The sequence below is a fragment of the Brienomyrus brachyistius genome, chromosome 3, assembly GCF_023856365.1.
Source record: "Brienomyrus brachyistius isolate T26 chromosome 3, BBRACH_0.4, whole genome shotgun sequence".
NCBI lineage: Eukaryota > Metazoa > Chordata > Actinopteri > Osteoglossiformes > Mormyridae > Brienomyrus > Brienomyrus brachyistius.
The window spans coordinates 18204159-18348337 of NC_064535.1; the positions used below are offsets into that span (position 1 = coordinate 18204159).

At 43.1% G+C, this 144179-nt stretch overlaps 3 protein-coding genes and 1 long non-coding RNA gene across 28 annotated transcripts; 1 reads left to right on the forward strand and 3 right to left on the reverse strand.

The window, feature by feature from the left end:
* Positions 1–2974: 2974 nt before the first annotated feature.
* On the reverse strand, positions 2975–17119 carry LOC125739062 (cGMP-dependent protein kinase 2). 5 transcript variants are annotated; one of them, XM_049008762.1, is made up of 19 exons: positions 16950–17119; positions 15683–16191; positions 12892–13058; positions 12556–12669; positions 11868–11973; positions 11626–11689; positions 11341–11418; positions 11135–11229; positions 10993–11061; positions 10608–10706; positions 9857–10004; positions 9627–9763; positions 7585–7674; positions 7302–7443; positions 7055–7218; positions 5895–6017; positions 5443–5505; positions 4424–4490; positions 2975–4247 (listed from the first exon to the last, which is right to left on the reverse strand). In XM_049008762.1, exons 2-19 carry the CDS (start codon positions 16168–16170, stop codon positions 4152–4154), a joined length of 2310 nt encoding a protein of 769 aa, XP_048864719.1. In that variant the 5' UTR covers positions 16171–16191; positions 16950–17119; the 3' UTR covers positions 2975–4151. The 5 variants fall into 5 exon arrangements, 3 of the variants coding, with proteins under 3 accessions (XP_048864719.1, XP_048864720.1, XP_048864721.1); XM_049008763.1 differs by lacking the exon at positions 15683–16191; XR_007397037.1 differs by lacking the exons at positions 2975–4247; positions 4424–4490 and having other exon boundaries at positions 5466–5505; positions 5895–6003.
* Positions 8088–9850, forward strand: LOC125739072 (uncharacterized). Its single transcript, XR_007397043.1, has 3 exons — positions 8088–8295; positions 8754–8834; positions 9758–9850. It is a non-coding gene; the product is annotated as an uncharacterized LOC125739072 (long non-coding RNA).
* A 226-nt stretch (positions 17120–17345) lies between the features above and the next one.
* On the reverse strand, positions 17346–67122 carry col13a1 (collagen, type XIII, alpha 1). 21 transcript variants are annotated; one of them, XM_049008783.1, is made up of 42 exons: positions 66323–67122; positions 66229–66275; positions 65486–66181; positions 63400–63435; positions 62214–62240; positions 60269–60319; positions 57803–57838; positions 57453–57479; positions 57140–57166; positions 55826–55852; positions 55706–55732; positions 54998–55024; positions 52617–52679; positions 50917–51009; positions 50716–50757; positions 50259–50276; positions 49684–49710; positions 49406–49450; positions 48168–48194; positions 47405–47440; positions 45189–45224; positions 45029–45073; positions 44311–44397; positions 44146–44172; positions 43860–43895; positions 42957–43031; positions 42846–42869; positions 39532–39585; positions 39002–39046; positions 38747–38872; positions 38312–38383; positions 38138–38182; positions 33863–33931; positions 33591–33617; positions 33355–33441; positions 32182–32217; positions 30971–31024; positions 30385–30438; positions 29978–30013; positions 26613–26699; positions 24291–24329; positions 17346–21684 (listed from the first exon to the last, which is right to left on the reverse strand). In XM_049008783.1, exons 3-42 carry the CDS (start codon positions 65639–65641, stop codon positions 21652–21654), a joined length of 1986 nt encoding a protein of 661 aa, XP_048864740.1. In that variant the 5' UTR covers positions 65642–66181; positions 66229–66275; positions 66323–67122; the 3' UTR covers positions 17346–21651. The 21 variants fall into 21 exon arrangements, 18 of the variants coding, with proteins under 18 accessions (XP_048864740.1, XP_048864741.1, XP_048864747.1 ...); XM_049008784.1 differs by lacking the exon at positions 66229–66275; XR_007397039.1 differs by lacking the exons at positions 63400–63435; positions 65486–66181; positions 66229–66275; positions 66323–67122 and having other exon boundaries at positions 17346–21262; positions 21583–21684; positions 62214–63389.
* On the reverse strand, positions 65884–115489 carry LOC125738633 (collagen alpha-1(XXV) chain-like). The gene is made up of 6 exons (XM_049007787.1): positions 114795–115489; positions 106529–106598; positions 73727–73771; positions 69496–69503; positions 69331–69382; positions 65884–65996 (listed from the first exon to the last, which is right to left on the reverse strand). Exons 1-6 carry the CDS (start codon positions 115089–115091, stop codon positions 65884–65886), a joined length of 585 nt encoding a protein of 194 aa, XP_048863744.1. The 5' UTR covers positions 115092–115489.
* Between the last annotated feature and the right edge of the window lie 28690 nt (positions 115490–144179).

A 144179-nucleotide genomic window follows, 5' to 3' on the forward strand; every position in this document is an offset into this window, starting at 1 on the left:
CTCGTGCCCATTGCTTCTGGGATAGGCTCCGGACCACCCGTGACGCAGTAGGATAAACGGTTTGGAAAATGCATGGATGGAAAATATATATCTCATTTGAGTGACAGTACTGCTTAGTGCATTCGGAAAGAGTAACATTATTGTTGAAAAACAGAGGTGACAGGGTGACAGGGACTGTTTACTGAGCCGTCTACTTCATGCACTTCTTCATGCAGTAGTCCATGGCATTTGATGAGTGGGCAGTGGGCCATAAGGAATGTGCACTGTACACGGAAGCTCTCACAACACAATAGAGCCATAAAGAATGTCACCACAGCACATGGCTCGTGCAGAAAGACAGTGCCCTCCTCCGTGATATGTTGGCACCCTTTCATATACTGGACTGTCACTGTGAAACAAGATTTACGGCATGACTGCTTAAGCACAGTCCTCCAGAGCTGCAGGTTCCAGGTCTCTCTGCAGATAAGAGCAATATGGTCCAGCCCACACTGGCTCTCATAGGGCCAACACAGCTTCATAAGGTTGGCTTTTGCTTGAGTGCTTATCAAGTCATAAACCAGTTTCTGGTGGGTCCTGGAGGATATTTATCATGGCAGTGGAGGGTACTGACAAAGCATCATGCACTCTTCATACCATTCAACCCCACAGGCCATCCAGGTCAGGACCCTAGAGCAGTGAAAGGAAGAGGAGCCTCCTCATCTCCTCCATTGGCTCCACACACAGGAGCTGAATATGGGAGCTGAGCATTGGATACCCATTGCTCTAAATGCTGTATGCCTGGGGATGGCGTTTTAACACACCTCTTAATATGCACAGCTGAATCTGCCTCATCATACTTTATTTCAGAAAACGTCAGTTTCAACCATGTCTTTTTTCCCTCACAGAAACTGAAAGTAACCAGGGTGTGTTCCAAAGCACAGTGGGAAGGCCCACCAGTGTTCCCTCACCAAACACTGTGAGTGAGGGATTTGGCCACAGCCTGGGGGTTTCGACAGACCTGTTTACTTTAGATAAGCCACATTTAACAAGGAGACCTCCCTGAATGGCATCTGACAGATACACAGTGCTGGATGTACTTGCGGTGAATATTCCAAATGTTTAAGACCAGAAATAAAACAGATGCCTGACTTGAGGTAAAGCGGTGGCTTCGCAGCTAAGAAATCTGTGCCATCAGACTGAGCTTTGCCCCTGACAGTAACTCACCCCGCCTGCCTGGCGTTCCTTGACAATAGGGGACCAATCGGATGTGTCCAGAGCAAATACCATTGGCTGGCCATAAGCAAACCATGGCCTCTCTCAGTCCACAAAGCCAACAATACGTAACACAACACACAAACTCAAATGACACTGTTTTCAAATTACATTCCTTTCAGAATTTTTGTGGGATAAAGAATGAATTCGTCGGAAACAAAAGTGATCTTATGACAGTGCAGCCTGAATCACTGCAGAGAGGAAACAAAGCACATCATTACATTTTCTAGATATAAGCTGCAAATAACATAATTAAGTGCAGTCACTATGGGAGCTAAACCAGCATACAGTTTATAGCTGTGCATGAATTGCACATAAATCCCAGTTCTTGCAGCTGGTGGCTCTGAATGACTTTTTCAACAGATCTCTAGTTCCCTTTACCTTCCTGGTCACAGTTACAGGACACCCCTTCCTGCCCTACCAGGAATTTGATGGATTTCAGGAAAAGCTGGTATATAAGTGGATGAGTCCCAAGATTGGGGGGGGGGGGAGCTGTAGGACACACTGCAGAGCTCCAGCTCAGCCTGCAAGGTCCAGTGATCTGCTGGCGGAGCTGTAAATGCTGAGCAGCAAGTGAAGGAAGATGAGCGCCTACAGTAGGCTGGCCTGAGCACACAAACAACCTCATCTCCAAATCTCATTCTCACACCTAAAAGTCAGTGTGATTATCCTTTTCTGATCTATGTCTATTTCAACATATAGCCTGTCTATCAGAACGGAACCCGGTCTTAAGTCAAGGACAGTCTGCATTTCAAAGTTTGAGATTTCGGTTTTATGTGTTTACCAGAATGCACCACCAGGGGGCTTCATTTCTCTACATTCCAGTAATTTTAGCTAATCAATGGGCAACACGGTGTTGCAGTTTGCAGTCCTGTTGCCTCACACCCATGGAACCAGGGTTGGAGTCTCCACCATAGCTGTCCTCGAGTTTGCATGTTATCAGCTGATGAGGTTCTCCTCAGTTACATTACATGGGTTTCCTCTGGATACTCCAGTTTCCCCCCATAGTCCTAAAACACGCTAAGGTTAATTGGAGTTACCCAATTCCAATGGTGTGTGAGTGTGAGTGTAACCGTCTTGTCTGCACAGTTTCCAGGATGGGTGGTTCTGAAATTTCATCCTACCCATGAAAACCTACCTGAGTTAACTCCACATGTTAAATGCATAATGGATCATTTCTTATTTCGTACATGCCTATAAATATATGCTGCCATTGAAGGAAAATCACTGTGGTATGCACATATTTATGGTCTGTTTTGCACACTATGGGAAACACATATTGATGATTTGATTTCATCTTATATAACTACAGGATGTATATAAGCCAATGCATAGTGCTGATCATCTATAATCTACTGTCCTTGAATATACTACAGGAAGTACATTATTGTGCAATTTTACCTATAAGAGTGCAGCATTTTATCTCAATGCATGTGCTGGTAGGATATTCTCTCAAGACTGGACTAAATAACAGATATGGCTGTAAATACCGGTGGCTACATAGTTTAGGTAGGAAAAAAAATTCAGAACACCGGACCCCCTATGACCCTACATAGGGCGAGCAGATGCATGGACGGGTAATCAGCAGCTACTTTCCTCTTCTGATCTAATATAGTTACAAGTTATAAGGAAAAACAACAAAATAGGACAAAAAACACAAAATACATAACAATGCCTATAGAATGAAGACACTTCTTGTTCATTGGTTTTCAACTGGGATTTGTGATTTAATTATGGCAAAAAGAATGAAAAATTGTAAATGTATTTTAGAATAACCTGTGTGAACAAACCACTGAAACATACGTAGCCTATTACAAACGGAAGAATGTACAAAAAAAATCACAATATGTTCTATATAAAATCACTCTGCTGCACAAGCTTTTTTTGTGCTTTTGTCCAAAATCGCAACTGTCCTTTAACTGCATGTAATTGTAACGTATACAATAGAAGCAGGATCTTAAGTCGTAGAGCTTGTCACAGCAGATGCACTCCATACAGCTACTAATAACCTCCTACTAGTAACCTCCTCCTGCTACTAATTACATCTGTCCATCATAGGCCCCTATATTTACTTCCTTTAAAGACTGTCTCACGTTTAAATGCAGACGAATGAACATCACACACATGCTGCTAATTCCCTACAGCAGCTTCAAATCCAGTTTCAAAAGTGCTACATCAAAATGAGGACTTTCTGCAAAGACCGATAAGACATGTAGGACTATGGGGGATGGGAGGAGATTTATTTATTACTAAATAAGTTATTCATTTAAGGAGGGGTCACAGTGTCAAAAAGTAAGTACTAATACTTATTAATTATTATATATTCCCATAGCAAGCACTAGATATTGGTTGACATGATAAATAAATTAATAAAGTCTGTCAAAGTGTGAAAGCCTATTGTACGCAAGGGTTGGCATCTGAAAGGAGGGCATTGCTGACTTTCTAGCATGTTCTAGGAAGGGATGGTGGCCTTGGGCCCACCAACTGAAGACCAATCATTCTTTATCGTGCCAAATGAATCCTTGTGGGAGCTCATCTCATGCTTTTACAGTGCATGGCCAGAATAACAAGTGTCTGTTTTCACAAAATACTGTATAGCTCAAAACCCGGAAGAGCCATAATGCTTAGAAAGTGCAGTTTCATGCTCTGCCCCCCACCACGCTTGTTGCTGTGCTGTTGCAAAGGCAGCCATGTGTATTACGTGTGAAGTGAGCATCTGGAATGATGGCCGAGGCTTTCAGATGGCAGCTTCTGTTGGGAAGAAGCCCTTTGGATCACAGGATTCCCAAATAGGACACAGAGGCCCACAGTGCCCAGCTGCAGAGGATGGTGGGATATGTCAGGGCAGCAGGAACGTGGACTAGCTGAGTAACATGACACCGCAGGAGAGTCACAGGTCCTCAGAACTCCTTATCCCAGCCCGACAACTCCTCTGCCGGCTCCTCCAGGTCTGGGGGGAAGATGTCAAAGCGGCTGTGGTCCAGAGGCCCACTTAGCTGCAGTGGGATGAACAGGAAGCAGATGTGATAACCAAATGCTTCCTCCATCACACATTCTACACACACATATTTACAGAAGATGCCATCAAGCGTCATGTCTAGGTAGCTGTGAAGCACCTGACTGACAGATTTAATGGCACATGTTCCTCGTGTTTGTCTGTGTCGCCCCCCACCTCTCTCTTCAGTGGTGATGGCAGTCTATGGGTCCTCAGCCCCTCCCAGTTAAAACCTTGGAACCACCTGCAGGGAGGCACATACTTGAAGCTCCTGGGCTCCTTCAGACGGCCCATGCCAGCAAGATCAACAAGACAATCACCATAAGAAACAATGAAAGTGGACAGAGAGGAGTAAAGTAAGGAGTGCCAAAGCACATCAAGATGTCTGTTAAAAGAGGAGTAACGATGAGCACTAGCAGATAACATCACTGAAGTGGCTTTGTGGATGTTGCCATGTCACATCACTGAAGTGTCTTTGTGGATGTTGCCATGTCACATCACTGAAGTGGCTTTGTGGATGTTGCCACGTCACATCACTTAAGTGGCTTTGTGGATGTTGCCGTGTCACATCACTGAAGTGGCTTTGTGGATGTTGCCACGTCACATCACTGAAGTGTCTTTGTGGATGTTGCCATGTCACATCACTGAAGTGGCTTTGTGGATGTTGCCACGTCACATCACTGAAGTGGCTTTGTGGATGCTGCCATGTCACATCACTGAAGTGGCTTTGTGGATGTTGCCATGTCACATCACTGAAGTGGCTTTGTGGATGTTGCCATGTCACATCACTGAAGTGTCTTTGTGGGTGTTGCCATGTCACATCACTTAAGTGGCTTTGTGGATGTTGCCGTGTCACATCACTGAAGTGGCTTTGTGGATGTTGCCATGTCACATCACTGAAGTGTCTTTGTGGATGTTGCCATGTCACATCACTGAAGTGGCTTTGTGGATGTTGCCATGTCACATCACTGAAGTGGCTTTGTGGATGTTGCCATGTCACATCACCGAGGAGAGCCGCAACAACCAATCGTTACCATGGCTGCTCATTTGAAAGTTTATCTAAAAACTCTCCCCTGAAAAAAATCACAAAGCTAAAAACATTTTACAGTATAATGTGAGTGACACAGAACTGCTATGGAATCCTGATGTTTAGTGAAGCACAAGCAGTACTGAGTAAGCTGAGACTGGACACCAACTTCTGCTTTTTGATGTCCAGGATGCCGTTCTTCTTGTTACCCAGCCGCTCTGCAGGGTGCAGCCTGAGAGTGTGAGGCAGACAAAAGGTGGCCATTCATAGTTATTCAGTCTCCTGTTTTCCAAATGAAGCCTTGCTGACTAAACTGTGACATGGGGGGTGGGCTCACAATTCATACTAGGGGCTGACATGATGCGATTCAGGATGAAGGCGAACAATGATACGAGGATGATGATGCAGCAGGTGCGATGAAGAGCCCATATTACAAAAACAAAGCTTCTTTAACTAATAGTGGGCTTTATTTGCAAAAAGAGACACACAGTACTATTGATGTTTTCGTATTTTAATAATGCAGATCTGGGACATTTATGGAAACACGTTTCATTCGGTGAAGTTAAGTGATACGAGGGTGGGATTGGTGCAGCAGGGGAAGAAGCAAACAGGGCTACGCACCTGCAGAGGCTCCGAATGAGGTCACTGGGTCGCTTGCTGATCCGTTTGGGAAAGTCCACTTTCTCGATGCCATGGAGCACCATGGTATAGATCTTAATGGGGTCAGAGCCTGTGAATGGAGGACTAAGGGGGTGTTAGTGTGTCTGACAGTTTATACTCCAGTGACATTTGATCCACAACATAAGCAAGAAAAATATATAACGCAGCAGCACGCAGAAAACCCAGGAAACATGAGACCGGATACCGGATTTGACCTCACTGGCATGGAACTGCAATAAACAGAAGATTTATCACAGAGAGAAAGCAGTGAAATCCTCCCTTGACACGCAGTGTGGTTAAGCCCTATGGTGCTGCCTGATATTTGACCCGGATGGGCATATGGTCCACCATGCCTAAGTAAATATCTGCCAGGTCACTGTGGCTTTTCAAAAGTGAAATGAAGTTTATAGGATTTACAGAAAGTGGGCAATAATTATGCAGGTGCATAAATTTGGGCACCCTTGTCTGTTCATTGATTTGAATACCCTTAGTACTAATTATTGGAACACAAAATTTGTTTGGTACGCTCATTGACCCTTGACCTACATACACAGGTGAATCCAATCATGAGAAAGGGTATTTAAGGTGGCCGGTTGCAAATTCTCCTCTGTGCATCTTCTCTGAAGAGTGGCAACATGGGAGCCTCAAAACAACTCACAAATGACCTGAAAACAAAGATTTTTCAGCATCATGGTTTAGGGGAAGGATACAAAAAGCTATCTCAGAGATTTCAGCTGTCAGTTTCCACTGTGAGGAACATAGTGAGGAAATGGAAGACCACAGGCACAGTTCTAGTTAAGGCCCGAAGTGGCAGGCCAAGAAAATTCTCATATAAGCAGAGCCGAAGGATGGTGAGAACAGTCATGGTCAACCCACAGACCAGCTCCAAAGACCTACAACTTGCTGCAGATGGTGTCACTGTGCATCGTTCAACTATTCAGTGCACCTTGCACAAGGTGTATGGGAGAGTAATGCAGAAGAAGCCTTTTCTGTGCACACGCCACAAACAGAGTCACTTGAGGTATGCTAAAGCACATTTGGACAAGCCAGCTTACATCACACGCACCAGTTTGATACCCTAATGTCCCCATCCTCGGCCCTCCTACACAGATCACTCTTACCTGCCGGTGAGCAGCTCAAAGATCAGGATGCCTAAGGACCAGCAGTCTGCCCCAAAGTCATGCCCCTTGTTCAGGATCACCTCTGGAGCTACATATTCTGGTGTTCCGCAAAAGGTCCAAGTTTTCTTGCCTGGTCCAATCTTCTTGGCAAAGCCAAAGTCAGTCTGGGAGTAAAACACACAGCATCACAAAGACCTCTTCACCTCCCTCCCTATTCCCTGGCATATTGCCTCTGGACCAGCAGTACCATTTTCACATAGCCCTCATGGTCCAACAGCAGGTTCTCTGGCTTAAGGTCCCGGTAGACAATCCCTTGTCCATGGAGGTAGTCAAATGCCTCCAGAACACAGCCAATGCAGAAGCGGGCTGTAGACTCCTCAAAGGAACCCCTTCAACATAGTTCAAGCACAACTTTGGTTTACTCACATTGCTGAGAATATAATTTCAGTATCTGTGATTGGCCCATCTCTGCAGAGTAACTGGCCATCCTACAGTAAAACCCCCCCGCCCTTGGGAGAGCACATACTCACACGTCTCTTAAGATACTCCACAACTCCCCCCCAAGGCAGACCTCCAGCAGCATGTACACATACTTGGCATCCCGAAATGTCCGAAACAGCCTGCAACAGAGACCGTCATTGTATGGGCTTCCCTGCTAAGCGTGCCACGGAAGACTGGGGCATTACACATGACATTGAAAGGGTCCAAAAACATCGACTATGACCAATTTTAAATCCATATGCATATGACAAATCAGATCAAAGTGCCTTAAGAATCTCAAATACAGATCCCTGTCCACTGTGGGACGAGTTTCCTTCATAAAACTTCTCCATTGCAGATCATGCAGCTGTGAGGAGACCGGATGCAGCAGGTGCCTTGTGCAGCATTTGTTTGCTTTGGTCTGTTTACAGCAGCTGCTGTCTCCTGCTGCACCCTGGGTAGGTCATGCTGATAAAAGGCCGGGGCATGTTTGTGCAGAGCATCCCCAGGCTCCTCGTCTGTGGCCGATCTGTGTTCGCCTTGTGTACACAACTCTTTGCCTTGGAAAGTCACAGAGCAGAAAATCCACCTTGCAAATACTGTAAATAGAGGGACCATAAAGGTCTTAATCGGTCCAGGGCTACCTTGCTACGTGAATGGCTACAGCAGACCTAATGAGCAAGAGCAGACTCCTTGGAGTTAGAGTCCTTCCCCAAGCCCTCTTAGGGCATTTTCCTACCGCACCAGCTACCGTACTTTTGGTACTTCAAGTACTTTGCTTATTCTTACTTTCAATTCTGTACAGACATAATAGCACAGGGGGTTAAAGTTTCTTTGAAATATTTTACTCTGTTACTCTGTCATAGGAAAAAAACTTACATGTAGCAAAGTTAAAGTTAAAGTTTTACCTCCGCTTGCTTTTGCGTGAGTGTTGCAGGCGTTCTCTGAGATAATCATAATGATTTCCATGTTTGCTGTTTGAATCACTCAAAGACGGGTTTGTGAGAAATTTATGAACTCCATTTTTGTTTTTTAAATACCCCAGTATTTATTGCAACAAAATCACATCATTATATTTATAACAAAATCACAGCACTAGGACAGCATGCTACTGTATATGTGTGCCGAATTAATACATTCAACAAAATACGTTTTAATTTCTTCTCACAGCATCCAGATCCTTTGAGCAAATCACATTTTTCTTTGTTTTTTATTCCAGCTCATTTTCAGGGGGATGGTTAGTTGCAATATCCATGAAGATTATTGTCCCCCTCAAGCAGGACAGGGTCCAGACAAGTTTGTAAGTATTATTATTTTTTTTAAATCTAGGATATTTTTTTAAATCGGTAGGAATCTGTCTGCACCATGTCTGTCCTCACTTTACGAATCCGGGAAATGAATGCAGTGCCTCATTACGAGCAGGGAAACATGTCCGTGTGTAATATTCTCATCCACACTCCCATTGTGTGGCTCCGGGTAAATGAATGTAATATTCAGGCTGCTTGATAAGTATCAGTTTGCATTGCAAACACAGACAACCACCTCAGACTGCAGACCAGACCTTAACTGAGCAGCTCTTCATTAAAACAATAAATTTCATACATTTTTGTGGGTTTAGGGAGTAATTCTGCATAATAATTAACTAGCCAATGTGATGCAGTTTTCCTTCTCCATTCTCTTTGTACAGTACCAGACTGATATGAGAATTGATATTACACAGACATTATGTGTTGACACTGCAGTTTCACCTTACCTTCCTTTACACATTAGCGATACACGCTCAAAAATATCCATCAACTGTATATAATGGAAAGTTTCGGCACTTCTAGATCGTAAGCTTTCGGTATCACACGGGTTATATTTTTCACAGAAACCTCGGGCCATTTTTCACTATGAGACCTGTGAAGTTTTTAATGCACGAGAGAGACCAATATTTTTAAAAATTGACCTTATAAAACAGATAAGGCACAGAGGGGGTCCTTTAAGACCCCTCAATCATGCTGAATAGGGGAGACAGGACTTAAAATGTGGTGATGGCTCTGTCACTAGCAGAGCCGCACAAATCACTGTGGCTCTTGGCGACGGGCCTGACCTGACTATGAACGGCGAGTCAGCCTGCTGGAGAATACTCTTCTCTGAGTAGATGTGTTCCTGCTGCCTAGTGTCCACGATGTGCTTCTTCTTGATGCACTTCAAGGCAAACGTGGTGTCCTCCTCCTTCAGCTTCACCTGCGGACACAAACGCAGCATGAAGCAGGCAGCCAGCGAGGGGAGGGGACATCTCAGTGAGGCACGGGTAACACAGAAGAACATTGAAATCACCAGCTCCACCCGTCCAAAGCCCCCCACGCCCAGGGTGGCCACCACCTCCAGCTGCTGGAACGGGTGGGTCGCAGACAGACCGGCCACCTTCTCTCTCAGCCTTTGCAGCTCCGTGTTCTCTGGGGTGTCTGCTGGAGGCAGCCCAGGACTTTAGGAGGGGGATAAAAGGCAAGCTTATTCACTGCTATCAGTATTCTGCATGGCTGCCTGTCTGTGACACACATTTGTAAACTCCTGACCAGACTAGTGCCACTTCAATGACATGGTTGCCAGTTTGTGCAGATGATTCGAAATATGTCTGATATTAAGTCAGCCAAAATGCTGTCATGTTACACCCCTTTTTCTCACTACATGTGCCCACAGTTCAAGTCCTTGATTTGGGCTTTCAGAGCTGTTAATTAAACAGCATCTACCCTCATAGAGTCACTCTTCAAGACCTTTGCTCCATCTTGCCCTCTTTGACCAGCAAGCCAACATCACTGGGTTCCACCATGGAAAAGCACCTCCGCTAACTCATCTGACCACTAACCTGCTCTGTCGTATTCAGCCATCCGTTGTTTATCTTCTCCTTTAGGATCTCCCAATGTTATGCTTAGCTCTTTGTTCTAATGCTAACGTGTTACTGGTCACTCATTGGAAGCTCAGTCTGGCAGCTCTTGTGATGTATTTGCATCATTCGGTGTCACTTTCGACAAAGGTCTCTAAAAAAATGTAAAGGGATCAGGTCAGCAGGCCTGAGAGGGTCGCTCACATGCTCCTCCTCTTCTTGTCACTGAGTGACAGCTCCTCCACGTATGCCTGCAGGGAGGCCTGGAGCTCCTCATAGGTCCCAACCACCTGGTTAAAGTTGCTATAAAAGAGTCACAAACAGGGAGGTAAGTTAGCCATCTTCTTCTTGTCTTTGGCATTTGAAGCCCTCAGCAGGAATGTTATGTGCACAGCCGACTACATTTTCCTGTCTTATTCTTTAGCGCCTACTCACTTATACTAGCCTGTGCAGAAGTGCGATCAAATTTTCCAGTGCTGAATGTTACAAATGTAACTTCAAACTATGAAATTGGCTTCTGTAACAGTGTTCTGTTATGCTGCAGGACCTGTAGCATTTCTTGAAACTCTGAATGATGGTGTGGACTCACGCTCGGTCCACCACCAGGCACTGTGTGCCGTCCTCTTTGGATATGATGTTGGCAGAGCGCACGTCCTCACTGGAACAACAGAGCAACGGTCAGCAGAGGCACTCGGAGTGGGAGGTGAGACAGAAACCAGGAGGCCCCCTACCTCACAAGAGCCTTCTCTCCAAAGTAGTCTCCCACACCCAGAGTCTTTATCTCCTGGGGTTCAGAACATCCCTCCACCGTCTGTGTCACTGACACCTGCCAGGAGATGGGAACCAGGCATACGGCCACTTCATGCATCCACTATGCTCTCTGCCATAGTGCGTACATTTCACTATGACTGCACAAGCAATTCACATTCTCACTGACCTCTCCTTTAGCTATGATGAAGAAGGTGTCGCCCTCTTCTCCTTCACGGATGATGTAATCTCCTTTATCGAAGTAGTCCTGCCAAGGACACAGCACTGCAATCATTCCTCTCACCTTTGCAGGGGACTGAGTGTCACATTACAGAACCTCGCGTGCATGCAAGCATGAGCACTGTGACAAAATATATACTGGCAAAGGGATTCCGCATCAAAATGTATAATATCTATGTACACACATGCATTCAAAGGACGGGCATCGAACCCTGCTTTATACTCACACACTTACCACTTCAAAGCAGTCAACAATTTTAGCAAGCTTTTCCTCCGGCAGTTCCTTCAATAAAGACACACTGGAGGAAGGAAAGAGCGACAATAAAGCAATAAAGTCTATGGCAGCAGATTGTTTTCTGATTACAAACCACAGATCTGAAGAACCCAAGAATTCAGTTTTGCTGTACATCTAGAAATTAACGTTGAATTACTCAGTCTAAATATGGTCCTCTTCCTTAGGTGAAGTGGACTGCTGACCTGCGTAAGAAGCTGAAGTATTTCTCATTCCGGGCCTGGGTGGTTGTCATCATGATGTTCTGGAACATCTGTCGATCCAGAGCCCATATTCGGGCCTGGGAAACGGCTGTTTGAACAGAGAGTAGCTAGAGAAAGGCTGTACTCTCAAAGGCTTATTTCACTCACACTGGTGAAACCTCAAGTCTCTGGTCTGGCAAAAATGTACAGGGGAAGGAAACAGAACTTTCTTCTGTTCAAAAGCTAATATTCATTCAGCCAAACCCAGACAAGAGAAAAGTGTTATGTAACTAAGAACCTTTGAGTAAAAGTGATAATCTTAGTAATTAATGCTGAATACTTTTCACACCTTTTCTTAGATTAAAAACAGCACCAGGGTATTTCTCCATTGCTTGGTGAACTCAGACTTGGTCACTAACTGGGTCACATAATGGGATAGGGCAGTGAGCTCTCAGTGCCCCAGCAGACATTAACATGGACTCTTAGCTACTGTAGAGTATTTGCTGGTTTCATTCTAATCTTAAATGAAATACGAGCGCTAGGCATGTTTACAGTATCTTATCAGTGCTGATGTTCCCGCAGCTGGGTTGCCCTGTCACTGTGTTGTGGATGAAAGCTGGTCAGTAGGGGAGACACTCTGGATGCATCTACCCAGCTGCCCGTCTGATGCTGCAGCGACGCACCTTCTCACCTTTCACGGTGGCCGTCCTCTTGCAGTTGTACAGGATGGCCAGCTCCCCAAATGCCGTCCCAGGCCCCATCTGGCCCAGCAGCTTCTCATTCTGATTCACCTCCAACAGTCCTTCTGAGGAAGGAATGATCAAGCTTCCAGCCCAAATCTGATGACCATGGATGAAGATATCGAGTATTCTGCAGGCATTGTGGCAACTACTGAGCCAGTCCATGGTTCCACAGAGCACCAAATTTAAAGGTCTTCCTAATTAAGGTGTAACAATATTGAGAAATGAATTCAGTGACCATGCCAAAATCACTCCTGCGTCTGATGCTGGTGGGCAGTGCAGCTGACCTGCCAGTACGTAGAGGTAGTTTCCAGGCTCGCCCTCCTTGATGACCAGCTGGCCCTGGGTGTAGGTTTGTTCATACATGCACTCCACCACCTCACGCATGTGTTGTGCCTCTAACCTCTTCAGGAAGTCATTGTTCATCATGGCGTTGTTGATCAGTCTCTTGGTGCTGCGGGAAGGAGAGGGAGGACACATCTGAGCCAAGACATCCAGACTGCTCTCCCCAGTAAAGAAACCCACAGAAGCCTGGGGAAGACACTGGGGAAGCACCAGTACTGGCCTGAAATACCATTCCCAACACTCAGTACGTGTACATGCACAGCTAAGTTGAGCTACAGTTATAGCTCGACTATGCCATTTAATCGGTCTCCTGTCCTTGTCCCAGTATACATGCATGGGAGGGGAATCGATTTATTGACCAATCCGACTCAGCTACAGTAGGTTGTGATATGGCTTCTTCCAGCTTCTCAGTACTGGGCTTTTTCCGGTTGAACTATTACATCACAGACGTTAAAAAATAAAAATAAAAAAAATAACAATGGGTGCATAGACAAATGAAGTCACACAAGCTTTACTTGAGATCTGGTCAGAAGAACAGATACAAAAAGATGAGGATAACAAGAGATAAAGTATTTGGTATAATTTACTATGACAGCACAGCATTGGAAGTTTTATGAAAATTATTTATGAAACAGAAAAATGAGTTCAGCATGAACTTCTCACAAACCCATCTAGGAGTGATTTAAACAGCAAGGATGAAAATGATTGTGATCTGCATCCATGCAAAATCAGCTTCAAACTCATTTTTAAACATTTTGTATTAAACTCATTTTGTATTTTTCAAAACAGTCCATTTCGGCAGGAAAACCAGGGATCTGGTAACTCTGCCTGGGCCACACTGAAGGACCAGCTAGTCAGCTGACGTCCTCGTGTGGACTAGAACATATGTACATGTGAACGGTATGTGACATATGATTTATATCAGATCATATTTCAGTGGGCCAACTCAACTTTCTACCTACAACACAAAAAAATAAGTTTGAATCTGCTGGGAAATTAGTTTAATATCGGTCTTTCACAACCGCAACTTTGTCATAGTGTGCGTCATTAATGTTCCGCAGAAATTCTGGAAAAAATAAATTGTGTAAGAAGTGATAAATTAAAGATGTTTTGAAATTTCCAGAGATTACTTTCAGAAATTTGATTTAGTATGATTTCAGTTGAACTAACATGTTTACTAAGTGGGACTAACACGTAAATGTACTGACTGACCAACCCACCCCCACAGTCTTTCACACTATAGCTGAGGTGTCAAATAATCCATTATAATCAGGTTTATGTGTGTATTTGCTTCCCAATCCCAGTCCTTTCAGGTAGGGCAGCATCCTGAGAGAGGATGATTATAACAATGCTGAAGACCAACCAAGCAATTGCAGAGTTAGACAGACCCATCTCTGGTATAATATATTACACTTATGGTATGTTTATTTTACATTATACTTCTTAAAATCTGCTCCGCAGTTATATTATGACACAATACAATTCATTTTCCCAGATTGTGAAAGTTCTGATTGTGAAAGATCTGAAAATGCCCAGTTCTCCCTAGTTGACCTCAACATCAACTAGCACAATACAGTCACATAAAAAAACACAATTTGGTGTGACTGGAATGCCTGACATTACAGATTATCAGCACAAAAAGAGGTCTTTGAGCAGTGTGACAGTGAAATGCCTGTGAGTCTGGCTGTGGGCGTGACCTTCACACAAAGAGGGGCAGGGCTGAATCAATGCACGCACAGCATCAGAGAGGCGCTAAGCAGCTGCCCCTGAGATGTCCTGGTATCCAGCTGGTAGTCACGGTGATGGGCTGCGTGTAAGAAGACTTTTGATCGGCTTCATGAAGACGATCCCGGGCTGATTTATGCCAGCATTTACGAGAATGTCTGCTCACCCACACTCCTCGTTCTGCTCTTACAGAGGCCAATTTGTCCTAGTATTGGAATCCATCCCATTACTCTCTCTGTGCGAATTCATATTTCCATACATTTGGTGTTATCTTTACCATATGTTGAGCAAATCTTTTGTAATGTCTCAAGTATTTTAAGAACAGAACAGTATTTTTGAATGAGTTTGATTTGTTTACTGGTTTTAGAAATTATAACAATTAAATCATTGATGTATAGGAAAGATTATCCTATTGCAAATGCTGTTTGCCATAGGTTAAAAGTGTATATAAGAGGTAAGCTAATTATACGAAGTTGTATAAATGCAGAGAATTTAAACCCTGTTTACTTCATCTCCTTGGTGAAGTATAATGACAGGTATTTGATGTATGTAAGGCAGCGTGTTTTTCATGCTCTTTTCCTGAAATGTAGCACTTCCTATTTGCACATCTAAAAGGAGGAGGGGCCATTTGTTGACCTGAAATGGAACTTATGAATGAATTAGCCAACGAGGGCCATACACAGGCAGTGAATACCTTGTTAATTAAAGCCGTAATTATCTTGCCCATCCATATAGATGGGATACCTTTTGTCTCGTTCTCTGTCTTTCCCTTTCTGTGGGTGTACAGTATTATGTTAATGTGAGCTTTTCATAAAGCATTTCTTGGCTGCTGGAGTCTGTGTTTTCCTGGGACTGAAAGAGGTTGAGCGAAAAAGAAAAAGGCCACAGACAGCGCAGGGTTTCATGACTGAGGATGCTAAGGTGAATGAAAGGCAATAAGAGTGACACCTGAAATATGGACACCTGAAAGGTCCTGAACAATGGGGGAACCCTGGGCTAGTCCCTCACCTGGAGTTCTTGCGGACACGGGCCCTCTCCAGGGAGCAGGGCTGCACCTGGGCCTCGGCACAGTACTGGCCCGATGTGGGCTCTGCTGACACGCCCTCCTTGGCCCGCAGCCGGCGGTGCACCTCCACAGCGACGTGGTGAAAGCGTGCAGGGCCCTGGTTGATGACGCTGAGCAAGCGGTGGCTGGAGTGGGGCTGTGGGGACGGCGAGCTGCCCAGTGCCTGATTGCCCAAAGCGTCCTGCAGCTTGTGCACCTGGGCCAGTCTTGCCTCCAGCTCTGCCTGCAGAGCCCACAGCTGCTCGTCCCGTGCCCGCAGCTCCTGTTCCCGGTCGCTGAGTTCCTCCTCCAGATGGACAATACGGGCCCTCAGAGGCTCCACAGCCTCCCACAGGGGGGGGGGCTTGAGGCCTGACGACAGGCAGCTCCCCTCTGCCCGTGGGGTTTTCATTGAACCGTTGCCCATGACCTGTTGTTGGCTGACCACCATAGGAAGGTCCTTTTTCTCCCACTGGTCCAGGGAAAAACACGACACATCTTCCATATAATTCAATTAATTTCCACTGTCATATGCAGACATTAAATGAAATCCTGATCCCAGACTTCTTGGTAACTAATTTTTCTTTTCATATTTGGCAAGCAGACAACCTGCATGCTGCTGTTCATGCAGTACGTGAGGTTATTCCCCCTACCTGTGAGAGGGTGAGTGTGTGACCTTTGGCCCGTTAGCCATCTCACAGTAAGTTTGTTATACTCCTTAACCCACGCCTTGCACAGAGAAACAACTGCATATGCTGTTTCCACAACCCCCCCCCCCAGACAGAAGTCCGAACCGAGAGAGAAAGGGGAATTCATGCAAATACACTGATAAAAATAGGGACATTATAAGTGACAAAATCATATACATTAACCATGCGTATCCAAGGAAGGTGTTGAGCATAACTATTAGTGGAACTGAAACTGAATTCAGTATACTACTGTCTTTGACACTCTGATATTACAAAAATATTTGTAAAATGTTCTATAATAATAATGATAATAATAATGATGACAACAATACTAAAAATAATAATAATAATAATATACTCATGCGTAGTTAATCTATCGAACAACATCATGGTAACATAAATAAACAAAACACTCAAATACTATTTATGTAATTAAAACTTTATAACGAAAACTTTAATTCAAAATTGTGGTCTGACCGGATCTATAAATCAAACTATTCCTAGACTCCGATGATGAAGTGCAGTGAATACAGTCACTTACAAGTCGACGGTGCGCGTTTTGAAGCCTAGAGGAAATTCCGGAGCTCAGCCCCGATTCGCTTAGCGGGAGGATGCTGAGTGACGTGCGATGAAGGACACAGAGCTGCTCTCCGTTTCCATCCGTAAAAATATAAACCGCTCATATGGCAGCAATACGGGCGACTGCATTACATTTGACCAAAGGACGAAAACACACGAGTATCCCTAAGGAAAATTAGCAGCCTCTAGCGGCGACCGTAGAGTATGGCACAGGTGCCCGGTTAACACGTATACGTGCCTAATTGGATTCTAAAACTCTCTTAACTTCTTGTAAACCTATTTATTTCCACCCTTTTAATTACAACATGTGAAGCGTAATCGTTTGATAACACATACAGAATTATACAACTACTTATTGTTTAATTGCCAATAGATTCTTTTAATAGATATTTTTTACAGTCAGTCGTTGGCACATAACCATTTCAGCTGCCCTCAGTAAATAAAAAAAAGACATTTCTGGAAAAAATATCTATACATATATTTACATTTGATTCTAAACTAAATCAATAAAGGACCGTGCAGACAATATTTGTCTACAAAGTAAAATTTAAAAGAAAACTCCACCAGTTTCACCAGTTCAGCCTTAACGATGCTGATTGTGTCACATCAGAAAAACATAATTTAAATCTCAAATTATTTTCCGCTAATTCCCGAATAGACAAACCAGCAAAAGGAAATTACATGGAGTGGCTTTATAATGAAATCACCGGAGTATAGATAAGCATGTCCTACAGTTTTAAAAACATTTTTGATTAAATAACAATAACAATACATGTTGGCAGTGTGCTTTTGGTAAATGCAATGGACAGCATTCGATAACAGCATCGATCAGCATGCAGGTCATCACACGTTGAACTGCCAACGCACTGCCGTTAAATGAATGCCCTCAGATCTGTTCTCAGGTAGTCATATGGAAAAAAAATATACAAAGTATCACGCGCGTTTAGAATAATATACACCTTGATCGCTACACAGTAAATATGATTTTATGTTTAAGATTAAAAAAAAGTTATGTTCAGACAGTATACAGTATGCTGTCTTTGATATGACAGGATAAACAAATACCTTTCATAAGGTGATAGAAAATTCATAGAAAGCAGAATGCAAACCCTGTGCTGTAAAATATATGTTTCAGCTACATAAATATGTCATATTACATAATTTCTGTATGTGGTACAGATAATTCCATATAAAATATAAAATCAGTGCGCTCTCTATCTAAAAGAAACGCGAAATTTATGAATGTTAACATTTTTAAAGAGGTAATGCACAATCAGTACATTTCACTCAAATAATCTATGGTAAAATTATTTGAATTTTTTTTGATAATGAAGTTTAAGTTGCAGCTAGTTTCAGATATCTAAGGCTCTGTTTACACTTGGTTTAAAAATGTGACTTGCTTGATCAGAACACAAGTGAACAAGCATAAATGATGAGCAACGCACATTGTGATCCAATCACCCAAACCAATTACTGAGGTGGTCTGGGATGCACTTCACCATACATCTTTTTAGTGTGATGATAAATGGGTCACCGAAATGCATGTCAGAATAATTGTAACTAAATTTGAACACGAGTGGTCAGCTGGACACCTTGGAGATGCCTGACAGATTCAGGCGTAAAGGGCAATGTGCCCTGGCTGCCTGCTTATGATCCGATAGCTTAAGACACATTTTAAAACCAAGTGTAAACACTGCCTATTGGACACAAAGGGCACCCATTCCTGATTAGCTACTAATTTAATGTCTAAGAAAAGTCAAATAGCATTCTTGAATTTTTGAGACCCACTATATTATAGAGAGCACACTATAAATATACAATCAAAAATATCAGAAAAAAAAGTCATACAAAATAAAAAATACATACATGGTGTATTTTGAGTGGATTCAGTTCCTGCAAGTTTTATGCAAATTCTTTCAAAAAACGTATTGACATCGTAAAAACAACAACTGCAAAACAGCCCCTTTGTCATTTGATCCGAGGTGAAAGACTTCTGGGTGAAAAGGTAAAAAAAAAGGAACCTATGTTTAAAAAGGATAAAAGACATAGATCTGACATTCTGTATGGGGTGTTTTTATGCAAATAATAGGCCAGAAGCAGAGAAAAAATGACTTAAAAGTTTTGATTGGCCATTCATTTGTGTCAGCTAGCCCTGTCTAACACACATTCGTTACAAAAGAATATTTGAATTATATTTGTATTTTGTAAAGCTGCATTATAAATGATCATCTCCAGATGCAATCAAGCTTATAAAATGGTATAAAACCAAAATCAGGCCACTACTGAATGTTTTGCGTTTCTGCTTTCAACAGCTCCAAAGGGTCCCTCTAATACAGATGTGACAGCTAATAACCTAAATCTTACTGTTCAATCACACTAAACACTATATCAGCCCCATAAACATAGCTGTACTATAATCTATGTGGTATTTACAGTTGGATGCTGAATGTGACATTTATACTGTAGATGTACTGTAGTTAATAATAAAAAAACCTAAATGCTTGCAGCAATGTAGCATTTGGTTTTGAAGATTCAGTCGTGCAATAAAGTTTTTCAGTTATATTCAAACCAAATGCATGTGGTATATTTGGAAATATGGAGATTGACAAGCAGAACTTTTCACGGGATCCAGGCGACAGAACCTCACAACATGAGACTGCAGGGTTTGAAACCTCACCTCCAGTTCTGCTTGTAAGCCTTCTCCTACCCGGTACTGTCCAGCAGGTACTGCTGTTCTAGAAAAAGGCAGTTACAGTTGTACCCACGTCTACCTCTTCCTTTTCCCGGTGGTGATTCAGAGCTGAATAATGAACATTTCTACATATTCTGCTAAGACAACAACAAACATTCATTGAGGAAAAGGCATCCTAACAATGCACAACATAGCATTTTCCATTCTTATCTCTGTATCACTATGGTATTACAATAAATAATGATATGCACTTTGGTAAGTCATTCAAGGAGGTTCAAAGAACAGTTGGTCAGGAATGCTTCTGTGGAAAACATTTTCCAGGCAAAAACTGGCAGATTGTGGGAAGTTGACAGTTAAGTCTGGTGAAGAGCTCTGCCCAGTCGTTTTAATAATGTATCAATGGCTTGTCCCTAATTCATTTAATCTATTCTGTTATACTAAGAGGTCAGAGTGTACACTTGTCCTAATAATTTCTGGTACAATACCACTGCAACCTCTTTTGAGCTTGAGATGGAGGGAACATAACATGACTTGAATTAATATTGTGAGCTTCACAATATTAAGGAGTACCACATGATAACCAGAGCAAACAGGTTGAAGAAATGGGTTAATATTGGTGGCATCAGTTCCTTGACATCTGCAGTGAACATGATCTCCCAGGTAATGCTGCTCATCGCGGTCTTCAGAAATTCAATTGGATGTAGGCTTCAGAATCACACATCTGGCATGGTATCGCGCTATGAAATGGCTTGAAATTGTATGAATGTCCCAATAGCTCATCTGGCTCAACACATCCGGCCGGACCCCCACTGCAGAAGTAGGGTAGCAATCTTACAAAGCCATAGAAGGGCTGGGAAATGGTGAATTGTGGGTCACATTATCCAAAGAGGCATGACAAAGGTGCTGATTAACGACGCATCAACCAGGAGCCCACCGTTGCTTATACGGTCATATCAGAATAACAGTCCTGTGTATATCTGAGAGAGAGGCATGAAAACGGTATCTATGTCCATATGGTTGATGGCATCAGGACATCAATATTTAAACTGATACAGAAATGCAATTATACCTATGACTATAAGACGGACATGTCAGAATGGATCATACCAAGTTTAGCTGCCTAATTTAAACCAGTGGCTCTTGCATGTTACCACACACAGGGCATAGCTAATAAATCAACAGAAAACTGGGGAGAACATTATATATCTGGAAACTGATTCTAAAAATACACAATAGAGAAAATTCACGTTTTCTCTATTCTGCTATTATGACATTGAGTAAAGTGTGTGTATGTGCATGTGAGAGTGCCACTCATACAAACTGGTGTATCTATCCATGTATGTTACGGCTGAAGCTGTACAGTATATCTGCATATGGTCACATTTTTCTGTTGGATGGGTATTGTTGTCAGTCGGTAAATAGTTAAACAGTAACTGGACAACTACATTTGCCAGGCCAGTTGGACATAGCAGATTATTAGGTTAGGAATCATCAAAGCACTTTTCAGGTGGAAACATTTGAGCATCCAAGGTGACATCTGCTTGTTCAGTAAGCTGCTCTGAACTGTTGGATCACAGTCTTTACTGTTGGATAAACACAAACAGGAAAGTACACTATAAAAAGTCAATGTTCCTTTCACATAGTGAATAAAAATAAAAATTAAAAAAAGCAATACAAAGGGTATACAAAACTCAAGGAACAAATTTGTAACCCAAAACCCAGTTGCTCTCTATATGTGATGTTTTGAAGAAAAAAAAATCAGTACAGGAAATTCCTGGCTTTTTTCTTTGGTGATGCTGAAGTCAGTGTTCTCACTGCTGCCCCCATCTGGAGATATCCTGCATTTCAAGCTGCTTGTCAAAAGCTCCTGCACAGTGGAAAATCTGCGCAAACTCAAAGATACCTTGTGATTTCTTCAGGTTTCCTTATATGGCTGTGTGCAAGATATCTTCAAGAAATTCTCCATCCGCTCTTACTTCTTGGCCAGTTGAAAAGGATTCTGACCCTTTTGATGATAAAAAACTTGTTCAACAGTAGTAGTGCATGAAGAATAACAACAGGAAGAGGAAAGCTCAGCCATTGTTTATGTTTTTACGAGAGTAAAAACGCTTGAAAAAAGAGACTTTTCCTTTATACTTCGTGGATGTTCACAGATGTTCAATAAGCCCTCAGTGGCAGAGCTGAATGTCTATATGAAGGATTATTTATTTTTATTTGCCAATTTGTTTGAGGTAAGCTTTCCTCTGAGCTATTAAATATGGTTTATGCAACTCATCCAAGCACGCCAATCAGGTGCAGTGCATGCAGTTAAATGAAACACGGTTAATTTAAAACAGTGCCGAGCCAGAATTAAATCACACACAATTCTCAAGATAAAATTTAATTAACTTCTGAAGACTCATATGACAAGAGTCCAGTACAAATTACCAGGTTTAATCAAAAAGATACTGAATGTGTTACACTGCTCTATGAACAAAACACTGACAATGTGATTACGCCCAAGCTAATCGGAGATCTCATTACACATAGAAATATTTCAAGAAGAAGTGGTGTGTGGCAGACAGCCATTTGCAAATACAAAGGAAGGTTTGTACAGCTAATTCCAAAGACGAGGGACTGACATTAAGCAGCGCTTTACCACAAAGACTTTTACTCCACGGACGAGCTGAAAGCACAGTGCCGTCAAAGGAAGGAAAAGCAGAGTATGCCAAGGTTCGGTCCAGAGACGGGTAAGTCTTTCTCACCAACGTGCTCCACGCTTCTGCAAGTAAGCTCTGCCCCAATGCGACGATGATGTCCATGTCTTTACAGCAAATGAATGGCAGTGGCTGAGCACAGGTTACCCCATGGAGCGGCATGGGGCGATTATTCCAGAATCCAGCACTGAGTGAAGTGCCGGGCGACGTTACACGGTGAAGAAACATAACTAATGGAAGTATTATATAATATCACTGCTGTGTATTCATCTGAAGAAGGACTCAGGCCTACTCTGACTTTTAAATATCAACAATTCAATGAGGTAAACTAGGACATAGTAGCACAAAAGCTGTTGCAGCAGCCTGCCTCACAGCGAGCAGCATTAAGGTTTATCATCATGAAAAACAATATAAAAGGAGCGTGTGAGTGTTACGAAGCAGTAAGAGGTGCTATATATAATCTGGCAGGAGATGCTATAAGGTATTTACACTTTACCAAGACAAAAAAGATGATATATCAAGCTGAAGCTGAAAATGAATTTAAAAGGCTGTTACAGCACCACCCTCCCAGAGTTAGTGTAGTACAGGCTGACATGCTGATGCGACTTGAGTTTTAAACCTTACTCTTACTACCTTGGTTGAAGAATTAAACCTTCAGTTCGAGTTGGGGACATCTTAGTTAAAATCTTTACCAGAATACAAAATTTTTAATTGCAAAACAGACCAATAAGTGTTTAATATGAAATTCATGAAGGGTTGGGAATAATATTCTCATTAGGTCCAAAGTCATCTGTTGTACAGCAGCCTACTGCATAACACTCTACTAAGTATGCTTATCAGCAGTGGTGGGCACAGCGCACCAAAAAGTTAGCTTTGGTATCCACTAATCCTCTAACTCCAAAGAGTAATTTAATAACACTTAACCAATAAGCCACTAAAATATTTAGTGGAAGCTAACGATAACCGCTAACTGCTAAGTTTTAATATATGACTTCAGCTTTGGTTTGGTTTTTGGCTCTGAAACCCTTAAAAATATACCTAGAGATTTAAAAGTTTAACCAAGTTACCAGTGCAAATTCTAGGCAAAATCAACAGTGTCCTGGTCTGGCAACAACTATCAAGGACTCGGTTACAGGAGACCCACACAGCACAGCTGTCTGGCAGCTCCCCTTTTTACACCAATGAGCATTCTGGGAGGGGTACTGTCATTTTGAGAGAAGTATTGTCATTCTGCGGGGTGCTGTCTAAAACGTTAATTTGTTGTTTCAGAAAATAGATGTACTACATGAAGTGCTAACCTTTTTCACTTCATCTTTTTAAGAATTTAATGAGTTTGATAAAGAATTAATTAGGACCTTTGAACTGCCCAAACTCCATGTTTCCAGCCTCACAATTCAGTGCAGCATGGTCTAATACAAAACATTATAATCCAATAAATTAATAGGCAATGTCCCTTCACATTATGCACAAATATCATGCAAATGCACTAACAGTATACTTCTTAAACATATTGAAATATTGCAGAGGCATAAAAATCCATTACACAAATGTTGCCAGTAATTAAAAATAAACCGTCTGTACAAAAATTTTGCATATTTTTTTCTTGTTTTAGTCCCTTAAAAAAAGCACATAAAAAGTACAAAAATAAATATTCTATGTACAATTACACATGCCAGTGTGGGATAAGAATCACTGCAAAAAAAATACAAAAAAAGGTTAATCCATGCCCTTCACAAGTTAGTCATGAGATCAAAAATTTATCACCCATAAAGTCAGTAAGGTGCAACCATTAAAATTGTTTTACAGTATATGATGACAAGATGGGTTTATATACAGTGGGTGGGGTCAAAGGGCAGACTGCATATGCATGCTGTTGTAAAGGCTGAAGCAATCAAAAACGCTGTATTCCACTTACTTTATTCCAACAGCCTGGAACTGGCAAGCCATCATCACCCTGGCAAAGAGATAAGACACAGGTGAACAAGTGTGCAGGTGTTGTAATCTATACTTTGAATACTCATACTCATCAGGACAGCATGAAATCAAGTTCATGGTAAAAGCCCATGGTGGACTTGAGAAAATATGTGCTGCGTTCAAGGACTCGAAATGAGCCATGGCTGCTGTATTTTATGTACAAGGTTTAAAATGTGCTGTATTGTTGGGGTTAGAGTGTAACGTCTAAGACCCTTAAAATCGGCTGATTATCACTCAGTGTTTTGTACCCCTGAGGTTCTTTTGATTATATCCACAAAAACCACTGGGATGGATCAGTACAGTGGCCCTCGACGAGGTGGAAGGCTGTTTGTCTTATCACTACCCCCCCAATTCCCACAATCCTTCACTGCTGGATCAATACCAACCGGGCTGCTTCTTTGGCCCACACGGGATTCCCTCTTCACACCCCTCCACATCAGTCTCCAGGGCATTTGCCCGCATGCCAAGCTGTGTACCCCATGACCCAGGTATGAGGGTGACCACAAAGAGAAGTTGATGCACGTTGTCTAGGTGATGCCAAGAGGCACAAGTGATAAAGGTGGGTAGTGGGCCGGAAGCCAGGCAGGACATGGGGGTGTCTGTTAATGATGGATTCACACACATGACGCTGAGGGATATTAAGCGTTTGCTTCTACAATGCATTCATATTACTGAAGAGCTTGGAGATATTTCTCCTCAAGGGTTGGCTGTCTTCTTCCCACTGTTAGTCTGTGTTGGGTACAGCACAAGTTTAAAAAGGAATTAGACAGTGAGCATGCAGTGAAGTGGCATTTTTGCAATGTAGTAGGTCAGCTGTGTACAGAGGTGGTTTCCGTTAAGTCCTGTCAGATATTTATGAGAGTGACTTGTACTCATTAAACTTTAGTTAGATTAGTATGGTTCAGTAAGAAGAGCTGAACAAACCAAGGACATCAGTAACAAAGGGGGAATACTGGGGAAATTAGCAGCAGGTAATTGTTTAGCAATAGCAAACTTTACCCATGTGTGCTGACAACAGTCAGGGCTGGGAAATACCATGTTTTAAGTACATGGCAAAATACTTGAGGTCAAATACTTCTGCATGCTTTGAAAAACCATTGCAAACAATTATGGGTGACATATTAGTGTATCAGAATCTGCCCAGCCCCAGCTGCTGGCCCCACTCCTGGGCTGAAGGGTTAGGGTTAGGGGCACACAGCCATGCGAGAGGGAAGGGAGAGGACACCCTACCACAGGGCACGGGGCATCCAGCCCATCCAGGCCCGGCAGACCCGGTTCACCTTTCTCCCCCTTAAAGCCTCGGAATCCCTGTTTGCAAAATCAATGACCGTCAACATCCAGGCATCCAGAGGTCACCGGGGGACCCCATGCCCCCCCCACCCCACGGGGGCAGGCCTGCACAGTACACGCACTGATGCATGCAGGATGCCCCTGACTGCTAGGAACAGGCTGACAAGGGCCAGAGTTGGGGCATCAGATAGGTCAAGGACATCACGTCTTGGCTTTGCTTGTGGAAATATTTTCAGAGGATGTTTTAGAGGGTGATAGTGTCGCGCAGATAGAGGACCTGCACCTCTAATGATGAGGCCATGGAATTTATTCCCAGAAAAACACCAACAATATAATGAGAATTTGGAGCTGGTAAAATATGCAGAGGTAAACAACCAATGGAAGTATTCTCCCAAACTGTTATGTGAACCCGGAACTGCATTGAGGGCCCATGCCACTTCCACGTTCCCGTCAGTCTCAGCTCTAATCCTGAAAGGAAACCCCTTCCTTAGGTCATGGTCCGTGGTCCTGCAGAGCTGTGCTGCATCCAAGTGCATGTGTGTGTCCCTGGAAATGAGGCTGATGACGGCAGCTGCTGGCTGTCCAACCAGGGCCAGAAGGTACTATAAACACAAGGCCATTTGGACCACAACCGTTCAGGGAGAGTTTGATTAGTTAGAGGCCAAAAATGAAGGAGACCATAGTAAACCAGCTCTGAAAATGTGTGGATTGTTTGAATATGGTTGGAGAAAGAGCTTTATTTACACTAAATGACTAACAGACCATTTAATGGCATTAAACTATCTCACCAAGAACACCAGGCATTTTTCATTTACCTAGGTAAAAATCTATTTAGATTGTTTATATCTATTATAATGAAATAACTGAATAAATTGAAGGTTCTGTAACCAACAACCATCTACAGAAAACCATTTACCGACTGGTCCCCTTCATCTTAGGCCCCCAACTGTCACTGAGCACATACTCAACATACCAACGGACACGGGGCATCTAATCCAGGTGCTCCTTGGTCTCCCTTATCCCCTTTGGCCCCCCTGTTGCCTTTCTTGCCCCTCTCTCCCTGCAAATAATAGTGCATTCAGAAAGACAGGGTTCAGACCTCCTCACTCTGCCAGACCAGATCAGCAGATCCGTCGAGAAGCACCATCACCTACTCGACTCCTTCCAAAAAACATCAAGAGATACCCAGAGAGGTATTTCAGAAAATAATGAAAAAAGACAACTAAAATATAGATGTGCTTTATTAAAGTGGGAATTTGGCACACGATGTTTTGAAAGTGGCAATTTAGGGGTCAGATGTCAGTGTCAAGGGTGGGAGGGACAAGGGGCTGGAAAGTTAGGAATAGGAAAAGAACCTCATGCTGTTGGTGAGAGGTTCTGCTACATTCATTGCTGTCCCATTCAGTCACTGATTCCTCTACCTGATTACCAGCTAGCTAGCTAGCTTCACTACATGAGTGATTACCTATATAATTCCTGTGAAAAACACCTGTATTCACAGATCACAGAATGATCTATTCAATGTTCCACAAAAACTAAAGACTAAAAAGTGAAACAGCTCTGAATAACAGCATCATTTATTCTAATAAATTCATTGAAACCCAAGTTCTGCATCTTCATACCGGGAATGTAAATGAATTAATGCAACGCATTTATTAAGTACTGCATTTCAGTCTAGGAATCAGAGCATTCCAAATGGCAAAAACAACTTCAGTTGTAAGCACAGCCACAGAACAACTGCAACTTCTGTGCATTATTAAGTTCATTTGTGATTAAAGAGTTTTGAAAATTAAACGGCATTGTATGAAACAGAAAATACAGTAAATAATGAATTTTCAATAATTTCCAATGACATTTTTCCCAGGATAATCAATGAAAAAATAAATTCGTGAGGACTGATGGCATGTCTGTGTAATTGATCGAAAACAGCTGCCAGGTTATATATAGCGAACCCCAAGCTCTGAGCTACTCCTGCCAAGTTCATGCGAACGTCTCCATTACAGATAGACGCGCACTAAGAAATCCCTTTGATGTTTACAACAAGGCACCAGTAGGCAGTTTAACACGAAAATACTTCTTTTGTGTGTCAACCTCAAAATGACTCTACAGATATATTTTCCATGTAACCTGGAGCTCACAGAACCTTGCCTAAACTGAATTACAGGTCCTCTCACCAAAGGCATGGGCTAGGGTGATCAAAACAACATTAATATGTCTAGCGTGGCTATTGGGGGTAAACAGAGGTATAATACAGCTAGCCACCACATGATGGTCTGACAACGCTGAGCTTTCTTACAGGAGGCGTGGGAGCTCCACTGCAGCAACACACAAATGTTTACAGAGCATCTGCAGGAGCGTTGAGAGAGCGTTACACACTAGCCTTAGAGGAGGAGGAGAAGGAGATTAATGGTGGGCTGACAGGTGTGAGAGGGCAGGAGAGGAGGATTAACCCAGGCTACGCATTAGAATGTAGAGGAGCAGGAGGCCAGGGGGTGAGAGGGAGAGAAGGCAACCCAGCGAGGAGCCAGGAGACACAGGATGGGGTGCAGGGGGAAGGGGAGGAGGGAGACCTGTGGAAACAGAGGAAGACAGCAAAGAGTCATGCATAGTTTTCAGCACTGTCAAGGAGATGCTCGCTCCTTCACAGAGCCAAAAAGCAGGCTTGAAGCCCTAGAGATGGGTCTCTATGACCACCGGCATATTTGTACTGGAGTAAAGCTGTAGAAGGCACCATGGGAGCATGGTGCTTCAAAATAAGAAAAAGAACAAAAGCAGATTGTTATACATTGACAATTCCCACTACATTTGCATGAATTGTTCTTTTGTTATAAATTTGGATATGCAAAGAGTAACATTTGACTTGGTGCTGTTCACGTTGCTCTGACAAACAATGACATATCGGGAAAGAGTGCAGATCAATGTTAAAGGGTCACGCACAAACCCAGTGGGAACACAGGAGTTAGTGCAGGCTTAGCATTGAGAAATCACATGTTTGTTGAAACGTAGGACTGTTCACGTGACACTAAATGAGTGTAAAATAGAGGAACAGCTCATGGTCGGGTATGGCCACTGGGGGGAGCCATTATCTTCAGGCTAATTTCCTGACAACTTCTCAAAACTAATTATCTAAATGCAAAAAGATATAGGTGCACTGATTTAAAATAAGCTTTTATTGTGTTAAGGCCAGTTATTCTGCTGGTTAAAATGTAATTTTAACACAGACATCATACGTCAAGAGATTTAAAATGGGATATAAAGTCAGGTAAACATAAGCCAGGAAGTATATCAGCCAAAATGGAAATGGGCCAGGGTCCACAGACACAGTGAACCACACTCAGGGGAGCAAAGTGGAGAACATCTGCGTCCCATGATCATTTATAGTATTTTAGTAATAAAGACTGACTAGCCCCCCTTATTATAAATGAGGGAATGGCGGCGATGGGGATCCAGTCTAACTGTACGGTCGTCTTTAGTCAGCAGGACACTGCACTCTACATGCAAACATTACGCATTTCAGCTTTCTGGCGCAGCATCAAACAGTGATCGGCCTTTTGAATCCTCTAAGAGTAGTTGCCCTTAATGAATGAGAGCGCTTTCATCACACAGACGCTCCCCTGCCTTTCCATCATTTACACTCATTTAGCCCCTGCAGAGTTCAGACTAACTCTGATGCTAATCTGAAATGAAAAGCTGCAGGAAAACAATGAGCTTCACCTTACAGAAGGCAAGGACAGGAAGGTCATTAATCATTCAAAATACATGAATTACAGAACAACTGAATTTCAGACAAGCAATATTTAATTCTTTTCACACATGCTATAATTTTCCCTGGAGTATTGAACAAAGAACTGAAACAAATTTAACACCGGTTAATTTATATTGACCAAACTATGATAACTGAGAATCCACGATGCTCCTTTTCACATGCCTAATGCTTCAAAGCAGCAACGGCACAACTATACAGAGGGTGTGAGTTTTTTCTCAGACAGATAAACACACCCAGATGCCATGACAGAGTCACGCTGCTCATCCAGGCGTGCCTGCTGTGTGCGAAACCACAGCACATTTACAACACTAAAGAACATGCCTCTACCTGAGAAAGCGGACTAAAGCCTTCCCAGAAAGCCAGCACATGCCAGGAGCATGGGGGATTACAGCACCTGCCCTTTAATATAATCTTTAATATAGTCTTTTCATAATTCAAGCTTACATTTTTTATTTCTAAATAAATTCATTCTTCGGCTTGAATTAATGTTTACTTTGAACTCCAGGAAAATTCCCTCAGTAAAATTTTTACACTAACAATTACAGACCAATTACAAAAATGAGTTTTCTTACCCGATTGCCTTTCAGTCCTTGTGGTCCTACTGAACCCTTGAACACAATGGAAAACAGCGAGATGTTAAACTGTTTATTGGTTCTAATGCGCAGATCATGACAGTACATTAGTCATAAGGACATTGTTTCTTAGCACAGTAATCTGTTTGCCTTCTGTAACCTTGCTTGTGTCTGTGTACTACTTGTGTATAGAAATCACTTCCCAGATATCCACTTCCTCTCATTTTCTTCTCAGTTTGCTCTCCCTGCTAACAACATGTTTACAGAGAGTCTGAAATGATAAGCAGAGCTGCCCGGCTCTGAGTGCTCCACGTCCTCTGTGCACTGGAGGGACAGCCCACCCCGACACAGCTGGACAGGAGGATGCATGTAAGCATGCATTACGTAGAGCACCTGGACATACTTACATGGATGCCCTGTGGGCCACTTGGTCCTGGCATGCCTGAATCTCCTTTGTCTCCCTACGTCAAGAAAAAAAGGACATTGCGAATAATGATATTATATTCATCCCCATGGGAAAATATGTGTTTTCACCTGATCTTCCTTGCTCTTCGTGAGACACACAGACACATATAGAGGTGAGAGCAAGCTTGGGGCTCAACGTGCTGGGGCAGCCAGCATTGGCCACCCTGGAGCAGTTGGGGTTAAGGACCTTGCTCAGGAACCAACCAATGGCATCAGTCTGTAGGCCACGGGATTTGAACCAGCGACATTCCGATCACAGAGGAACCCTAACCCATACACTGCCATACATTATCCACAAACTGCGAGCCAATAACAACAAATAAACTAGTTATTATAAATGATGGGAGTGCTCAATAAATATTGCTTTAGTATTACAGCCAGCGATACCGCTGAGTATAAAGGTATAGCATACCACCTGCTGGATCACTTACAATTTTTGTTTTGCAAATAAATAAGCAACTTACATCCCTTACAGCTAATTAGGCTAATGCATGCTTCTGCCAGGGTTAACGACTCTCACATGCTCACCTTTACACCTTTTGGTCCTGCTGGCCCTTGAATGCCCACTGGTCCAGTCAGACCCTTTGAAATGAAACAACCATCAATCAGCTTAAATGTAAAGTAAACTTTTAGTTGTTTTGGGAACAAGCTTATACCCTAGAATCAGAGGGGGAACTGAACAGAGGAGAATTTCTTAATTGGTGTGTTTTAATTTATACCATTTTCAAGAACACCAGCTTTCTAACGCTGGAGAACTTAAAACATGACACATTAGCATGTTACTTAAAGTCATGTTTTGAGGAATTTATAAACACATTCATAACAAATAGCAATCCATTCATAAAGTATTATATACATGGCTATAAATATTTATGACAAGGCATAAAACATTATAGCCATGTTTATTACACATTATAATTGCCTTAGGAAGCTCTCATCTATAATGCACTGTACTGTAGATACCTTTACAATGCATTAAAATGGTTGGTATAAGCATCAAGAATGCTTTCTACTGGAAATTACTAAAAACATGGCCTTAAGTGAAGTGTTACCCATGACACTTATACTATCATATTCTCTTCTCATTTTAACAGCTAATTACCAGCCTTTAACCTCAGGGAAATGTGTACATATAACACTGATATATAGATATATTGCATCATGCAGTCGTATCCCAGCATGCTTCACTGTTACATAACAATGGGAAGAATTTGCAACGGCACAGAATATCTGCATTAGGAAATTTCACCCTGATTCACGTGCTGTTTTGGACATACCCACCTGACAAGTCTAAGGTTTTGGCTTTGGCTGAAGGTGATGTCTGGGAGCTCAGCCACAGCACACCACCTCCAATAATACATGGACAACCTCCACATACAACTGCTGTTTCCAACTAACAAGTTATAATGTTCGAATTACTGCCCACTGTTTGAATGTGGGCAGACACGTGACTCAGTGTGGGACCAATGTTGCTCATGCTGGGGCAGACTGAACGGGTGTCTGCACCAGGTCTCCCCCAGGGAGACAGAGAGGCGGGCTGAGGCCCAGTACATGAGAGAGCAGGCTGAGAGACATGCATGCAGATGAACGGGCAGACAAACAGGCACGACGACTGACTGCATGCATGTAGACCGACTGCATGCATGTAGACAGGCAGACAGACAGGCAGAAGCAGGGCGGGGGCATGGGAAGGTGGGGGGGGCGTGTGTGGGGGGGGGGGGCGGATGTGAGCCACTCACCACTGGACCAGGCTTTCCGTCTAAACCATGAGCCCCCTGGACAGTGTGTAAACAGTTAGACAGGAGAGATGGTGGGGGGAGGGGGGGGTGGGGGTGGGGGTGGGCAGGGATGTGTGGGTAGGGGTGAGTGAAGCAGGGACTGGTGGAACTTACAAACACCTCCTGATTGGGTGACCAGGACTGCATATTGGTGAGGCGAAAAACCAACAGTAACTCCCTTTGAAATGTGTACATGTTCATTTAAAATGGGCAGAAAGTGTTGTGTTCTACATGAGCATAAACAGCAGTGGGTTGTGTGAAGTTTTACAGGAAACGAAACAACACATTACTGCATATTGCTGGTATGTATGCTTACAACCGTAAGGACCAATTAAGGAAGCTGAAGCTTTGGTTTTAACAATTCACCATCATAGATAACAGGATAAACTATAATCCAGTAGCGGTGAAAAGGCTCGACGATATCTGATAGATTGTTTTTGTTTCACATCAAAAGGAGTTACTGTACCATTGATGGTGTTACTTCTTATTGATCAATGATCTATGACAACGCACAGGTAAACCATAAATTAACAGAAAGGGCCCCACCAGGAGCATACAGCATGTCAACATGAAACATGTCTACATTTTACACAATGCTAAGGAAATGAAATTAAATGCCACATATTTCTTCACATCAGACTTTAAGTCACCATATCTATGTGTATGGATTACTCGAGAGTGTAGATTTAGTATGTTTTCTGGGAGGAGCTGAAATGCATACAAGGCCACTTTCAGTTGGTTAATTGTTCTGTCACTACAGTCATGGTGGAGTTGCAGTAGTATTCTGGAAATTTTAGAAGACTAGCAGCAAATTATCAGCTCTGAAACAGTTCTTTAAATCTAGAGAAACAGAGAAAAGTCCTGCTGGAGCCCCAAACTCTTGTTTTTCATGAATGAATTTTAATTAGCCAGTTAGGAGCAAGATGAGTTTAATTTTCATTACCAAGATCTTTGGCAAAATAACCATCCAAGCTCCTTAATTACCTGTGTTCTCAAGTTCTTGGTACAAAATAAAGTATAACAGACAGCACAGGCAGTTAGCTGTGTCTTAGCTTACGGCTAAGGGGCACTCGCATTGTTAATAGTCTGTAAAGCAGGCTAGCAGAAGCAAAGGCATACAGGGCCAATACTCACAGGCAATCCTAGGTGTCCTCTGTCCCCCTTGTCACCCTTCAACCCAGGTCCTCCCTTCTCTCCCTTCATGCCAATGCCAGGCTCCCCCTGGAGCACATAAAATAGAGCCTCTTTGAGTTCTGCATGTAGACAAAACAAAAGTAGACTTTCGATATGTCACAAAATGAATGGGCCAAAGCACAGAAGTGTCTTGACATCAATTATACAGCATAGACCGGGCTGCCATAATCTCTTACCTTTACACCCAATAGTCCTGGAGGCCCCTGGAAAGCACAGAAGTTGATTAAAGAAGGTTGCCAAGATGAAGCTGACATCCACACATATCAAAAAACCACTGACCGACTGTCCCACAAGTGCCTTTATGGTATTAATATCCACATTGTGCATGAACAACATGCACGTACACATGTGCTGGGAACCCTGGATTCATCGGCAAAATAAGGAAAAATGCATAAATGGTCATGGTCCTTACAGCAGAGAGCATAGTGAATTTGCTATTCATACTCACCATAGGACCGACGGGCCCTTGCGGTCCTGGGGACCCTTGAGGCCCTGGAGGTCCAGGTGGCCCATACACCTGCAAGGCAGTAACAGGTCATGGCTTTGAAGTCTGTGCATCGTCTTACAGGACTGTTCTAATCCTCCATTTACCACCTAAAACCCAGATGTGAGATGTCTGTCTGTTCTTGCAGAAATGCCATATTACATAAGAACATAAGAAATTTACAAACGAGAGGAGGCCATTTGGCCCATCAAGCTTGTTTGGGGAGAACTTGACTAATAGCTCAGAGTTGTTAAAATCTTATCTAGCTCTGATTTAATGGAACCCAGGGTTTTAGCTTGTGCTACACTAGCAGGAAGACTATTCCATAATCCAACTACACACTGTGTAAGGAAGTGCTTCCTCAAATTCATTTTAAAATGTTTTCCCGCTATTTTCCACTTATGGCCACAAGTTCTAGTATTTAAACTAATATTGAAATAGCCATTTGGCTGAACAGCATCCAGACCTGTTAGAATCTTATATACCTGGATCATGTACTCCTTTAGTCTCCTTTGCTCGAGGCTAAACAGATTCAGCTCAGCTAACCTCTCCTCATAAGACATTCCTCTAAGACCAGGAATCATTCTCGTAGCCCAACATTGCACTCTTTCCAAGGCAGCAATGTCCTTCTTAAGGTATGGTGACCAAACCTGCACACAGTATTCTAGGTGGGGTCTTACCAAGGAATTATATAATCGTAGCATCCAAGTGGAACAATTTAACCAGTTTACTGTATGTATTGGTGTCAATATCATTAATGTAAATTAAGTACAATAGTGGTCCTAAAATTTAACCCTACGTTACCCCACTATGAACGCAGGCCCACTGTGACATTGTGCCTCTAATAACTACTCCCTGCTTGCTGTCTGTTAACCAGTTTTCAATCCAAGCTGCTACAGTTCCTAAAATCCCTGCAGCTTTGAACTTAAGCAAGAGTCATTGAGCTTAAGCAAAGGCCTTCTGGAAATCTAAATAGATCACATCGTAGACCTGTTTGTGATCAGTTTCTCTTGTAGCTTCCTCAACAAATTCAAGTAGATTAGTTAAACAGAGTCTACCTCTCCCAAATCGATGTTGGTTATCCCTCAGAATGTTATTTGAATTCAGGTAATCTACCACTTTCGTTTGGATTATAGCTTCCATTACTTTTCCAGTAATGCTAGAATGTAATGCTGATTGGCCTATAGTTTGCTGGGTTACTTCTATCCCCTTTTTTGAATATGGGTGTTATATTAGCATGCTTCCAATCAGAAGGTACCACACCAGCAGATAATTTCTGGAATAGTAAAGTTAAAGGTTGGCTAATAATATCCCTTATCTCTTTTAAAACTATAGGTAAGATGCCACCAAGGCCCTGTGATTTATTTGTTTTGAGTTTAGCTAGGCTGTGTACCACATCAGCCTCAGTTGTACATATATTGGTCATAGACGACATTGTATTCATTCTAAATGGTGGTAAGTTACTCGTGTTCTCTACTGTGAACACCCATGTAAAATAATCATTAACCTCACTATATCAATTTCATTTTCAATTATAAGGCCCTTACTATCCTGCAGATTAGTGATTTCAGCTTTTAGAGCTCTTTAGGAGTTAAAAAGCCTCCAATGCAATCTTCCTTTCTACATTCCTCTTGGTGAGTCTAATGTTATTTTTTTAACTCAGCCTGTAGACTTAGATACTCCTGCTTTATTTTGAAATCATTAGTTATTTTCCATTTGTGGAACTGAGCCCTTTTCCTCCTGACTTTATTCTTAATTTCTGTAGTAAACCACCTTGGCTGCAGTTTCCTAGATTTAGTTTTGCTGGAAACAGGTATGAAATCCTCCTGCACTTGCAACAATGTGCTTTTAAAAAAGTCTCATGCCTCTTCAATCATATTGCTATTTATTGCTATTTGCTATTTAACTCCATCCAGTTTACAGTTTCTTTTTTCAGTCTCATACCATTAAAGTTAGCCTTCCTAACATTGTATGCTTTTGTTTTGGACTCTGCTCTTCGGACACTAAAATTAACCTCAAATTTAACCATGTTATGATCGCTACCTTGCCTGCAAGTTTTCTTTTACATACACTGCAACACCCCCTCCCTTCTTGCCTATCTGGTCTCTACGGAACAACGTGTAACCACCCATATTATATTCTTCTCCATCATTGTCACTCATCCATGTTTCTGTTATTCCTATAATGTCATGTCTGATGAAATTAAGGCCTCTGAATCATGATTTTTGTTCCTAATGCTCCTAGTGTTTAAATACAGACCGCAAAGGGTAGGTCTTTTACAGTGCCCACTTTTAATATTAACTGGGGCTTTCCATCTCTCCCCACCTATATTCTTAACTAACCTTCCTGCCCCCCCAGTCCCTACTTTAAACATTCCTCAACTACTCTACACATACACCTCCCCAATACACTGGTTCCTTTCTGGTTCAGATGCAAATCATCCGGCTTGAACAGGTCCCACCTGTCCCAGAAGGTCTTCCAGTGCTGCATAAACCAAAACCCCTCTTTCCTACACCACCATTTTAGCTACGCATTTAATCCCCTTACAGTATCTCAGCTAACTTAGCCTGGCTTGCATTTGGCTCGGGAAGTATTCCAGAGAATACTACCGTGGATGTTCTGCTTCTAACCTTATCCGCAACTTCTATAAATTTATCCTGCAGAACAGCCCTCCTGCCCTTTCCTATGTCGTTGGTGCCAACATACACCATGACCATTGGATCCACCCCGGCTGGGGCCAAAAGCCTGTCCACACGATTCAGAATGTCCTCTACCTGGGCACCAGGCAGGCAAGACACCATACAGGATCCTCTATCATGGGTGCACACATAACTATCTACACCTTTAATAATTTAATCCCTTACTACCACAACCTCCCATCTCCTGGGGGTAGGCAGCTCCTTGGTGCCCAAGGGCCCACCTGCCTCCCCAGTCTCTTCCGGCTCTAAAGTTGGAAGCACCTGAAAGCAGTTAGACACAGTCACTTCAGGTGATGCCGCCGCTGTGAACTGTGTACATCTTTTTCTACGTCTATGACGTACGTTCACCCAGCTCTCTCGACCTATCTGTTCTTCATTCTCCCTCCTCCCCGCTTATGACATATAGTACACACCGTCTCCCTAAAAGGTGTATTAACTCTCTCCTTTAACTCATTGTTGTGTTGGATGAGAGCCAGTTGCTGCTTGAGGTCACAAACTTTGACTATGAGTGAGTCCACTAACTTACATCATTCGAAGATGAAGTCCGACTCAACGGAAACATCCAGAAGGGCAAACATCTTGCAAACACAACACTGAGGTGGCCCCATAGTTACCTAACTCATTATGACCCAGTCCTTTACTTCCAGCCCAGTATATTAATATTGTGTGTTTAACTTTTAGTTGACGTATAGTTAAAACAATAAAGTGCTGAGTACAATAAAACACTAAATTAACACTTTAAAAACAGAACTTTTTAAATGATCTGACATCATCATAGATAACAACCTTTGAAATTAAACTTTTAAAATACCCAAATTAACAATCACCTACAAGAGACTAACTTCCTGATGAACAACGTTTAACTAAAATAAAGCGAAGCGAAGTTGCTCTTGGGAGGCCGAAAAACCACAAGAAAACCCTCTCAAAGCAGGCTACTGTCGGAGCGAGAAAATAAGCGGAGAATGTCCCCCCTGCCCCGACTGGCGACCGAGCAAAGCTCTGGAGCAACTTATGATACCGACGTTAGATAATATTACCCTGCGGGTGTTTGTTGCGAAGGTACTCAGACAGAAACGCTGCTCACGCGACACCCGCAGCTATCAATTACACTCGTGCTGTTTATTAACAAGGACAGACAAGCACTCACGCCGATGCGGAAAAAAATAAAAAGTGAAACAACCACCACCCACACAACCATACTGGCACACAAACACTCAAATATACTTCCAAATAATTCCAGTCAACCGCTTCAATAGGCGCAAAATACAACACGAGTGCACACAGCATCTACACCATTCCCTCACAGTGCAGCAATCCCAGCAGCCTCTTCAGAATGCAGAAGTTGTCAGCTTTCTACTTTTTCCAAATGCTTATTCACAATAGCAGCACTTATGTGGAATGAATGGGCAGCCTTGAACGCAACAGCTCACTTTGCTGCAAATATGAAAGGGTTTTAGGATGGTATCAGGCAGGGGCTGGTACTGTATACAACTAAGGATGCTATTCACACAACCGAACACAGCAAAGGGAGAAGCCTTACTGCATCAGATCTTTCCCCCTTCTCTCCAGGTTCACCCTTCTGGCCCTAAAATGAGAAGCAAAACAAGCACAGTAACATCGAGTGAAATGGAATCATATTCATCTGTGTGGTTTTGGCTCCCACAATCAATCCCGGGGCTGAAGACACCTCAGACATGAATGCTGTGCCGCGTACCGTCAAGCCAGGCATTCCGACAGGGCCAGGCGGTCCAGCTGTCCCTTTCTCTCCAGTAGGACCATCTAGCCCCTACAGAACAAAGTAGGAGAGAACTTTCATAGGAAACATGCACGTTGTATTTCATTACGAAAACACATTTTGTGCATTTACAAAACAAATGCATTTCTATCAATTCTTTTGATGACGGGGATATTGAATGGTGAATGGTGGTCAGCTGACTTCTTCAGAGGCAAAATTACCATTATGAAGTGTTATTCAGTGGTTTTATGTACATTGCTCAATCAAGTCCAGGGAAAAAAAAACATTCAAATCAATATCTATAGTTAGATTGGAAGCAGACATTGACTTTTCATGAGCATTTGTGGTTGAGGGCAATGGATTGGAATGGTCCTTTATCTAAGAGGCACATATGCTGTTGAGTGTGCCACTTACAGCTGACCCAGGGGGGCCCATGCCTCCCTTGTCCCCTTTGGATCCAGGCAATCCAATGATACCATTCTCTCCCTTGGGACCTTCAGGACCCATGGGTCCAGTCTCTCCTGGCTTCCCCCTGGGGCCCTAGAGATTAAGCAAGCATCACTCCAAAACTCCAAAGTCATTCTGCTCACTGATTATCTTTAGCGCTCAGCGGGAGGGTGTTTAACTGTAGTACAAATCATGCATGTCTACACTGGTTATCTAGGGTACCTTTTCCCCATCAAGACCTGGAACCCCTGGCAATCCAACTTCACCCTGAAGAAGGGCAAACAGTTGAGGTGTAAAAAACAAACTAAACTGTTCAAGGTAATCAAAAATGACACGAATGTTAGATAATTCTGTTATTTTCTATTTAAAGAGTGTTTTCAGTGCCAGAAATCTTTCGTGTTATTTAATCCACAAGAAATTCTTAAGTCAAAAAGCATTTGGTTACAGAAGGGAAATAAATCATGCAATGCCTTGACTTTGTCATCTACTAAATTACAGTAAATTATAGTCTGTCATCCATGTTATTACTCCACATTATTCTAATGGTTAGGACGCAATGAAGATAAACCACAGTACAAATTCCAGTTCAGGTACCTAATCTCTGAATGCGCTAACATAGGTAAAAAGAAAAAAACAATGGTGGACCCTATGGCCTGCCTAAGACGTGGCCCGAATTGGGTCCTCTAGCTCATATCTGCAGATCATCGACACAGAGTGAGTCAGCGTTGCTCTGGTGATGGAGCCGATTCTACCTTTGGGCCTGCAGCTCCAGAAACTCCAGGGGGTCCTGGTGGTCCTGGGGGGCCCTAAATTAAGTAATTTTATTGGTTTGAACAATGTCTAACAAATGAACAGTATGTCTTACCATATTACACACTTAAGAGCAAATGCAGATGACATGTACATATGCAGTATTGAGCAAAAGTCCTAAGCAGTCAAAGGAAATGTTTAAAGCTATTTATCTGAGTAATTAGGGGTATATGGCGCCATGCAGGAGTGCAGTGGTTTCTCGAGCTCCCAGTTCAGCACTCAATTTTTGTGTTTTTTTTGTCAGTCAAAATGAATGCATGTGAAAGCAAGTGTGTATTAAGACACTGCGTGTTACAGTGCATCTGACCTGTCCACTGCGTGGCGTGGCAGAACAACATACAGCAGCTCAGAGGCAGGAGGAAGTGGTAGTCACGTAAGCTAAGCTAAAGGCAAACCACAACAGACCACTGACTCCGTCATTCTTCCTAGCTAACATACGTGCAGTGGACAACAAAATAGACCATCTATAGCTATATATGAGTGTACATCAGGAGATGAGGAACTGTTACATACTTTTACTGACTGTAACATGGCTAAACTACAACACGCTAGACCCAGCCTTCCAGTGCAGTGGTTTCCAAGCCGATGGGAATGATCTGTCGGAGTCTCTAGGTCTATCAACAAAGGTTGGTACACAAATTGTTCCACCATGAGCAGCCACTGTTCTGAAGCAGTTGAACATCTGATTATCAAATGCCAGCCACACTAACAAACACCGGAATTGGCTATGTTGTATATAGGCACTGAGTGAGCTACATGATAACATTTGCTCTCTCCAAAATAAACATCCAGAGGCATTTTTCGTGTTTTCCAGTGACTTTAACTTTGTTCACTTGGTGGATTATTTTTTTTTACCAGGTGGAGCTTACAGAGCAGTACCCATCGCCCACCTCGGACTATTTGATTATGTCTCCATCTTGCTTGTCCCTTCCTACAGCCCTGTACTGAAGGCACTAAAACTAATGAAAAGGAAAATTTCGTACGGCTGAATTATGCTGTTTCTGTGCTTCAGGACTGCTTTGCCTGCACTGATCTTTTGGGATGCAGCAACAAATGCTGGCCTGGGGAATCTGGAAGAATATGCATCAGCCATCACCAGCTACGTTAATAAGTGTGTGGAAGATGTTATTACCACCAGAACAATCATTATTCACCCTACTCAGAAACCCTTGCTGAATGCAGTGGCCAGATATCTTTGAAGAGGCCAGGACTCTGGAGATGCAATAGCACTTACGGCTGCAAGGAGGAAACTGACTGAAACTGACTGAGGGTAATAAAAGGACCAAAGCTGCCAAAACTTAAAAATTCAGGGTCGCTACTCCACCAGTGACCCCCGGAACATGTGGGTGGGCATTAAGAGCTGAATGCCTTAGGGATCAGTCTCTTCCCAATGCTCTAAATACCTGTTATGCCGGTTTTGAAGGCTTCTACACTTCTTCTTGCACCAGACTCACTCTACCACCATGTGAGCAGCCTCCCAACGTAACCATGGAGGATGTCAGGTGGTCCCTCAGGAGAGTTAAGCCTCACAAGGCTACAGGCCCAGATAATATTCCAGGTCAACTTCTGAAAGTGCACATCAGCTCACCAAGGTATGGACTGACATCTTCAATACATCACTTTCCCAATCAAGAGTGCCATCATGCCTTAAATCTGTCTTTATCACCCCTGTTCCAAAGACCTCAGCAGTGTCATATCTGAATGGCTCTCCTCCAATAGCACTATCTCCCATAATTCCATAATGATGTGCTTCAAGCGGTTTGCCATGAACCCCATCAGTATGGTTACAGGAAGAACAGGTCCACTACAGACATCACACCATATATTATTCATCTTGCCCTCGTCCATTTGGAGTGTAAGGATTCCTATGTCAGACTGCTCTTCCTGGATTTTACCTTTGCTTTTAATACAATCATTCCACAAACATTGATACATAACCTGAAGACACTTGGGTTCAGTCTATCATTATGCAGCTGAGTACTGGACTTTCTAACAAACAGAAGACAGGCTGTCAGGATCCACAACATCACTTTCTCTGCTATCATCCTCAATACTGGCTCCCCCCCAGGGAGGGGTTTTGAGCCCCCTGCTATACACTCTGCTGAAATACTCACGGATGACACAGAAGTGGTTGAACTGATTTCCCGCAACAATGAGACAGAGTACAAGCTAGAAGTGGGACATCTGGAGGCTTGGTGTGGAGCTAATCCCTTAATGCATCAATGTGAAGAAAACAAAGGAGATGATCGTTATATCTTTTTACAGGTGTGTGGTGGACAGCATCTCTACATCATGTGTTACTGTATGGTGCTGCAGACAGGAAGGCACTGGAGTGAGCTAGTCCACACAGAAAATTATCAGCAGCAGTTCTATAATGATTGAAGGCATCTACATCAGAAGATGAAGGGATAGGGCTGCCAGTACCATGAGAGACTCACACCCTGCTAATGGATTGTTTACCCCCTCCCTTCAGGAAGAAGGCTGCGCAGTATCAGGGCCAGAACGACTAGGCTGAGAAACAGTTTCTTTCTTGAACTCAGCCACACATTAAAGATTTCTTATGTGCAATAAATGTGAACATTTACCCATAATACTAACATTACTGTATTTAAGATTAATCTGTACTTTTAAAATTCCTTGTAACCATTTTTTTTACTAGAAGTGAGTGCTTGTTTTTAGACTACACTGCTGTTCATGGGACCTCAGTACTTAATTTTGTTCCCTTACATGCTACCCCCATGTTCCTGGAATGACAATAAACCTTCTTGATCGTGATATCTGCTCAGAACAAGAAACACAATTTTACATTAGAACATATGAAAATTCACAGTAACACAACAAAACTGACAAGAATTTCCTCCATTCTGCAAAAATGTATTGATAGCTTTTTGGGAAAAACAGCGCTCCAGCTCCCAGACTTCTACTCAGGGACGCCTCAGTCAATAAACAAATTGGTTTGCAAAAGTCAATGAGGTGTTGACTTGCCATATGAGGTGGAGTAGTAGTAGAGTCAAAAAATACATGGGTGTATTGGATGGTTGCTGCAAACCTGGGATGACTTTACGGCAGGTTTTGAAATGGCTAAGCTGACACACCTTGACAGACATAATATTATAGTTTTACACTGACATGTACATCATCTGAACATCATTTTCTTAGACTGCTTAAAACTTTTGCACAATACTGTATATGACATGTAAGTATAGCTGTGTTTGTGAGTGTGTGTATACAAAACGTGCAAGACGAATGATATTACCATTAACGGCAGATTCCGGGTTTCCTGAAAAAAGAAGGTTAAATAAAATTTTATTTAAAAAAGCATATTATTTCATCCCAGGATTCTTTGTTTTTAATTAAGTTAACGCACTATTTTTCCATTGAAGTTTTCATTAGTGTCGATCATTTCAGATTTCCCTGGCTCTCCGGCTGGACCAGGAGGACCCTTAAAAAAAAGAGAAGATTAATACAAATTAATACAAACTCTTACCCTTTGCATTGCATTATTTATTTCTTTGTGGAAGAATATCCCAGACTCCTTACAAATTTCTCTTTCTCTTGGTGTGTGTTTAACAACATTTCGTAACATTTTGGACACAGATTGTGGGCCCGGTACCACTAATAGCATACAGGAACCACACCGTACTCAACCTGTACCACAAAAAAGACACTAGTTACAGTGTGGTTCCAGCTCGTTTCAATTTTCCATTTCTGAAGGGTCAGCTCAGTAAAGATATTGCCATGTTTGGAGAGCGCAAAACCAAAGAGATGCTTGTTTACTGTTTACGTGATGTACATCATGATTATCTGTGAGAAATGCTATATTATGTTAGCATCAAATGGTAGTGGAATTAGTCTTAGCTTGTGTAAATTCACATTAGAAATCCATTCCATTCAGTTGTTCTATAGAACTTTTTCAGGTAGGAGCCTGGAAATTTCCAAGTTCCAAGTTATCGAGAATGTATGAATACATTGGGATGTGTGATATCACCAACAAAAATCATATATAGAATATATCCTTTTTTCCTTCAGATAACCCACGCAAATCGACACAGATCACCGTTATCTCAGTGAATTTCGACCAGTCAGATGATGGTGACACAACCAGCTCAGTTTGGTCATGCTTCTGGCCCTGGTACTAAGCAGAGCTGTGTTAGTATGGGCTGGGTATGGCTCAGGCTCGGCTGTTCGTGGTAGTGGAAAAGCGCCATATGACTGTAAGAGCCCCTGCTGTCAGGCAGCCATGGAATGTCAGGCAGCAGGCTCTACATACCCTCGGCCCAGGTGGTCCCTCAGGCCCAGTTTCACCCTGTCAAACAATGGTAACCAAGGTAAGAAATTCATTCAATATGCGACTAATAACCCTGCCTGTCTTTACAAAACATCACAGCTGTTCAGCTTTGATCTGAATGCATAGACATAAATGACAGAACACTAGAGATACCTAAAAATAAATAAATAAATAAATAAATAAATAAATAAAGAGCAAGGAAAAACCAAGAAACATTTTATTAATAAAAAAAAAATACAGAAACTAAACACAGAAGTGAGGCACTAACCTTTGATCCTGGGTCTCCTTTTTGACCCTGTGAATGAGTAACAGAATTAACATATCGCTGAGTCTGTAAAACACGATACTGACATGCTAATCTGTCCATGGTTCAGAGGACATGCTAGACTGAGGCTATGCAGAGCCCGGCCTAAGGCCACACACTGCTCCCCACCTGGAACCCATTGGGTCCTGGAGGTCCTGGCATCCCTGGTTCTCCTTTGACTCCCATGCCTACCATGCTGGGCTCCCCCTTTTCCCCCTGTTGCAAAATTTAAAAAAAATGGAGGGAAAGTATGAACCTCCATGTCGCGCCCCTTCATAAAACACTAAACATGGGTATGCAGCAGCGGAGGATACGCCGGTTTACACTGAGGATTTAAAGTATGGTGTCACAGTGAACACAGTGAGCAACATGACCAACGTATTGCATTCAACACAACCAAAGGGGAACATAACATACAAAGCTTTCAGAGCACAGGCACAGTGAGAAAGCTTTAGCTCAGAAAAACATCACATAAATGACAGAACTTTATTTACATGGGAGCATGGGGGGGGGTTATTTTGCGCTTGGAATCGTTCACTTAACCACCTCAAAAAGGACTCAGTATGAGATAAAGCAGAGCTGAGTAATTTATTTGCTTTCAGGACCAGGATTTCAAGCAGTAAATTTGTGAAAAAAATTAAGCTCTGAACTGCCCAACTGAATCAATCTAAAACCAAGGAAGTTAGGCTGTCCCTATAGGGTGAGAAATATCTGATTCATTTCAGACCCCCTTGTGGTGAAATCCACGGTTTTGAGAACACATGTTAAATAGGAGCAACACGGATGAGCACATACAGAACTTGTGCAATGCATAGCAGACACTACATCCAGGTCACAGTAGGCCTACCCTGTAGCCTCTCTTGCCAGGAATACCGGGGATTCCAGGCTGACCCTTCATACAAGCGGAAGAGGAATTACCATGACGTTACACAGTGATGCGAAAGGACAGAACGGAGCAAAGAGCTTCTAGAGAGCAGAACCAGCTGCCTTGGGCCATGGCTCATTACCTTTTGTCCATGCACACCTGGAAACCCGGGCTCTCCCTATAAAGGAATGGAGGAGGAGAAAGGTAAAGACAGGCAGAAAGAATCAGAGGGATGCACGGCATGGCAGACACAAAGCAGCACCTACAAAACCTGAAACCAAACCAATTATGGCACATTCAAACACAATTTTCAGTCTTAGGATGTGCTCTCATTTCACACTGAATACTTATTACTCACTGAAAACAAAATGATTATAACACTCAAGCCAGTCCAATGCCCAGCCTCCAGGAGTCAGTGTTACTCAGGAATACTTATTCAAACAGGAAGATAAAGTACTAAAGGGGGGAGGAGGGGGGAGGAAGCACTAGGGGGTATTTTTTCCATTTAACTGCAATCTTAACCATATTAATGCATCTATCTGTAAACAGAAAAACCATCTGGATAAAATGCAGGTTAGTGTACTCAACAGGCCTCAAGCAAGCAATAGACTTCGTTTAAAAATAAAAAAAGGCATTTTGAAGGTTTATTCCTGAGAGTATTTTCATCAGCGGTCCAATGGAAAATCCATGACTGTGCCCAAAGTGAGCCCAAATTGGGCGTATATCAGAGGATGGTATCGGTTCGTTATCTAAAACAAAGCATAGCATATCTGAGCACAGATGAAGTGTGACCTTAATGCTTAATACTTCCCCATTGCTAACATGTGTTTTCCCTTCACTGCCTTCCAAATTCAAGGTAAACAGGTTTGGGCAGAAATGAGTCCGACCCAGCCAATAAGCATCCTGAGAGCTTCCAGGCCAGGTAGCCCCCAGTGGAGCGGGGAGCCCCCACTGTGAGGAACAGCGCTCCTTCCTCTGGACACAAACAAGCTCAGACAGCAAAGTGGCTAAGAGCAACCAGACTGTAGAGGTATAAGCAAGGGATAGTGGTAGGGGCCCCTTTTGGGTGCTGTTCAGACCACCTTCACTGCATGTTTCCCAAGCATTCTTAGAATAAAATGGCAAAAAACATCAACAGTGAAAACATATACGCAGAGTCCTACATCTCAATGTTGTTCTCCAAAACATTTTGCCCCCTATAATCACTTGTACCCCTATATGCCATTGAATACTTCATATGCCATCTTTCTACAGGAATCCAAACAAAACATATATTCCCTTCTCAGCAGCGGAGGGGCAGTTATCTAAAGCCATGGGAGGGGTTGGACCCTAGCACAGGTGCCACAGCCTGACTGACAGCTCCACATGGTCGGTGGACGGGACTGGCCGGCGCATGGCAAGTGGATTTCTCAGAAGCCTGAGACAGGTGCCGGGTCCACCCAGAGGCGGCTGCAGCATCGGTTCAGCGATCAGATGGTGGATGTGGCAAACAGCCAAACCGCACTCGGCCCGTCTCGCACAATGGTTCCCTCGGATCGACCCTCCAGAGCCAAAATGAGTGTCTAGGCTGCCAGAAGATGAATGGGAGGTCACTGCCTGACTCATGGCATGCCACACCATTGCCGTCCTTCTGATCAAACATTGTTTTCCCACTGTTAATGGCTCAGTGCAGCACCATGCATCTCTAGCAGGGCCTCTCCCGGCCGAAAAGCGAGTACCCATGATGATAGCGCCATCTGGCACTGCCCTAACAGGCAGCTGCTTCATACTGCCCATTTTCTGCTTCCTCTAGGCAGCAAGTCGGAGCACAGCCATTAACCAGCACACACACAAAGAGATTAGACCAATGCATGTGGCTCCGCAAATGCCCGCCGATGCTATTACCCAGGACCAGTGAGGCACTACAGGTACTTTGAGTGGATCTATTACCCTTCTGTGAATATAGCTTCAATGGCCTTGTCTGCGAAAACAGCTGTTCTTCATTAGTAATCGTAAAAACAGCTGTGTTAGCCAGGCTGCTGCCGGACACGTGGGTCCTCGCAGCCTAAGGCCTAGGGAGGCTAGTGGGGCCCCTATTGGGCGGCCCCTTTACTGTGGGCCCAGGCCAGTCAGGGCTGGTAGTGAGGGAACAGTCAGATTTGCAGCATGGGAACTCTCATGTCTTTTAGAACATTTTCATCATTTTATATGTTTTTTTAGGATTAAAAACTACTACTCAGGGGTTAATCACAAGAGGGTCATAAAGGATAATGATTTAGCCACAACATTCATGCCAGCACTCAGAAATCAAAAACAGGCACACAAAACCATGGCATGCAAATGGGCCACGTCAGGCTCCCAGTCGGGCATGTCAGCTACCTTCCCCCCTGGAAGACCTATCTTCCCATCATCTCCCTGCGGGGCGGACACAAAGACGCACTTTCTAATCACAGAACACATTAACAAAGAAAAAGGGGCTGTGCTCCCCATGTAAGGCAAAGCGGAAGGCTTTTTCTACAGGCTGCCAAAGCAAGCCGGTCTTAAGCAGCAGCATGGAAGATTAGCAAAAACAACAATGGCCATGCAGGACTTCAGAATGCTTTATGTCCTCAATGAGTGGAGATCATATATCTGCAATATGTATTATATTTTAAAAAGGGACTATGCAGCAAAAAAGGGATAATGTCCCACTGCTGATTTTCTGAATGCATGGTCTTATACTTAATTTATAATTAGTTAATCATCTGTGGAATCAATTATGCTAACAAAAGCTCTTCATAGAAAACAGTGCAAAAGCTGAAAAAATTTGTGCATACATACATTATAATGTTTGTAAAAAGAATCACAGAATACATTTATATGAGCATTAAGGAAGTAAAACTGCCTGCCCATTTCACTGGCGACACAGTGTGGAAGACCCTGGCTCCTGTTCATTCACACATCAGCGTCTTTGCTGAGAATTTCTTACAAGTACTTCCCCTAAGTTACACGAGGTACCGACCAGCAGTGTGGTCCAAATGCAACAGAACGTTGATCACCACATCCTACAGCATATATTTAATGCACTTCTTCATTTTAGACTACATCCGGCAGTGGTCAAGAAGCACATTGGTAAAGGCCACTGACAGCTCAGTGCTCTTACCTTGTGCCCCTGATCGCCCTTTGGACCCTATCAAAGGAAGAAGGGGGGGGGGGGGGGGCAATTAAAATATCATCAGGCATTAGTCAAAGGACTGAAGTCTCCAGGCTGCCCCACTGTAAATGATTTAATATTATAAAAGGTAAACCATTAAGGCAGAAAAAAGAAAAATCGCTTTTATGACTGTCATTTGACATTGTAAACTCCAGATGTTCTGTTAGATTTTACTTTAATACCTGTCAGACAAGCTATAAATCTAATGAGCCTCAGGGCAGAGTGGAGTAGAGCAGTTATCAGAGCTGTAAAAACAAGAGCGTTCCCTCAAGCGGACAGCTGCTCCTCCACAGCATCCTCTCCCAGTTCAAATTAAACTGGGAAGTTCTGCCTGTTGGCACTAGATGGTGCACTAAACACTGTCTGGCAGGTGGCCAGGATGACTGAAAAATGGATTATACAAAATCTAAAGTGCAGTGTGTGTCCTATTACGCACCTCTGGTGGGAAACAAAATTCAAGAAAAAAAAAGTTATGTGCCAGATTTGTGGAGAGCAATTAACAGTTTATAAATGTCTGCCTCAGTTCTTGTATATAGAAAGAGGCTCACATGTTTAAAACAAACTTCTTCAGGCCAAGAGGACTACAAGAGACACAGAGCTATGTCTGAGCACCGTTTGCCATCAACCTGGCCTGCTGTTGTTGGGAAAAAAGTCTGGGAATGGAAAACGGAGAGTCAAAAGTTCAAAAGGTTCCGGATGGATAACAGAAAGTGAGGAAGGCGGGAGGGAGGTGGGACTGAGGATGAGAAGCAGAAAGAAAATCTGAAAAAGGTCATTCCATGCAAACTGCATGTCCACCCTAATAAACTGATTAATCAGTAACCCAAACCAGGCACACAGATCAGCTGGTGGCCCCCGGACAAAGAAAACACTTCGCAAAATGATGGTACCTTTACTGGATAAATACGCACAACAGACAAGTTAAGAGAAAAAAAAAGTCCCAATTTGCAGACTGTGCTAAATGTATGTATTTGATCACTTAACAGAGAGTAATAGGCACTGCTGCATATTAGAGAGAGACAGGACACAGAGGCAGACCTGAACTCTACAGATGCGACACCCATACCCAGCCCCCCTCAGGGCACGGAAAACAGATGTTGGAAGGGCAGCCATGTAAGGATAATGAGAGGAAAAGGACAGTCTGGATGCGTAACCAAAAACTGACAGAGATGAGTCAGCGTCGTTACCTGGGGACCGATGACTCCTAGGGGACCGGGCTCACCAGAATCACCCTGCAGACAGCGGGAGGGAAAAGTGAGGAGATCAGGCAACCATTGACAGAGCAATATCATGTGGTCTGCATGACTAGACAACTAATAAAAAAAACAACAAAATGGATGCCTGCAAAACCAATGGGAAGGCAGTGAGATGGGTCCATTGCACACATTGTTTGGGAGTCGTTGCTGTAAATGCATAACTGAATAATAATAATCATAATTGCTAATAAGTGAAGGACTCCACCTACCTTCTGTCCTGGTGTCCCGGGTTCACCCTGAAATCACAGAGGACACTTAGAGGACAGAAACCTGGCTATAGGAAACACACATGCTCTGGCTGGAGTAGCAAGCTTATTGTGAGTCTGAAGTTACAGCCCCTGGTCGAATACTTTAAACGCCCATCCAGCTGTTCCACATCGCCGGCGTTCTTCACCTCCTACCTTCTCTGACCCTGCCTCTCCTATCTAATAATGCAGCCCCGTCAACCTGAGCTTCCTGTGTTCAAAACATGCTTCCCATTGTTCCTGGGGCTCAAAGCTGCAGACAGAGGCCAGCTGCGGGAAGGTGTTCATATTAGCTGCACAAACAAAACGCAGCTAAGAGGTCACTGAGATGTGAGCTTATTTAGCTGCCCTGCACAGCCTGGGAACCATAAATGCAGAACTGTACCATTTTAAGTTCAGCAATTAAAATTCTCTGCACTAAATAATCCATTGCAATTAGGACACTGAAAAATATGGCTGAAAAACACAGAGGGTGACTCATATTTTAATATTTATGTATTAAAAATACTTTGTAATTCTCAGAATTTAATAAAACACACCTTCATTCCTGGTAGCATCTGGAAGGAAAAAGAAACAATAAATCAGTTTAAATATTTAATATTTCATATAATTTATTCAGGTAATGGAAAATTGCGAAGATTGCATGGAAATAATCAGCCAGTCCTTTAATTGCACTGTTGCGTGAATGCTGTGCTTTTGCTCGTGGGAGTTTACTTGCACAAAAATGTTCTGAGGACAGAACAAAAAAATGATTGTTCAGAGATAATCAATCAGATTGTAGAGGAGGTGGGTCCAAGCAACTAGAGGTGGTGGGACTAAGACATCTGGTTGGTTGGTTCAACTTTCTCTAGTTGGTTGGACCTCTTCTACAATCTGATTGGAAATTTCTCTGAACCAACCATTTTTCATTCTGCCCTCCCAACATTTTTGTATAAGCTAAACTCTCACGAGCTGTGATTTTTATTAAAGTTTGGATGACGTGAGCTTCACACTCACCCGTGGGTCTTTGCCTGGCTTACCCGGCTCCCCAGGCTTTCCCTGTAAGACACGCAGAGTAACTCAAGGCACTCATTACAAAGAGGCTGATGATGGGGCACAAGCAGGGTGGTACGGCACAGCATGTTAACACCTTGACTGATTCACAGCACCACAAGATGCTGGGGGTGGGGGGAGGGGGGGTGAGCCGTGCAGGCGTACCGGGGCTCCGTTGATGCCCGCAATGCCGGGTGTCCCCGGCGCTCCCGGTGGTCCCGGCGGTCCAGGCGGGCCCTGAGCCCCAGGCTCGCCCTGCTGAGAGAGCACAGCTTACCAGCTGCTACAACTGGCTCATCAAATTCACTTAGATAAGAGCTTTGTTATGCCAGGCAAAGGACGCACCGGACATGCTTTAATTAGTAGGAGCAAAGGCGAGGTTAGAAGCTTGAAGGCTGCTGTCTTTGCGACCATGTATTGAGAGAGATCATCTCTGCTGACATCACAGCAGACCGCATGCATACACTATAGCGCCAGAGTGATGGGCAGGCAGGGACACCGGCACCAGGACGTGCAAGGAGGCAACACCATGCTAAGTCATACGTAGACCAAGCAACAGTTTACGCGAGGTGGAATATGCAGACAGGAATACTATGGGGACATCATACTGAAGGAGGCATAATTTGAAAATATATATTCCTGAATCTGCTTTACAATCTGCTGGACAAAAGCAATAGAAAATAGTCAGATAAAATTCAGCACATACACTCAGTTTCTGCTGACTGAATGGCCATGTGGAACAATACAAATTTTGATATTTGTCACAGGTTTAGCTGCACTTCCAGCTATCATTTCATCAAAGTCCGCTATTCCCGAATCATGCACATTCAATCATAATTCATTACAACAAATGAGGCCAAACATCTAATGCCTCCCAAATGGTCTGGTAACCACTGTTTCCTTTGCAAGAATTTCTAAACTGAAAAAACACTATTTTAAATTTGGAAGAATAGCTACAGGTACGATTTACTGCATGACAAGAAGTATATGGATATAATGACTCTGGTTGTGCATTACTGAAGCGAGTCTCCTTTGTGCTGCTATTTTAATCTGTCTAGGATTGGTGTGGCGAAACCCCTGACCCCATCTTTAGGTTCGCGCGACAAAAAATGTGCCTATTGACTCCAAACATGGTGTTCTATTTCGGAAAGAGTGCCCACACCTTTAGAAAAAAGACGAGGGGGAGAACATCAGCCGGCTGGATTCCCATGTGCCAAGAGGAAGGATGTTGACATGTGAGGGGCCAAGGTTCACGAGCCAGAACAGTGGCCCATTTAGCTGCTCTCTACCCGGATATATGTCAACTTTGGGTTATTCCTCAGCAAAAGTGTTCTTCTGGGGTTTTACTGCACTGAACAATGGCTGCCCACAGCAGAGCACAGCTGCACGGCATCTACAGACTGCTCTCAGAGAGACTGCTGCCTTGGTGGCGTGCTTAAGCTACCTGGCTCCATCTTATGACCCCCAACCCGGGATGCTCCCCCGCATGCATTGACATTGATCAGGGTACCATGGCACAGGATACACAGAGCTGGCAGGTTTACATCTCTGCTGTGACCTTTTTAACGAGGTGCACAGATGTGGCAGGGGGACGGACATGCCCCAGAGTTCTACCCTGCTTGCTGATGCATCCAGAAACGGAGATGGAAGATGGGCCGACCCCGCCATGTCAATCTGCACAGCACTCACTGCGGTCAGCACCCTACTGCCCCCTAGGTAATAGTGCAGGAAGGCTTAACACACTCGTGCTGCTCTGTTGCCGTCAGCCTGGTTTTGACACACGGGAGCCACGTGCAGGGTTAGAGCGGCCTCCGTCCATGGCAACTGGCAAGCGGAAGAGGCAAGCAGGCCAGAGGACAATATACCTTGAGGCGCTTTAGGTTTAGAGGGCTTATTGGGGGCATTTTTCGCACGCCGATGGGCAGTATCTGATGAGGTCACAAAGCAGAGGTGGTCAGCGGAGGGCAGCAAGGTTGATCGGAGGGCCAGCCGGGGGTTGGAGGTGGGGGGGGGGGGGGGGGCGGCAGAATGGAGAGAAGACAGGAAACAGAGGGCAAGGACAGAGGGAGAAAGAATAAGAGAAACCTGTAAGGCGGGTAGAGAGTGGTGGAGGAGAGCGAGGAGTTCGCCCAGGGAGCACGTGTGGAGGAATCCGACCATCTTCACGCCATGTGACCTGAAAGGCCATATGTCGGCCCAGCCAGGGTAAACCGCACACAGACTCACAGCGAGAGTCATGTCTGCTCAGCATGGCTCTTCCTGCTGCTACTGGTGACTGGGATACTAGCTTTTCATTTTGAGCATGTGAATTTTTCAGCTGCCAAGCCACACTCCCTGATGGTGGAGATTCTCAGCCAGACGTGCTCCCTACTCCAGATGAGGTGGTCCAGAGATCAGACTGGACGCGACCGTGCCACAGAGAGAGAACACAGCGACTTACTGTGGCCAGTCCTCCAACACAGGTCTGTACAATGCGCCGTTTCTGTTGGAATCACCCACACTGTCAGACATTGCTGAACCATGATCCGCCCAAAGCCCAACATCTTGGACCACAAACAGAACTTATATTGCTGGATATTATCAGATAATGGCCCATCCTTCAATCTCGGTTCTCTAAAGCATGTAGATTGAAGATGCAATGAATTATTCCACTTACCCCGTAACCTTAAAGCTAACAGAAATCAGGTCTCTAAATGGTTAGATTGCAGTGCCAGGAAGTTACATGTTTTTTCTTCCACCCTGTGAGAGCAAGCAGGTTGCACAGCCAAGAGGAGGGGGGGCCCTAGCTCAGAGCAGTGTCTCTCTTTGTGTGGCACTATGGCGATGGGGGAAGATGGGTATAGGGTCGGTAGGGTCATGTTGGGGCAGGGAGAGACCCACAAACCTTCTGCATCATGATATGACTGGAGCGCAATGCCGCCAGTGCTTTTCTCCTTGAGGAGTCCTGCACAGAGCAACCCGCCACACACACACACACACACACACATACACAGGTTTGTAATTATAACTTTGTGGGGACTCTCCATTCATTTATATGGGGAAAACTGTAATCCCAATATGACAACCTTGACCCCTACCCAGCCCTAACCTTAACCATAAGTAGCCAAACAAAATATGAGACTTTTGGCAGTTTTCCTTTTTTACTTGCAGTCACAGATCTTTATGGGTACATGAAAAATAGTCCCGACATCAAACATCAACATTAAGGTTTTCATGACATTGTGGGGGACATATGGGCCCCACAATGCAATATAAACATAATCTACACACACATGAATGCACACACACGCGCGCGCACACACACATACACACTCACAAAAGAATGGGTGTTCTCCTTGTCTTACTCCACACATCTTAGGTTGTCCCCCAGCCTGCCCTGACAGTTTAACCACCCACCAATAATGCCCCCCCCCACATGGTCTGCCTAGGGGATTCAAATGAGTGTAAAAACAAGCCAGGACATGCACAGAAAGACAGGACAGGACCACCGGCAGGAATGGAGAGCGGAAGGCGGCCAAAATATTCTGTCCTGTTTTTATTTTTTACCGTTTATATATTTAGTATCTGAATTTCCACACTTAAACATCACTGAACAGAGAAACTTTGTGCCCCTGAGAAGAAAGGATGTATTTAAAAGCATTTCAAGGCATATTTTACTGGGGGTGCATGACAGTTGTACTCAGTCAAACTTGGGCCTTTATCACATGTGCCGGAGCGAGCTTCCAGTAACTGCCCTGCTTCCACTTAAAGAACCGCCCCGGGGAATGCGCTCATTTGCATCAGGAACGGAGTCTGTCCAAGCGCCTTGCACACATGCAAGCCATCAGTCTTTCGTTTGTCTAGCAGCCGTTTCCTCCTTTCCAGATCTCTCATTATTGGCCAACCGCTGGACATAAGCATGCGGTCAGGACCTAGTAGTAAGGTAAACTCATTAAGGTGTGCTTGTTAAAGCAGGAGCCCACTCTCCACAGACAGAAGGCACACAGCCCAGTCTGAAGTGTAAAATCACACAGTCCGGTAACTCCACATGTGTCGGCCTGCGCTATGGCATTAAAATCCCTTTCTGGAGGATGAGTTTCTTTTCTCTCAGCCTCCATCCTATCATTCTGTATGCTGAAACCCTGCCAATTATTAATCAGTTACACAGATATAGATTACTCACATTTCTGGGTAAAACATAATTGATGACCTCAACACCCAGCACAATTCTGACCTTTAATGAGGGCTACGAGGAAAATTCACTTACCCTGGGTGAATACTCTCCACATATACCCTGGAGAGAGAAGAGGTATTTTAAGTGTCCACATTCACAAAGAAAAACTAGCAAAAGGACAAGCGAGGGTGCGACCTAATATTGTCTTAATAAATCTCCCTGGGCACCAGACCGATTGTGCTGGTGAAGTCAGCCAGGCTGCCTGCTTTAGGCTCCACCAATCTACAGCTGCCAGAATTCATTACGAAAGTGAAGACGACCAAATGTAGAAGCAGCAGTATGGTCTGGTTTCCATACTTAATTATTTAAGGTGTGAGTTTTGTTTTTACATTTTAATCAGAATGAAATTTTATTGGTCCCCATGGGGAAATTCTCTTCTTTGTCTACCTCACCTTGCTCTCCATGATACATATGTAGGTGAGCGCAAGCTTGGCAGTAAAGGGCAGCCACCCCCGTGAAGCTGGGGGCTAAGGGCCTTGCCCAAGGGCCCAAGGACATGCGACTATTCTGTGAAAGCCAGGCTTGGCAACCTTCTCATCACAGAAAAGCTTAGCCCACTGAGCCACACAGTGGTTTAATTTAAGAAAATTCTGAATGCCAGAGACAGGACACTGCCAAGCTTGCGCTCCCCTGTGTATGTGTCATGGAGAAAAAGATGGGGTAGGCAAATCAATATAAGAGTCATTTCAGTGGTTCATGGAAAGACCAGGTAATAAAATATGTTAGATACTGTGGCCTCACCTTTTCTCCCTTGGGGCCTGGTTCACCCTACAATACAGAACACATACGCCGATTAAACAGGCAGGAAAACACAGAGGGACACTGTGAATGCCATAGACAGCACAGTAAAGTATCACTTACTGGCACGCCTTTGGGACCTCGAGGACCCTTTAAAACAATGAAGAAAACACACACGTGACTGAGAAGTCCCGCCATCATCACAGCGCAAACAAACTGACCCTGAACTTTTATTGCCACTCCCTGAGCAACCACTGGATTTTAACACTAATCGCAAAGAACTTCATGAAAAACCTTTTCTTATTTGGCGGGGCCTGTAATTAATATTGAAACAAACTAAACTTTCTTCATCTTCATCTGAAATGCCTGGTTTAGATTTAGATGTTCTCTATGTGCGTAAATATAAGATTTTAACTCCAGAAAAAAATACAATCACCTCGTTCTCTTGCCTAAGTGTTCTTAAGGCATCTCAGGAGTTTGAGTTGGAAAAAAGGGAATGTGGCTCATTAAATACACATTAACCTCCAGCGAACAATACTGGAGCCACGTCAGACCTGGGACTACCGAATTATTCATGGCCTAGACGGCCTTCATGTGGGCTTCTGCACACGGCACGGGGCCAGTGATGCCCGGCCATGTGCTTTAAAGCAAAACCCTTATAAAACATGCCTGCCTGACAGCTTGGAGCAGAACAAAGAACATGGTGTTTAGAAAAAGACACACAGAGGCTCTAAAATCGGCAGCAAAACTGATAAAATCCAGACTGCTGACGAAGCGGGGGGGTGGGGTGGGGGGGTGATGGAGCTACCAGCATGGAAATGTACCAAGATCAATGATATATATTCACTTAGGGAGACAAAAATTGGACCAGCTTTCTGAACATGACCAAATGAAAAAGACACCACACACACAGGAAACTGTTCGATTTAAGGAAGAAGGTTTTCCTTCAGAACCCTGACAGTGACGGGCAGAGATCAAGGAAGGAGACTGGGTGATGGAGACAGTGACACTAAAGGTGTGACAGCCAGCAAAGTAGTTCTGCTCCAGTCAGGAGATCAAACCTGCCTGTATTATTAGGAACACTGCTTCCTTCTGAGACTTTACATTCCAGTTTTAACTCCAGAAAAATACTCTCCTTTCATTAAAATAAAAGTTCAAAAGGATCATTTTTATCAATGAAAAAAAATTGCGGCTGCTGAGTGACCCAAACAAAATGCAGAGAGACACACAGTCTATCTGCAGAGAGTGATTTGGGCAGTTACAGCTGTTTCTTTACATCTGACCATCGTGGCTGCTTGACACAAAAACAACGCAAAGCAGCAGCCATGATGGTCAGATGTAAAGAAACATCTGTAAGTGAATGAATGCATTGGTTGGAAACAGTGGGTGTCAAGTCATTACAAAAAAGATTTGCAATACAAATATTAATTTTCTTACCGCATCTCCTTTCATACCACTTTGTCCCTGCAAAGAAAGTAATACGTGACATATGCAAAATCAAGCACTGGGTAATTTCAGCAATCACCAATACCACTATGAGTAATAAACAAGCCGTCTTTTAAGTTAATGTTTATTATCACCTCACAATAACCTCCTTAGCCTTCTGTAATAGTTGTAATAATCTCATTATTACTAAAATTACAATAATTACACTAATCACCCTCATTGCTCACTAACTTATGGCGGAGTGCTGAGTTCTAAAACCCTAAATTTTTCAGTTAACCAGTATTTGTCATGGCTCAGGACTTACTGCTTTTCCGTCTAACCCAATTGGACCCTGAAAGGAAAAAACAATGGAGAAATGAGTAATGTGATATCTGCTGATTCCACTAGGTGACTCTCTGGTAACAAAGTGCATCACGAAAGCCGCTGGATGTGTCTGAGGACCACATGCATAGCTGGCACATAAAAAGTAAAACCTCAAGACCTGTATGAGAGACACATGACCAGGGTTACATGCATAAGCAGGAAATGATGACAACTGATCAAGAACAATGGAATGGGAAGGACATGAAAGAAGGCACAGTAGCAGGGTAGGAGCAATTGTTATTCTGTTAAGAGATTTTCTAGTGACATTGTTCATAATGTTGAGAAACTTACAGGGAATCCTGGAAAACCTCTGCTTCCTGGCTGTCCCTGAAGAGGAGGGAGAGAGCACAGGTGTCAGGCTTTGGGCTGCGCGTTACAAAACACAAGAGGGTCAGTTAGTGATGTGATTAAGTTTGACCTGCTTTGGGCAGAACTAGACGGTCTGACACAAATACACTATATAAACAAAAGTATCAGGATACCCCTCTTAATCATTGAACTCAGGTGTTTCATTCAGACCCATTGCCACAGGTACATAAATCAAGCACCTAGCAATGCAGTCAGGTTTACAAACATTTGTGAAAGAATGAGTCGTTCTGAAGAGCTCAGTGAATTCAAGCCTGGTACTGTTATAGGATGCCACCTTTGCAATAAGTCAGATCGTGTGATTGGAGCAGGTCTCTGCTAGATATTTCATGATCAACTGTTGGTTTTATTGAAAAGTGGAACAACAGAAACTTAGCGCATTACCAAGCATCAGATGGAGTGGTGTAAAGCATGACATCACTGGACTATGGAGTAGTGGAAATTTCTTCTTCAGTGAAAAAATCATGCTTCTCTGTCTGGCAGTCTTATAGAACAGTCTTGGTTTGATGGATTCCAAGAGAAAATTACTTGCCTGGCTGCATTGTGCCAACTTTAAAGTTTGGTGGAGGAGAGATAATGGTATGAAGCAGTTTTTCAGGGATTGGGCTGGGCCTCTTAGTTCCAGTGAAGGGAAAACTTCAGCATACCAAGAAAATTTAGACAATTCTATGCCTCGAACGTTGTGGGAACAGCTTGGGGAACCCTTTTCTGTTCCAGCATGACTGTTCGATGGTGCATAAAGCAAGGTCTATACAGACATGGTGAAGTTGGTGTGGAAGAAGATGACTGGCCCATATAGAGCCCTGAACTCAACCCCATGGAATGCCTTTTGGATGAACGAGAATTGAGACTGCAAGCCAAACCTTCACATCTAACATCAGTGCCTGACCTCACGAATGCTCTTCTGGATGAATAGGCAAACAATTCCCACAAACACACTCCAATATCTTATGGAAAGCTTTCCCACAAGAGTGGCCGCTATTATAGCTGCAAAAGGGGAACCAACACCATGCTGATGCCTATGGATTTAGAATGGGAATGTGATAAAAGTTCTTGTGGGTATAATGGCCAGGTGTCCCAATACATCCATAAAGTGCATGAAGTTATGATTCACTGAAATAGGTAGAAGGATCAAGTAAAGTAACAACAATCATATTCCCTGTCTACAGCTGTCATAATTAACAGGGCTGCTCAACACTCGATAGAAAGACAAGACATAAATATAAGAAAAAAAATTAAAAAGACCCCATGCACACTGGTTGAAAATACTCTCAACTACATTAAAATGGTTCTTTTGTTTGCTTGCAATGGATCCTAACACAGAAGAGTGCCCTCGACAATGCCCTCCACACATGACACGGAGGGCACCATTAAACCAAAGGCTCTGTGCATCTGACTCAGCACATGAAGCCAGGTGATACTTTCCATTCCTTCTGCACCTCTCTGCTATGAAAGATTCCCAAACCTCCCACCAACAGGCTCCGTGGGCTCAACATGAAGCCAGCAGTTACATTTACTGTATCTGACACAAGAAATCACCTAGAAGGAGCCCCTGCTTTTCAACATATCATTCTGTAACAGGGCGCTGCATCCTCCCGCAGGTCTGGGACCTATTAGCTAAGCCTTAGGAAGGAGGGGGGGCTACATAGTCACCGATCTGAAAAACAGATGTCAGGTAAGCTCTAGCAGGTCACAGCCGCTGTCACGAGGTAACCTCTGCCAGCAGAAAAACCACCATGCAAAAAGACCCCCGAAAGCAAACATAACCAATTCTTCATGGTGAAATCAGAAAGGAAATTGCACTGGGGGGGGGGGGTGAGGGTGGTGGAAGGGTGCTATCCCTTGTTCTTCAGGCAGAAGAAAAAAAGAACAGTGTGGTCTTTGGTCACACATTTCCACCTGAAACAAAAAGTCACACGGTCTGCGAACACACTGAATGACCTAAGTTCGACCTGCTCTTCCAGATGAGAAGAGGATGTGGCATGGTAGCAATGATGACCAGGACACACACCATGACTAATGCAGGAAGTCAGCATTCGATTTAGGATTGGAGAGCTCTGTGCTACAGGGGCCACCGCGAAGTAACTGAGCAGCCGAGGGCAAAGTGGTTTAATGAGTAACCAGAGACTCAAGGAGCTGCTGAATTTACGTCTGTTGGTGCTCAATGAGTCAGTCAAAATAACCCAAGCTGGCACTGCTAACACCATCAGCTGCTGTCAGAAAAAAACACGAATATCACATTGTGCCTTCAATGGTTTAGCCTCTTAACTTACACAATAGAACCGTGACTGGATTTTGTTCTATTGATAAAGAGATACCAATCACTTTCGATCCAGAAAATAAACAAATAACAGGGATAAAGTAAGACATTCAGTAGGCAGACACACTTACAGGGGGTCCTCGTGGGCCAATGATGGACAAGCCTGGTTCTCCTGGTGCCCCCTGAAGACAAGCAAATGATGGTGAGAACACGAGAGTACAGCACATTGACCAACACACTGCCTACAAGAGGAACCACTTATATATGTAATCACTGAGAAGGCCGGTGTAGATGCATTTCCTTCACTGTATTACAGCACAACAAAGTAATTACTTAAGAGTTTGCAACCTGCATTCCATTATTCTTATTACTGACTTGCTTTGGGTCAAATCCTAGGTCTCTGGCAATGAGTAGGTGAAGACAAATGTTCTGAGGAGACTAGTGAGTCCTGAGGCACACTGGAACAGGTCCCATTTCAAGGCCAAACTCGAACCTGACAGAACCACTCAGGGGCTCAAGAGCACTGCTGTGTAAACACAGAAAGCCCACAGGACTCCTTCCTGGTGCAAAGTGGCTGCTCTGCATGGGGTCAGCCTGCCCATGAATTTCAGAAGCCACTCGACAGGACCTCTCACAAAAATCAACACAGTAGCCAGAGAGGCCAATATCAAATTTCAAGTGCTCCACATCATTAGCCCCGGCCCAGAAACTCTATATCAGCGCACCATCATCAACACCCTGCAATCCATCAAAATTCAGGTAATTCTAATGAGCATGAAAACACACCACTGCTATCGCACCAATCACGCACTCAGGCCAAGGGAACGACAGGTCATTGACACTCGCTGCTTGCATGCCAGAACAACATAATTGGAGTTCTCCACTTTACTCTTGCAGTCAAGAGACCCCACACGCTCCAACACAACATATCAAAGGTCAGCAGATGGCCTTGTGGGGAGTTTGGGATATGAGTGCAGGAGAGAAAGGGAGAGCAACCTCATAAATTCAAACCTATACCTAAATAAGGTAACAGGAGCAGGTAAGGGGATAAAAAGAAACACCCCAAGAAAACATGGCAAAAAATTCAAGGGTTTGAAAATGCAGAAGATGGGGTTAGCAGAAGCTCATTTCCTTCAAAAGAAACCACACTCCCCAGAAGAGCTGCATGGTCACACTGGAGGTGCTTCTCCAGCAGTCCATCCATCACGGCTGGTGGCTCAAATGGCCAGGCTTTATAGTACACCTTGTCTGAATCCTGCACGTTCTGGTACATGTTCTCCGGTCTGGCTTAAAGCCTCAATTCTCATAATAAATAAAAGCTGGTCTTGAAAATTAGATATAGGCCAGTTTTATTTTGTTACAACATTAGGTGCTAAAGACCTTAAAAACGTGACTGAATCTCAAAGAGACCACAGAGAAAGCCTTGCTGCACAAATGAAAACCATTAGCGGTTGATTTCTGATACCTTTCACTCAACACAGGTTTCTCATAACCTCCGATGCAGAATCACATGGGTCATACTGGTGCAACCTCAAGATCTTTTCTCAAAGTAATTCCTTTTAATGCATAATGACAGCGATAAATGCTTCTTTTCGGTGGTCCAAATCATCCAAGCCCCAACATAAGCCATGAGAAAAAAAAAAATAAAAAAATACAAAATATTCCAAAGCCAATTCCAAAGATTTAATGGAAGGGAACAGTGGGATACAATTGCTTTCTCTAGTGGTGAAAATATAAATAAGTATCAGATAAGTTATAGCAAGAGATCCCAATAAATCCAACCAGTCCAGCCACACATCTGGCAATGGAGTCAGAATATACTAATCCAGGTACGGCCTGTAAATCAACACATGACATCACATGGACCCTTCAAAAATACCCTCAGACTCCAAAATAAACCAAAAACCAAATAAATAAATAAATAAGGAACTTGATGCTTTGAAAAAGTTTCCTTCAAAATCTATTGGTGATATTTTGGTGTTCAGGTGTGGTCCCCTTGTTTGATGGACAGAAGACTAACCACTTCACGCCCACCCCCACACAGGCCCATTTTTTGCCTCTAAATGCAAGACTTACCTTCTCCCCAGCGACTCCCTTTAACCCCTGGTCAGTCACAGCAGACACAGTCACATGCAAAGCGTGAGGGAGAGAGACACAGAGAGAGGAATGGGGTGAGAAAAGGACGACCAGAGGGACTGGGCATGCTCCATGAGCGGGGCAGGTGGGCGGGCGAAACGGGCAGGACATTGATTGGTAATCTCTGAGGGAGCGTGGGAAGAGACAATCAGCTGACGAGAGTGGGCAGGGCATGAGCCGCGGCTTGATGTGAGAGTCACGTGGGAGTCACACAGCAGCCATACTCCCATGTGACACCCAAAATACAGGATGATCTTTTTACAGAACACAGCTAATAAATCAGAGCATCATGACTGTCCAAGAAACCTAGGTCGGACTGGACATATAACACATCTATGCGGAAAACTGGATTTGTTTTTTTTTTTATTTTAATCTGTCAAATGAAATCTGTAAAAGAGAAAGCAAACAATAGATAAATGTCAGGTAAATAATATCAGACTGAATTGTAGCATCTGCAGGCAGGCTGGTCTGTCTCTCTATGTGTTCAATCTTCACAGCTTGTTGGTTAAGATCCAAATGATGAACACTATCCAAAGTATATAAATCCTCTCTATTGTTTAATTCTCTTTATTGAAAACTTGGGTCAGTATGAAACAATAATGGTTAGTATTCAATTGCCTGATAAAGTTACATGTGTCCAAGGAGGTATGAATGTAGAGAGTATGATTCCTGACATTACTGGCATAACACACCCCCACACAGACATGAGCTTGAAAGTGTTAGTGTGACTCTTCTTTCAGACTGGGAAGGAAGCGCATAATGGACTGTGGCTGAGAGATAATAAAACAACATAATTACAAGAGAAAGGAATTATGAAAGAAAGACAGGAACCAAGAGTCAAAGGAAAATTCCACTGTGACAATAAGAAAATCTAAAAAATGTAATGGATCTCATTGAGCCTAAACATAATACCACAAACCTTACAAATAATAATGTGAACATTACAGTATTATCCATGAATGATTGACTGGCAGTGATGTTTTGTTCATGTTTCAGCTTCTGAAGATCTTTCTGAGTGTGAAACCCTTCCAGACAATGAGACTCACAACATGCTGATGCTGGGGATGATACCCCGCCATCAAGGGTCCTGACAGTACACTACGGTGCACATTCTCAGATAACTCACCAGTCTTCCAGGTATTCCCATTGATCCTTTGTCCCCCTAATGGCCAATGTAAAGTCAAGAGGAGAGGGTGAATGAGTGTTCTGGGAGAGGGTAGCTATCAGACTAGGGCGATACCCACAGCTTAACTTTACAAACACAATTAGCACCGTTTTTGTGGTATTCCCAGCCAAAACAGACCCCCCCCCCCCCAGCCCATCCCTAATTCAATCTAATTTACTCATTATTATTATGGGCACAGATGATGCTCCAGACGAAGTTGGTAAAGTTAAGCTGAACACTACATGGATAGTTAAAGCTAACACTAAAAAACACTCATTATAGAGGTTCAGGCATTACTTGTGATCGGCCGAGCAATACCAATGCAGACATGCGGAGAAGCGTAAAGACCTTACTAGTGTGCAGAAAGGGGAGCAAAATTCTGGTTGCACACTAAGAGGCAACTGAACACCTTATATCACCAGAGTAACCCAATGGGAACTATTTAAATGACTGACACCTTAACTGAAAAATAAAAGGCAGCTTTTCTGATAAATATTTTTCATTGATGTGCCCTTCCAGAGGAAATAACAGCTAAAATGCTAAAGCATCAGGGATGGGAATAAAAAGACCAATGGTCTCTCTCCCAACGCAAGGCTACATCATACCTCCAGATACACCATGTTAGAGTATAATTGTTGTGTGGAGGTGCACCGTCCCAGGCTTTAAGGGTATATCTCACAAACTATCTCCACAGGGCCCTATGCCAGAGCCTGGAGATTGGTCAGTGATGACAGATTTTTGATGGCTTACTTCTGCAGGAAATGGGTGGGTCACTGCAAAATTGTAAGGGGGGTGTGATCTCCTCACACTGGAATGGGGGTTCTGGCTGAACAAACTCAGCTATGAGAATTACTGCAGTGCTGAATCTACCACGGGTTCAGTGACCACAAGGCGTGTTTACAGAAACAAACTAGTGACAAGCTGGTGAGGTATGAACATCGCTGATATTCTCAGCATGAAATTAAATATAGGAATTAAGCCTCTCAGCACTCCTCGAGCTAATCTTCATGATAGCGTACAGTTACTTATATGATACAGGTCTCCAGAGATTCACACTCAGAGGCCCTGTCCAAGGTGCTGACTCACAACTAACGTGAAAGTCTCAGAGGTTGTGTCTTTCACATGGCTATGACCAGCTTAAGTGCCATTACTTTTCCATATTGTCAGCTGCACTTGCAATACCATTCAATCACAACCACAGGATACCAAAATGTAAAGACAGATTCCAGCACGCTATCCAAATTTTCCTATGCAGGTTTTCAATTCAGCAGTGCAAACCATCACACGGGGTAGGCGGTGACCCAGCCTGCTAAAGTGACCCCCTTACATACAGATTCCCAAAACCAAGGTCATTAATAAAGAGGCCAATATAATGCCATGCAATAATTAGATGAATGCCTGAAAGAAGAAACACCTAACGTGTCTGTCAGTTTGTCGAGCCACAATGTCTCATTATCAGTTTTACAGGAACTGTCCCAGAGTTTTTCTGTGACACTCAGCAGATAAAAGTATACCTCCGGGAGGACAAGGTCATCCTCCACGGTCACACCCTTCTTCCCCAAGTTAGTAACATTAAAATTGACAAATGCAGTGACTGGGAGCAGAGGAAACATCCTGGACAACAAGAGAGGGAACTATGAAGTTACCATGAGACAAGCAGTTTGCTGTGGATACCAGGTGAATTGGAGATCATGTATGTTATGGGTAATTTGGGGATAGATGTGCGCAAATTCATATTTAAAGTTCTGATATGAGCAGAGATTTTGCCAGTTCTGTTAAGACCATACATTAACAGATGTATCTAATTGATTCGTGTTCATTTTTGTTCACTCAATCTATATTTTCATGTCCCTCTGTTGAAAGCACAGGTGTGTTTTGTCCTCTAAGAAGCTGAGCAATGTTTTTTTTACAAATTTTTAATCTCGGTGGCAATTGGCCATGCCTGTACTGATTTATCCAATGACACAGCTTCTAAGTGGAAAGGCCCAAAGGTGTCAGTAGCTACAGCACCAGCACACAGGCAGGACACATGACATGAGACAGTTACCGGAAAGCCAGCTCGTCCAGGAGGGCCCTGAAAAAGGGTGAGAAAAGTAGATAGAAGACAGAGAGAGTGAGCGTCACAGAAAAGAGTATATCCGGAAGAGACACCCACTCTGGCCATAATGAGTCCTGCAGATACAGAGTTCCCACCTTTACACATCCCATGCTAAACTCTAGTCATAGACTATAACAAATTCAGTTTGGATTTAAAAATATATCATAATAATATTATGATTTAGTTGTGTAGCAGATATAAACAACTTAAAGAGCTTCATCTTCCATTCAAGTTGACTTTTTTGACGTTGTTTCAAACTGACAATAATTTTCAAGAATAACTGTCAACACATTCCCCTTGGAATTAATAAATTTGACCTTATGCTATTAAGACACACACATTTAGGCCTAAAAGCAGCATACAGCCTGCTGGCCTGGAGTCTTAGGTTCTTTGTCCCAGCCTGACCAGACCTTCTGGGATGCACAGAAGGGGTCAAAGAGCTGCATTCTTGCCAGACCTTCTGGGATGCACAGAAAGGGTCAAAGCACTGCATTCTTGCCAGACCTTCTGGGATGCACAGAAAGGGTCAAAGCACTGCATTCTTGCCAGACCTTCTGTGATGCACAGAAAGGGTCAAAGCGCTGCATTCTTGCCAGACCTTCTGGGATGCACAGAAAGGGTCAAAGAGCTGCATTCTTGCCAGACCTTCTGTGATGCACAGAAAGGCTCAAAGAGCTGCATTCTTGCCAGACCTTCTGGGATGCACAGAAAGGGTCAAAGAGCTGCATTCTTGCCAGACCTTCTGGGAAGCACAGAAAGGGTCAAAGCGCTGCATTCTTGCCAGACCTTCTGGGATGCACAGAAAGGGTCAAAGAGCTGCATTCTTGCCAGACCTTCTGGGATGCACAGAAAGGGTCAAAGAGCTGCATTCTTGCCAGACCTTCTGGGATGCACAGAAAGGGTCAAAGAGCTGCATTCTTGCCAGACCTTCTGGGATGCACAGAAAGGGTCAAAGCGCTGCATTCTTGCCCTTTGGTGTGCCTAGCATCAGTCATTCTGTGAACCTCCTCCCAGTCATGCTGGTCTAAGTGCAATACTGTAGCAAGGGATATAAGATCTGATTCAAAAGATAGTATGTAACTTGTTTTATTTTATATTCCAATAAAACCCTTAATTATAAAGGAAGGAAACTGCTGTTACATTTAGTTTAGTAAATTAAGACAGACAAGGAAGAAAAGGCCATATTTCCCATCCAGGTTAGAGTGAGGCCCAAAAAGCATGTGATGCTAATCTCTAAATCTGGGCACGTCAGCAGAGAGTGGGTGAGGGTACACTGGGGAATCTATGGCTCCTTGTGGCCACCAAGAGTGGTGCTAATTGCCGGTGGCACACTTGACATCTCCAAAGCAATGTGCTTTTGTCTGACCGCAGAACAGCTTTATCTCACTGTCAGAGCTCCAGGACCACAGACTGAAACAATCTTCCCTGGAAAGCCCCAGGAGGGTGGATTTTTCCATATGTGAGTGTAGGCTATTCCTGGCTGATTTCTTGTTGTTTACCCTATAGGGACCCTGAAACGGGCCTGCCCCATAGGTACCCCCACTCTTTTACGCCTACTTCCACATAAGCTTAAAGGTTTACTTCAATTTTCAAAAAACAAAAATGTCTTAGTGTCACCCATTCACAATATTATTCATATTATTCTAATTAATTATAAATTGATGATAAACCGATGGTGGAAATTACTTGTTTTAGAGAGTGCAGTGTTTTATAAGAATATAAGTGCAATTGCATGCTGAATGCATATACATGAAACCGTACTGCTGCAGATGTGCTGTGCAGCTGCAGATTTTGTCCTGCTGACCTGTGACCAGCGCATGGCATTTGTCAGCAGGGACTGACGGTGTGCTGTGGCTAAGCAAGGTCCTGCTTATCTGTACATCTGTACATTAGCGGTTCTGCACTCAGGAGTGCAGCAGCCATCTGCTGCCAAAGGTTCAGCCTCGGCCACCTTTACGCCACCTTGAGGGCTCCCGGGTCTCACATGAAAATAAACTCCAGGGTTCAGGCCACACACACATGGGCTCCCGTCGGCTCCTGAATTAAATGATATTGTTTTCTCAGGATGACCACACGCACCTCTGCGTGACTGCCCCTCTTTGCCGGAGGGGCGGGTGACAATTAGCCTCCGACATCCAACTTCCTCCCTGAAACCCTGGAGCTCAACACTGATTAACCAGCAGCATGTCTGACAAGATATTCCTGGGTGGTTTGAAAGCATAAATCATCCCAAGCAGTGCCAAACCTCAAGGTAAATTCGAGCAAGTCTAAGGGAAAGGTTCTTCCTATTGATATTAATAACATAACATATAACAAGAAGAGAATGGCCAGACAGCAAAAGCCTGACCCTGTACGACTTTTGTACTGTTTTGCCTAAAAAATCACCGCAGCTTAGCAAAACAGGAAGGAACCAGTTTCACAGTAGCTATTCTGTGTGTAATCATGTTAACTTACCATGCTTATATAAACATGGGTGTGGAATAATTCATACAAATCACTGCAGCCCTTCTCCTGTTATTCCAGGAAAGGTCAGATGGGGTCATCAGATTTTTGAACCATGTCATAAATTTTTAGAAGCAAAAAATAAACACTTGCATTTTGGCAAAAGGTGGCTAATGATATGCTACTGAAAATAAATAGTCTTAGTTCTACACAAAGCCCTGATGGCTTAACCCCTGATGTGTTAATTATCAGCACTTAGGCCTCGTTTGCCTTGCAGAGAGATGCTCGTAGACACTCGCTTTGGGGAGATGCCTGCATCTCGCTTGCATACGCATATGGCACTCTGTCTCACCGCGAAGTGGGGGAGGCGAGAGACCAGAAGGAGAAAAACAGGGGGCCTGGAATCTTGGGCACAGGCCAAGGAGCAGAAGGGGAATGACCGACGAATCCCTGGGAGCCTCACGTCCGTCTAGAGGAAACCTAGCAGACTGTGGGTGTCGAAGAGTGGAAAGAAAGGAAGGCTGGGTCGGGAATAGTCGCTGGAATATCCGATCCGGGGTCTCCTGGCGCTTTCAGCACCCCCCACAGGCCTCAATGCGGACAGACTCTTTGGCAGAATGTGTACCTTCATGGAAGCACTGCTCACTGTTCTTGGATGAACAGACACTCCTCTACTTACGAACTTTCAAATTACGAACTTTCAGACATACGAATGAAGAGGACTGTAAGTCGAAATTGTGTTCCTTGGGCTCCCATTTTCCTGTCCGCAACATCAATTCTTTTTTCTGCGTGCCAATTCTGCCTAGTATGACTTCTGGCCACTATTCCCACCGAGCAGCAGTGTAGCGTGTGTACTTCCAGCATCCTAGTTCTTTGTACTTGCGTATACCCATGAAATGATGTTGAATAACGACTTACGAACATTTCAAGTTACGAACGCCCGTTCTGAACGCAACTCATTCATAAGTAGAGGAGCATCTTTTCTGTATTATGAAACATAGAGTAGCTCTGAACAGCTTGAGCCGCTCGACCAGAAACTGTCTCAATATGAAGCAGGTAACATTAGACAACGTAGAACAGAGACACAGAGGATGTCGCATCTCACCGAGGATGCTGCGTCCCAAAAAGGACATTGCAACTAGGTGTTTAACTCTAGGAATAAGATGAAAGCACTCAGATGTCCAAGCTGAAGTGGTGCTGAAAATCATTAATTCACCTGTGCTGGATTTTTCAAAAGCATCAAAAATTCTAACAGCATTTCAGAGATTGCATTCTTAAGGTATACATTCTGCATTCTTGCTTAAGGTATAAGGCTATGTCCCATCCCAAGGATGACAGGACACAGATCTTACCTGGAAGGTTATACTGAGAGCTCCCCAGCATGCTAACCAAGAGAGCCGAGGTCTACAGCGACATCGCCAGGCTTATGCAATCCCACAAGCACAAATACACACAAAAAGCAAATTTGCAGTCACATTACCACAGTCTGGGTAGCCAATGATGTAGTGTCTACTTACAGGAGGACCTGCAAAAGAGAAAAAGGGAGCGACAATAAGTATAGGACCACAGCTGACGGAACAAGGGTGAGGCTATTAGTGGCCAATATGACAATTTATTATGGTTGCAATTGTATCCACAATTTTAAGTTATCGCAAGAATGGCGATATAGCACATTAATGTTTAACTTAATTTAGCATGTGCAGTTACAAGTGTACTACTAAACACTATTATTATAAGGGCAGAGTAAACCAGCAAACACCAGTCACATGATGTCTGTGTGTCTGGTGGTGATAATAGTACTACAACAAAAATAGACCGATGTGAAACAAAGCAGTTTCAGTCTGCATAAGACCTCAGTGCTGTCTGTACATCTCACTTCTTTGTCAGTGGATCCAAACTCAGTGACTTGATCTTGAAATAAAAACATAACTACATACATTCCAATTTTGTTGGTTTTTCAAAACAAACTATACAAATTTTTTTTTGTCATATTGCCCACCTTTAGGTGAAATCAGTAAAAATAACATTGAGGTTATTATGATAACTGGTAAATCTCTTCATTCCTACTATAAAGTAAATGGAGCACGAATCACTAAGGCATTCATTACTGAAAAAAATAATCAAATGTAAAATTCCATACGAGTTATTGATGTTTGGAAAGGAAGCTATCCAGCTATACATAAAGAATGCCAAAAAGTACAAATTACATTTATTTCCAACATTTATATCCAGACAACCCCACTGAACCATGCGCTGTTTTTCCTAAAGCCGGCCTTTAAATTAAACCTAAAACAAAGGTGTGTATGTGGGTATATCCAGTTACTTATGGCAAACAAATTTCAATGCATACATTTAGGTATTAGTACAACAGAATGGTATGTGAAGGCAAAACACAGACAAAAGTAAAGGCCACCAGTAGGCAGCGTGGAGACCACTCATGGTCAAATCTAACGGCATGGTACTTCATTCTAGCACGCAAACAAGGTAGGTGGTCTGCACTGTATTTAGTGCCCATACTGAGCAATCTCAAACCCTGTGTGCCATTTTCTCAAGATCTTCACAATGTATATGACCGTGTCTGAAATGGGATTCAAAACAAACTTTTTTTCTCTAGTAGTATTTGTTTACTTAAAAAAAAAGGTTTGGCGAGAAGCTGGAGCACAGCTGAAGATGGCCTCCGGCTCTCTGTGGTTCAATTTTTATTTTGCCACCAACGCACCATTAAAAACAGCCCCGTAACCCCCAAGCCATGTACAATCAGATAATAACAAGCCACACTCCCAGAGCAGCCCTCCATTACCAGCCACCTGCAGAAACACATGTTTGTCAGAAAAGCAGGTTATGGCACCAAGCATAAAGTGAGCTTTAGTTTTCTCTATACAGATACAGTACAGCACAGCACTACAGTATACAGATACAGCACAGCACAGCACTATACAGATACAACACACCAGAGTACTATATAGATACAACACAGCATAGTACTATACAGATACAGCACAGCACTATACACATACAGCATGGTAGTACACAGATACAGCACAACATTGCTTACTCTGACTCCCCATCTGTCATCCACATAAAAAACAGGCTCGTCACACACACAGCAGGTATCTAAATAATACCCAAAAAAGAGAGCAAAAGAGGCTCTCGCAGGGTTATAAAAACAGTTGATGGTAACGATCTTTTAGACGCCAGCATGTAATTGAGTGCTGGTTGCACTGAGAATATCGTCTTCAAAGCCACAGCAGTGCAGATGCTCAGCATTGAGAAACATGTGCGGGACAGAATGACGCAGAACACTGACACATCTGCCCACAGAGACCTGCTAAGTTGTGAACGGCAGAAGACAGCCAACGGTTGGGCCAGCTGGAGCAAACTCACAAATGGATTACTGAAGAACACCTCAGGTCACCTCATGAGAGGGGAAGCCAATCACACAAGATCAGACCGCACTCGCCCTGCTACCACGGCGGATACAAGTTTAGTCCACTGTCACGTCAGCTGTGATCAAAGAAGGTAGCAGGCTGACTCACAGTGCGATGATATTGTGATGCAGCTGGCCCACCTTCTGGGTAAATGCTCTAGAGCTGGATCAGCAGGAAAACAGAGGTGGGACTGTGCAACTTAGGCAGACGTCCAACTTTCTGACCCATGAGTCATAAAGTACAAACAGCCCAGTTTCAGAAGCCAGAGGGCAGACGCGTGGGACAGGTGCTGTGCTGGGGCTCTGAACATCCCCCAGATGCTCCTGGTATAAGTGGGGTCACCTTAGCACTTAGACACTAGACACTCCCGTGATATGGAAACAAGCTGTCAGTTAGTACGTTTACATGCACAGTTAAGTTGATCTACGGCTAAAGCTCGACTAGGCCATTCAATCAGACTGTTGTCCTTGTCTCGGTATATATGCACGGGGTAAGGAATCGATCAATGGCTATGGCGATATGGCTCCTTTCAGCTTGTTAGTATCGGGTTTGACCTATTATATCACAGTTGAAAAAAAAAAGAATAAAATTATTAAAAATAGATGCGTGGACAAATGAAGTGACACAGGCTTTAATTGCAATCTGGTCGGAACAAAAGATACAACAAGATCAGGATAGCGTAACAAGAAATAAAGTATTTTGTATAATATACTATGACGGTATGGTATTGGAAATTTTTCAAATATTGCGATGTGATTTTGTTGTAATAAATATTGGGGTACTATGACACATAAGTTTCTCACGAACCGTCAAGGAGGGATTTAAGCAGCCAGGGTGAAAATGATTATGATTGTAAACTTTAAACTGATTTTTAAATATATAACAGATACAGACACTCCTCTACTTACGAATGAGTTACGTTACAAATGGCTGTTCCTAACTTGAAATGTTCGTAAGACATTATTCAACATCATTTTAAGGGTGTATGTAAGTACAAAGAACTAGGGGGCTGAGAGTACACATGCTACACTGTTGCGTGGGGGGAGTAGCAGCCAGAAGGCGGAATTGGCGCAGAAAAAAAAATTGCTGTTGTGAACAAGAAACGGGAGCCCAAGGAACACAATTTAGACAGTCCTCTTCGTTCGTATGTCTGAAAGTTGAAAGTTCATAAGTAGAGGAGCGTCTGTAATCTTGAAAATGAATAATCATTAAAATAGCAAAACTTGCTTAGTTTTTTTTCCTGTGACAGAATAAAAATGTTTTAGTGAAACTTAAACTCCCTACTCTATAATATTCGTACCAAAGGGAAGGTAAGAAAAGGCCTGATCTTAATCTAGCTGACTAGTGAGGTTAAGAATTGGATGTGCATAACATGTAAGTATGAGTATTGCACGTCCATATCCAGCCCTATAATATTTCGAATTCAGTACAAAATACCCCACTTCACATTGTGATGTGATTCGGCGCTGGTACCAGTTTTTATGGCTGTGGAAAACCAACACCTTGGAGTAATTGGGCAGCTCTACAGCGCTGTACATTTCGTGCACGCTGTACGTCCTCTGCTATGCTCCGTGCTTCTTCTGTTACTTCTGGGCCAAAGCACGGAGGGGAAACTGTGGAGCACGAGCAGAGCACCTAGGCCACTTTGAGCCCGATTAAACAAATATATGCAGGAGTAAACCGTGCCTGTGTCAGAATCTGAGTAGATTAAGGCTGCATCCACATGACAAGTGGCAAAATTTTTGCACCATTGTATGTGAATAGGGAGAGCGGTGCGTCCTCGGGCACCAAGCGCCACCCGGTCTTTGCTGCTTTACCATCAAATCGATTGAACTTTCACATAGTTCGCTAACCTCTAGCAAACCAATCACATGTAATCTTCAATTTGTGACGGGTAGGTTCGCCATTGATGGTGTGAACGCGAAAGCGAATTTTGCGCCTGCACCAAGCAGTTTGCTGATTGTCATGTTTACGTAGTCTAAGGGTTTTGCCCTCGGGGCTCCACAGAATGTCCGTGACTACAATCCTGGCAGCACCTGTACCCAAGCTGGCTCCCAAACAACTGCATGCTTGTGATGTACTGCCTGCTTCACTTTGAGCAAAAGCATCTGTAAATATTTACCTACCATCTGTAAATATGAACGTAAAAGGAACACACTTAAAGGTATCCTGTGAATAGAAGGATTCAGCTATGACCGCTGTCACAAAAAACATATGAGAATCAGTGCAGAAACACAGACGAAGTACACTTACAAAGGACAACAGAGCATAAGACCTGCCCACAGCTGTACTGTATGAGAACCAGGCTGGAGAGGCTTACCTGGATCCCCAATTCGACCTCTTTTTCCCCTTGACCCAGGAGACCCTGATCCAAAATACAACCTGCAGTTAATCAGGGGGTTAAAGGTCGCACCGGATGAGGCAGTATCCCTTTACCTGAGCACAGCCTGGAAGGGAACCCCACCTTCATAAAATAAAGGAATGAGAAGAAATAAATCAGCATGGAGTCTTTCAGAAATGGCTAGGCTTTGGAAAGGTGTGCGTTGGCCAGCATAGCTGCTCCTGATGGCAATCAATCAGACGGCAGCAGGCTTGTGAACTGGCTGTTAACGATCATGCTGGATGCCGAAGAAGCGCCATCGCTGAGATACCTTTTAGTAGCATCTCCAGCAAAAGCTGACTCATGTCACTTAATTGAAATCCCTCCAGAAGTATTAAAAAAAAAAATTTAAATTAACAGAATAACTGCATTTGACCAGTCATATTACAATTGATTAATGAATTTACCTGTTTATTGAAAAATCAATAAAATATTCCGAAGAGAGCTGTGGAAGCCGCCATGTATGGCTGCCTCTTCATTGGTCACTAACACAGCATAAGACTCAGAGGAATGTGACCTTATATGAGCTTTATAAGTGCTTCAGGAGGACCTGGCAAAGGGATTCTGCCCACCGGCTGTGTGCCCACATGCACTCTGCAGCCCCGCGAAGAAGTGGCATGCACATGCACATCCGGAGCAGAGGATTTCTGGGGGACTCCAATAACCCCCTTGGCCCGGAATGGCTAAACCCTGCCCGCAGGCTTGCAAAAGCACATACTCAAATTCCGGCCGCATGCCGATCCCACCGTCACATCCTGTTCCCCGGCTCACTCAAGGACATCTATAGACAACCTTGATCCAAACATGCACTCCAACGCCAGCTGTAAATATAGTGCTGGTGCCAACACTGAGGAGTCTGTCATCTCAGCTGAGGCCTACCTCTCAGCCCCTGGCTGCATTCACCTTCGCCAGTATGCATGTGCTTTAGTGATAACAGAGATCAGGCACATTCTGTCAGCTATCAGCTACCACACCTGTGGCGCACCAAGAGACATGAGGTATAGCAGACGCACATCTGTCCCAAAGAACTGTCTCTTTCCACAAGACATTTGTTGTTGAATCCCACATTTATGGTCAAGCTGGTCAGAAAATTTCCCTGTTCTTTACAGGGAAATGACTTCTGTTGTGGATGAGGTGCTAGGCAGAAGCTCTGAGGGCAGGTGGGTCGCCATCTTGAGATACACCCAGGAATAACCCATGGAATTCTGGTGCTGGAAATACCGCCCCCCCCCCCCCCCCCCCCCACCACCACAAACCTCGGACTCTCTCAGATTCCCTGCCGCTCTGATTGACCCCGCCGTATGTGCAGTCATATCCAACCCAAAAGTGTCAGCTTTCAGACTTCCATACTGTAAGTGTAAGAGGGGAATTTCGGCACACGAGCCAGAGCACGAGGCCAAGTTCGCTGCCGGATGTTACACTAGCTGCGGCAGCCAGCGATGCTGGTATCATGAGACAGAACCAAATGCACTTTGGAGGAAGCCAACTACAACTGTTTCCCTTGATTTTAAGGTGTTACGGGCTCATTTTAGATTGTGTGAAGTGCCCTTACAGACCATCTCATCATGAACTAATGCGGAGCACAAATAACATCACACACCATGTGGCATAGTGGTCATGTAGAGGCAGGCATGGTGTTATACATGAAAGGTTACATTTCCTGAGATTTACAGGCTGGTAAAACAGCACGGTAACGTAATTAATATATTAACTAACTAACACATCTGAAGTTATAAAGAGCAAAGGCAGAAAATGACCACCACTGAGAGCCAGAACTCATTACTCACTCCTTTGTTTGACTAACCACCTACTCCTATCTGGAAAAGTCATCCAGCAAAAATCACGCCATTTCACAACCACTGTAAATAACAGGGTCACGCATAAAATCGCTCCGTCTCCAAATAAAAGGGGAATGTGTAGGGCTTCCAGGGTACTAACTAAATTAGTTCCCTACAAAGGAACCTGATCTCCATCCCCTTGTCCACCTCAGCTGTCTGCTGGAAACCAATAAACATTAACAGAGACCACTTGGATCTTAAGCGCTCCACAAAAATATCATGTCTAGACGATTCTACAATTCATCACGCGTCCCCCCCCATGATTCCTTGGCCTTGTGGTGAGGCACATCCATGGTGAACCCTAATTTACCCTCACTGCCTTGAAAATTATGAGCCCACACAAAATTTCATATCCTAGGATAGCTCTGGATTTACAGACACCATAAGCAATCATGCAACAGTCCAGGCTGCCATGCAGATCACAACGTGAAACATGTGGCCTGCGCTTCTGCTTTCAGTCCAACAATCACTCTGTTGCTTACAGTGCCCCCAGTCTTACACGATTCTGCTTCAATCCCCATTTAGTGTGTTTTAGGGTGAAGCAAACCGGTAATTTTCCACACATGAAATTCTGGATATGAACTGCTGCTTAATGGTATCTTTGGATTGTGAACACACATAGCGGAGCTGTAGGCTTTCGACAGGATATGAAATCAGATACTGCTTAACGTCTACAGTCCAGACAACTCCATCACAACGGAGGAAATGGGCTCCAGTGGATAAGCACCCCATCAGCAAAAATATCAACCTCCTCGAGAAATGTATTTTTTTTTGCTGTCCCAAATTATGAACTATTACCATCCGCCTGTAGATGGGGGCCAAAACAAAAAGAGCTCTTCCAGGGAAGATGGCAGCTGCCACAGGAGGGGTGTTTGGCAGCCCATCAGTTTCTTCTCTCTTCCTGTTATTTATATCCGCCGGCCGATCCCAGCTGAGGAGGTGGGAGGGGCTTCCTGGAAGAGAATGAAGGCGTGGCTGCATGCCTGGGTCTAACCCGGAGTGCAGCACCTCTGCCTGCCTAACGTGAGGAGGGGCCACACTCTGCCCCTGCAGACAAACTCAGGGGTTACAAATGCTATCCTCCTTGGATCACAGCCTCGGTGTCTCCAGAACTGGCTCTGTTCCGACCTGGTGACTCATAGCAGACAACCACAGCATTCATAAATAATTGCTTGTTGCCTAAATTGTATGTTGCCCCACAATTTTTACTGAAAGACTAAAAATTACAACAACATACCATTAAAAAAACGGTAAAAATCAATGTTATTTTATACAGAACCACATAGCACTCTTACCCTTCAATTAAATAGGACAGAACGTAAACATTTATTTAAGTATAAAAATTATACAAAGCGCAATGACACTTGTGGAGCCAAAGCCAAATGGATCAGTTCAAAGCCACCCACTACTCACGAGCCACCGCATTGGACTGGAATGTCCCAACCAAACCGATCAGCATCCTGCCATCATACCCAGGATTCCAAATAATGGCTCAGTAAAAGCTAACATTTTCCCACATTTTCCCCAATCACAAAGCAAAGCCCTGGATTAAATAATAACACCGTGCTTCGCACAGGAGATCATGGGCCTCACTGCCTATGTGCAAAAGAAGCCACCGGTAACTTGACTCACTGCTATTCATCCAAATTGCCCTTGGAACAGAAGCAGGCACACGGCATGTGAGAGCCCTCTTCATTCTGTACAGATGAAAGCTTTCTAAACTTCAGTGCGGCAAGCGGAGTCACAAGGGAGGGGGGGGGGGGGGTGCGCATAACTCCTATGTTGTTTTTGGGCTGCCCTTTTTCCAATTTTAATAACACACTTGGGGAAAGAAAAGAAACAATGGATGCTAATGAAGTGTCCGGCCAGGAGGACATATCTGAAAGCTCTCCAGATCACGCTCCCGATAAGTGGCATGACGTGATTAGTGCCCAGCTTTACTTTCGCCATGCCAAGTAGAAGAAGGAAGTGAAATGGACTGGTTGTAATTCCTAGACTTGTGTGACACTCTTAACCATGTCCGGAAAACAGGTACGTTTCCCGAAAGCTCCCATGATATTGGATTTGGAAACGGATATTAAAAAAAACAAGTGTTTCAGCTTGATTTAGAAAAACGTGGATGATACATGGACTTCAGGCCAAATTATATTAACCACTTCTGGACATTTTTTGACCAAACCAAGTTCATATACCTTCTATGTAGACACCAGAGAACAATGCATACTATGGCACTTTTAAAAATCTACATCTAATTTCATACTTAAAATAATGCTCCATTCATTCACTTCCATTATATACTGTGGTGTTGGAAGGAGTTTTAACATTAGGATGGACCGAATTTGCCTCGGAGAACATTTTAAAATCATAAAGATTTCATCATTTAAAATAAGATTAACACTGTTTAATTCAGTTTCTCAACTAAATATAACTCAAAAAAATCACAGATCCATATGCTAAAATTATACTGTTTGATGTATGACTACAATCTTAAGATGCTTTCACTGCCTGAACTTTTTTTCTGGAAAAGTCTTTTATTATTTGAATAGTTTAATACTTTAATAGGTTTAATATGTTTTATCCAGATCCGCAGCGAATGCATGACACATATCCACAGCTTTGCATACATCCATCGATATCATTATCAAAACCTAATGTGATTTTTTTCCTAATACTATTCAGCCCTAAATAGGTATCTGTTCATGTTCTGAGGATGGGGGGTTGTTGTTGATATTGGGGGAGGAGGCATCCCCCCCTGTGCCCCCCTACGCCCCTGATTATATGGTACAAAACCTATATCAAAATAACTATCACTGACCATGAACTTTATAATTCTCATAAAAAAAATATTCCACAAAGTTTATAATTCATCTTACCTCAATAGATAATTTCTTAGTAAACAAATAATGGTTGGCAATTTAAAAATCTTAAAAAAATTAGTTTTAAAGGCATGCATCAGGTTTGTTAAAATGGACATTTCATATTCATATGTCATTTGAAATGACCTTTTTACAAATTTGTACAATTGAATGCCCCCGAAAATGCCAAATGATTTAACCACAAAAAATTTGAAGTATGGAGTATTTTATCCACCTGGAGTATATGCAAGTGTAATCATAATTTTTGTAAAATATTACATAGAATAAGATTTTATTACATTATCGCTAAATAAAAATTTTATACATTTTTGCAATATTGAGCGGGACATATCAAAATAACTATATTATATACATTCTAAATAATCATTGACACGTTATGCAAAAATAGATAAAAAAAAAAAACATTTTGTTTGGTTACTCATAGTTAGGGCTGGGTAATATATCTATATTACATCCTGCATAGACAATAACCACCAAGGCAAGCAGGCGAAGCATTTGGCCAGATGCTAGAGTACACACTGTTGTGTACTGTGTGCTGTGGTGTGTCAACAATGGCAACTAATCACATTCACTTCACTTTATGAGTTAACAGCAAGTGTGTCCTCATTTTATGGCATCACCCGAACACCTGTGCAGTACCAAAAGTGGTATACTGATGTCAGAAAAAGGGGAAAACATACCTTGGCATGTTATTAAACAGTATCATTACATGAAAGGACCAGTTACGCTCTACAGTAAAGTAAAATGCATATAAATCAAATAAAATAGCAAAAAGCTATTAGTCACCTTGAGCGCATACCTGTGTCCATACCGAGTGTCATGCACCCGCACATTTCTAAAACACGCAGCTTAAATACCGTTTAATAATGTGCCACTGACTTTAAATGAGGCTTTTCTTCGTCAAAAGCTCAAAAGCCTTAAAATAACAACGCACTGACAATGCGCCCACCCCATACCTCATTTAAAAAACATCCTTCCTAAAAGCGGGAGATGAGTACAGAATCATTTACTATTTTGAAAACGTGTGCGTTTGGCCATGCACTGGTATGAAACTAGTAAAACCACTTTTTTGCGTCATGCTTTCCACCAGTGCAAAATAGGACCCTGTGTGTGTAAACTACCTTTCACTTCTTTCGGTAATGTAATTGGCTCTAACAGCAGGATTGGTATTCACTTGTGCTCTGTGATAAGCCACTTTTTCCCTTGTTTGACAGTAGTATCTATTAGGGAAATGAATCTCTCTTATACTGTATTAATTGTGAAATGACAGAAATTTAATAAACTGAATATGCAGTGAATTTAAATCTTTGAGTAACATTTCTCTTATAACTGAATTATTGGAGTTTTAGGTCTTTTAAATTGCAGTTCATATTCAGCACTCACTCTTCACCCACTTCATTCTGCTACATTATGAAATTACATGCACATATTACATTATATATTGCTTAAATTTGTAAGTGAATGGAATACAAATATGCATTAAAGATAAACATTTCTAAAACATTATGTTCGCCCAACATAATTATTTTATCCTAGCCTTATAGAGCTTTGATAATAATGTTGTGAATAAATAACTTTTTCCAAAATTTTCCAAAATTTACATTTTTTAAATAGTTCCACATAGTAAGTTAGTTCATATTGCATTTTAATCAGCATCATAAACTACTGATATTTTACTAAATTGGCCTCTAATAGAATGGCTTATAATAGGAGAGAAATGGTGTAACCAGTTACCAAAACACTTGCTGAAGTGGTCTGCAATGCATTTGACAACATAAGTACTAGTATAGTATAGTATAGTAGCTAGTTATACCATTTGACATTTCAGTTTAAAATCAAATTTGACATACATTGTCATGGACACTTACATAAGTAAACGGCCTTGGTGTGAATGTTTCAAACATAGTTGGTTCAGCCGTTTGTGTCCTCAGCAATGAGGATCCTGCGAGCCGGATCACTCTCAGGGAAACAGGCCACATGGCCATAGTACCATAATTGGCGCTCCTTTACAATGCAGGTAATGTGCCTCATTAGGGACTCCTCTAGCAACTGCTCGTTTAACACAAAGTCGAACCCTTGGTACCCTCTGAAGAGACACAGTACCAAAAGACTCCAGTCTATGTCTCAGGTCACTGGATAGCGTCCATGTCTCATAGCCATACAACAAAATAAGGAGCACCAGGACTCTAAAGACTTGGACCTTCGTCCTCCTGCAAAGATATCGGGAGCCACACACCCCTTTCCAGCAACCTCATGACCCCCCATGCTCTTCCAATCCGTCTACTGACTTCATAGGAAGAGTCACCAGAGACATGAATGTCGCTATCGCGGTAGGTAAATCTCTCAACAAGGTCGACATTCTCCCCGCAGAGAGACACACTACTGATGGCTGTGCCCAAGAAGTTATTAAATGTCTGGATCCAGGACACCCGCAATCCCAGACACTCAGATTCCTCGCTTAGTCTCTCGAGAGCCCCAATCAGAGCCTCCATTGACTCCGCTAAGATCACAGCATCACCCTGCAAAGTCAAGATCAGTAAATCTTTCTTCACCAACAAATGCTTCAGAGCTGCAGGACCTCACAACCCTGCCCAACACCCAGTCCATACAAGCATTGAACAGAGTAGGAACAAGAACACACCCCTGGTGAACCCCAGAAACAACTGGGAAGAACTCAGAGGTTCTCCCTCCACTCTGCACAGCACTCACAGTACCAGTGTATAGGCCGGCCATGATGTCCAGCAACCTCAGAGAATCCCGTGAAGTCTCAGGAAGTCCTACAGGGCAACTCGATCAACTGAGTTGAATGTTTTGCAAAACTTGACAAAGGCTGCAAAGATCCTCTGCCAATATTCGCACTTGTGCTTGATGAAAACGAATCTCAGTGAGATTGGATGGTTCACAGCTGATCAGAGGGTCAGCTTCAAGAACCGTGGACCCTCTGTGTCCAACATCCTAGCCAGAGAGTCAGCTTTAAACAACTGCTCAAAGTAGCCTTGCCCAGCGTGTCACACCTGCAGTGTCATCTGTAAGAATTCACAAACTGGGCACTTCTGTACACCCTGCAGTTCTGCAGGAGCCTCCAGTATCTGCCCACGAGGATGTAATCGAACTCCATCGCCACACCACCAGTATTGGAGTACCAAGTCCAACAATGCAGGTCATGGCGTTGGAACCAGGATCCAGCGACTCGCAGTCCCTGACCTTTCGCAAAGTCAAGGAACATGGAGCCACTTTCACCATGGTCTCCAGACACAATCCTCATAGCCCTGTCAATATCAGTGGTCGCATTGAAGTCACCCATGACCAGAGGAGTGTCACCTTGTGGGCACCCTTCAATCACCGAGCGAAGTTGTCTACCTCAGCGAGACGTCACTCACCGCAGTCGGAGCATACACTGAGACAATAGACCCATGGAGGGCCTTAGCCTGAGCCTCATAATATGGTCGTTGAAAGGAGTGACATCAGACACCATTGGAAGGAGCCGATCCACTACAGCAACAGCTACTCCTTGAGTATGGCAACCATCAGACCGAGCAGACCAAAAGTAGGTATATATGTATAATATAAAAAAGCTATTCATGACTTAAGTCAATACGTACACATTTATTTGGAGGTGGGGGGGGGGGGGGGTTAACAACATTTCAGGGGGCTAAATCCTCCCTTAAATAGGCCTTAAATGTTGGTCTGGAATAAACATAATTATCTGAAATATAAGCATAGGCTACGCTACTCTGGCGATGTTAAGGATTGGGTTTCTTTTATATTATACCTAGTGGGCTAGCTTAGAATCCATGTACTGTATCATTCGTTCAGTCGTTTCTCCAAATAAAACCGAACACTCATTTTTTCAATATTTGCTTCCAAAATCAAAATGAGAATATGGATAATGACTAGTTTTCTGATTTTCGATTTTGTAGTGGAAAAAACAGATATCAAGCACTCACATTCTATTTTGTTTTTCTCAGAGGCAGTTCTGGAACCCAATGTTAGTAGTTACTTCAGATTACGTACTTTTCCTTCGAATATGGACTACTGGGAGGCACTTTAGCGATAAATTAACTTGCTGACTGGTTGACCACAAGCACCGATGTGAACCTGGAAGCTAAGCAGAAGTGCAGGAAAAGAGACAGAAGTAGTGGAGCAAACATTGAGCGAATTATTTCTGTACCTCAATTATATTTAATGTTTCAATTAATACATTTGTTGTGTGCACCTCCATATTTCTGCATCGTAAAATATACTTTTGTCTACTATGTCTGATGCTGGTGGGGAAACTTGCTAGCACTTATTAGAAGGATATCATTGCATTGTTTTTTATTATGTGGAAAATGAAAGATCGATCTGCTGACCAGATTTAATAAGAATCATAAACATGTTGCGGGTATCTAAGTAAAGTAAAATATAAATACTAGAAGGCTGTGTCCTGTTTTGATCATAATCAATCCCCCCATAATAAAGAAATTAGTAACATTTATTTAGCTGTTTATTATTTTTTATTTACCGTTTTATCCTACTGTATCTATCTATCTATCTATCTATCTATCTATCAGCCAAAACAATGGAGAGTAAATAAGTAATTTTGCTAGTTATATGTTAGTTATTGGGGTACGAAACATGATTTTAGTATTTATATTGTACTGTCCTTATATAACCCGCAACATGTTTATGATTCTTATTAAATCTGGCCAGCAGATCGATCTTTCATTTTCCATAGAAAAAAACGACATTTCTATCTCTTTTTCTGTGTGAACACGACAAAAATCCTTGGTTTGGGGGGAAAAAAAAGGTTCTGGTTCCAGAAAAAAAGTTCCTGCTTTTAGTAAAACGTGCCCACAATTTATCTAAAGTGCTTTCCGCAATTAACTTGTCACATCCGCAATTAACTTGTCTGATCTCGTGTCAGATGAAAGAACCAAAATAGAATATGAGCACTTCATATGCATTTTTTTTCGTTGGAGTCATTGGATATCAAAACAAATATATTTCACCGTGTTGTCATGCCCCACACGTTCGATCCTACTGTGTGCCATGCCCCTCGTTAACCTCCTGTGGTATCCCTGTGTCATCGGCTGTACTGAGTTGTTTTCATCAGTCCTGTGTTTTTAAGTCCGCATCAAAGTATGTTTCCCTAGTCCTGTCATTGAAGTCTCAATGTCATTTTGAGTTTGTGCCTGTTCTGTCACCCCTGTTTGTCTCTACCTTTCGATTAAACCCAGTATTTCCCAATTCTCAGTCTCCCTGCTACTGTTCCCCTTGTCCATAGTGTGACATAAGGGTGTATTAATATAAAGCAGTTCTCTTTATCTTTATATATGGGTACAAATAGCTTTTAATTATATGCTTCATAGACATAATATTTTAATGCTCTACAATGTTCTTTATGACATAGATCTGAATTCATTCAGGTTGACAAACTGCAGGGAGGGTTAGTGGAGTATGTTTTTGTTCTCATCATTTAAAATTCTCTGACTCTTGGCACACACATGATGTATTTTCTCAAGATTTGTATTTTTCAGATTTTCAGCACCAATAAAAATGTGAAAGAAGGATGCTAGATCCAGTAAGTTCTTTTACCATCTTAAATCTAAGGGGTAGTAGGACATCAAGAAGCGGCGAGCACGGCCACTCATGACATGCGGATGGTTGCTTACACAAGACTAATGGTGGTGGGTTAAAACAACAGCTATAAATCTGGTTCACTTAGAAGGCCCTGAACAAACTGCATTTTTCACAGATGTTTTCTTTATGAAGAGGCAACATTATTTATACTTCTCTCCTTTGGGGATGATAGATTTCTTTAGTGGGGGAAACAGTTACTTAAAAACACACAGACGCAAACACACACACACACACACACACACACAAAACAACATTTTTTACATAATCTGAAAAATCTATGCACTTCCCATTTATTCCCATTATGCCATATGCAACCAAAACTAATCAGAGAAGTGTAATTTATTGCTAAAACAGAACTGGCCAACAAACTACATAATGCAGCTTTTTAGCAAAAGTAAAGAATAATACTTGGAGGTCTGCTGGGACAAAAAACTCAACAAAAGAAGTACAGAAAGGAGCTTGAAGAAACAGAAAAAAACAGGTAAGGTTTGATATTTAGGAAATTTTGGTTAAGTTGCCACTTGTGAGGATGCACAAGTGTAGTGTGTATGTGAAACTCTTTGCAACATACAGACGCACAATACACATACACAAACAGACACACACCTTTAAAGATATCTCACCATATTCTCCCCCCATGGAATTTAAACCATTGCCTTTAAAGTGACACGGTTATCAATTTCAGGAAAGGAGATGTCCGCCAGTAGAACCTGACACGGCCTACACGTAACCATGTGTCGTCAGCTCTTTGTGCTCCCGCCAACCAAAATAAGTTGTCTCTCAGAACCAGAACCAGGGAACAAGTCCTTGAAGTGTCCTTGCAGCTCTGAGAAACAGAAAGATGAGCTCAAGATCCCATCTGAGTATGGGTCTGGCAGGACAACACAGGAAAACTGAACTCATATCCCCTCCCACTAGCCAAACTCCATATATACCACAGAAAGAAATCATTTGGAATCTGAAAGATGTCTTATGACCAGTAGACTTTGGGTCGCATAGATATGATAATACAACAAAACACTGTCCATGGTTATCGTTGACATGTGTCACTGACATGCATGCTTTGTTCTTGTGTAACCGGGGGGTCTTGGGATCAAGCCCCAATCTAGAGAATTATGCTAGTAACCCACAGACCAAAGCAGCGCATTAAATATACGAAACAGCAATAATATAGAACACTTGACTGCTTCCCAAAACTGAGGTATGTGTCCCACTGATGACCGAGGCAAGACAAGAGGATAAAAGACAGCTGACAGTTAATCGTCAAATCCATCATATATAAGGACACATGAGTCGAGCCAATCAATGACAAACAAGCATGAGAAACATGTCCGCCAGGCGACATGATGCTCATCGCCTCTGCTGGTACCGCTGTTGTCTTGCAAGAAGCGGCTGTTTTCCTGTCTGAAGCTATGCCAAGGGGTGAGTCTCCCGCGACAAAACAAAACGATCGATGTGGGACTGTTTGTTTCAGCCACATTACAGATGCTGCGCAGGCCAAGCATTAACAAAAAGTGATACCAAAGTCACACTGTAAAACGACGACACCCTAGCTCAATTCAGTGCATTCTAGCCTTTTCCTCAACCATTCTATAAAAGGCAACATTTGGACATCAAATGTTTTAAGTGAACACGATCCAGGGTGGAATATGTCTAACAACCACAGCCAAATTGTTTAGCTTCGAGGGAGGAAAAAAATCAAGTAAATGGTTTTCTCATTAAGAAAGTTAGCCCAGTTCTCAGCAATGAAAACACATTTCTACTAATATGCTGCTTTATAATAAAGGACTTTTTACTATTTAAGCTTTCTCTTCACTAAGGTGATGGCCACATGTACTTTTCAAATAAATATTTATACGATTCACAATATGAGAAACATTAAATGGACATTCGGAATGTGCTCCACTCCCCCTTCTGGCGAACGGCCTTTTACCAATCTGCTGGCTTTCCTTTGGTGCAGGTTGGATGGCAAGCATACACAGACAAATGACGTAAGTCGACGAAACAAAAACAAAAGTCACCCAAAAGTATCAAGTTTTTTTCAGGAGGTGAAAATTGAGATGAGAAAAGCAGCTCAACACACTCACAGGGGCTGGACCCACATGGGCTTAATTATGACTGACAAGACATTAATTTAATGCTAAAGCCCCTTTCTGAGGTACATGGAAGGAAACTCTATCTTCCATCTGTGAAAACGAACCCAAACACAAATAATCGAAGACAAGCCCTGTGTAGCCCTAGAAAGATGGCTGCCACCATGTGGCCTGACTGGAGGGGCATAGCTGAGGAATGCGGCTGGCTACATGGAGGACATTTTCTTCTTAGTCTCCCTTACAGCTCAAAATAATCTCCCGTGGTAACACAGCGGCATCCCACACCAGGAGGTCTCACTAGAGATCAGTTACTGTAAACAATATCAATAACATAAATTGTAGGAATATCAAAGCGACATCTTAATAACCGCCATCAAGAGAACAACATGCAAGATTATAATCGATTCTCGCTTAGGTTAACACTTAACATATTGGAAACTCAAAGTATAATGACCAAACACAATCAGAAATATCCTTTTCTAAATGTTTCTTGAACAAACAAATGTGAAACAACAGTTGTCTGTGGGAGAATAACACATGATTATCCTGCTTGGTCATTGCATTATAATTCAACAAATGGCATCTGCTTCACCGTTTTTAATTTTGATTAAATCTGATATATACCTTCCAGAGTTCAGAAGTGCTGTTTTTTTAAATACACTCTTAGAGATATAGCATGAAAGTAGCTAAAGAAAGGCAGACTTTCCCTGAAAAGGTCAGACTCAACCAAGCACCATCTCTAAACTTAGCCTCATGTCGTTCCACGAACGCAGTTCAGCTTTAACTAATCAAGGCTCATTCAAGGCAGACTTGCATAGTTTTACTTAGTGCGCACACCCGCGATATTTAAGAAGCCCAAATGAATGGATGAACGATAGATCGACCAAATGAATCAAAAAAACGAGTGCGGTGTTTCTTTCCGCCGCAGAACAAATGCGGCTGATGGAGCTGTATGAAGAATACAAAGATATAATCGCTTAAAAAGACAATACTGTGGCCATAAATACAGCCAGGGAGTTGGCTTCGCAATGAATTGCAGACAGACTAAAGTCAAGACTGCATAAGCTACGTAAATGTTACAAGTGCCTAGTACAGTGGCATGGTGGTACAGTGGTTTATGCTGTCGCTTTACACTGTTAAAGTTCCTGGTTAGATCCCCATAGCCAACAGGGAACCTTCTGGGTTGAGTTCACCTGTCATTCTTACTGTATAATGTTATTCTGTATTATGTGATCTCCGTAAAATACTTTCAATCGCATCTGTGTGAAATGTTCTTCACAAATAACCATATTTTGTCTTTGCTATTTTAGTATGATAAACTTGTCTCAATCGGTGAAGTAACTTTTAACTGAAGTAAGGTGGGGCGTTTTTAATGACTGAATTGTGATGTCCAGTACACAGACATTGATGCACACCGATTATTTTTGCACTTCAAACCATTTCGTGATTTGTGCCAAACCGTGTTAATATAGCTAATATAATAGGTCCTTTCAGCTGTAATGACATGGTGGTTTAGCATTTTGGGCTCATGGCGACTGTTGCAAACCCCTTTGTTTCCCAGATTGCTTTACGTACCAATTTTAATTAATGTTCGAATGTATCCATATAATGTGCAATGGGACAATACATGAATGGGTTAATAACTTTAAAACTAGACGAGACAGGCACATCTATAGGGAAGTGTGCTTTTTCGGTGGACAACAGGGAACAATGCACACCCCTTGGATTTTCAGAATAACTTTCTCTCTAACAGTTAATAATTGATACATTGTATGCATATTATATGTCACTGCTCCATTTCATACATATTAACAGAGAGAGCCCCTCACGATTCGGGCTAATGTCGTATGGATTATCCAGGTACGCCGGCATTGTCTTCGGAGAAATTGTAATTGTAGGGGCGGTGCTCATATAGGGCTGGTTTACGCAGAAACCTTGACTTAACAAAGAACAAAAACTGCTCGGAGCAGGTTTGAGACTTAGCATAAATTGCCATAGCAGCATGCCTCGACTAAAACCTACCCACCTTTCGTAGTACGGGTTAATCGCAAAGTTACACCACACTTCATCAAGTTACTCGCAAAGTTACCCCGATAAGCCAGTAAACCCACTTCATAGCACAGGACACTGCTTCGTGGAATACCCCCCAGATAGCAAATAAAAAAAAAACAAACAGAGAAATAAATAAATACAGAATGTCTTCTTATCAGCTGTAACTTTTTCACTATTATAGCTACATGGCTCAGCTAAAGCTCATCAAATCTTACTTTTGTTTAAGTTTTCCTTTCTAAATTAAAGTTCATCTTGCAAATAGATTTTTTTAACTTTTGGTTATGAAAAAAAAAATGTACGTGAAGTGTACCAAAAGTATAGCCTAAAGTGTGTAAAGCATTTTGCAAAGGAGAATTTCCCCTCTGTACTGCAAGATTAAATTCAGACAGGCCACTGGTGAAGTTTACAAACTTAGCTAGGTGTGAGAGTAGGGTGACCATAGTATCTCATGGTGTCCCTCCTGACATGGATTAGGTGGTTATCCTATGTCAAACACAAAAAATGGGTTCTGGATGGTCCCACAATGACAATTCATCAGAATCAGACAACAAAACAGAGTGGAAATGCACATCTCTCATTACTGTATATGCACACAAAGAATAATCCCACTTCAACGGAGTAGACTTATGCTTCTTGGGGATGCGAAATTGAGTAGGTGCAATACCATCCCCTACATCTCTCACCCTAATCCCCCTGGTACAACACCACCCCCTCCACCTCCCACCCCAACCTTTCTGGTGCTCATTCCAACAGCACACTCCCCCACCTCCGCCTCAGACTAGACTTCCTCTGTGATGTTCCTGAAAGTTACTTCAGCCATGACACATCTGTCATCAGTGTCTTCTGCGAAAACTCACAAATGCACCAAGGGTGCAACATTGTTGCAAGCAGCCTTTCAGATCAGTCAAGTGGAATCCTCTGCCCTGGTTCTGCAGCAGGTCTAGCTCCAACTCAAGCCTGTTAGTCCCAGGGATTGCCCAGGTCCCTCAGCCACAGTTGACCCACTGTGACCACAAAATGGTGCACACTTCCAGCCCATAATCCATAACACTGTGAACCCCACTACAGATATGCACCACTGGTCACAAGAGGGAGAGAGGGAGGGGGCAAGGGCACAGTAGTATACAGTAATGAAGGAACAGTAAAGACAGCCCTAGGGGGCTTCCGGAAAATAACGGCACTGCACAGTCTCACTGACTGACCTTCCATCAACTGTACTATTAACATTACATGCCACTGCTGAGGGAAGAACAACAAAGCACCAACAGCCAAGATTTTCTGAAATGTCATGTGAATAGTGTGATAGATACACCACTCACTGTTTCTGTCACATTTTCTAAACCTAGTTTTTAATTGACTGGTGAGAGTGTCTTGAAGGTCTGGTGGTGTAAGCCATAAATCACTCAGTGTCAGTGCTGTTGCCCAGAGGCCATCTGTGCTAACCAGGCTGGGTGCTAAATGCAGCAGGTAGCTACTTTCTCCTCTCTCCTAGGCCTATTGCAGCAGCACAGTTTCCTGCCATGTGGAGCCAAATGTTTACACGTCAGAAATTCCCCAAATGCCAAATGCATCAGGAAAGGGCTGCTATCAGTCACCTTGGAACCTCAGGTTTACAATGGCAAGGAACTGCAGGATTTAAAGACCTTCCGTTAAACACCACTGAAAAACAACATCCAATTACTCAAACACTTTTCCCTTAGTAATGAAATAATCTATTCTTTTGTGCTCTATAAATAAAGCATAAGACATCCTTCATCCTAATTACAGTGCCTTGCAAATGTACTGAACCTCCCTTAAAATGATCAAATTTACGTGAATTACAAATGATATACACACATTCTTCCTGTCAGTATTTTTAGTGCAAACACATTTTCATGTTCAATTATTAATCAGCAAATCATTTAAAGTAAAAAATGCTGCTTGCACAAGTATTGAACCCCTGTGCTCTAGAAGTTTCAAAGGGGAGAACAATGCTTAGTTCAAACTACACAATCTTAGCTCCAACTCTGCATGCCGGCAGTTTTTGGGGATTGCCGGCAGAACTCCCATATCAGAGGCAAACCAGTGCATGATCACTATGTGTAAACTGTTCAAAGACATGATCCGATGGAGTTGCTGATGCATCGCAGACGTCCGCCAGATATCTAGCATGCTAAATATCCAGACCTGTTGGCAACTCCAAATCTCACAGTGTGAAAAGTGTTGCGACTGGCAGTGAGTACGTTGACAAGCTACATTGAGAAAATGGAAGCGACATCATGCCTGCCATCCCTCAAAACTCAGCAATGACGCAGAGCAGGGACTGGTGAGTAAAGCCAAAAGGAGGCCAACAGTCACTCTGAAGGAGCTACAGAGTGAAGGTGCACCAGTCAATTATGTCAAGAGCATACTGCATACTGCATACTGCTGGCCTGTGTGGAAGGATGGCTAGAATAAAGACCTCAATGCAAAGAGATATATGAAAGCATGTCTAGAGTTTGCCAGAAAGTATAAGAGTGACCCAGGCAACATATTTGTCAAGGTTTTGTGGTCTGATGAGACCAAGATACAGATTATTGGTCAAAAATTCAAAGCATGATGAGTGTCGGATACATAACATAACCCATGCCTCATTTAACACTATCCCTACAGTGAAGTACAGTAGCAGCAGCATTATGCTATGGAGATGATTTGTAGGAACTGGCCATTTTGTCAAAATCGAAGGAGAATGTTTGGAGCAAAATACAAGGAGATTCATACCTCCTTCAATCTGCAAAACAACCTTTCAGCAGGACAATTTTCCTAAGTACAAGGCTCAAGCAATACAGGAGTGATTAAAAAACAATGTGAATGTTCTGAGGGGGCCAAGTCAAAGTCCAGGTCTAAAACCCATCGAGAACCTGCGGCTGTTTTTTAAAAATGAAGTCAGCAAGCAGCATTCCAACCTGAAGGACCTGGAGCAGATCTTCCATGAAAATTGGACAAAATCCTGAATGGTGCAAAAAGCTGGTAGCTACTTACCCTAAAATACTCAGAGCAGATATTTCAGCAAAAGGTGGCTGTAGCAAATATTAATGTGTTGGGAGGTGAATACTAAAGTAAGCAGCATTTTCTATTTTTGATTTTCTTTAAAAGAGTTGGCAATGAAATATAGTTTGTGCCTTTGAAAATTTACTCTGAGAGACTGTATCATTTGTAAGGAGGGTTCAGTACTTTTGCGAGCCAATGCATATGTCGTTAGCTCTGATATAAATGCGTACAGTGTACTTTAGTCTGTTTTACAAGATAGTCACTTTTCACACTGTCTACCTATACAGCATGATTCTTCACTAGACAACTAGCTCAAGTAAAGCTCTCAGGCTATGAGTCACGGCGTGCTGGTTGAAAGAAGGGCAGTTAGCCACATGCGGCTTCTTTGAAGTGTTAGCCCCGCCTCTTCAGTCTGCCAAACAGGATGTGTTACCTTCTCAAGATGCCCTCTGCTTGCCAGCAGTCCATCGCACTCATTCATCAGGACCTGCAGCCTGACACAGCACCACTCAGGCCTAATCCAGGATTACCACCTAGTGCCCCAGGGACCGGAAATCCACCCTCCACCTCCCCCATCTCTCACCTATGGGGCACAGTGTAACGTGCTGTCAGATTTAATTTGGGTTGAACAAAGTGACTTTATCTGGAAGGTCATCTGGTTGAGGAATTTGTTGGTCTGTGAAAGAAGAGCATTATTTTTACAGCACAGTACCCATTATGAACGCATATTTCAATCAGAGTTGGATACGGAGCTGAGCTCTGTAGCATGTTTTCATATATTCTCAAAAGCACAACCCAGCTCTTAATTTAATGGTCAACCAATTCAATTCTATGCAATTCAATGCATTTATAGTCATTATAGATACATAGGTGCACATGTATATAAAGAGAAGGTGTTTTGTGACTGCTAGAGCTGGTGCAACAAGTTTAAAATAGAATAATATTAAATTTTTGATTTTTTTGCCAATGAAATATAGTTTGTGCCTTTGAAAATTTACTGAGAGACTATGAATTTGCAATAGAAATGCTGACAGGAAGAATATGTGTTTGTATCATTTGTAAACGGTCTGAAGTGTGGTTGTATTTCACTCAAAAGGTTTCTGACATTGGGACATTGTTATGTAAATTTGTATTTTGTATTTCTTTATATTTTTACAGTATATGCAAACCATGTATATTGACATCATGTTTACACGTACATATTTTACGCAATTCAGTGTGGATGTGTAATTTTTTTAAAATAATGCTCTCTGAACGTTTTTTACGCTATAGAGCATTGCAGACATAAAGCATGTTATTTTAAAAACGCTTTAGAAAATACATTCAAACTCAGTAGATAATAAAGCGCAGTAGTACGATATGGCAGAGGGTTCAGATGTTTTGACAGTGACAAAATAAATTGCTCACTCAATATGCAATATGTCAATGCAGTATGCCAATGCAATATGTCAATATGTCAAGGCAATATGACAATATGAAAGAACGCGCACTATTTTTTGATCTTATTGACAAGGTACTCGTTTCAGAGGGCATTATTTTAAAATCTACACAGTAAGTCTGCCCAACATCCCAAGCTGGAGCCTTTCCAAAAGGAAAGCAACCTCCTGACATCCTGACAATAAATAACCTTGTTTATCTTGGGGACATAAAACAGCCATTCCAAAGGCGGAACGAGCAAACCACCTGTCCACAGAGTGATATTTCCCGGCATTCCCAAGCCGGTGTACACATGCCCCCCCCGCCCCCAACACTACTTGCACTGACTCTCCCCTTTCACAGCTGTGGAAACCATTGCGCAAAGGCTCAGATCCATCTCACCTGATGACACTGCACTATCTGACCTGGGAGAGGCCCTCGCACCAGGGGTGCAGCCGAGATTGCTGACATAACCACAGCAGCGTGCTATGATTCTACACGACATCACGCACACTCATTAATAGCTTTGTCCCAGTTTTGGTAACTCACTGTCAGATGGTTCAAAATGATTCAAATATTCAGCTATTTTCAATTAGCAGCATGGGCTTAAGACCAGGTATAAAGCCACCCACCAGCTTACAGTTTCACCCAAAGCAATTTAACAATAATACAGGTAAATGATTTGCTAAAGCATTTTTGGCTTTTTTTTAAGGGTCCAGATATCTCCTGGGTCTGAGACCTTTTACCATTATGCCACCTCCTGCCTAGAGTATACTTGGCTTTGACATTTTTTATGTGTCACATAATTAAAATGCTTTGCAAAAGAATACAAGTACCGAATTTAATGATGTGTTTATGCAAGCAAAGCTAGCAACAGAAGACGCCTAAACATACTCCACAGCTGTTGCACAGGGTCTGTGAGCACATACGATCAAACACTCTGCCCCAGGAACTCTGCAAGGGGTAGCGATAGTGTGTCAGGCTGGATATCAGTCCTTTTTATTTCAGGAGCACTGTAACAGTTAGGGGAATCTCTACCACGTTAATAATACATTATGTTTAACCAGCATAAGCACCACCTACAAAAATACTGTATAGATTAGACAGCTCTCCATTTGAGGAGTCATACAGATAATGAAGCATGCTGGCTATATGACATCAAAAAGGGTCCAAATGAGGACCCCTGGTGAACATGTCACACTGGGGCAGTGCCTAGGTCATGTTGCAGGGAAACATGACTGAAAAATAGATCATTTTAAGGGGCTGATACTTGCCTTTATAAGTAAGACATGAGAGGGAACTCTTAGATGGATTCAGTTGGTAAGACTACTGTCTTCCAGGTGCCGAAATCCATCCGTGCCATGCAGGGTAATAGATGCCTACCAAAGGAGAGCGAGTGGCTCAAACCCAAACCCAGCTTCACTGCTCTGAACTCAGCTTCAGGGCTCCCAGGTTTCAGTTTTCAGAAAGAGCAGTGTCCAAACACAGAAGGCCTCAACTTCACCCAGTGACACAATAGTATTAATGATGTATTTTTTGTTTAAAGATGTATTTCTTATTTATTGCGATCAATGGGGTGATCTTTGATTTTAGCTTCAGTTAATAACATATTACACACAAAGCTACGAGACTGCTGAAGATGGCTTGAAACCACGGAGACATAAATTATGTCCAACGCTTACACTTCTACACATGCAAAACGGAAACTCAGTTTATGTTATTCCAGGAAAAAGGATGTATGAGAACACATATCATTACCGTTTGACAAAAGTACAGATCAGCAAAAGGGCAACTCGGTAATCAACGGGCAGGAAAATGTATTAATGTTTGTGGCCGTTAAAGCGAGAAAAAGACATTTTAAAAAGATTTCTTGTAAAATAAGGCGTTCTCATTTTCTCCTGGAGCAAAACTTACCTTAAAGTAAAAAAATGGTTATTTTATGAAGTTCCACAATGATTAATACTATTTAGTTTCTCAGTATTGCCTCCCTCTAAGCTGTGGGGGAGGGGTGAGGTCAAGGGTGAGCATGTAAGTAAGAGGTGACACATACATAAACAAAGAGAAGGAAATGCTGGTCTAATTAGCTCTGAAGGGCCTGGTAAGATGTGGGGGGGCTGCTGTGCCAGAGAAAGGGTGGGGGATACACCCCCACATATACAAACATACTGTATGTGATGAACCCCAGCTCTGAACGAACAACCTCCACATGCTAAAAATAACAGACAGTATTCCTCTGTGATCACAGCCGATGTAATATTAGGGCTCCTCTTGCAGGTTGCTTTGGAAGGGAAATGGCCAACTTTATTACCTACCACCAGTCATTAGCAACAGCCTGTCATCCCAGTTGTTACCAAAGAGACTTACGGATAAACACGAGGGTAAGTCTTGTGGGTAAGAACAAGCCTAAATGTGCATAGCTGCACACTGGTGTCCCTGTTCACATTTTATAGTCTGTGGGGGTTCGTTTCATTCATTTGCGAACGCCGAACCTCAGCTGCTCTGTCATTAAACCTTTTAAAAGCAGCATGACAAATAACACACACGTGTGTTTGTTTGCACGCCCCGCGTTGAGGACCTACAGCTTGTGGACACGTTTTGGACTGCGTTAAGCACACTAGCAGATGCTGCAGGATCACATGCGTGGACCCTCAACAGTAGTGTTAGAGCCTCCACTATCCACTTGCACTCTCAGACACATCCATATGAAATCAGGTCGGGGGTCGTGTCAGGAGTCACAGTGCTTGGAGCGTCTTCTGCCTGAAATGGACCCATCTGATGGGGAGGCGGCAGCCTTTGGTGTTCCTGACACTGCTACCCCAGACCTAACTCCTACCATTACAGAATTCCTGGAAGGGTCTCAGACTTGGGGGATGGGGGGTAACTGCTTCTGCAGCACAAGCCAGTCTTCAGAGAACTCCGGATCAGAACCGAGACACACGAATGACCCAAGTACGCAGCACCATGCCAGCAGCTCAGTTTACCGCACAAAACCCTGTTTTGCAGAACAGAACATGGATTTTCTAAATTATACAACCAGGACCAGGTCCTGGTCCAAATTTTGGGGTTAAAAATCAACCACAAACACAAATGCAGGCTCAGCTCCTACAGCCTGGCCACCCACAACCGTTCCCTGCACCCAGACCACCAGAATCTGAAACCCAGAGGACCAATGTAAACCAAAAAATCAGGAACCAGCTTCTGACAGACATTATGCGAGTCAGATGATAAATTTAAAATCCAGAACCATCTGCTTAAGACGTCACCAAGCCTTTAAAAAGCTTAAGGTTACATTCCGGAAATTTGTGGAGCACACAACTGAAGCACTAACCTGAACTGCTGAAGGATGACACGTTCACTGTATTCACACAGACCTAATTACCAAAAAGGTCTCATATGACAGTGAAGACAGTTAACTGATTGAAAATTCACTTTGTTCTGAGGATTAAGAGACACACCTTTTCCTCCACACAGAATTCTCAAATACTATCCTCATTTTTGTCATAAATCCCAAAGCAGCAAAAATGGCAGCTGAAATGCAGCTTTAATTCCAGCAGTAATAAATTCCATGCTGTTAAAATTCTGTTGGGTACATCAGTTCCAGCACGGCACGTTTTATTTTCAATAAGAGCTCATTCTAATGGCTCTCCCTGCACTCGGGGGCCGAACCGGCCCATCCCCATCACTCCAATGTGTTATTAAATCCAGTCCTTAGTCCCAGCTGAATGAAGAAAAAGCTACCTAACCCATCATTAAACACCCACAGTTGCCTTAGACCCTGTTGTCCTATAAACAGGGGACTGGAGAAAAGCAGAATGCAGATGGTCCCACTGCAGCTTAAATCTAGGGCTACTGAGGTTTATCCAGGTATTGGGGGCTCAGCGGAAGCCCCGGTGCGGGTGTAAGTCCAAGGTCCAAGGGCCACAGAAGTTGGGGATTTCGCCCCCACAGAAGGGCTTGGGGGCCAGAGAGCTGTCAGGACATATTACTCCCCCGCTTGTTAAGGAGAAGAGGACTGGGGCCATGGTCCGACACATAAGAGGTGTCAGGGCTTGCTAAGTGACCCTCTCACTTCAGGGCTGGCGTAAACCCAACAATTCAGGCCCCAAGGGCTCGTTTAACATTCACTTAATTCCCTTTTTCAGGTTTTACAGGGATTTCAAATTTCGAAAGCAAGAGGTCCAACAAAAAGATATACTGCAGAAAGTATTACATACCTAGAGTATAGGCTCAGTATTTAATATTTAGTGGCTTCTGGTTGCTGTTTTCTGGTTGTTTGGCTGGCTGTTCAACTTCGTAAACTTACACCCACAACAAAAATAATAGGGTTCCACATGGGCTTTAACTGGCACTGGTGATACATCCCTTTCAGAAAGCTGGAAAGTTGTGCCAGCATATATAGTTATATCCATCCATCCATCCATCCATCCATTTTCCAAACTACTTATCCTACTGGGTCGTGGGGGGTCCGGAGTTTATCCCAGAAGCTGTGGGCACGAGGAAGGGAACAACCCAGTATGGGGGGCCAGCCCATCACAGTATATAGCTATATTTATATATATATATATATATATATATATATATATATATATATATATTATTTATATACATGCTAATGCAATGACGCATCACCTAACAAGGTATAACAAGGTACTACAGGTATAAATCACACATTAGTGAACAGCTACTTGCTTGCTTGGAGTATCAAAGTGGAGGAAGCACCTAGAACTTCAGCATTACAGCTAAGCTTTCCATAAAAGGAAGCAGGATAGAATTCTGCCCAGGAAATACAAAGGCACAAAGTCCTGATGGGGCCCAGCCCCATCCCCCACGTGATCCTGAGAGTTCAGGGTGATGCCTCCACCTGGAAAAGTGAGGAGCAGGCCGTCTTCCAGCAGAACTCGCTAGAAGTCCTGCCCGCTCTCCCAAGCTAATAGAAAGCAGATGGCCGCCTTTTTCAGCACCACAGCCAAAAAGCACACGGAGCCACGTTTTTACCAAGCTCTCTTATTAAATTAGCATTTCAAAAAGTCCTTCCAGTTGTGGTTCGTAAAGTATCTATAGAGCACAGAGGTCTACACACACACATACACATACACACACATACCACAAACAGGAGATGTCAGTTAATGACATGCACATTTTGGGGCATAATGCCATTTCCAGTTCTGCAGGATCGCTCCTGGCCCGTACTTTCAGCTCAGTAATTACGCAAAACTCAAGAGGTAATACATGACTCTTGGAAATTAACTCCTGCAATTTCAACTACCAATGTTTCCACTTGACATTTGAAAGATAAATAATAACAATAATAATAACAATAATAATAATAATAATAATAATAAATGAAAAAGGCCCCTTTTCCTCCATTCTGTGTTAATAAAATGTGCTGCTGTTGGAAAACCTCCCAGACCTGTTAACAAGACTCTCTCCCACAGGTCACTCAGTCGGGCATGCCTGAATGCTCAGAGGAAGACTCAAGCGGGCAGTAGCCGCAGACAATGCTGCTGTTTCCCATCAGCCCCTGGGGTGCTATGCTCGTGATACACCTTGCATAAGAGCCCCGAGTGCAAGCCAGCACTGATTGTTTATGGCCACGATTGCTGGTTATCTGGCTACACATCCACACAGCAGACACATTCCTCAGACAGTCTCATTCAGCCATCATCTGACAGTGCAGGACCGCAATGCCAGGACATCATCAAATTCACCCCAAAATGAGTTACGAAGCTGCACTAAAGGTAATATCCGACTCCTTAAATGGCTTGCCAGAAAGTTTTACGCACTGTATTATTTTTCTTCTGGATGTTAAAATACTGATATGCTATGCCAATAATTTAAAGATTACATTATAACAAGTGATTCAGACCCAAATATGCATTTTTACTATCTATAACCACAGTTACTATGATTATCAATTTAAACCTGTAATTAGCGTGAAACTAAAATTAGCAGACATGCTACCTTTCTAATACTGATCCAATAAAAAAACTTTATTAATGGACATACCTAACAAAATAGTGCAATAAATCAAGATAGGGGCTCACCTAAAAAGTCTACCCGCATGGCTATCACCACAACAGGGCACCACCAGCCCCACCTTGTGGTATTCCACAATCCCACCACAATCAGCTAATAGCATTCAGCATCATTCCAATGAGGCGAACATGTCATGCACAGCATCCAGTTTTTGGGAAAAAAAATCCATGAGAAGCTGATTCATGGCTGATAGAATGAAGAAATTTCCCAAAACTACTCGTTGCTAAGCACTATGCAGTGTTCCCAACACAGAGGCTTCAGGTCCAGGCACATCGCAGAGCTCCCCCAGGATGTGGACATTTCAGCAGAGCGTAGCACCATCGACACCAGGCAGCTCTTACTGACAAAAATACCCACAACCCATTTTGACACGTCGCTTCCAGTAAGATTCATTACATCCTTTACTCCTGCCGTTTCCAAGAAGAAAAAAATTATATTTTGGCCGAACTTGGCAGACATTTCAACCGACCGCACAATTCCAAAAAACATTTGTTTTACTTCACTAGTTTTGCTCCTACATACATATGCAATTCCTGCAAATGCAGCAAAGGCAGGAAATGAGTCCTGATCCATAATTAATGCCCTCATTATCTGAACTCACAGGAGTGAACAGGAGTCATGCATGGATAATTATTTTGATAAAAAAATTACACATATTAACTTCCTTTTTGATCCTGATTTTTTTTTGCATCTACTGCTTTCTATTTAATGCACATTTTGAATCAAATAAAGCAAACATATCATAGAAGCAGGTGAGCATGGTGTGCTGTGCATGTGATGGTGAGGTGCGAGTTAAAGTGCCTCGTGGACAACAAGAGACTACCGGGCAGGACACTGGTGTATGTGAGATGTGTGAGACTCAAAATTGCTGAAAATGTTTCACTTTTTTACATACCAAATGGCATCTGGGCAATAAATACAAAAAGCACTTAGAAAAATAATGACTTGTCAGATTTTTTAAATTTTGGTGTATCAGTTGTCTTTGTTTTATCGGTATGCAAAAAGCTCCCATCTGGTGAAACAGGTTTGCTTTCCCACATCTGAGCATGAACAGGCTGGCTTAGATGCCTGTGTCTGTTGGTGCCAATCCAAAGCAAACAAAAGGTTATGAGGTCTGGAGGTGAATGCAAGGATCACGTTCTCCCGATGTACTCTGCAGTGAGGCAGACCAATGGAAGGAACGCAGATCCACTGGGAGGCTGCCTTCATCCTGGCTGAGACTGAAAGCGATGTGGGAGGCATTGAAACACACAAACCTTAGTCCTCCTTCAGGATAATGGGACTAAGCAACCATAATTTCCACAACCAAGTCACCTCTCCCCAGACTCACAACATGCCACTGGATGTCAATCTGCAAGATCACTCTCCTAGAAGCGAACAGACCTGATTAGCAATTAGCTAATTAACATGTTAACTTAGTTCAGTCCAAAGCCCATCGAGAATGTGCTGCCTCTCAGAGGACTCGAAGCCCTGCATAGCATCGTGCTACATGATACAACTGTGTGGTCCTGAACCTACCAGGAGAACAAGAATTCTTCCAAGTTCTCTGACGCTCTGATTCCATCAAAACCACAACAGCTTTGAAAACCCCCAGAGGGAGGAGGCAGGTCTGAATCACAGTGATATTTCACCGGTTAAAATCCACCTCAGGACGTTTATTCCTGAAAGTTAAAGTTACATTAATCTGGATTGTTCTTTGTTTTACTGGCTGTGCATTCCCATGAAATGTTCTTAGATTATTTTTAAAATTGAAAGTTTGAGAAAAACGAATCCACAGTACTGAAATTCTCCTGCAAATAACACTGAAGGCCATTAAGGAAAAGCAAGTAATGCTAGCTAACCAGCCAGAGGGCGCACATTCCCATGTAAGAATAGCTTTGCACATAATGTAGTCACAAAAAAGCAAATAAAACCAAATAAAATACATTTTGTGGGGGTCTGCACAGGGTGTGCCTGTGACACTGTGTACCCACCAGTGACACTCCTTCCTTGGTGACAGGCAATGCAAGATACTTCTTCTGGATAGCTGCAGGAACTTAGCTGGTAGCATTTCACAAACAAGCCACTAACAAGCGTGGGTACACCAGGTGGGGGGGGGGCAGGCTGATCAGTCAGCATGAACCTGAACCAGATGCCCTGTTTTCCTCTGCTGTACCTCCTGTCTGCCCTTCCTTCTGTAACCTTTCACCTCTTCTCTCCCCTCATCCTTTCAGTTTTTATCATTCCTTTTCCCCTCCCCCTCTCAATGGGTGCAGCCATCACTCTGCAGCTCCCTCACTCCCAGGTCCAGCCCATCTCCAGGCTACAGTGCCCTAAGTAAGGCCACACGCAGGCAGCTGCGCTGAAAACTAATCACGGGTGAGGAAAGGGGATATGGCAGCGCCTCTTCCTGTCAGTAGGGATGTCAAGGTGAACTGTGGACTCCTTAAATAACCACCCCCACCACTCTTTAACCCTCCTCATCATGAAAACTAGAAGCAGATCCCTGTTTACAAGGGGAATGGGGTCTTTAACCACATTACTGTGTGTAGGCAGGCATGGCTGTCTCCAAAAAATCCCAAGGCTTTAAGGTGTACAGTTAACTTGAAGCCTTGACATCACTGTGAATCCTTTGATCCATTCCTGCGTCCATGTGCTGCTCTGCCATCAGGGGTCAGCGTGGACATACTCCTCATGGCTGGCATGCCAGTGCCGGGGCCTGCATGATGGCACTGCAACGGCCAACAACAGAGGAGCCTGAAGAAGCCCTTGGGCAACTCAAACACGTGTGAGGTTCCAGCGGAACATCCCACCTCCTCGTCCAAAGATAATAACCTAAAGCAAACTTAACTTGGTCAATCATGTGCTCCTCAGATGTTTCCTAACAAACATCACTGATCTATGGAAAGCCTCTGTGGTATATTAAATCCTCTAAACCAGGCTCCCTATAGAGGGTAAGTGACAGAAATATGGCTCATTCTTTATTGTGTTTTGGTGACCTCTTTTCTCAAGCACATCCAACTGTGCAACTTCTGATACAAGCTATTGTCTCAGCCTGCAGTGGGTGTCGTCAGGTGGGTGGAGTCCTGGGTGGGGGGGCTGCCCATCTCCTGTGCCTCAGCGAAGCTATGACAGCTATTCCAGGCTGCCAAATCCCACCAGCAGATCTGGTTACGTGCGCGACAGTGGCGGCTTCCCGTCGGACCACATCCAGGTAAACTGTCAAATCCAACTTCCCCCACTGACCAACAGCGGCCTTTAGAAGGCTTTTATCCTTCACCTCCGGCTGTCCTCTTTGTCCCTCCCCTGGGATCAATACTCAGAAAGAGGGCTAAAGTCACTCGTCCGCTCAGCGCTTCAATGACATACGATCAAGCAAAAGCCGGAGTAGTTATTCTGGGAAGCTGTCATAATGAGGACTATGACATCCTTCCCAGAAAGTGACACGCAGTTGCGTAGTTTCAGGCAAATTACTTGAGGTAAAACTTCTCCAAGGTGCATAATTCTCTCGCTATTGAAGTGCATGTGTCACAGACCTTATGACAACTAAGAACTGCACGTATTCTAAATATTAAAGATGCCAATCTCCATTAAAGATACAAAATTAAGGTCAAATTAATCACCTCTCATTGATTCTACAGAAGTTCACAACCAAATTTAGTCTTTAGTGCAAAGGAAAAAATATCAAGACAGACCAAATAAACTCCACCTCCCCATGACTCCATCATACATTACCACGGAAAGTCAACGGTCCATAAAAAATTGATTTCTTTAGGTATATTTAACTGTATTATAAACATCCTGTCCTTGCCCATTATTGTTCCTGAAATAAAGCTAAACTGTAGACACTTTGCTATTTTAAATCTCAAAGCAACTTGAAAAGGGGGAAACTGTGGGAATCGGTAAAACACACCAATTTAGAACTACATGCCTCATTAAATGAAATATTATATAAGCTTCTGTCATGCACTATTGCATTTGCTCAGCTTCCCCTTATAATACTGAGACTCTGAAGCAGAGCCATACACCTCACTGAAAAAAACTGCAATTTGGTTTGCATGCATCGCTATCCTTGCATAAAATAGGATATCCATGCATATATTGTAGAGCTAGGTTGGTTTTGATACTCTTGCACGGTGATTTTGGATCTTCCGCATCTAATAAGTATTGAGTGGGTAACATTTGTACATGAAACTTAACCAAAATTTTCATCTTTCAGCATAATGTGACACTTCACCAACATCATTAGTAAACCTTTTTCAAAGGGTACATATATTTTATAAATAATTCGTCACTAAGTTTATAACAGTTTCTTCAACATATTATCAAAAATGAGCAAAGTACCCAAAGTTATCTAAAATCCAAACTAGCCATATGTATTTTATGACTAATTTCTCTTTACAAATTATTAAAAACAAAGGGTGCCTGGCAGTAACCACAGTTTGTTAACTGAAAATGCTATGGCAACGAACATCTTTCCTTTCCTTCTTTACGTGATTATTAATGAACAGTATGACATTCGAGGCACAGTTTCTCTTAGAAAAAGTTGTGATAAACATTATAACGATGCTTATAATGCATGCCAAAGTAAATTATGGTAAATTATCATTAATATTATCTGCTGTAAGCGGACCGAGCCGCGCAAAAGGTGCCGGACGGCTTGCCGCCTGCCAGGGCGCCCGTTCTGCCCCGCGGGTTCAGACACTCACGCTGCGTGCCTTGGCTGCTCCCGCGGACGACTCAGCTGCCGAAAATACAAGTGTATCACATAACTCATTTTATTTTTAATGACTAGTAACAGCGCGTTTACCCTAAAGACGCGTGTGTGGGCTGAGGGACGTGTTTGTGTTCGGATCGTCTAATTTTGTCATTTAACATAGTGAGACGTCTGTTGAGAGCACGGTGCCGCATGTGGTTATTTCTGCCAGTCTTATTAGGAGGAAAAGCAGGGATGCATTTTCTATGCTTCTCTCAGTTTTCCCCCCTTGTCCAAGTTTACTTTTTCAGCACATAATTTCAGAAAAATAAATCTTCCTGGAAAAGCACTCCTTAAAGGAGTCCATTGTTCAATCAAGGCCTTGAATCCTTGTCTGCCTTTAAGAATAACATACTCTTTTAGAAAACAGCACAAACCCGCAGTGTCTAACTGCGAATTATCATCAGACCTGGCCCAAGACACCTCTTTGTCCTCCAAGCCAAATGGAATTAAACTTGGAATTATACAACATGAAATAAAATGTTTTTCAAAAGGGGTGGTGGCCAGTAGCAGTTAATCAGATGAACCACCCCTACACCCCAGCAATGCAGAATATCTCCATGTGGCTCAGCATGAAGATGGGGAATCAAGAGGCTGATGTGTGTCACCCTGTCACTGGAAGAGAGTGCCAGCCTGGTCGCACCGCACGCTTCCCACTGACGCCAGACAATAGGCTCCCGCGCTCACTTCTTGCACGATGGTCCTGTAATGGTGGTGAGGGCCTGAGGGGGCTCAACACCCCAAATGGCACTGAAAATAAACTAAGGAATGGGAGCCATCCGAGTGGCGTGCACAGGGGTGACTGGCAGGAGACAGGTGTATGTGTGTGAGTGTGTGTGTGTATGTGTGTGTGTGTGCACAGGGGGGGCATCACCACCACACTGCACTGGCATGCCACATGGCATTGTCCACTGCCATTTTTAGCGAATATGAGCAGACCGCAGACAGGAAGGCAGGGAAGGCAGGGGAAGGACATGAAAGAGCCCGGAGAGGGAGCCCTCAGGATTCTCATGAAACACATAATGCCGAAGGCTCAACCATGAGGCTGCCCCCAAGGCTGGGAACAGTGTCATGTGCAGCAGGTGCCGTCTATGTGGGAACACCAGAGCCCAGCCGTATAAACAGGCCAGGTGGGGACAGGGCCACAGAAGTGCTTGTGTCATCCACAGTGGAACTATCACAAACCAGTCAATTAAAGGTGCATTGCTCAAAAATATCACCTTTTTGCCTTTTTAAATAACAGTGTTGCTAGAAAAATCTAAACAGCAAGACTGGGCTAAAAGATAAAAGCCTGCACTATGTGGGCGATGCTGTAAAAGCCTCTCACATGTAACAATGGGAAACCCTCACAGTGACTGCCAAGTATACCTTAATTAGTTAGCAGGGACCTACCAGACAGTTAACACCCAGCTGCCCATGGACGTTTCAAGTTAGCACATAGGTGTGTCAACTCCTACTTCTGTGGTTCCCACAGGTCTGGTCCACTGGGGCCCGGAACAGACAAATACACTCAGAGGAACACCTCCATAGACTAGCTACTTATTTAATGGCTGACACCTGGGAGCAGGCTGGGAAACAGGTGGGGATACTAGCTATTGGCACTTTTAAAACCGGGTAGCTGTCACATCTCATGCAGCCATGGCAGCAATTATTCACCCCAGAAGTAAAACAGGAGGTTTAAAATAATATTCTAGGTTGAAGCAGTTTAGTTAAATTATTTTTAAAAGGCATTAAAGCACTGTGACATTTACATAGGTCATAATTAACACTAACGTAATGTAGTCCATTTACATCTTTAAAAGCCAACAGAAACCAGGTGCACTGTGTGTCTAAAATGCAGCCTGTTCCCACACACTGTCCCACAGGCAGCCTGACGGTGCTGCTGTGTGGGATCCTTGTTATCACGCAGTGACAGCCACCCACCAGCAGTTCTTGTGCCCAAGAATGCTCCCAGTGGTCTGCCCTGCTGTTGGAGCAGCCCGTGAAGTTGGGCCAGTTCTGTCGGAGCGCTTAAATGCATCTACACCTGTCGCAGCAAGAAGGTAAGCATCCCTTGTAGACTGGAGACAAAACAGTGCCTCACCATGAGGAAAGCATTACCAAACTCCCATGAAATCTGGTACAGTATGTCTACTAGTTGCCAATCTTATAAAAGTTGAAGGCTGAGACATTCTAGTGTACTAAACTCACCCTCGTCTGCATTACACTTCAAAAACAGTGCATAAAAATGATTTATATTACGTTTATTACAATGTTTTTTTCACAGCACAGAAATGTACTATGGCTGGATGGATGTCCTGCTTATTTCAGTGATAAAACACAAGCTAAGCCCCCAACTCCATTTGTGAATAGTTACCAAGAGCCGTCAAAGCCCTGAAGGTAATAGAATCAAATAAATAAAACATTTCCATAGTGGCAAAATTAATCGCAAAAGCTATAAAAGTCACTGCCAACACAGCCATACACCCATTGCTTTACATTTAAAAAAAGCTAAAGTGCTAAAAGGTGGCTTATAACAACCAGGAATAAAAACCCTAAACCAAACACAACAGAGCTCTTTGTTGTAGCAAGAAGCAGCAAACCAACTATGATGCTAATGCTCTTTAGGGGGCAGAAAAGCTTTAATCCCCATTAACCCCTTATGCTAGTGTTTCTCAAGCTGGTCCTCAGGGACCCCCAGATAGTCCCCTGGGAGGGAAGGGAGCAAAAATGTGGGCTGTCTGGCAGGGACCTGGGAAGGAGCAAAAACGGAGGTCCCTGAGAACTGGGTTGAGAAACACTGCTCTAAGCATTTGAGTTACATTCACATTGTTACCAGCTGAACTTTGAATCCAGTGCACACAGTGTCGCAGGAACACACGCACACGCACAAACATTTATCTGATCTGAAGATGCTTCTATCAAAAACCACCCATTCATATGATACTTGCATATGCATACTGAATTGATGCACTGGCTCACCTTACAGTCAAACAAAATATACAGACATAAAGGACCATGCATTAGTAGCTGTTATGAGACAGGAGCAGTGTGCAGTGCTCAATACCAAAGGAATTGCAGGATACCTGGAGGGCAGATGCAGCTCTGTGGGGCGTCTCGTGCCTCTCGGACCCTGGGAAACCGTGCAGCCAGCTTCTATGGGGGGGGAGACAAGAAATGCATGTCAGCGCCTCATGCCTGGCAGTGTTCAATATTGAATTCAACAGTTTCGAATACCAAATTGAGTATTTGTTATTTACTCTTTACACTTGATTAACATAATTTCCAGAACCTGTGCGCCAACACCCTAACTCATCAGTCTTGCACTAGCAGAAACCTCAATAGGGTAGACATTCATAGAAATAAATTTCATAAACAGACATTTATAAAATAAATACCACAAAGGGTTACGTCTTGATTTGTATGAAATGCCCTCCCGCCCCACGAAGTTTGGTCAGTAAAGCACGCTGAGAGGTGGCTCAGTGACCGCCTGATTGGGGTGGGCGTCCTGTGAAAGCCATCAGCAGGCAGGAGCCAACACGGCTGCGTGGTCTGCTGGAGCCCCTTCTGGGATGGCCGCATGGCAAAAAGTTCAAGAGGAAGGCAGATTAAACAGCAGCCTTGGAACGGCAGCTCCACTTGAAGGAGTTAAACCCAGAGTAACATTCCGTTCTGGGATGTGATCTCACTGCTGTGTGCTGCATTTGCCGAGACTGAGCTCAAAGCTGGATCCCACCAAGCTTGCTTTTCTGGTCTCTATTTTCCCTCCTTCTGTTCTTGATGTTTTTCAAGCATTTTTATTAAAAGATTTTCCCACCCACTAATCTATAAAGAGACGTAGATCTCCCACAAATTATTCATCAGGATTTACTTAATTTTTACCAACCAGCCTTCATTCCAGTTAGAGGGATCTTTTTATAGAGAACCCAGAGTGAACTGGTCTCACATGTGATCTGTCCTCTTTATAAGCTCATGCCATGGGCATGACCTGAAGGGCTTGGACTAGGTATCCATAATCAATTTACCAAAAAAAAAGCGTGAATGAACTAATAGCACCTGAGCTTGGTTCGCTAGTTAAAGAAAATAAACCGTAAACATGTTTGGCAACTCGATATAAAGAAAATATAAAGAAACATCTCAGATCTACCTCAATTTTGACACAACACAGCAGCTATCGTCTGGCCATGGAACTACGCCTCGGCTTTGTAAACTAGCTCCCTTTCATTGCCACGTGTTTCTGTAGAAAGGTTTGCTGTTAGTGCTGTTGGTTGGTAAGTAAAAAAAAAAAAAAAACGTGGCCAACAGAAGTGACCTATAGTTATGCAGTGTGCAGGTACAGTAACAGTAGCAGTGGATGCCGCTAGGTAATCAGTACTTTACGGTGTAGTATATGGACTGCTACATGATATTACACAAGCCTCTCCCCAGAGAAGAAATCATCTACGGACTAATATCCAATTAGTAGGTAGCTGTTGCCGTAATTGATAGCAGGCAACAAGAGAGTCCTATGATCATGTAAACGATGTTGGTACCGAAAGGCAGCAGCTGAGGGGGGGGGGGGTGTACAAGGGTAGAGGGCGGAAGGGGAACATTCCCCGCCTCTCTGCCTCCCCTCATTATTGGTAACCTGACCTCCAAGGTTTTGGTCTGGTTTTAACGTTCTATTTTAAAAAGATTACAAAACATTTCACAATACCAGCGTCACATTATAACTAAGACACCAGTCTTATGCAGTTGGAGGTCCCTCTATTGAGCAACAATGACTTTGATTGCTCTCCTATGTAAGGCTTCTGGGTTACTTTGGGAAGGGGGGGAGCTGCTGTTCTGGAATATTCTGCAGGAATGCACACTATGAAGAACAGCCAGTGCTACCGTAATCGCTATCAGCTGCTTTGAACCTAAGCAATGACTCATGTCTGGAGCAGAAGCCATCTCCGTGGACATCTGACTGCAGGTCTGGCAGAAAGATGTGCTCTTATCTACACAGTAGGAGGCACACGACAGAGAGGTGCACTCTAATGTATATGGGAGACGGTACACGGCAAAGTGGCACACTTTAATGCATAAGGGAGTTGGCACATGGCGAAGAGGCACACTCTAATTTATACGGGAGACGGCACACAGCGAAGAGGCACACTCTAATGTATAAGGGAGACGGCACACGGCGAAGAGACGCACTCTAATGTACACGGGAGGCGGCACACGGCGAAGAGGCACACTCTAATGTATACGGGAGGCGGCACACGGCAAAGAGGCACACTCTAATGTATACGGGAGGCGGCACACGGCAAAGAGGCACACTCTAATGTACACGGGAGGTGGTACATGGCGAAGAGGCACACTCTAATGTATACGGGAGGTGGCACACGGCAAAGAGGCACACTCTAATGTATACGGGAGGCGGCACACGGCAAAGAGGCGCACTCTAATGTATACGGGAGGCGGCACACGGCGAAGAGGCACACTCTAATGTATACGGGAGGTGGCACACGGCAAAGAGGCACACTCTAATGTACACGGGAGGTGGCACACGGCGAAGAGGCACACTCTAATGTATACGGGAGGCGGCACACGGCAAAGAGGCACACTCTAATGTACACGGGAGGTGGCACACGGCGAAGAGGCACACTCTAATGTATACGGGAGGCGGCACACGGCAAAGAGGCACACTCTAATGTATACGGGAGGCGGCACACGGCGAAGAGGCACACTCTAATGTATACGGGAGGCGGCACACGGCAAAGAGGCACACTCTAATGTACACGGGAGGTGGTACATGGCGAAGAGGCACACTCTAATGTATACGGGAGGTGGCACACGGCGAAGAGGCACACTCTAATGTATACGGGAGACGGCACACGGCGAAGAGGCACACTCTAATGTATACGGGAGGCGGCACACGGCGAAGAGGCGCACTCTAATGTATACGGGAGGCGGCACACGGCGAAGAGGCGCACTCTAATGTATACGGGAGGCGGCACACGGCGAAGAGGCACACTCTAATGTATACGGGAGGCGGCACACGGCGAAGAGGCGCACTCTAATGTATACGGGAGGCGGCACACGGCGAAGAGACGCACTCTAATGTATACGGGAGGCGGCACACGGCAAAGAGGCGCACTCTAATGTATACGGGAGGTGGCACACGGCAAAGAGGCACACTCTAATGTATACGGGAGGTGGCACACGGCGAAGAGGCACACTCTAATGTACACGGGAGGCGGCACACGGCGAAGAGACGCACTCTAATGTATACGGGAGGTGGCACACGGCAAAGAGGCACACTCTAATGTATACGGGAGGTGGCACACGGCGAAGAGGCACACTCTAATGTATACGGGAGGCGGCACACGGCAAAGAGACGCACTCTAATGTATACGGGAGGTGGCACACGGCGAAGAGGCGCACTCTAATGTATACGGGAGGCGGCACACGGCGAAGAGGCGCACTCTAATGTATACGGGAGGCGGCACACGGCAAAGAGACGCACTCTAATGTATACGGGAGGTGGCACACGGCGAAGAGGCGCACTCTAATGTATACAGGAGGCGGCACACGGCGAAGAGGCGCACTCTAATGTATACGGGAGGCGGCACACGGCAAAGAGACGCACTCTAATGTATACGGGAGGCGGCACACGGCGAAGAGGCACACTCTAATGTATACGGGAGGCGGCACACGGCGAAGAGGCGCACTCTAATGTATACGGGAGGCGGCACACGGCGAAGAGGCGCACTCTAATGTATACGGGAGGCGGCACACGGCGAAGAGGCACACTCTAATGTATACGGGAGGCGGCACACGGCGAAGAGGCGCACTCTAATGTATACGGGAGGCGGCACACGGCGAAGAGACGCACTCTAATGTATACGGGAGGCGGCACACGGCAAAGAGGCGCACTCTAATGTATACGGGAGGTGGCACACGGCAAAGAGGCACACTCTAATGTATACGGGAGGTGGCACACGGCGAAGAGGCACACTCTAATGTACACGGGAGGCGGCACACGGCGAAGAGACGCACTCTAATGTATACGGGAGGTGGCACACGGCAAAGAGGCACACTCTAATGTATACGGGAGGTGGCACACGGCGAAGAGGCACACTCTAATGTATACGGGAGGCGGCACACGGCAAAGAGACGCACTCTAATGTATACGGGAGGTGGCACACGGCGAAGAGGCGCACTCTAATGTATACGGGAGGCGGCACACGGCGAAGAGGCGCACTCTAATGTATACGGGAGGCGGCACACGGCAAAGAGACGCACTCTAATGTATACGGGAGGTGGCACACGGCGAAGAGGCGCACTCTAATGTATACAGGAGGCGGCACACGGCGAAGAGGCGCACTCTAATGTATACGGGAGGCGGCACACGGCAAAGAGACGCACTCTAATGTATACGGGAGGTGTACTCTAATCCCTATGTCAGAGGGCTCAATGCGGAGAGGTGCTCTAACTAGGAATAGATCGATCCACATTTTTCAGTTTCAATCCGATTCCGATTCACAACTGCCAATACCAATACAATAGCTCTTTCTACTTTAATGATATCATTAGAGGCACACCGATCGAACTTTTTCAGTGCCCATAAGATCCTTATACCTAAACATAGGGTATCTGCCGATATAAGAACTGATCTGATTCCAGACCTATTTTGTTTAAACTAGTAAATACAGATGACAGAGGGCACATGGCAGAGAGGTGCACTCTAATACATTAGGATGGTAGTACACAGTGGAGAGGTGCAATCTAATGCATGCGGCAGCAGGCACATGAAGGTGAGATGTGTTCTCTAGCTCCTCTCCAGCTGGAAATGTGGGAATAAAACTACCACTGTACATTTAACGACAGCTACACAGCAAGACTTGCAGGTAGTAATTAAATGACAAGGCTAAGGCTTATTACTCTGTGTTCAAAGAAACCAGTGAGACAACAATTACAAATTAGGAGAATATAACTTGTGAGGCCAACTTTTTAAGTGATGGGTTCGGTGATGTACAACCTCAAACTGAGACTGTGAAAATTATAGTGGCTTTTTGTGGGATTCAGCTGCACATCTTGCATTGCCTGTTGGGTTGCACATGTTTTTGGATGGGTCACATGTTAAGCACAAAGCCCAGGAATTGATATGGGGAGTGACCCAACAATTTGTGACGTTGCTTTTTAATTTACAATTTGCAGAATATGTGGTTAATAGGAGAAACAGCTATGAGGATGTACAGGGCAGAATAGGGAATCTGCAGACCTGCAGTGCCTGTTATTCTGAGTCAGATGCCCCCTCTTTCACTCAGTGTGTGTTTGCAGCCCTTTCCTCTGCGGTTTATCATATGTATTATTTCACATCAGCGTTTTATTCCGGACCACAATCGGCTGTTTACATTTTGTGGCTAAGTCATAACATTGTTGAGTCATTTCCATAGATTTCTTGCCAGGAAGTAATGGCTTGTTTTTGCTGTTTTTGTCATTGCGGATAATTGGGTTTACAGCCATGTTCTCCTGATCTAGTACCCGGTTTTGTTTAGACCATGCTACAGTACCATTCGGAGATCTGTAAAATCTATTCAGGAAAACAAAAAAGAATTGACCAATGCCAGCACGAAAACACATGACTTCTGACTTGGTATTTAAACTTAGTTTGTAATTTTAACATTAATTTCTCAACACTCCGCATGAATTAAAACAAAATCAAAATAATGTAAACCTTTTAAAAATAAGTACCAGCAGATACATCTTCTTTACACCAAGGAAAACCATTTTCAAAAAAATTCAGCACAATTTTGGCTAAATAATTCCCAGAATTTAAACCTCTCATCACATACCCTTCTTCTGAAAGAGACATGCTTTGATCTGGACCTGCTCCCAGAGTACATTTTAATAACCTTCCCCTTATTAACACAGAAAGCATTTACCCCTGCCACTCACTGGCTGCACTGGCTGCCCTTGCAAAAGCTGCAGTGTTGGGGCTGGGCCGGGCCCACGAGTGGCCCAGAGCCACTCAGTACCAGAGATGGACTGCGACCCCCATCTCACAAGACCAGGATGTAGATTTCTCCCTTTCTTCATATATGCTGAAACATGGGGTGAAATTAAACTCACCACGAAGAAGCCATGGAAAAGGTGCTGATTTAACCCAAGAGGACCATCCTGCGACTGATTGTTGATTTTAAACAGGTGAGACAGCAATTCATTCTTGGGAGCTGCCATATTTCAGGAGTGAAGTTAATATCCCTAGGACCTCATTTCCTGCATTTGTCACCCAAGATTCGGTGCCAGAAGTGTAATATTTCACTGCACTTATGCCTCTGTTTCGCCTCCCAATGATTGGGGTGACACACCTCTGCAGCAGAGAGCACAGAGCACATATTCTGTTTTACTACACCTTTAATGCAATGTGAGCAATAAGACACACAAAAACGGGAGAGTGGATGGCCCCATCTTTACTGCTGCGGCCCCCTGGTGTGTAATGGGCCGAAGCGTGTGACGTTCATGACACTTCATTATACGTGAGTTTCCCATTTCCATGCAGGAAGAAGGGTCAGCCTGCATGCCATGTCTCCAGTGAGCTTTTTAAGAGATTGCGCACAGAATTCACAGCTCACATGTCCAGTCCAAGTTCACTACACAACTGTGTGTGGTCATTCAATTCCCTCACCCCCTGCTAACATCAGAAAAACTCCCCAAAGAAGACCTTAATACAGGTGAATAAGGCACACATTACATATGTATGCATCTAAAAATGGGTGTGTTGTTTATGTAAACACAAACGAGCCCTGAAACTTCATGGTGTGAAACAATGAAGGCCATCTGTTATTGCGTCACATTAATAATGGGTATTCACAAATGCAGTCCGAAATGAAAGCCTGAATCACAAAGCTCCACAGACACTAAGACAAAGTCAGTGCTCTTCTGGCTGCGCCTAAACACACTGAACACTGCATGCACAAATGTGCGTAAGCAATTGCAATCTAGAGTGATGCCCCACAGAGGGGAAGTATGGCACTGCACCTTGACCAGTAACATTTCAAACGCAAATTACCCAGCCAATCTGCCTTGCTTTCATCTACACCAACTTTTTTCCTAAAGACCACTTTCAAACAATGGGCTGACTTCACGTGTGAATTATACAACTGCATCACCATCCAGTTTTCTGCGATGTTTCATTGCTGCGCACGCCATAGCTTTAATGCTGATCATCATTAAAGAATAGATGTAGCACAATCCCTGTGGCATGAACAAAATGGGCTGCCCTTGGTGCACAAAGAATCCTAGAAATTGAGGCACGTTGTAAATAAGATTTTGAAATAACAGATGTGAAACCTGGGTCACAGTCCTTTACACAGCTACCGTTTCGAAGGGAACACTTATCTTTACGTAGTACCATAAAGCATACATGTTAAGCACAGCTGTAGGCTACCCCCCCCCCCCCCCTGCCCCGCCGCACACACACACACACACACTCACACACACAAACAGAAAAGGAGAAGCTGAGTGCCGTTCCTCTGTCTTCGACTGATAAGAAACATTTGAGAACAATTTTAGTGATTATCGGACAGACTGAATTATAACCAAAAAGGCAAATTATTCCTACTTTTGAAAAAATTACGTGCCACAGCCACTCCAAAACACGGTGGCACGAGTAGCTACAACAATTTATACGAAATTAGCCATTGTACTTAATTGGTGGAACATATCAGGCATATGTAATTTATTGACGCCCCGTCAATAAATTAACCAAAACGTCACGCGATATTAAAATGATGTATAAAAATTATCTATAATCTATAAAATCTAAAATTATCACGTGCCCTCTAATGGATGAGTTTAACAGAATAAGTGACTGTTGATATTAATATAACATTTGTTAACTTATAAATTACAAATTACTTCAAATTCTAATGTATTTCTTTTAGCAAATACTTGCAATAAATATGTGTGTCAGTACATAATGCAATATCTTCATATTTCATATCATTCAATATCTCCAGTACATATCTTCTTTATATTACGATTTCTCATCAGACTCAGTAGTCATAGATGAGATATGGGAGTACTACATCTATATTGATAAAAACACATAAGTCTGTCGGTCGAGAAGTCATAGCGCTTTTAAAAAATCTATCTAAACGCAGTAACTTTTGTTGAGAGCGTTCAACGAATTACATGGAAGTGTACACAACCAGCAAACAGGTGCCGGTTCAACGAAAACACCGAAGAGTCATTCAGTACATTTTCACAAAATATAATAAAGTAATGTTTTTGATTTAAATACATTGTTTTTGGGTCCTTTGTGTAATACGCTATACAAAGCAAAGCATACATTAGTGCAGGTGAACGTGGGGAACCGCTTACCTCTTCTAAAATTTGGTCGAGTCTATCTATAATCTTGGGCTCCACCTGATCGGCCGAGAACCACGCTGAAGACCGGCTGTCCCTGTCATTTTCCAGATTTAAGAGCCTATGCTGCAATTCCGACGTCTTCAGGTACACAAAAATGCATACTCCCAAAGAGAGTAGGGACAGCGCGCAGCACGCCGCCACCCAGGGTAGGTCTCTGAAGCTCCTGTGGAGGCGATAGTCACAGGGATGCTCGCTGCAGGTCCTCCCTATGCTGGACCGGGAAGCTGCCCGACACTTTTGCTCTTCCATTTCCCCCACCTTAACTGTGGCACTTTAATTGTTTATCCACAACGAATTCCCAACACTCATAAGGAGCGAAATGAAAAAACAGAAACTCAAATGTTCTGAGGTGTCTAACTTCAAAAAGGTATTGCGTCAACAAGTTGCTGCTGTTTCCACACACAACCTACTTAAATATCGTGAAATGAATGGTTGTATTTAAAGTACACCCAGCATTCTGTAAATTTGATCGAATGAAATTCTGCCCGACTTGAAAACCCTTGTCTATTCATCCGCAGGACTGTAGCGATTTGTCGTTAGTGCGGAGCAACGATACACGTCCAGCACCCACGGCTCAACCTCCGTGAGACTCTTGCACTGCCTGAAAGAAGAAACATTAGCCCTAGAAGTGGCGTGGTTATCGTGAGTCTTCTGCTCTGCTGAAGGGGCAGGCTCCTCCCTTTCGTTTATTTAGTCTAAATGTCGGGGCGGGATTCTCGCCGTAGTTGCTCCCCCTCTTTGATCCAGCGCTGACCGTAGGATATTTATAGGGGCAGATGCCAGAATCTGAAGGGGACAGCATGCTAACCCCTTTATTAGCGCAGCGTTTTGAGTGTCCTTATCCAATGCACATTTATATCCAACTGGTACTGCAAAGCTGCAGTTAGTCAATTACTAATGGAGCATGCTGTGTGTTTTTTTTTTAAGTTATCTCAGGTAATATCTCCATCTGCCACAAGCAGATTCTTCTTGCTTGTATTAATGTCAATGTGCAAGTTAATGTCTAGTTATCTTATGTAATTAGGGCTGCACTCCCACAAAAAAGTAAATTGCGGAGAAGACTATTGTTCCATTTATTCTTCCAAAAGTTTTATCCTATTTTACACACTAGAAGGATACAGGACCTCTCCAAAATTAGATCACTTGTTTTATGTAAGAAACTGTTACTGGAGCTTTTTAATGTCATTTTAGTTGAATTACTTTGACACGAGAACCAGGTATCACACTGCCTGTAAAGATTCAAATTTTACTGCAGGGTCCAAATATAATGTTAGGTAAATGTGCTTTAATATATTTTGAGATGCAACAACAAGCTAGCTATACAAAAATAAGAATTACATTTACGATTGGTATTATATAGACAGTTTGAAATGTTTAAAATATACTGTCAACATTTAACAAAAGTTAACAAGTTGTCTTGTTAAAAGTCATGGAAACAAAGAAGGGGACAGAGAAAATAAATATAAACAGAGGCGTGAATAGATAAATCTGGGATCTCCTTGACAGCGTCACTGGGACAGCGCAGCCAGGCAGGCTGGCATTGTTTGGCACTGGGAGATTGAGTCAGGCAGCTGTGGAGTGCTTCCTCAGCAAAAGCAGTTTCCAGCCCAATGTCCAGGGACAAGGGATGACAGCGATGACAGACATGGTGTCCTAGAAGCTGAGACGGTCCTCACTGTCACCACGACCTTATAGCAAACTGTTGTTATTAGTGCACAGTGTGTGGGGATCCGCACGTAAATAAAGCAGGAACAGGAAACTATAACCTATGTGAAATCAAATGCCGATTCAGTGACGCAAACGTACCATCTATTCACTGGGGTCACAGCCTGCCATCGGTCTTCTGTTATTGGTGCCTGGAAAAGCATTGTTTGAAAAAAAGTCACAAAACAAGAAACACTTTACAGGCAGCACCTTCAAGCTTCCTAATGGGTCTTATCTGCATCAGAAGTACACAGGAACTAATTGTTTTCACATATCCCTACTTCCTATCCTTTATTTAAGACATACGCATATACACAGGTCAGAACAAAGCTTGGGGTCAGAGCATAGGGTCGGCCATTTATCCCCTGGAACACTCTTCAGGGTGAAGGGCCTTGCTCAATGGCCCAGCCTCAATGTGATTATTCTGCCAGCCGCAGGATTCAAACTAGCAACCTTCTGTTCATAGGCGCAGAGGCCTAACTTGCCAAGACACACACCACGAACAATGTGCCAAATACACTCAGAGTAAGTGTCACAACTTTCAAGACGAAGGACTCGGGGGTCGGTGTTTTTGACGAACCAAAAAGAAGTTTTATCAAAATAAAATGAAACAAACAGAGACTAGAAAGAAACAGGACCGTGGGAGATCAAAACAAGAGGAATGCGAAGAGGAAGGACATGGACTGACAGTAGGAGCAACATCAATGACCGGACTGGGGAGGACAAGACAAACAGGTACTTCTCTGGTGTGTAAACAGGTATTAACCAAGGGCAGTGTTTTACTTAAAAGAGGAAGTTAGTTAAAAACAATAGCACCTGGCTACAAATCTAAAGGAAATTCTGCAAAAATATTAATCCTCTCAATATCACAGGTGCTGTATACTGGTTTGTTATGTAGTAGTTGAGATATATCATTGGGAGTGAACAGTATATCTGAGTCAGCATGGATGAGAGAGTAGCTGAATGGCACCTAGATGATAGTCTGCGAAATTCTGAAGTGTGCAGCATATGGATGCTTCTCTATCCCTCTATCCCACTGGAGTTGCAACCAGAGAAGAAAAACATAACTTGCTCAGAATTTTGTGTCAGGATGGCAGAGGAACTGCCATCTCTGTACAGACTTAAGTAGAGAACAATACCCAGCTAAATAAGTTAAATTAAATATGATTTTTATGTGTAGTTTTTAACAGTTCATAATGTTTATAGGCAAGATGGGGACAACAGTATGTCCAAGTGCATGCATACTGTTCTCATGCATACATACAGTACTCATTATAGTAACAGTTGAGTAGTAGGCCTTTAACTAAATTCAGTATGTACTGTGTAAGTTGAGATTTCGGAGGCACCCATAGTGTTGATGGTGGTCATCAGCGTAGTAATTGCATACCTACCTGATTAAGTGAGCAGCTGCAGGTAGTATACTGATCAGCCTTCTGATTGGTTGCTGGAACATGAGAGCAGTGCATCTCGTGCATTGATAGCTGCAGTGGTGATCGCAAGTTGTCATACTTGTAGTTGACTTTGAGAAACATTACTGTTACTGCATGTTTGTTTATTCCAAAGCCCGTGGAACCATCCATTTGCTTTCTTTTAAGACAGTGATAGCCATTTTCGTGGAAACTACATGTTTTATCTCATTCCTCCATTATTTTTGAGTATCTGTGCAGCAATAAGTCTCCATTTCTCTTCTCCTGAAACAGCTTCCAGTGAAACAGAAGCCCTGTGCGGTATTTACAAGTGTATTAAAAATTAATAAAAGTGGCCCTCATTCACCAATATCTTCTTAAGAAATTTCTTAAATTTGTTCCTGCGAAACTTGTTAAAAACAACCTATGTCGGATTCATGACCTGTTCTTAAGCAGCAGAATTCTTCGCACCTGTGTTCTTAAGAATGATGAATCCCACTAAAAGCAATTGCTTACACACTGCAATTTCACATAAAAGGGCATGAGACTGTAGGGCCATGTGCAAGGAATGGCGAAGAGGGAACAGGCTGTGGGCCGCTTGGCACTAAGAGAAAAAAAAACTTCAGTAGAGATGAAGTAGAAGTATTAATACAGGAGGTAAAGTCAAATAGACTCATATTATTTAGTACCGTAACCAGTGGACGAAAAGCCCCCAAGAAAGCTGAGGCATGGAAAGATATCACTTTCTTTGTGAACGCTGTGTCCGGAGAATGGCGTACATTAGAGGACGGGAAAAAGAAATGGTTTGATTTAAAATCCAATACCAAAAAAACCATCTCTATACATAGAAAATATATGATGACCACTGGAGGGGGACAGGCAGACTCTGAATAATCCAAAATAAACCAGCACATCGGGGCCATTATTGGTCAGACGGTGCTCTCAGGTGTGCCATCTATGGAGCATCTGGACACTGACCAGGGCCCCATATCAGCGGCTTCTTCTCCAAGGCCATCTCCGACCAAGGAATCAGAAGGTAAGTGGTTCTTCCTGAAATCTCTACAATTTCATGGCATAATCTAACTGGAAGTTGTAACTGTTGTGAACCATTGGAAGCTATTTTAGTTTGCAAAACCTAAGCCTACAGTAGGTGAAAATTCTCGTAGGGAATTTTCCCCGTCCTCATGGAAAAGCCTACTTGGAAAATGAATTGCTTGTGCATTGTTGACCAGACTGAAACATCTAAATAAGTGCACTGAAATGGTTTTGACTTTTATTTATTTATTTTTCCCCTTCAGATATCCAACTCGTCTGTGAGGATGAAGATGGCGCTGCTCAGCCTTCTTGTAGTACCGCTACCTCTGCGCCTGCCGCCCTCAGATCCTGTCCAACTGCACGTGTGATAATATCAGATGCGGTCCTGGACAACCAAGAAAAGATTTCACAGACTCTCATTCAGATTGCAGCTACTCTCAGCACAATTTCAGAAAAACTTAAAGAAGTAAATGCACATTTAAAAATTAAAGCTGTCAACACTGAAACCTGTCATTTCAAGCATTTTACTCAAGGCAAAGCCTGCTGTGACATGACTAAACAAACCGAAAGAATAAAGGAATTTTACGGCAAATAAGTCACAAATGTGAAATTATCTGCTGTCTAACTTCGAGAGCAATTCTGTTCTCGGGTCCAAGCAGAGGATCTGGATGCACATCTCGGAGTGGTGGCTGGGGGGGAAGCGGTAGGTGCCGTTTCACTGCCATGTTGTGTAACACACAACTGGCCATGAATATTCTGCAAACCTAAAACAGTGCCAAGATTACCAATGATTCGAAAACGTAATGGAATGTGGCAGAATTAGACGATTTACTACATGCGCTCCAGTGTCCAAACGAGAATAATACAAGTATACTCATTCGTGTATATGCACACCTTCTCTAGTGTGTAAAGCAGCTTGCCACCTGCTGTACCCAAACACATCCAGCATCCTGTCAGTATTCCAATTGTTCACTCAATGGTGGAGCGGGTGCGTGCGTCTGGGGATCAACCAGTGGCATCATTAACCAGGACGTACCCTCGATATCCTAATGAAACGATTCATTTAATATGAACGATGAAAACGAAAAGAAACCCACACGAGTTTAAAATGGTGGAAATATGCTGACCAATGAGCCATTATCCAGCTGCTCCTTGTTCTAGGCACATACCCAGCGCACTATTTTGCAGTATATACTGTAGGAGCCATACACACCTCCTCGGAAGTGGGAGACCACATTCAGTAGATAGTACTGGGCATTGCAGATGAGTTGCATGTTAATTGAATGAAACTGTTTTCAGTTACGTAAACAGATCTGGTGAGGGTGCCTTGATGCGCACGTGAGTGCAGTCTATCGCCCCGATGATATTAGGCAGACCTGCAATAGCATGAAACCCTCTATTGACTGGCAGCTGCTGTTGTGGTCTATAAGGGAAGGCTATGTACTGTGTGGCCACCTGATTTATTCCATCCACAGCTTATGCAGCTGATGGATGGCTGTGATATGCCCACCCGGTCTGATGACTCACGCTGAAATGTCCCAGTGGCTAAAAAGCCCCCGGTGCAAAGTACCTGCACTTACGGTAGCACAGGGTTCGACCGTCATGTATGGCTTCGCAGAGGAGGCTCCAAAGTGTCACACAACTCAGTTAAGACTGGTCTTGGTAGACTAAACCTTGAAATTAAGTACTCATCAGACTCCGCAAATACATCTAAATGATCTTCAAACATGCATTCCCTTCTCAGAGCACGATTGGCAAGCTCTTCAAGAAGTAACAGAAATGCCATTTTGATAGCAAGGCCAATGTGCAGAACAGGCCTATTTATAATCCGCATGATTGCCGTTACTACCATGAAAATATTTTTTCTACTTTAAAAGTATTTTTTATATTTTACTTTTATAAATTATTCAAATACTACTATTTTATCGACTGTAGAATGAATTTGCTATACTCGATTATTTTGAACAAACTATCATTACTCAAACGTGTGTATGAATGGCCTTGAGTGTGCGTAGATTCTTTTCTTAGCTCCCTATTGGCTCTGTAAAGCACTCTGGATATCATCAGAAGAACTATATAAATGCAACATTCCATCCAATTCATTTCTCTACATAAACCTAAAATGCACTTTGGGCTGAAGTATTTGCTATGTATATAAATAAATTATTTGTTTTGCACAGGTCAGCACTAGCTGCCATGTTCACTCGTGTAATTGTGTTTAAGAAAAGCATTGTGGGTTTTTAAGGAAGATGTTGCATTTGCCTTTCTGAGCCCCTGCTTAGGCAGGCAGACAGGCTACCTGAGAAGGTGTGTGTGTGTATTATGTTTATATTACATTGTTGGGACCAAATGTCCCCCACATAATAAACCTGTTATTTTGACGTTATGGGGATCATTTTTCAGGTCCCCACAAAGCTCTGTTAATGCGGTGAAGAAACTAAAAATGCCAAAAGTCTCATATTTTGCTTGGCTACTTACGGTTAAGGTTAGGGCTGGGTAGGTGTTAAGGTTGTTGGGATTAGAGTTATCCCCATATAAATTAATGAAGAGTCCTCACAAAGATATAATTACAAACCTGTGTGTGTGTGTATTATGTTTATATTACATTGTTGTGACAAAATGTCCCCCACAATGTGATAAAAACATGTTATTGTGGTGTTATGTGGAGCACTTTTCAGGTCCCCACAAAGATCTGTTGATGCAGTCTCAGATTAACATTAGACTATGGCAACCAAATTTCCCCACAATGTGATAAACACCTGTTATTTTCACATTGTGGGGACTATTTTTTTGGCCCACACAAGGGGAAATTTAATTTCATAAAATATGTGACTGCAATCAAAAAACTAAAAATGCCAAAAGACTTCTATTTTGTTTGGTTACTTACAGTATGGTTAAGGTCAGGGCTGGGTAGGGGTTAAGGTTGCCATTGTTGGGACATTGGTAGGGTTTTACCCATAGAAATGAATAGACAGTCCCCAGAAAGATATGAATACAGGTCTGTGTGTGTGTGTGTGTGTGTGTGTGTGTGTGTGTGTGTGTGTGTGTGGGAACAAACCACTTCATTTTTACTGCATCGTTAAATTCTGATATTTTAACTTGAGATGCCGTGAGATGGATGTTGCACATCTGACTCCGAAGCATTCCAAACTAAATAAATGGCAGCCCACTCAACACTTAGACAAACAACCTATCAGCAGAGAACTGTTCATGTGTTTTATACCAATGTCAGATTTGATTTAAATATTTCACTTTGGCAGGAGGATGCATCCTGTTTGTATGGAATGTTTACACCAGTGATTAAGATGAATGGGAAGACAAGTCAAAACAGAAAACAGAAAAATCACATTACATTTGAGAAATTATGGCACAGTGGTAAAATATGGCTCTTAAGGACTTTTTTCAATTGTTTTATTGGGCTTTTTCTATTAGGAACAAAACGCTGTTTGCTGTTTTGAGTCCTGAGAATCACACAGTTTATATTGACCACACTTTTAAAAAGCTTTCATAAGAATCATGCATAAATTCATAAGTGTGATTTCAATTGTCACTTCATTATTCCACAACATGAATTATCTCGAAAGATAAATGTAGCCTGCAGAAACATCCGGTCAAGCACATGCTGATTTCTGCCTTTGACCTAAGAGGCCATCATCCCAGTGGTAAGACCCACAGACAGTGCAGACAGTGACCAGTCTTCTTCTTGTTTGAGCACCATGCTGACAGCTCAGTTAACCAGTTGAAAGAACCAACGTCATTCCACGGTGAAACATCTATACTTTATGTGGTTCTATTTCTCCATGTAATGAGTTGAAATACTCCAGTTCACTACAATATATTGTATATTTCAATCAAATGTGAATATCCAGGTTAGTCTTGGCTAGTAAGGTATGCCCTCCTCTTGCTTGCACATTTACTGTTGTCCTAGCTGGCAGAGGGCACCCCTGGGTCAAAGGAAGGGGCAAACATTCCCCCAAGGTGGCTTTGCACTTTCCTTTCATTGCTATGGTTGCAGGCTCCCTTTGAAGTGTAGCTCTCCAAACCATTAAAGCAAATAGCTACTCAGAGGGACTCCAGCTGCTGTCTGTGTTTTATTTGTGCCAGAATGCGAGCAGGGCCTTTAGTGGCTCACCACTCCGCCTGTGCTTGTCCAGCACTCTCTGGTGAAACCGTGTATAATCTGCCAGAAATGGGGCAAATAGGGACTTGAGTCACATGACTCGCAACTAGACTCGGACTCGAGTCACAAATTTGATGATTTGTGATATGACTTTGCAAAAATGATGGAAAGACTTGGACTCTACTTGAGCTTGGGGGCAAGTTACTTGAGACTTGGACCCACTGACTCGAGAAAACTTGAGGGTGTACAGTGTCGCCTCTGGATACCATAACATTCATTTTAGATTTTCAGTGTGTATTAATTCTCAGCTGTTTGCATTTTCTTTCGGCTGAGCACAAGGTAATCTGGGATGGTTTATCGGGAATATGCATCACTTCCTGCATGTACACAGGCATAAAAAACTCTGCAAGGACAATCATGACAGAGTGGAGATTCCCTTCTCTAATCATTTCTGCCTATCAAAGACTCAACCTGTGGATTTTTGATTCAGAGATGAAGGATGCCACCCAAAATCATAGCTTTTAATTGTGAGGATCACACAAAAAAAATATTTAAATTAAAAAAAGAGTAGCCAAATGTAAAACATGTTAATATCAGATGGACAAGGGATCTGACTTTATTCGGCACTTGAAGTTGCACAGAAACTGGTAAGTCTGGCTGTTCACGGAAGGTAATGATGTAGATTAGTTGAGGCCGTTTGACATCAAGTGTTATAAATTGGTTTTATTTTTTTAAATGTAACTACTGTTAAATTGTATGACTTTATATGTATACATAGCCTACGTATTTACACACACGACTGCACTATGGATAGTTGATGTGTGATTTACAGTTTTCCATCACATAAAATGACTGATGCTTAAGGACTCAAGTCACATATTTGAGTCAGATATTTAGTGACTTGTGACTTGATTTGGCAAAAATGATGAAAAGACTTGGACTTAACTAGGATTGAGGAACAAATCACTCAAGACTAGACTTGGAGTTGTACTGTTTTAGCTTGAGATTTGATTCGGACTTGCCCAGTACTGACTCGACACTTGGAATCAGCAAAGAGTGACTTGTTCCCATCTCTGGCAAATATACAGTGGCATGTCATCTTTGAATATCAGAACAGATCCCTGTTCTATTTACATTATATATTAATTAGGTTTATCATGTCCAGGGCACAGCATGGCTATCTGGTATGCTCTGCCTAATTCACTGCAGGGCATCCACTTATTCAGCAAAATTCATCATGGGGCACCTCCATGGGCAGTGGTGGCTTAACAGTTAGGGAAGTCCACTTGTAATTGAAAGACTGTAGGTTTGAATCCCTGACTAGCAAGACACCACTAAGGTACCCTGAGCAAGGTGCCACCCCCACCCCGGCTGCTGAATTAGCTATGTCACGATGTCACATATGGGTTAAATGCAGAGGACACCTTTTGTTGTTGTTTGTCAACAATGACCACTGATCACTTAATTCTCAAAGTCCAGAGCAGATCTCTAATCCCTGTGCAGCCCTGAACTTGCCTACTATATATTCTGTATAATACAGTGGAAATGAACCAACAGGACACCAATCAGTTTCCATTTCTCTTCTCCTAAAGCTCCTTCCAGTGAAGCTAGAAGCTGCAGAGCTGCCATTTCTATAGGAAGCGCATCAATTAAGTGTTGCAGTAGATTTATTACTAATCTGTGTGCTATTCCATCCATTTTCCAAACCGCTTATCGTACTGGGTCACGGGGGGTCTCCTTATGCTATTGTACTATTAAATTCACCCTATACTTGAAATTTTTATCCATGTTACTGAGGCGTGTGGACTATCTGAGAATTGAGCTTGTCAAATGTGGTTTTTTGCATTTTTTTTGAAGATACGACTGAACATTATGTGAATTATGTCTCATTTTTCTTTAAAGTGTGGCCTAGGATATCCTGATGAATTTGCAAAACGTATACTTTCTGGGATTATAATTAATCTCTGTAATAGCCAGTCTTGTCTATATGAATAACCGTGCCATTTGTTTGCTGTTGTGCTGTCTGTAGCAACTGCAGTCTGTGGCCAGTGAGCACGAATCCCCAGACCTCAGACAAAGATGGCCGACTTGGGGGCAGCCAACCACAGGGGTGGACTGAGCTATGCTAGGGTTTCTACAGGGCATGGAGGGCTTTAAAAAGCTAATAGAGAATGTGCTACTTTGCTTCTTTACCGGTGAATGTTGTTTGGCAGGAAGATGTCCTTTTTCTGTCAACCATATCTTAAAAAGAATTATCATCAGATGATCATTACTAGCCTGACCACGATATTAACTGGAACCGCATTGTACCTGATGTAATTATAACTTTGCTGTTCTTCTGAATAAAAAAGGTTACAGAAGCTGACAGCCCATACCTGGAATGGAGAAGTAAAGAATGGGTGTTCCATAATTAATTTATGGAAACTAATTTCTGTTCAGAATTTAACTTATGGGTTTTTATGATGAAAGACACAGATATACAGTGTCATGTTTAGATCAGATTTTCATTTTTAACCTCTTTACTGTAAATCAATCAGCCAATATCCTGATCAAAAAGAGTGGTTCATATATATCTATCCATTTGTCTGGATTTTTAGTGTTTTTTTTTTTGATGTCAGAACTATTTTTTTTTATTTTTCAGTTGATATTTTCAAAAAACATTAAAATGGTCGCAGTGAGTATGTTACAATAAAATAAGATGTTTTAATGACTGGTACAAAATGTAAAAGCTATTGCACACTTAAAAGTTGTTGCATGTGTACTCAATTAATGATTTATTATGAAAACATAACTACTTCTTATATGATTCCAATGACCACAAATTATGATGCCCAAGGACTTGTTTGAGGGCTTGGAATGGTAAAAACAGTCAGAATTTCTTGATGAGAACCAAGAACCCCAAATCTCACTGCTTCACATCTGGGCAGCCTAAAGGCATGGGAAAATAATCAGTGCTTGCCCACTTCTAATATGTGATGGATTTCGTTTTAGCTACCTTATTATTTTCAGAAGTAGCTTTAAAATTACCTTTTTAATGAATATGCTTTTACCACTAAATTACCTACCTGGATAAATCAACACATTTGGCAGCAACGTCCCGCTTCCGCACTTATACTGAGCTGTGTGACAGCTTTATATCTGAGACTGAAAAAAAAGAAAAAGAAAGTATTTCAGTTGGTACAGCAAAACCCCGGTGCATCTGGAGGCAATTTCAACATCATTATTTTCTGGTCAAAAACTCAGTAATTAGATTGTGAGCTCAATCCTCCAGTATATGCGGTGATAGTGAAAAACCGATGTGGCTTTCGGCACATATTCCCTAAAATTAGAATAGGCTTTGTTTAAGGAATTAATTGCCAGAGATGTGGACAGTGGTGTGATAGGAGGCCGGGCTTGTGCTTGTGTTCAAGGTGCTTTTATAATGTTCTTGCGCAGAGTTTGTCAGATTAGTCCAGATTCTATCAAGCTTAAAACAATTGTGACCCTCCAGCACAAAACCATAGGGAAGTCACATGGCCATATTTTTAGATATTTTTTGAGGATTTTTTGTGCTCTTTCATTTTATACCATAATCCTAATTTTGGGGCATAGAATCCATAATTCTAATTTTTGACCCAAGTGTACAGTTTTGTGCTGGAGGGTCACAATTGTGTGGAGGATGGCCATACCTGTATAGAATATAGGGTAACAAGAAAGACAGCTGTACCTGTGCAGATATCGAGGAGAATGGCTGTACCTGTACAGTCTAAATGGGTAATGAGGAGGATGACTGTACCTGTACAGTCTATATGAGTAATGAGGAGGATGGCTGTACCTGTACAGTCTAAATGGGTAATGAGGAGGATGACTGTACCTGTACAGTCTAAATGGGTAATGAGAAGGATGACTGTACCTGTACAGTCTAAATGGGTAATGAGAAGGATGACTGTAACGTTACAGTCTAAATGGGTAATGAGGAGGATGACTGTACCTGTACAGTCTATATGGGTAATGAGGAGGATGGCTGTACCTGTACAGACTAAATGGGTAATGAGGAGGATGACTGTACCTGTACAGTCTAAATGGGTAATTAGAAGGATGAACGTAACGTTACAGTCTACATGGGTAATGAGGAGAATGGCTGTACCTGTACAGTCTAAATGGGTAATGAGAAGGATGACTGTAACTTTACAGTCTACATGGGTAATGAGGAGGATAGCTGTAACTGTACAGTTTATACAAGTAATTAGGAGTATAGTTGTACCTATATAGTCTATATGGGTAACAAGAATGATGGCTGTACCTATACAGTTTATATAGGTAATGAGGAGGATGACCATACCTGTACAGTCTATATGGGTAATGAGGAGGATGGCTGTACCTATACAGTCTGTATGAGTAACAAGGATGATGACCATACCTGTACAGTCTATACAAACAATGAGGAGGATAACTGTACCTATACAGTTAATATGGGTAATGAGGAGGATTACTGTACCTGTACAGTCTACATGGATAATGAGGAGGATGGCTGTTCTTGTGCAGTCTACATGGATAATGAGGAGGATGGCTGTTCTTGTGTAGTCTACATGGATAATGAGAAGGATGACTGTTCTTGTGCAGTCTACATGAATAATGAGGAGGATGACTGTTCTTGTGCAGTCTACATGGATAATGAGGAGGATGACTGTTCTTGTGCAGTCTACATGGATAATGAGGAGGATGACTGTTCTTGTGCAGTCTACATGGATAATGAGGAGGATGGCTGTAATGTACCGTTTATATGGGTAAAGAGGAGGACGGCTGTACTTGTGCAGTATATACTAGGAGGGTGGCTGAAACCTGTGCAGTCTACACGAGTAACAAGAAGGATGTTGTACTTGTGCAGCCTATATGGGCAATGAAGATGATGGCTTTACCTGTACAGTGTATACAGGTAACAAAGAGAATGGCTGTACCTGTATATTTTATAGGGTAACGAGGAGGATGACTATATTTATACAGTGTATACAAGTAATGAGGAGGGTGGCTATACCTACACTGTACCTACACTACAGGTAATGAATAGGATGGCTGTACCTGTGCTGGTAACAAGGAGGATGTGTATGCTACTGGCTAAGGGGAAAAAGAAATATCAGATTTGAAAAATGTCTTTATCCTACATGAAGGATGTGTCCTATTTTGTTTTGGCTCTGGCTGACAAAGGTCTTTCACGTCAGCTGTGCTGATTTCAGCAGCAACAGAGGAGCAAGTCCTGCAGGTCTGCCATCTACTGTAGATCATCTAGGCACCCTTTCCCCATTCTGAGGCCCTCTCCCCACTTTGCCTGTCTAAACCTTTGCAGGATCCCTTTGTTAACCTGTCAAACGTAATGTTGGATGGTGTTTTTATTTCATTTAATGCCAATCTGTACAAGGAAACAAGCACATCCTACATAATAAAACAGAGATATTTCGTCTTCTACATACATTGTAAGAATCAGAATTCAAAACCACTGGTACACTAATCCAGGCTGAAAATGAATCTTGTCCTCATGAACCAGCATAAAGAAGCAACTGGATTGCAGCCCTGAGATAATATACCGGGATGCTTTGACAGCAGGGTTTAAGAACCCTCCCACCCATCCTATTTACCTCCCAGTCATCTGGCAGAAGCTTCCAGAGCATCCAAACCATCACTGTTAGGTACTGCAACAGCTTCTTCCCACAGGCAGTCAGCCTCCTATATACCCTGCTGCGCCCTGTGGACCGACACTGCCCCCAAAAAGTCATCCCCCCAACCTCAAAGACTGCCACTACCTCATCAGACCTCCAAAAACTACCCTTCAATAATGCACATTCTTTATTTGTGCCACACTGCACACACAGACTCAAACATATCTTTGTGAACAATTTATATGTGTATTTGTATTATACTGTATTTATTGTATTGTATTGTACTGTGAATGCCACAGATTTATTTCTTGTATTTGTATTTGTGTGTAGCACCATAGGGAGCCAAACACATTAATCACTCAAGCAGCATTTTCACCAGAGTGTTTTTCTTCATTTTACTCACAGCTTCACTCAGTGGTTGAAGGGTGCCCACGAGGTGACACTCCTCTGGTCATGGGTGACTTCACCATTGAAACTGACAGGGATTGTCACCCATGGGTCTGGAGACCGTGGTGAAAGTGGCTCCATGTTCCTTGACTTTGCGAAAGGTCAGGGACTGCGAGTCGCTGGATCCTGGTTCCAATGCCATGACCTGCATTGTTGGACTTGGTACTCCAATACTGGTGGTGCAGCGAAGGAGTTCGATCACATCCTCGTGGGCAGATACTGGAGGCTCCTGCAGAACTGCAGGGTGTACAGAAGTGCCCAGTTTGTGAATTCTGACCACAAACTTGTTGTTTCAGCTTAGATCCAGTAGGTTACCACCAACTAGGAGAATGAGGTTGGACTTAGCCAGACTCCAAGCTGTTTCTGATGAGTTTGCATGCAGTTTGTGTGAAGAACTTACAGACTTGGGTGTGACTCCTGACTCTAATGTGATGTGGGAGACCTTCCATGATAAGAAAGGGAAGGGTGATTGCCTGGATTGTGGCAACTACAGGGGGATAACACTGCTTTCAGTGCCAGGTAAGGTCCTTGCAAGGGTGATCCTTAACAGGATCTGTGAACCCTTGCTTGCCTGTCAGCGAATGGAGCAGTTTGGTTTTATGCCTAAGAAGTCTACCATGGACCGTATCCTTGCAATGAGGGTTCTCATCGAGTCAAAGCATGAATATCAGCAGAGGTTCTTTGCAGCCTTTGTCGATTTTCTTAAAGCATTTGACTCAGTTGATCAAGTCACCCTGTGGGACATCCTCAGGCTTCGCGGGATCCCCCCGGAGTTGCTGGACATCGTGGTCAGCCTATACACTGGTACTGTGAGTGCTGTGCAGAGTGGACGTGACTCTGATCGTGACTTTCCTGATGATGCTGTGATCTTAGCGGAATCAATGGAGGCTGTGATTGGGGGTCTCGAGAGACTGAGCGAGGAATCTGAGTGTCTGGGTCTGTGAGTGTCTTAGTTAAAGACCAAGATCCAGGCATTTAATGACTTCTTGGGCACAGCCATCAGTAGTGTGTCTGTCTGCAGGGAGAATATTAACCTTATCCAGAGATTTACACACCTTGGCAGCAACACTCATGTCTCTGGTGACTCTTCCTATGAAGATCACTGGAAAGGGGTGTGTGGCTCTCGATATCTTTGCAAGAGGACGAAGGTCCAAGTCTTTAGAGTCCTGGTACTCCCTGTCTTGCTGTATGGCTATGAGACATGGACGCTATCCAGTGACCTGAGACGAAGACTGGACTTCTTTGGTACTGTGTCTCTTCGGAGAATCCTTGGATACCATTGGTTTGACTTGCTAGAGGAGTCCCGAATGAGGCACATTACCTGCATTGTAAGGGAGTGTCAGTTACGGCACTACGGCCATGTGGCGCATTTCCCTGAGGGTGATCCGGCTCACAGGATCCTCATTGCTGAGGACCCAAGCGACTGGACCAGGCCAAGGGGACACCTAAGTAACACCTGGCTGCGGCAGTTGGCCATTTCTGGAGGGTGGGACTGGATCATGTATCTGCTTGGGGGATCGATGGCCAAGATTCGCTGTGTGGTGGGTGCAGCAACGCGCTGCACCAGCGCATGCTCCCCAACCTGACCTGACCTGACCTGTTTTTCTTCCTTTTAATATCAGTTAACCTAACAACACAATTCAGACCCTACCCACTACTGACATGAAAAATGTGCACCCGAACACATTATAGTGCATGCAACTAATGCATGCAACTAATCTTGTCATTCCAAATCCCCTACCCATGGAATGAAGTAAACCAGCAGGAGAGATTGACTGTCCAGTACTTTTTGCCAAACAGGAAAACATGGGCTCCTTCCCACTGCCATTCCTGCAGACTCCAGTAGCAGGAAGGGACCGTTTCAGGACTTACAATAGTATATTCTTACAGTACTACAAGTAGGATATTGTCCCTTTTGGTCTTACAATGGCTAATCCTTCATTTGTCTGTGGGAGCCAAGTCATTTCAACAGGAGCAAATGTGGAAGCAGAGCTCATTCTAAGGCTTTTCATTTGCTTCAAGTACCCACTTCCTGTGATGTTGCCAGCAGTAACACAGAAGGCTACACAGGAGTCCTGCTGTTCTCTCAGAGGAATCCCAAGTGAGGATGCTGAAACATTACTGCCTGAGTAAAAGCCAGTGTTTACCATAGTGCAAAGTCTTACACCCACTGCCTCGTATAGTACTTTACAATCAAGGATATTAATTATAGGGAAAGAAAAGTTTATTTATATTTAATCTATCATTTGTGGGATTTCACTGAACTGTGACATAAAGTGTATGGAGTTTATGATCAAATCAAAGATGATTTTTCCGTTCCTCTTGGTGATAAACTAATGACACACTGAAGAAGAGCTCATACGGCTTGTGTGTCACTACTCCGGCAGCCTGTCCTGCACTGAACCACGTCCCCAGAGCTCAGCAGCTGGAGCCGGACAGCATTCCTATATTTAAGAAGGTCCAGCCAGACACGGTCTTCTAGCTTCACTTCAGTGGAAATGTTTAAAGCAGAAGGCAGGTTTGTGATTCATCGCCGTGGCGACGTTTACAGGCTGTTGGCCTCTTGTTTACTGACTGAATATTGCATGTGTACAGTGGATGGCCTATCAAGCACACTAGGCAGAGCACTCCTGTGCTGCACTCCAGTGCATCCTGGGTGACCACTACTTAAGGATCAGGGAACATGGGTTTGTCAGTGCTGTGTAATTTGCTTGATAATATACATTAATTACACTAACAGATACAGACAATCTCAAAAATACATGCTATTATTGATGGATTGTAAAGCTATTTTAGACACTCCTTGAACTTATTTCTCTTAAGTTAAATCTTTCTCCCATATATGATAATTCTTGAGTTTTTTAGGTCTTCATTTTATTATTATTATTATTATTATTATTATTATTATTAATTACAGACAATTTTCCAGCAGTAATTTCAGCTACACAATATGATATTTCTAAGGATCAGATTTTGACTTATGAAATATGATGGTGTTATCACAATAATCACAATGGTGTAATGGCGATACACAATGGTGTACCAGCGATATGCAAGGGAAAATTCAACTCAAAGTTCGGAATTTTTTCCAGACTCAATTACTATTTGCCTTCTAGAGGGGCAAAGAGACACATGGCCTCCTGCAGAGATGAAAGACTTGATGACCATTTGCCAGTCACACTTGGACTCAAAGAAAGGAAACATTTGGGCAAATGGATCAGAGGTCCGCGTGCTGGATTGGAGCAGGCCAGGCCATTGGTACGGTCCGTGCCGACCCCGGCTCATGCTTACTTCCCATGTGAGTGAGTCGGGGGAACACCTTAAAAAATGGACCATGCCGTTCCAATCCCAGAGGCTAATGACAACAAATCACTTGCAGGTGTGCTGCGGGTAGCACTCTGGCCACAGGGCCTAACGGGTTGGGAGTGGAGGGTGTCAATTTCATGGCGCCCTGCCAGGTTCGGGTCCCTTGCCACTTGAGACCATGCTAGTTGTGACACCAGCAATTAGGACAAGGCACTGATAGGTACAACTTAGATCTGAGGGAACCACTAGTTTTGCAGTAGAGTTAAAGCCGTCGGTGAGAGCAGGGTGATGAAGCGTGGCTGAGGAAATAGGGGTGAACTTCCCCCAGTGCACAGAGCTGAAACATTGTGGGCAGCTGAAGCCATGAAGTGTTTCTGTAATATGCCAAGGTGTAGTCCATCTGTCTCCCACGTCACGGCACATCGGTGCAGCAGTGCCTTTTGAGGTTTGCCGGCAGCTTCTCCCACAGGTGAACCTCTTCACAAAACGGCCTATAAGCATGGTGATCACAGCATGGACATGGAGTCGGACATTGTCAGAATAGAGACCAGGCAGACCTCATTCACAGCGGCGGGTTCGCCCTGCCACCACTCGGAGGCTGGGTGGCCACGTCCTGCACGGCAGCCGAAGCTTGGTGCTGCCCTCACAGAAGACAAGTGGCAGCCGTGCCTGGCAGTTAGCGCAGCGGTTAGCCTCTGCCTCAGGCCCTGCGGCCTCTGCGGTTTCCTTTCTCCTCTATAATTAGCCCTGAGCTCCACCCTCAGCACTTATTTTCCTTCGGATATTAGAGCATCGTTGACATTTATGTCGATTAAATGACAGACTTCCCCTGCTTGTGGTTATTTAGCTTCAGTACGCTCTTGGGGCAGTCAGTGCCTTATTTTCTGCCTCAGGCACTTGTCAGCCCAGCAAACAGCTTAGCTGAACCTGTGTTCAGACCCCTTTTCTCCATTTTCTACAGAGCCATCAGAATCATCCTGAAAAATCACAGAAAGAACTAAGAACCCAAAAGAACAACAAAGAACCAATAACCCAAAGAGTGCAGACAATCAAAGGCACATCCGTAATTACTGTTAATAATCCTGCTCAGGTTACTTTCACTGGTTTCTGTGGCATCAGTGCCCTCACGTGTTCAGCCCCCACGAGAAAGCATATATATAATTCTAGGCAGTGGAGCGGAGGCCAGATCAGAGCCTTCGAGGTCCCAGCTCTGCTCCATTTGAGAGCCCTCTCTGAGCTCTCATTACGCATCTGTGGGCTCATCCTCAGACACTTCCTGGCCTGGTTCCCATCACTGAAAGGGAGCGCTAATTAGAACCAGATACCTGAAAGGGAACTTCACTGAGGACCCCTGGACCAGAAAGCAGCCATGAGACCTGAAGCGACTTTGTGGAAGGAGCATCTCAGCTAAGGACTGTCTATTCCAGATATATATGAACAAATTTGTTAAGAGACCTGCCTGTCTCTAAGGCTCTGGTGATACTAAATATTTATTGCTAAATTAGCGAGTTAGAAACACAAACACAATTTTCATTAATCTGCTGTACTCTTTCATGACTCAGACACTTCAATATGCATTTTGTTGTGGAAGGGAACTGCATATTTCTCCCAGGCTCAGCGATAACCTGAAACGCACTCAGGTTGTAAAATCATGACATTTTTATTCAGTATGAAGAGATAAAAATGAATAATGCTCTGTTCTGAGCAGCAGATGGTATGGCATGTAGGGACGAGTGTGTGACGCATCTCCAGCTGGAGGTAGCCCACTAATTATGTTCCAGTAGTGGGCTGTGGCCATGCAATCTGAATCTAAATCTGGATATTTATATTCATAATCAAACGCTTGTCACTGAACCAAAGCTAATCTATAATTAAGATCTCTGTTCTAAGGAACCGTTTTACCATTTTTAATGTACAGCAGAAACTCTTTTAGCAAATGATCAGGAACTGGGATGCCTGTGTTTCACAGAGCAAAGGAAATGAACGCAAACCGCTAACCAATCATGCTGCAGCACACAATTAACACTTTTTTTAGTATGTAAATATATTAGCAACTTGAAGTGATTTCCCACTGCCCAGCGAACTCTTTGGATGTTGACTGGATTCGTTGAGTGTATTTTCAGTTTAGTGGTTTGTTATGAAAGGCTGCCTCAGCACCGGCCTGTGGCCTAGCCGTACATCTGCATGAAGCCACTCTTTCTTGTCTTCCTGTTCACTCACTGACTAGAGCGTGCTGGACTTAAACTTTGATTCTTTTGGAGGCTTTGACGGAACAAAAACCAAAACTCACTCTATGAATAGAAACACAGAATTACCAAAGTACTTAATGGCTGTGCATGACATGTTGGCTGGGCATTATTGGATTTAAATGTTCTTCTACTCATTTCTGTTTAACATCAAAATAATATGCAGAATCAATGCTCAAAAAAGTCTGTTACTATGATAATATTGTAATTAGTATCATTGTAATCCTAGCATAATATTTTAACCTGGAAAGAAGACGAACGTCACAGTAGGTGTTACTTGATGGTTCCCCCAGCTTGGAGTTCCTCTGCCCCATATGCACCCTGCAGGGGCTCAGGCAAAGCATCCTGTCATGTAAGGGCCCAACACTGCTGACCTGCCTTTGTATGAATATCCACACCGTCCAGCTATGATGAGGAGCATATTTTTTAGTGTGGCCAGGTGGACCTCCTGTATATCTAGCCTTCGGATTGTGTTAGCTTTCTGTTCCTATCTCTTATGTTAGACGGGTCGGTGCCAACCCGTGTCTTAAATCCAATTTGTTTGTTACGTCTTGGTTACCTTGTTAGGCTTCCTTATCCATAAAAAGACTGGTTTTAATATTTTTGGTGAGGCTTTCTGGACCTTTCTTTTCACAGCATGCCTCTCGTTTTCAATAAAAAAAACAATAATGGCCAAATAAACCTCAAGATAATTATATAAATTAACTGAATTGGTCTTATCTTGCCTTACATGTCTGGGCATGGCTTGCCTCGATTTTGTTTTAATTTATTTTGTTTAAATAGAGATTCCTGACAAATTCAAAAAGCCTTCATGCAGTAAACAAATTTATGTGGTGCTTTTATGCATTTTAAACTTATAAATGGGTCAGTGCCAACCCTAATACCACAGGAAGGCTAGAGACCCACTCAGCTACTTCTGGAATGCAGCCAAGCCACAGGAACAAAGTACCTGTTACGACGGAGCATGATGGAGGAGGGATGATCTACATAGTGGCTTTTAACAAACAGGGATTTATGAAACGAAACAGAACACAAAAGGACAATCAGAAAACAAAGGGACCATGATGGATCAAAACAAGGAGGCAAGAGGCAAGGAGGCAATAACCACAAAGTAAACTAACACTAAAAATTCATGTGGGAACTGAGCAGAACACAATAACACAGGCATATACACAGAGTAACAACCACAATGACCGACTGAGGAAACAAGGCAATGATATGCACGTCTATGCATAGATAATGAGGGCTAGCAAGGGGCAAGGTGTGGACTGTTATAGACAAGAGACTAGAGGCAATATGGAGTAGGTGAGGTTAATTAACAAATACAGAGATGCTTGATCACCAAGGGAAACTAAAACAAGGAAAGCTGAATGTACTACAAACAGGGAGCAAAACAAGGAATGTTACAAAAAAATACCAAATAATACCATAGGTCATACAAGAAATAAAACAAGGTTGTCATAAAAACAGGGGTACAGGAAGAGTAGTAATAAAAGATAAGTCAGAATGGCTGTCCACTCAGCCCATTAAGCTACACAGCAGCCCGGGGAACAGGAGAACACACTAGGAGCCAAAGACACTAGGATGACCAGCAACATCTGCTGGCTACTAGGGGAACTGATATTACAAAAGGGGACGGCCAGGGATTTATTGTGAAAGTGCCTGTTTAATGTAGAGCCAAGGGATATAAAGCGGGGTCCGATCCATGCTTCTCACCTGCTACCTCGGAAACCTAGTAGTAAAATCGCAGGACTGTGTCACCAAAAGGTTGTGGTTTCAAGACCAATGAGATGACTGGCTGTTGATCAAGGCACTGTGCCTTAACGACATCAGTAAAAAAACACAGGCAGACAGCATGGATGGCAGGGGGGATAATAACTAACCAAATAAATGACATTATAAGATGGTGCTGAGGCCAGAGCCCTGGGGTAGGTGAACGAAGGCTCATTATCTGCCATGGCTTAAAAGCGTGTTAGCCGGTAGTTGGAAGACATGGATAGTCCCAACAGGAGTTCTCTTCCTTTAACATCCTTCCTCCTGTCGGGAAGGGGCTCCCGTATGGGAAAGCTGTGAAAGTAATCCGATTCCCCGGTGATGGTCATGAACACATCTTCCCAAAAGCTGATTTTCAAGCCTTACCACAGATTCCATTATTATTACTAGGCTTCCTTTACCCTCGTTTTCAAGTAAATCAGTATTTAGCAATATTAGGTGCTTATCCAAAATCCAAAAATTGTCAGTACACTTATTTCAAATTGCAGGAAATCTAGTTTGAGGACCTAACAGATCCATAAATAGAAAAACAATTGTTTCTCATTAACAGTCATTATTTCTCACCAACTGGCTTACAACTGCAAATGCCATCCATTTTCTGTAACTGCTTGTCCTATTCAGGGTCACAGGAGACTGTCCCAGAAGCTACAGGCACATGGCAGGGAATAACCCAGGATGGGGCACCTACCCATCACAGGGCACACTCCCTCATCCAAGCACTCCTATGGAGAATTTGGCAACTCTAATCAACCTCAGTATGTTTTCAGAATGTGGGGGGAAAAAAACTGGAGAACCCAGAAGAAACACCGTGACAACAGAGGAAGAACATGCAAACTCCGCACATGCGGAACCTGGGTGGAAACTCAAAACCCAGATCCTAGAGGTGTGAGGCAACAGTGCTAACCACTGCACCACCATGCCACCCCTAACTGTAAATGTCAAAAATCAATTCTGTATCAAAGTGATGAGACACAAACTAAACTGAAAAGTCAAATAATCAGTGTAGGCCCCACTGACTCATAATAAGAATCAATGGGAAGATATCTCCAGAGGAAGGCCTGTCGTGGTCAGTAGGGTCGAATGAAGACACTGTTTAACAGACATTTTATGGTTATTTTTATGGGGCATTTGCTTGCCTGCAGAATCTTAAATAAACGCTGGGTAATGTCAAATCACACTATAGACTTACATTTTACACGAAACCTGACTGGAAAATGACGTTGGCTTACAGGTTTCAGATTTATTGTCCAACTCTGAAAATAGGACAGCAGAAGGCCAATGCAGAGGGAGGAGATGACAGGGTTACAGGTCCATCTGAGGGCACTGAGCTCCAGTGGAGCATGGCAATCGATGTTCTGCCTAGACCGTTACTCATAGCCTTGCAGGCATCAGCAGGAAGCCACCTGTCATGGTTAAGACGTTTCACTGCTCTTCAGCCAGCCTTCCCTGGAGCCCCCAGAGAGGAAATGCTTTGATGCCTCGTTCACCCTATTCCCTCTGCCGGACCTCATCTCCTGGCCTCACTACAGGTCTGTCTGTCTCTAAAGAAACCATGGCCACACATCCATACTGCCAAATCAGAGGAAGCTGTATTATCCGTCTAATGTTGGGATCTATGGGAAAAAGGCATTCTGTCTTTGGAAAGTTGAAAATGGAGTCGTATATGGCCCATCTGCCCAGATCTTTTGGCTCTGATTGGAAGACACTTGATGTCTCCATGTGCCTGGATTAGGATCCACTAGCCATTTACGGCTCAGTGGCAGGCAAAATTAGTCATGTTTCTCGGGTTTGTCCACATTTCTGGGGTCTGCAGTACAGTTTAACATGCTGCAGGCTGGAAAAAAGGAGGGAAAGTCATTCTGCTTTTTCATTCTTGCCCCAACAAATAGAAGCTCCTTCTTCATACAGACTGGCACATATATTTTGCTAACATTAAAGGAGGGTGACAGGTCAGTGCCAAATCCTCTGGCCTCCTTTCCCATGGAAAGACCCAGGCTTCCCAAAATGATCAGAGCTGGTCTGTGTCTGGATAATAGGACAGAGATATTTGTACTGATGACCCCTCAGACCCTGATTTGATCATTTCCTGTATTTGCTGCAGGCTGCAGTTTCTCAGATTCAGTGCCATTGTACAGTGATTTTTTTTGACCCTCAGAAAAATATGAATTTAACAGGAAAGACCAGAGCTTGGTGCCATACAGACACAAAGAAATGGCTGACAGGCAAGTGTGAGTATCTGTGGAACCACAGCCTTCCAACTCCCTCATCTGGTCTGCTGGTCACTGCAGAGTAAAACATACTGAACCATTTTCTGAAGCCTCACGACACTTTCCAAACACGTGCCACACATGGTTCTCTGTGCTTCTGCTAAAATGCTAGCGGTGCCTAATTGCTTCGAGATACGGAGCACAGTCAGCTGAGAAAACAGCAGTGCCCTGCACATCGCAGACTAATCACATGCTGGAGACGGTAATCATATTAGCAGGGATCACTGAAATGCCAGCCTAAAGCACTTCTCTGAGCCAACCCTTTTCCTATTAACATGCAGTTAGTCCCATTTAGCTGGAGCTGATTGCTTTCACATCGCAGGTGTACTTCTCGGGGGATTAGCCAGGTACAAGGTGTAATGCAGAAGGACTGACACATTGGGAACAGAAACAGGCAAAAAAAAAATGTGACAGAGGGACTCAAATTAGGCTGGAGCATCAGTATAATCACTAATGAATTCATCCAATAAAAACATGAGAAAAAAGAGCACCTGTTCCATGAATCTTCCTTCTGTCCCAATTAAAGCATTTTTTTGAGATTCATAGATGTCACTTAAAATTTTACTTCATTAAGCTGGATTTCTTGCTTAGCCAGCGACTTATCCAATTTGTGGTAGTCTGGACTAAATGTAAATGAACAAAGATGAAGTCCATTTAAACTGGGGTACCTTAAATCTGACAAGTAATCCAACGAAGTAAGAAACCGGCCTTCGTGATACAGGCCCCAGGAAAGACTTGATCCTACCCAGCCTCAGCTGTCACTGTTTATATTTAGTGCAGCAGGAGTGAATGTGCTGCTTTCTATCTACAAAAGTCCCTCTGCTTAGTCTCGCCTGTGTCTGTGTGACTGTGTTAGTCCCTGTCTGGGGGTTAATTTACCATGCCTTACTTTGGTGACCTTTCTGTTCTGGAGATTTTAATTTTTAACATCCTCATCATTGTCCACTGACTACCTGGAGTGGGGGGGGGGTGTTGCTCAAACCAGGATTTCTTTTGTAGCTGGATAACTGGGCTAAATGGACTTTATCTTCATTAATTTAGGTAGCTCAGACTACCTTAAAGTTTTCCGGCTAAGGAAGAAATCCTGCTTTGTGAAACTGCTCCCTGGGCAAGATGGTAGCCATCGCTATAGTTAGGAATATTTTAAAGTAAACATAAACAACTCTAATGACCCTAAAAGCAGGACATTATGCGGCTGCTTCCAAGTGTTGCGCTGCTAGTGTGAGCTACAGTGTTGTGCAACTTACTGAAAATGAGTAATTACAGTTACTAGTTAATTCCTTCAAAAATTATTCAGTTACTTTACCAATTACTGCATCCATCCAACGATCCATCCATCCATTTTCCAAACCGCTTATCCTACTGGGTCGCGGGGGGTCCGGAGCCTATCCCGGAAGCAATGGGCACAAGGCAGGGAACAACCCAGGATGGGGGGCCAGCCCATCGCAGGGCACACTCACTCACCATTCACGCACACATTCACACCTACGGCAATTTAACAACTCCAATTAGCCTCAGCATGTTTTTGGACTGTAGGGGGAAACCGGAGTACCCAGAGGAAACCCCACGACGACATGGGGAGAACACCAATTACTGCATATAAATGTTATTAGTTACTAGGGTAAATAACTTTTGGGTTACTTCAGTTTTCTTATTAAATAATACCTACCCAGACAGCACACATAGTCGCCGGGTTGTTGGTTTAGATTGTAAGACATTAAATGATTGTGTTCCACTTCGGCATAATAATAACATTTAACTTATTATATATTGTAATATTTGTTTCAGCGAGCGCATTTTCTCAATAATTCAGCAGAACTGTTTAGCCTATTGTTATTGGTTCTGTCATGTTGTCAATATTTAAAATAATAAACATATAACATAATTAGTCAAATTGTTTGGTTTTAAAGAGGGTACTTTCATATGTGGTAAACAGAATAAATCTACCCTATAGTATATAAATATACACAGACGCTCCTCTACTTACGAATGAGATACGTTCCGAATGTCCGTTTGTAACTTGTAATGTTCATAAGTCGTTATTCAACATCATTTTATGGGCATACGCAAGTACAAAGAACTAGGATTCCCACGCTACGCTGCTGCTCGGTGGGAGTAGTGGCCACAAGTCGTACTACCCGGAATCGGCACACAGAAAAAAAATGTATGTTGCGTACAGGAAACGGGAGCCCAATGAACACAATTTGGACCTCAGTCCTCTTCGTTTGTATGTCTGAAAGTTCTTAAGTAGAGGAGCATCTGTATAGTGTAACCTTACTGTGGGTTATATAAACTAATCGAGAAAAATAACAGTAGGCTAAATGTTGCATAGTGATCTCATTAATGTGGTGCTGACATTGGGGGGATGTCAAATCAATATGCGGTACCAATGTTTCCGTGATGTTATGCCAGTGAGCAAATGAGCTCATAAAGATGCCAATTTTAAACCATTGTGGAGACATTGTGTCTGAACTGTCAAATACGTCACACAAATACATCACAATACAACAGTAAAATTTTATCTATCACTGTATGTAATATCATCCATTCATTGCACCACCAAAAGGTCAGATGACATTAAATCACAAACAGGTACTTAGGGGAATAGGATGCATTTGCCCAGTAATATTTTCATGCAAAAGAAAAGTAAGGTAATTAGGTGCATTACTCATTACTGCGAAAAGTAATGAATAATGAATATACTGTCAAATACATATATAGTAGTACCCTGTTCTGTGAGCATAATTCGTTCCGGAAATGTGCTTGTAATCCAAAGCACTCGTATATCAAAGCGAATTTTCCAATTAGAAATAATGGAAACTCAGATGATTCATTCCACAATCCAAAAACATTTAAACAAAAATATATAAGTATTATATATAATATATATAAATCTGTTTACAGAACATTACAGAAATGCAGTTTTCAGGGATCAGGGAGTCTAAAAACAAGGCCTACAGAACTGTGAGGCAGGCCCAGGACTGGAGCGTGGTCTGTGCTGTGTGTAGGGAAATGCTATGTGGGGCTAGGTTGAAGTGAGAGACAGCTCTGCAAGACCAGCCTGCGATCTCTGGGGACTGACTAGAAGTGCCAGCCATTCAGAGAAGCATAGTGCCATGTCTGTTTGAGGCGGGGCTAAGTGAGTGAGTGACAGGACTGTACGGCCGGCCCGCAGTCTCTGGAGTGTTACTGGTAGCACCAGCCATTCAGAGAAGCATAGTGGCAGTGTCTGTATCAGGCGGGGCTAAGTGAGTGAGTGACAGGACTGTACGGCCGGCCTGCAATCTCTGGAGTGTTACTGGTAGCACCAGCCATTCAGAGAAGCATAGTGGGAGTGTCTGTATCAGGCGGGGCATAGAGAGCTCTGCATGTCCAGGCTGCACTCTCTGTGGACTTCCTGGACTGTCTGCCATGAGTTCATACTTTGCAGGTTGCCAGACCATTCAAGTGTTTTCAGGGCAATAAACCAAGAATTTATACTTGTGCTCCTCATTACTCTTACTCTGGTGTAAGACACCCCCCTAGTGCAAGGTGAATAAGTGGGTGCCACAGACCCAGGGGCGGAAGTCTGCGTAAGAGGTTGTCCTCATTGCCAACAATGAAGCCAGCAGGTGCTTACTGTATGCTGTCACTGTGGCAAACTGAAGTTTTCCCCTTCTGTTTAAAATCTTATTGCTTCAGTCGGCTTCAGTCGGGTTCAGTGTCCCTAGATGTAAAAAGAATAATGATAAATTTCAGAAAGATAGAAGCAAGGAAACTGCAGCGCTGGATCAGAGGACCCCACTCCACCAGGATTTGGCTGCTCCTACATTTCCCATCACTCAACAGCCCTCAATGAACCATGCACAGCATTCACACCACTAATGGAACACATCCTAATTGCTGGAGAGACTTTTCCATGAGCTGTACCCATGGCCCTCCACAGGGAGCCTGCTGCTCGGCCAAATGAGCATCAAAAATGAGCGCCTGCAGCCCTATTGCACTTGACCAGGAGCTGAAGCGTTTCAAACCTGTCGCGCTCATGGCGGATGTGTTGTTTCAGGTGCTAGACGAGAGGCAGAAGCTTGGCTGAGCTACATGTTGTCATGCTAATTGTTTCCGACAGTCAGCGAGCAACCCTCACAACAAGCAACCTGTCAGCAGAACTGCGGGGATTAATTAAACAAAGTTTGGTATTTCCCTTGTTATTTTGTCATCTTTTGTTTGCATAGTGAGATATACTGGTCTTGTTATCTCATCAAAATACTCCTCTAATTTCGTGTGCTTGCCCAGGAGAGGCTGATATGATCAAGTTCCTTAAGCATAAATGTAAGCTGCATGTGGGTCGTTGTGTTGCAGTAGTATTAAACATGGCTGAGCCTTGGGAGAGTGCAGTGAAATGAAATAAGCATAACCTTCCCAGGGAGATATGCCAGGAAGGCTGCCATTTCGCAGCCAAGTAACACAGCAGCAGCCTATTTATAACCAGTGGCAAATAGTGATGAATAATTTAGTATATAATAATATTTAAATGGGGAAAAAAGCAGACATATAGAGGAATTTTACAGGACTCCAGCCTCGGAACAGTTCACTCAAAATAGTGTGACAGACTGAGCCAGTGGATGCATACAGATTTAATGTTTCCTGTAAGAGAGAAGCTCGAGAGACCATGCCGGTCGGCACAGCTCATGTTTGGGAATCCTTTCCCTGTCCAAGCTAAACTTTGAGGGTTAAATGTTCATTTAAACAACAGGTGACTTTTCACAGGGGCATTGTAGGTCTGTTATTTTTTTTTTACTAAATTGTATTTTAAATATTTAAATACCTCGTAAAAAAAAATGTTAACATTCCACTACCAGTATTCTCCCTAATTGCTTAAAGTCTTCGAAACAAAACTAGGTCCATTCCTGATGTTTGATGATGAAAGAGAACCTGTAGGACACATTCATCAAGTTCATCAGTAGAAGTTCAAAGTGTGTTTGGGCTCTTTTTAGTCATTATAGCCTGAGGGAACTACATACTATATAAGCAACTTCAAAAAGGTACCAAAAAGCACAACATTAAGTGAATTTGCCTCACGCGATTGTTTCGGTCATTCGATACTTACATACTTGCCGTTCATTTGGTCTGCATTCGATACATTGTTATGCATTTATATAATGCTTCATGCATTTTCCACAAAAACATTTCAGTGATTATGGGAAACTTAAAATCAGCATAGCCCACTAGAGGGATATGCCACTCACATGGGGGGGGTGGGGGTCAAGGTACTGACCCAGAGGAAGCTCATGTCTTTGTGTTTACTTCTCTCACTGTTAGTTAATAAACAGAAACGAGGCTTTCACTCCTACCAGATCAGATGAGTACAACTGTGTTATCTAATGACATGGATACTGAGCTTAGAAGAGCAATGGCTGGCAG

Coding starts and splice junctions, on each gene's coding strand:
- LOC125739062 (XM_049008762.1), bottom strand. CDS start 16,170: ATGGTGGTCAGCCAACAACAGGTCATGGGCAACGGTTCAATGAAAACC. Junction 11,974..12,555: donor GAGGACGGCCACCGTGAAAG/GTGAGAAGGTGC, acceptor CTGTTCAAACAG/CCGTTTCCCAGGCCCGAATA. Junction 10,005..10,607: donor GACAAGAAGAGGAGGAGCAT/GTGAGCGACCCT, acceptor CCCCTCCTAAAG/TCCTGGGCTGCCTCCAGCAG.
- col13a1 (XM_049008777.1), bottom strand. CDS start 62,447: ATGCCCTGCCCACTCTCGTCAGCTGATTGTCTCTTCCCACGCTCCCTC. Junction 60,320..62,213: donor AGGGAGTCGCTGGGGAGAAG/GTAAGTCTTGCA, acceptor GCTTGTCTTCAG/GGGGCACCAGGAGAACCAGG. Junction 30,014..30,384: donor GTGGCCCACAGGGCATCCAT/GTAAGTATGTCC, acceptor ATTGTGTTCAAG/GGTTCAGTAGGACCACAAGG.
- LOC125738633 (XM_049007787.1), bottom strand. CDS start 115,091: ATGGAAGAGCAAAAGTGTCGGGCAGCTTCCCGGTCCAGCATAGGGAGG. Junction 106,599..114,794: donor TCGACCAAATTTTAGAAGAG/GTAAGCGGTTCC, acceptor CCCCCCCCATAG/AAGCTGGCTGCACGGTTTCC. Junction 65,997..69,330: donor CTCTCAGTATAACCTTCCAG/GTAAGATCTGTG, acceptor TGTGCATCCCAG/AAGGTCTGGCAAGAATGCAG.